This window comes from Eleutherodactylus coqui, chromosome 1 (genome assembly GCF_035609145.1).
Source record: "Eleutherodactylus coqui strain aEleCoq1 chromosome 1, aEleCoq1.hap1, whole genome shotgun sequence".
NCBI classification, from domain to species: Eukaryota; Metazoa; Chordata; class Amphibia; order Anura; family Eleutherodactylidae; genus Eleutherodactylus; species Eleutherodactylus coqui.
In genome coordinates, this window is record NC_089837.1 from 312,271,705 (window position 1) to 312,415,883 (window position 144,179).

Sequence of the window (144,179 nt, forward strand, 5' to 3'; positions counted from 1 at the left end):
TCTATATGCTGAGCTGAAATGTTGCACTTGTTGATATGGTGGAATAAGAAGATCCATTTTTATACAGCAAATCTTGGAAGCTTCCTTGTATATGGTTGGATAATCAGGATTATTCCTATAGGGCAGGTGTGCATTCATGCTCTTTATATTCTGTATGTTTGGAGTGCTGATCAACTTTGTTCATTTAATGACTCCTGGGGAATTTTCCTTATTATCTCACAAGGAAAACTAGAGAAAGCCAAGAAAGGGAACCTTCTTCATGATGTGACTTTCTGCTTGGAGCAAGTTTTGGGGGTTTCTTTCATAAGGAGCCTCTCTGTGTTCAGGACTTTCCCTTAAAATGAATGATGTATTTTATGAAATGACAGTAATTATTAAATTAAGAATAGTACAATGAATTATGTATGAAATGTAAGATATTGTAAGACGGGAGTAGTTTGTTTGGTTATGGAAACTGAATTTATACCATGGTTTGAGATAAAATGTATGCTCTAACAATCTCCTGGATGAATGCCTGCAGTCATTTTTACTGTTATGAGAGATCTGTAGTTATCGTATGTTTATACATATACACCAATCAGCAATAACATTACAACACAACGTGTGTGTATATATATATGTATACACTGGCGTACATATGGGGGTCGCTGGGGTCGACCCGGCCCCTAAGCCCCTGGGGGCCCAGGGAGTGGGGGCGAGTGAGGGATGTTCTGTGTGATGTGGAGTGTGGAAGTGGGGGGGAACAAGGGGTGTTGTGTGTGTGATGGGGAGTGGGGGAAACTAGGGGTGTTTTGTGTGATGGGGAGTGGGGGAAACAAGGGGTGTTCTTTATGATGGGGAGTGGGGGCGAATGAGGGGTGTTCTGTATGATGGGGAGTGGGGGCGAACGAGGGGTGTTTTGTGTGATGGGGAGTGGGGGGGAACAAGGGGTGTTCTGTTTGATGGGGGGACGAGGGGTGTTCTGTGGAATGGGCAGTGAGGGAGGAACGAGGGGTGTTCTGTGTGATGGGGAGTGGGGGCGAACGAGGGGTGTTCTGTGTTATGGGAAGTGTGTGTGGGGGGGGGGAACAAGGGGTGTTCTGTGTGATAGGGAGTGGGGGGGTACGATGCGTGTTCTGTGTGATGGGGAGTGGGGGGGGACGAGGGGTGTTCTGTGTGATGGGGAGTGGGGGGAGACGAGGGGTGTTCTGTGTGATGGGGAGTGGGGGGGGACGAGGGGTGTTCTGTGTGATGGGGAGTGGGGGGGGGACGAGGGGTGTTCTGTGTGATGGGGAGGGGGGGAGGAATGACGGATGTTCTGTGTGATGGGGAGTGGGGAGGGAACGAGGGGTGTTCTGTGTGATGGGCAGTTGGGGGGAACAAGGGGTGTTCTGTGTGATGGGGAGTGGAAGGGGGACAGGGGGGGTTCTGTGTGATAGGAGTGGGGGGGGGAACAAGAGGTGTTCTGTGTGTTTGGGAAACAAGGGGTGTTCTGTATGATGGGGAGTGTGGAGGGAACAAGGGGTGTTCTGTGTGATGGGGAGTGTGGAGGGAACAAGGGGTGTTCTGTGTGATGGGGAGTGGGGGGGAACAAGGGGTGCTCTGTGTGATGGGGTGTGGGGGGGGGAGAACAAGGAGTGGTTGAGAACGAGCAGTGGTCTGTATGATGGGAAGTTGTGGGAGGAGACCGAGGGGCGATCTGTGTGATGGGGAGTTGTAGGAGGAGAACAAGGGTCGATCTATGTGATGGGGAGTGGGGGGAGGACAAGGAGAAGCGTTCTGTGAGATAGTATCGTTGTAATCATGCAGACCCACAGAAAAATGTATATTGCCATTTATGCTGCATGATTAGTGCTGTAAACAAACTGCAGAATTGAGGTGTTTTCTCTCCCATGCCTCAAAAAAAGTGAATAAAAGTTTTACAATACATTTTATGTACACACAAAAGATACCAATAAAAACTATAGTTCGCCACGCAGAAAACAAGCCCTCATACCGCCATGTTGAGGGAAAAATATAAAAGTTATGGCTTTTGAAAAGTGGAGAAGTGAAACCCAAAAAAATCATTGCATCCTTATAGCCAAAATAAGCTGCGTCCTTAATGGGTTAGCAGAAGGAGGGAATTGTTAGCAGTGTGTGGCTGTGTTGGGAAACCATGTAGCCAAACATGTCTGTTCGGATTCTGCAGAGACGAATGGTGGCTGGAAAAAGCCCTAATGGTGGTCTGGGCCAGCTAGAGATGAAAACTGAAAGTGACGGTCAGCAGCGATCACTGGAGGTAACTGTACGGTAATCACTATCAGCGTGCCGGAACCTGACTTCACTATTAGAGGTATACTAGAACTGAGCCGCTTTATTGGTGACTTAAGGGCTCAATGCCACAGCCATAAGCATACAATACTGTAGGAGACCACTAGCATGTCACACATTTTCAAACCATGCACGCTGCCCGCAGGGACCGCATATGGCTTTGTGTGGCACTGCGCATGCACAGTGGGATTTTTTTTTAAATTCCCCACTCTGTTTAGAGTGACAATGCGTATGGAAACAATGTATTGCGTATGGGCAGCGTATCAGATGCAGCCCATATGCGTGTGTACAGGGCTTACATTGCGTGGTACGCAGAGAAAGAGAGCCTGGTGGGATTTATTTCTCTTGCATATCTACACACTGTCCATTGACTTTCATTGACTCTGTTTACTGCGCACCACATGTGTGCGCGCAACGCACGCATGATATGTGGTGAAAACCTGGTCATGGAAATGAGCCTTAACATGTTATAAACGTTAGCTTATGTTGTCTCTATTGTATATATTGTTATTATTCTGTCTCCAATGTATGTGTGTGTGTATATATACTATATGCAGAAAACTACTAGCAGCTGTGTCACAGATGCTAGTAACTTGTATTGTCTGGACTCGCAAATTTATGTATGGGGATGCAAACACACACTATGTCTTTTTGCACCTACTACCAATCCCGGGGTGGCTCAATATATATTGTTATTATTCTGTCTCCAATGTATGTGTGTGTATTTGTGTGTGTGTGTGTGTGTGTGTGTATATATATATATATATATATATATATATATATATATATATATATATATACATATAAAATTATTTTTTTCTTTCTTGGGGAAGCAAAGCATGCCTTGAGGCTTGTGTTCTGGATGTTTTAAAACTCTGCTAAAACCCCTGACTGCTAATGATCCATTGATGGGTCATTTAAAAAAAAAACCTGCAATGTAGCTAAAAGTGATATACAAGGAGTAACCGTGAAAAGGAGTGGGAGTTGGAGGGGTCTGGAAAGGGGCCCCAAGCGAAACTTTTGCACCCGGGCCCATTAGCCTCTAGCTACGCCCCTGATGCACACCCTAAAATTAATACATTGTTGATGTCCCCTTTGACTGTATGACAGCATTCAGTCTTTTTGGGTAGGTGTCTATAGGTATGGCACATCCTGACTTGACAATCTTTGCCCAGTCTTTCTTACAAAAGCGCTCCAAATCTATCAGATTGCGAGGGCATTTCGGGTGTAGCGCCCTCTTCAGGTCAATCCACAGATTTTCAGTTGGATTCAGGTCTGGGCTCTGGCTGGACCATTCCAAAACCAATCTTGTTGATGGGAGGTATGCTTTGGGTTGTTGCTAAAAGGTAAAATTCCTCTTCATCTTCAGTTTTTAGCAAAGACCTGAAGGTTTTCTGTCAAGATGGACTAATATTTAGAACTGTTCATAATTTTCTACACTTTGACTAAAGCCTCGGTTCCAGCAGGCGAAGAACAACGGCAAAACATAATGCTGCCTCCACCATCCTCATTGCGGGTATGGTGTTCTTTTGGTGATGTGCAGGGTTGTCTCTGCAACAAACATACCTTTTGCAGGGGCGTGGCTAGCCAATGCAGGAGTGAGTCGCACATCAGCTCGGCTCCCGTGACTGACCCCGGCAAACACGCAAGCGGATGACCCAGACCCGGCTACTTACGGTCATGACGAAAGGGAAGAGAAGAGGAGCCCCCAGGACACCACCGGACGACTCCGGGAGAGGAATCGCGGCATTCTTAAGGAGAACGGCGGGAGAGGAGTCCCCCGCGGCAGTGCCCAAGATGGCGCCCCCAACACTTCCGATGCGGCAGACGAGCTCGAAGAGGCCGCCCGGACCGAGCACACAGAGCGAGGTCAGCGAAGATGGAGGGAGCACAGCGGCACACAGCCCCAACAGCAGGAGAGGCAGGGGAGCCGCCGAAGCCAGCGGGTAAAAGCCGAAGGGGGGCGGAGCCTCTGAGCCCACGGCCATCAATACCACAGGAGGGAGAGGATGGACCCCGAGCTGCGACAGAGGCACAGCACCTGCGGCGGCGAGAGCGGTGAGTGGGGCGGTCACAATAGACGCAGGAGAGGGGGGTGCCACATTATCCACAGAGGCTGAAAACGCCTGGGCCCCAGCGGCCCCCCCACAGTCTCACCCCCCGAGCCCCATAGGGATAAAGGAGCCAAAAGACAGTACGCTCCAGGACAGAACCCCAACTCAGCCCCTCATGCCAAAGAGGACCCCTAAGCCACAAGGGGCAACAGGCTCAGTCCCTACCAGCAATAAGAGGACCACAAGAGCCCACAACAGCTCTGGTCCCCAGCAACCTCCAGACCTAGGGGGGGGAACCCTCTCAATATATACCCCCTCAGAGCAGTCTAACACTATCGCCAATATGCGGCTCCCCCCCGCTGCGCAGCTCTCCAGAGCTACACAGCTCCCCCGAATCACAACCCAGCGCCACCAAGGGCTCCTTAAGCGGCCCTTCCCGGACGCGAAGGTTGCCACAGGGACCCAACGAACCTGGGACTCCCGGAACCACAAAGAACACTGAGTCAAAGAAGACCCAGGCAGCCTGACACCCAGGGCACAACTGCACCCGCATACCATACATCGCTGCCACAGGAGTTGACCCCGAGGCATAACAGCTATGACTCCTCCAGTGACAGGGAAGGGCAATTTTCCGATGCCAGACGTGACACCCCCCCGAGGGACCCCAGCAATTCTTTCCCTACACCGACACCCGAAGATAGCTGGGACTGGAAAAAGCATCTTAGAGCATTACCGACACAGAACCATATCGATGCCCTATTCCAGCAACTGGAAACCACTCGTAAGAAGGACGTGGCGGCCCTCCAATTCGAGATTCAACAGATAGGCCAAAGAGTAGAGGCAGTGGAGGAGACCCAGGAGAAGACTACAGAGACCCTTGAGTCCCACAATCAAGAACTCCACCTACACTCCCAGCAGATTCTAGAGCTCTATACCCATATAAATAACCTGGAGAATCGTCACCGAAGAAATAATCTGCGCATAAGAGGCCTCACAGAGGAAGTAGAACCACCCCAACTTGACTCCTGAGCCCAGTCTTTCTTCAATAATATCCTGAAAAGACCCGAGTCTACTACCCTGGAAAACGATAGAATTTACAGATCACTAGGGCCGAAATCCTCCGATCCTAGTAGACCGAGGGACGTGGTCTGCCGAATCCATTTTTACAAGGATAAGGACTTAATATTACAAAAATACCTTTTGCAATTATGGCCAAAAAGTCCAACCTTGGTTCCATCAGACCATAACACGTTCTCGCAGATAATTTTGGCAGACTTTATGTAAGTTTTGGCAAAACATAGCCAGGCTTGGATGTTTTTCTTTGTTAGAAAAGGCTTCCGTTTTACCCCCCTCCCCCACAGCTCAGACATATGAAGAATACGGGTGATGGTTGTCATATCCACTACACAACTAGTCAGCCATTCCTGCAGCTCCTTTAATGTTGCTGTAGGCATTTTAAGGCTGGGTTCACACACACCGGAATCCCAGCGGAAATCTCGCGGTTCGGCCACAGCGAAAAACCGCAAGATTTCCGCTGGGATAGGTGCTGCTTCAAAAGCCGTGGAACTTAGCCGCGGGTTTTGAAGCAGCCTGGCCGCTCGCTCTTCTGCCTCGGCCAGCGCTCCCATACAGGAGAGCGCGGCCACAGCGGTAGAAGAATAAAAATGAACATGCTGCGGCCGGGGAATACGCGCCACAGCGCCGGCTTCTGCCGGCTTTGCCGCGGCAGATTCGCCGTCCCATGTGGATGAGATTTCTAAGAAATCTCGTCCACATGGCTGGCTTAGTATGGGATTAGCGTCCGCAGGCGTATTTGCCGCTGCAAATTCCGGTCGGAATTTTCACGGCAAATCCGCCCGTGTGAACCCAGCCTAACAGAGGTCTGGAGACTTTTTTTATCCACTGTATATATTAAGATAATGGTGCAAGCTTAGAAGCTGACACCTTGCCATCAGCAGTGGGTGTCGGTTGTAACTAGAGATGAGCGAGCATACTCGATAAGGCAAACTACTCGAGCAAGTAGTGCCTTATTCGAGTACCTGCCTGCTCGTCTCTAAAGATTCGGCTGCTGGCGCGGGTTAGAGGTGAGTTGCGCCTTTAGAGACGAGCGGGCAGGTACTTGAATAAGGCACTACTCGCTCAAGTAGTTTGCCTTATCGAGTATGCTGGCTTATCTCTAGTTGTAGCACACAGCCCCTGATCAAAAGCAATTGTGTAGTGACCCAGTACATCCTCCTGGTCCCCTCCATAAATGTCATACATGTATATCTAATGTTGATGCACTGTGCAAACCTGTCTTGTTATTTCCAGTATGTGTGTTGCACAGCTGCAGCGCTTGAGAGGTTAATCTCTAATAAAATACAAAGCCTGCATGTAAATGTATCAAGTTATGTCATGTCATGTGGTAGGAGAGAGTATATAAATATGAGTGATTGTGAGCGGGAAGGAGGAGAGAGTCCATCTCTTCAGGAGTTTGGTGGGACAGGAGGCCTGGGCACATGGGGATACCTTCATTCCTCATGTGCTGAAGCATGGAGGAAAAGGAGAGGTTTCCCGTGCTGCTATGATTGAATGCTAAATGGAGTGAGCTCGAGAGAGAGAGAGAGAAGGAGAGAGCATCAATAAGTCTGTGGCACTGTGCAAGGCTCAGTGCAGAGGTACTAGTGATTTTATTTGATTTCCTACACGGCTGTCTGAAGTCTGGATCACCGCGTAGAGGTACACCCTGTTTGTCTGTCACACCCACGCATCACTAAGGCCTCCTTCCCACGAACGGATTTACGCCGCGTAAATTCGCGGCAAAAATCCACTGCGTTGCCCCCTGCTATTAGGTTCTATTGAACCTAATAGCACAATGCTCACGATGTGGAATTCCACCGCGGAATTTCGCACCGTGAAATCTCCCGTCCTCACCCGCAGCATGCTCTATTTGCCGCGGGTGTACGCGCTGACGGCTTCCATTGCAGTCAATGGAAGCTGTCCGTTCACGCTATCACCCGCTGTAACACAGCGGGAGATAGCGTGAAAACGCTTCCCCACCTACCGCCGCCGCGTCATATGACGCGGCCGTCGCGTCACGTGACACGGCCGGCTGCGTCATGTGACGCGGTGGGCGTGTCACATGACGCGACGGCGGTGGGCGGGGAAGCGTCTTCACGCTATCTTCCGCTGGTAAGTATGGGGTCTCTGGGGGGCGCCGTGACGGGCTTCACTGCAGAATATTCCGCAGCGGAGCCCGTCACGCTCGTGTGAAGCCGGCCTAAGGCCGGGTAGAGGTACTATGAGCCGAAAATCTCTCAAGCTTATTCATTAACCTGCACTATCATTGAACTGCCTATCATTCAGAAGTCTATTATTGAACTGCCTTATTTATTATTCTCCCAGTAAAGTTATTTTCTGGCTCTGACCATTCCCAGAGACCCATGGTACTGCAAAGACTGTCTGTGGCTGTGTTTATTTTCCAGGAATCATACCGGTGGGAACGGTGGCATCACGTGTGACAGGTGGGCATTCCTCAACCTTGGGTTGAGGAAAAAAATCATACATATCCAAGTATGGTACCAATGAACATGTCAATTCATTCAACAAAAAAACAAGATCCCAAATATATTTTCAAAAAAAGTTTTTATTGTGCAAAAATACTATAAAACGAAACAATTGCTATATAAATCTGATATTGACATAATCATACCGAAATACAAAATAAAGTTAGCAAGTCATTTCTCTGCATGGTGAGCATCAGAAAAATGAAACTAAATAAACAAAAAACACAAATTAGCAAAAATTGTTTTTTCATTCTCCCTAAAAAGCAAAAAGTGCGAAACATTTTTCAATACATTTTATGTTACGCAAAATGGTTCCATTGCAAATACAACTAGTCCCACAGAAAATAAACTCCTGTAGCTATGTAAGCATAAAAATGTAAAAAAGTGATGATTCTTGGAAGCAGGGATACAAAAAACAAACAAAATACTACTGCGCCACCAAGGCCAAAACCTGCTGCAGCCGGGGGGTAACATGAAATCTGAAGAGTCAGAAGAGGAGATATACAGCTGACCAGCTGCTAAAAAGATCGGCAGATAAACAAGCAATGCTTGCACTTTTTACATGGCCCGATGATTGGGTGAACAACTGGGCTGTGTAAAAAGGGCCTTTAGGAGATAAAGATGTTGCCTTATGAAGACCCATCTTAAAATATGCTGACATTTTGAGTTAATACAGATCCTCAATCGAGATCTAAAATAGACAGAGCAAAAGCGTAGCTTACCTTTAAATGTAATAAACACAATGCTTTTTGTTGATTAGGATTAGAGATGAGTGAACGTACTCAGTAAAGGGCGATTTCGCACTCGAGCACCACTATTTTCGAGTAACTGACTACTCGGGCGAAAAGATTCGGGGGGCGCCGGGGGTGAGCGGGGGGGTTGCAGAGGGGAGTGGGAGGGGGAGAGAGAGAGAGAGAGCTCCCCCTGTTCCCAACTGCTACCCCCCGCTCCACCACGCCGCCCCTCAAATCTTTTCGCCCAAGTAGTCAGTTACTCGAAAAAAGCGGTGCTCGAGTGCGAAATCGCCCTAAACAAGTATGTTCGCTCATCTCTAATTAGGATATTGACCAACCAATTGTTTCAATGTCTTGAATTTCCTCTTTTCTCTATATAGTCATTATGGACAACACTTTTGCTATTTAACATGAGATAAGATACGTAATTGACTGACAAATCTTGGTGTGTTTGCCTATCGTTTAATAGCACAGTAATTAATACAAACATAATACAAAAGCTTGGGATGCTGAAAGGCACAATAGCAGATGGAAAATAAGGAAGAGATTCTAAGGACCCAATTACACTGACTGAGAATTGACCGACTGTAAAGAGCGCCGATCGTGTGTTTACACTCATTCACTGCCATGCTCATAAGCCCGTAGATGGGCTTTATAGGGGGGTGAATAATCATTAATGCAATTTGGTCAGCTGCACATTTCCATGTTGAAATGGAGAGATGTGCAGCCGACCAGCAAGGATATTTACGCTTACATAAAAGATCTCTTAAAAATTCAGAAGGGCCAATTATCAAGGAAAATAATATTGGGTGAATGTCAGTGCTTGATCGGAACATGTAAATGCACCTTACATAAGCAAACATTTAATTATAAGGATATGAACATTTAGCTCTTGGTTGGCATTAATTCACAGAAGTTCACAGTAAGGGCGCCCACCCACTGGCGTTTGTGATTTCCGTGCGTGAAAAATGCAGCGTTTTTGGCGCGTTTTCGGCGCGTTTTTGGCGGCGTTTTCGCGGCATTTTCGCGCCATTTCCATTGACATTCATGGGTGCATTACGAGAAAAATAAGGACACATATGCAACTGACAGTTCCTATGTTAAAAAACGCAACGGACCGAAAAAAAAAACGCCAGTGGACAGGAACACATTCAAAACTAATTGCTCTTGAGAAAAAACGCAAAACGCAAAGAAAAAAAAAACGCCAGTGGGTGGGCGCCCTTAATGTGGCTTCCACTGTGATACATATTTCAGTCAGACCTGAACTAAATAGATTAAGTAGTTTATAGATGAGGATTGTAAACGTTTTATTGTCCTGTGATTGTGATCGGGGAGATCGTGTGGCCATTGGCTGCCGAAGCCGGGCAGAGTTTCAGCTGCAAGTGATTTTTGCTGTGTAGATCATAGCCTTAAAATGCTTATTGAAAGGTAGTTCTTCCAATAAGAAATCTGTTTAAGAGCCATACAATTTTAGAATTCCATTCAATATACATATGGATAGGAAATTAGGCCTCATTCACACAAGCACACAACACATGCCAAAGTTGGCCACACACAAAAAGTGCGGCTATTAGAACCAATGGTTTCTTATGGAAACATTCAGACAAAAGAATTTTAAGCGTGTAAAAGAAGTGGACCTAAAAAGATAGAACATGTGCGATTGAAATTCTGAAATTCCCTTCTGCGTGAAAAAATAGGACCTGACCTATTTGGATAACAAGGGAAAGGTTGATTAGGTAAACATTCCGATTGTTTAGTGTAAAATTCTAAACAATGGGAGTGGGAGATAAGGGGGGAGGAAGTGCTGCTGCACTACTAATCACAGAAGCATGTTAGTGCCTATGGGAATGAGAGGACTAACAGGAGATTACAGCATTTACAATGTGCTGTTCAGCTGTTGGGGACAGAAGGAATTCCTCTGCAGGGAAACCTCTCTCTCTGCAGCGGGGAGAGAGATGAAGGAAAGCTCCAGGGGAACCCCCTTCTCAGCAGGGTTCCCCTTCCTCTCATCCGAGCTGGAGTTATATCCCTGCAGGAGAGTTTGCCTGCAGGGGAGAATCAGGAAATCCCCAGCAGCACGATGTTGGAGTTCACCTGCAGGGGAGAATCAGGAAATCCCCAGCAGCACGATGTTGGAGTTTGCCTGCAGGGGAGAATCAGTAAATCCTAAGGAAGGGAAGCAAGGCTACAGGGTTCCCCAAGAGTGGGACAGAGTGAGCAGGGTTGTGAGGGAGGCGGAGCTAAAGGGGTTCTCCTCATAGCAAGTAGAGAGGGGTGGGGCTAGAGAGCCCTCTCTCTCCCTGCTCTCGGGGAAGCCCTGTACCCCCAGCCCCCTCTCTCTCGACGCTGCTGGTGAAGTCCTTCCTGCAGGGAGATGCTGGTATTAGGGCTCCTTTCCACTGGCGAGATAATTGTGCGTTTTCAGTGCGATGCGAGAGTGCGAGCTCTCGCTGGAAAGTCCTGCACATGTTGTTCTATGACAACCTTTCCATGAGCGATGTTTAAGGGCAAGCTGCGATGCGAGGATTAAAAATCGCAGCAGGGGGATTGTTTCAGCGTTTTGCGTTTTTCTCTCGCACATACAGTGTAATGGCAAAACAGATTCTCGCATCGCATCGCAACGCAACGCAAAAACTTGTGATTTTGCAGCGATGCGATGCGATTTTAACATTGCGATTTTCCGGCAGTGATTATTGCTATCGCCAGTGGAAAGGCGCCCTAAAGCTGAGATGAAGGGAGTGCCCGGCGATGAAAGGGGTTCCCTGGGGACTCCCTTCATCTCTCTCTCTGTTCCCCTGCTGGTGGGGAAACCCTCCACCCCCGCTGAGTTGAAGGGAGTCCATAGCAATGAAGGAAAGCCCGTGGGGCTTTCTTTCATCTCTCTTTCTCCCCTCTTGGAGCAACAGCGCCCATTTCCTGTGTTGTGCGCTGCTATGCTTTTAGCAAATTCCCTCGTGCGAATTTCGTATGACGCAACTTTGCGGAAAAATGTCCATTCACGCTATTCTTGCGCATTTTTTTTTTTTTGCGTGGCTAACTGTGGCATGCGTTGTGAGCTTGTGTGAACGAGGCCTAAAGTTGTCACTTTACATAAATGTGACTTCAACAGTCTAAGATAAAAGGGTCCTTTGGATGAGACAAATATGACCATAACCTTGACTTGTTGTCCTTATAATTAATCTTCATTCGTTATCAATCACAGAATCTTGGATATGATAAATTATTATCATAGTAATACGGAACCTTGGAGAGTTTTATCTTTCATAGTCTGCATTGTGGTTCAAACAGATCCATTTTCCAGAGTATAGAGTATGAGTGGGAGAGGATTCCAGTTCATGTAGACCCGAGGGGCATGGCATTGCCTAGAGCACTAGATTTCAACACACAGTAAGTATGAGCAGATTGAGAAGTACATGACTATGTGTGATCCAGACACTTTTCAGGGTCTTTGTTTCCCAGAAAGACCACCCACGACTGAGGAGCACAGTCAGGTGTGGCGTAATTCATTCACTGAATATGTGCTCATGTTGCGCTTTAATAAGTTCACAGATATAAAATGATTTATTAAATGGTTTCTAATTTCAGCTATGGATGTCTGTAAGTGTGGCATAATTTTTATTTCTAAATACAGGCTGCATTAGGTGGCTGGCTAATGTAAAGGAGCTGTGAACTGGCAGTGGTATATCGTTCTAAAGAAGTATAATTTTTATTTCATACACCCCCACTCCCCAATGAAAGAAATCAGGGACTACTGTAGTTGTGTGTTGTACGCCATCACCATGACAGGAATCCTTTCCTACCACAAGGCAGATACAAAATGTGTAGCTCAGTCATTTTTATAAGTACGTCCAACATTTGTACCTTGTACTTTTGTTAATACTCTGTCCGATGATAAAGAGGCACTGGTCAGTCTACCTAATATAATCATCAACACGTAAACAGTAGAGGTACAGACCATTTTTAGGTTCATTTTTTTCAATTTCCAAAAGATATATATTTAATTATTAGCCATGAGTTCAAGCTCAAAGTGATGACCAGTTCAGTAGTCCACAGGACGGATCAACATGGAGACAGACTTCATTCCATGGCTGGGTCCCTTCCAATAATGCCACTTGATACTATTGTACTTTGGTGGACCAGATCCACTTTTGTAATAGATACCATTTAAGTTGGATGGACCGCAGGCATCGAACCACCAACCTACAGAAGGATAAATAGTTGGTAAGAGAGCTTTCACAAACATTTTTAATCACAGCTTTTATTTAATAACTTTCTGCAGATGGTGTACTTCACAATTAAGGTAAGTAACACAAACAGAATGGTAATTATTCTCATGCTTGCACTTTAATATTAGAATGATATCACAGAACCCTTGCATTCTATACCATATCAATGAACATTGCTATTTTGATACCCTATACACTATTGGGCAGTATGCATAAAAACTATTCTAAAAAAGTGCCGTTTCTCATGGAAAGCAGTGGGATTCCCACAACCACTTAGAGATCAGTTTACATTTTTTTACTTTTACTCCAGTACTGTACACTGGAAAATGATGGAGAAGGATAGATTTATCATGACATAGTTTGGATGCATGGAGCTCATTGAAAGTTTTGTGGATGCAAATTTGGATGAAGGACTCTTCCACAAGGCCGTGTTATAGCTCTGTCCAAGCACTGAGTGGATCCATACTGTAGGCCTGTAGGTCTCAGATTACGTACAGAGATATACATATTTTTATTTTATTTTATGGGATTCCATAGAAAACAAACACAGAATAGATCATGTCAATTTTCACCGCACTTCACATATACACGGGGATGTTCTGTATAGGTATGGAACAGACAGAACGAGCATGGCAGTACAAAGAGGTCATAGAACCTCTATGCAATGCCAAACAGGCTCCATGCATACGTCTCTGCTGTGTACATAAACCCTAAGCTTTTTATTGTTATAAGGGCTTCTTCAAATGGGCATATGTGCAACTACGCTCACTGCTACAGAGTATAGTTGTGCATAAATTTTACCTTTCAAACTCTGCAGAAGTCTGAAAAAAAAGCAGAAGGATAGGTCCTGCCCTATCTTTTTCACGTGTAGTTTTAACTACATCCAAGAAAGACAAGGCAAGTCCTATCTTTTCTCGCATGTAGTACTTATGAGCGAGAATCCCGATAGTGAAAACGAAACCATTGAAATCATATCAGGACAAAATCCCACCCATCTGTTTAGAGTTACAGATAAATTACCTCCTGTTGCATACTGAGCACATTTGCAGCTGCAGCCATCATTATCTACATCCTTGGTGCTGAAGGCAGTCCCTGTGGGAGCAAAACTGCTTGTTCGTCCTGCAGTCCCACTATATCCTCTTACATTTAGGCTATAGAAGAAAAATACATAAAGATGTGGATATAATTTCTTATAACTAATGATTTTGGCATTTAAAACTAGATGTAATATCAAGTAAGTTTTTAATTTTTTTGTCCATTGCATACTTTCTGTAAAATTCTAACTTAGGACTTCTGTAGATGGCCGGGTCGGATCTCTGAATATTCTCGCAGCAGGATGCGAGCCTTGACCCTGCAGTGACCACCGCGGCTCACCTCCTCCCAGCGTCTCCTACGCTCTGCTATGCTCCAGCTGCCGCCCAGCTGGCACATGCGCAGAGCAGAGCCGATGCATCAGAGGTGACATTCCTGTGTGAGCCTCGCAGAGGCTCGCACACAAATACGGTAGGCTGTTTACCCCGTGAGTTTTCATGCGGTCAAATCGCGGTTGTCTGCATAGGATTGCATTATCTAATGGAAATTCTGAAACAGAAATTCTTCGGGAAATCCCTCCGCGGAATTGCCGCCCATGTGCAGGAGTCCTTAATTCTACATTTCCTATAAGTCAAAGATTTACCACATATTATAATCTTAATTATAGAAATTCCCTTGAGTGTAGAGTTATGATAAAATCCTTTGGACCTGGGCCGTTGATGCCATGCCTTACATCCTCCCCAATAAGCAAATAAGAATGGCACCGAAGTGTGAGGAAAGCTAGGCTGATAAAAAAAAAGTTATATTCTGCAAAACTATTCACTTTAAATAGCCTTACTCCAATGTTCAGCTTCCTATCTTGTACGGCCACTTGTGTTATAAAAAACACAAGAGAAATACAGAAAGGCATATGGATCTCAGTAACCCTTGTAAAGGAGTCCACTGGCTTCATATCTTTGCCCCATGGTTGCATTCCAAGTATAAGTTACGGACAAGCGGATGCAAGGTTGTCATACACATGCAAGCTAGAAGTAGACTGATATTGAACAACTGTTGAACAACATTTGTCTGGTGACCATCCATTTTGTAGAACAACCAACATTTTAGTCCATAATGACTGTTAACATGATTCACACTGTTTATACATCTCTAATGACATCAGGTGAGGGACAAACCATCATCCTGAGAACAACAAAGGAAAGATCTTTTGTCAGATGAAAACATTTAAACGTGTCAAACTACTTTCCAGATTATGACGGCCTCTTATCAGTCAGCGAAAACAATAATCCATTGCTGTATTTCACTCAACAAACAATTATTTTGGTTGCAATTGTCCATTTTTATGAACTTTAGCCTAATGTATATAGGCACCTTGAAGGAAACTGCTTCAATATACTAGCCAAACTGCTGGCATGATGTTATAGAGCAGGAGGAGCTGAGCAGATTGTATATAGTTTTATGGGGAAAGACTCAGTAGAACTTGTATTTTATTCATTTATATCTCTGCGCATTCTGGGCTTAACGGTCCAGTGGGCGGAGCTACCAGTGATTGAAAGCTGTATATGACTACCTATGTACAGGGGTAGCTGTCAATCACAAATATAAATGAATACAAGTTATACCCACTCTTCCCCCATTAAACTAGATATCAATCTGCTCTGCTCCTCCTGCTTTATAATGCTTGCAGTTTGGACCGCATGTTCAAGCTGACACATTCCCTTTAAGGGTCAATAATTCCCAGTTTATTGTGATACTGCTCAGATTCAGAAAAGTATTGTATGAAAGAGTATACATTATTTTGTTCTCTCCATTCTGTGATAATATTTGGGCTGCACTGCCATTGCAGGTTCTCTTCCTCTGGGATGCAGCATCAAAGCATTCACTATAGTCTCATTTCTATGAAAAGACAAAGGCAGATCATGCCAGTACAGATATGCCAAGCCAATCCAAATACCCTGTGACATTTCCATTTGTTTATTCAGAGTATTGTTTGCCTGTGATGAGAAAAAGACAAAACAAGGCGATTTCCAATCTATACACAAACATGTCCTGTTTGTCTTGAAGTGAGCCAAGAGGCTTCCATCAGTCTGCCAGTTATGACAGCCCTATCAGGCTGTTTATGAAGAGTGCTAAACAGAGAAGACTAAGGGGCCTTTTAGACGGGATGACTGTCAGGGCAACCGATGCCCGACACTTGTCCCCGCACATACTAGCTCCCGTGCACCTGCACGGGAGCTAGTATCACTGGCTCTCAGCGGGGAGGTTGCAAGAGATTTCTCTCCTGTCGCTTCCCCGCCCCTCTTTATTGACTTAACATAGTGACCGCAGAAGGCCGGAAAGATAGCAGAGTACAGGGAGATGTCACCAGGGACAGCTGTATGCGGTTTCCGGTCATGTGATTGTCGTTATCCAATGGATAACAGTTATCATGTAAAGTTAAAAAGGGTTTTTAAAAAAGTTTCATCTCCCTTACGGATTGTATCCATGAAGGGAGATGAAATTACATACCTAAGGTCCACAGTTTTTTCCCCCGATCAGAAATTTCCCAGCTTTTGGCGCATGCGCCCGTCAACAAAATAGTGAATGCATGCACAAAAGTCAAGGATTGCCCAGGGAATTTTAAAATCTCCCTGCTCCTGGATACCAAAGGTAGCCCAGAGCCTGGAGATGTCACGGGGGCTGCGGTATGCGGTTCCTGGTCACATGATCGCCGTTATCTAATGGATAATGGCGATTATGTAAAAAAAAGTTTAAAATTTACCGGAGGCCTCCGCACTTGAACCCAGACGGGATCTTCCTCCACGGACCTTCCCGGGCCTCTGTGCATGCGCCTGCAAGCAAAATGCCGGACACATGCGAGGAGCCGGAGAGGGGAAATTTAAAAACTACTTGCTCCCAGCTACCAAAGGTAGCCGAGAGCCTGGAGCAGTGACTGGTCACCTCATTAAGTGGTCCGCGGTCGTGTGACAAAAGGTAGCGATCTACCTTAGGCAGGTCTCACAAGAGCGTATAGGAATTGCGGATTCTGCATGCGTTTAATCCGCAGTAATACGCAGATCAATCAAATGCATTGGATTACACAATTCTGCTCACATTAGCGGGTCGGAATTACATAATCCACTCACAGAAAACAGAACGCAGCATGTTCTATTTTACCGCGTATATCCGCAACATAGAGTCCATTGTGCTCTATGGTCGCAGATATACCCGCAGCCCATACGCAACTACATTATGTACGGGCTGTGGGTAGCCGCATCATTGCTATGCGATGGCATGGGAAATACAAACAAAAAAAAAGTACTGCACATGACCGCCTATGTGAGTACGAAGTTATGTGCAGTACATTACGTGGCCGTACGCAGGTCCAAGGCTGGGCTCACAGCTGGGATCCGCTGTGGGTCTCCGCAAGCGGATTCCACATACGGCCGTGTAGCCCCGATGTAATTCAGATCGCTACCTGTAATATGTAATTTACAAGAAGCCCCGGGAACGCTCGCCTTCCTGCAGTTCCAGGAGCAGCTTGTTGAGCGCCTTCTGTGTGAGACCGCCGCACCTCAGCAAGCTTCCGAAACCTCACAGAGCGCCACTTTTTACACCCGATCCCTGAGGCTGAGGTCACAAAATATCCCTCAAAAAAGTGCCACTGAGGAGGAGGGATTCAGAATTTTATTGCTCCATGTGGCCATCCCAACCAGGCCTGCGTAATTACGTCTGTTTTCGGACATACCACACAGTTTACATGATTACTTTTTAACTAAGATTTATAGAATGCCAAAAGGGGGGGGGGGGGTGAGGGGTGAGAGAGATTAATTTTAGGGAGTCAACTTTTTTTCTGCACAAGTGTGCAATGTGCCCTGAAATCTAATGAGTGTTTCTCCATTATAGGTCTAACCATGTGTCCTGTAAGTAGATTGGGGCCACAAGGGGTATGTTTCTGAACACGGGACAAATGGTGGTATCTATTTTGAAGTGCAAGTCTTCATTCATTTGTGTGTGGTACAAAAAAACCTGTTTTTAAATTGACACAATTGCCAAAAAAAAAAAAAATCGTAATTTTTTCCCTCTACTTTGCGTAGATTCATTCAAAAATTGTGAGGTCAAAATATGCAGTACACCCCTAGATGAATTTGTTAAGGGGTCTAGCTTTCAAAAGCGGTCATTTGTGAGGATTCTCTGTCGTTTTGGCAGCTCAAGGGTTTCACAAGTGGGCAATGTGGCCTAAAACCCCTTCAAGCAAAATGTCTGTTCTGAAAGCCACCAGCTGCTCTTTTTGGTTTGGGCCCCTTTTTGCATATAGATATAATATTAGGGCCACAATGGATATGTTCCTGAACACATGACAAACAGAGGGATCCATTATGGGGTCCAAATCCTCATTTTCATGTGCACTATAGAAAAAAAAAACTGCCTTTAAAATGACATATTTGCAAAAATATGAAATTTTCTTTTTTTCTCCTCAGAATTGCATAACTCCTGAAAAAAAAACTGTGGGGTCAAAATACTCCTGACACACCTTAGGGAATACATTGAGAGGCATATTTTTAAAATGGGGGGATTTGTGGGGTTATCTGTCACCTATAAGCCTGTGCAATCTTGGCTTGGTGTAAGAAAACAAAATGTTCCTCAAAATGTTAATTCATGTTAAATTTGTACGTCTCCTAAATGCTTTAAAAAAACTAATTTTTTAAAATTTGCTTCTAGAATAAAGTAAACAGATGGAAATATATATCTCATCAAAAATGTGTACAGTATGTTTGCACATATTTGAGATATTGCAGTTGAAAATGTAAAAAAATGTCAATGTTTTCAAAATGTTCCCAATTTTGGAGCTTTTAATAAATATATATGAATTTTATCTATCTATTTTACCACCTAAATAGAGTGCAACATGTGGAGAAAAAAAAACGTCAGAGTCACTTGGATATGCAAAACCGTACGGAGCTATTCTATGTTAAAGTGACACATGTCAGATTTCCAAAATTTGGCTCAGTCGTTAACTCCTTCATGACATGGCCTATTTTGGGCTTAAGGACGCAACGATTTTTGGCGGATTTTCATCTCCATTTTTCAAAAGCCATAACTTTTTTGTCGACGCGGACGTATAAGGGCTTGTTTTTTGCGTGGCGAGCTGTAGTTTTTATTGGTGTCACTTTTGAGTACATAGACTATATTGTAAAACTTTTATTATTTTTTCTATGATAACAGGGAGAGAAAATGCATCAATTCTGCCATAGATTTTTTGGGTTGTTTTTTTACAGCGTTAATCATGCAGCATAAATGATACAATACATTTTTTCAGCGGGTCGGAACGATTACAACGATACCAAAATTCTTATATTTTTTTTAGTTTTTTCCACTTTTCTGCGATAAAAACCCTTTTTTTGGAAATCTTTTTTTTTTCTAAATCACTGCATTCAAAGTCCTGAAACTTTTTTATTTTTCTATGTACGGAGCTCTGTGCGGGCTTATTTTTTGCAAGACGAGCTGTAGTTTTTATTGGTAACATTTTGGGGAATATACGGCTTTTGTGATCACTTTTATTGCATTTTTGTGGGAGGCAAAATGCTAAAAATTAGCATTTTGCCTCTGTTTTTTAGGGGGCTTTTTACGCTTTTTGCATGTTCAACTTATTGTACGCATCGTTACGGATGCATCGATGCCAAATATGTGGGATTTCAATTTAATTTAATTTTAAATTTTTTTAACCTTTGTTATGCTAATATGAGAAAAAAGCACCTAAAAAGGGTTTTTGTTTTACATTTTTTTTTTAATTTTTCTTTTACATTTTTATTATCTTTTTTTTACACTTTTTGTGTCCCTCTAGGGGACTTAAAGCACAGCACTGATGATTGCTGTGATAAGGCATGGCAGGCCTTCTGTCCTGCCATGCCTTATCGCTTATACAGCGATCACAGGCTCTGGCAATACAGGACGCCGGATATAATCGCAGAGAGCCCGGCAACTTCACAGAGGGAGCGCGCTCCCTCTCTGAAACCTCCCCATGCCGCGATCTACATAGATAGCAGCAGGGAAGGGGTTAACAGCGGGGGGAGCATCTCCGATGCACCCCCACTGTTGTAGCGGGAGGCCGGCTATCACTGACAGCCAGCTCCCACTGCGGGATAGTGGGAGATCTGTCATGATCTCGCACTATCCCTATGACGTAAGGGTACGTCATTTTGAAGTACCCCACTCCCATGACGTACCCTTACGTTATGGGGAGGGAAGGGGTTAAGAAGCAAAATGTTCATGATATTATTACTATTTTTAATAGCTATTATGGATAACTATATAGTTAGTCTCTGTATCGGCAACAATATGAATAAAACTTACCTGTAATTATTTCCCTCACTACCCAAAGAGAAAGCATCATATAGGGAGTAAGCTTCATTCCCATCCCAGTCCTGTAGCTGAATCCTCAGGATGTATGAACCTTGAGATGTTAATTGGTGAACAAATTCATTGCCCAACCAGTATTCACCATTGGGCGACCCAAAACCCTGTAAGAAATTATGTATTCTTAATGTTTTATTTTCCAGATAAGGTTTTCACATATTCTGTATCTCCAATTACAATTAATGCTTAGTCTTGACTTTATGTGAACACTTTCAAATGTTGATAAGTATAAAGTGACAGGTAGGTCACAAGAACTGTATTCCACATGTACTGTATTACACTGTAGAGCCGCAGCACTTGATCCGTAAAGTCAACCCCTCCCATGTACCGATTATAGTTTAGGTTGCAGTCTGGCTTGGGGGTCTATATACTAGTAACTCATACTGGGATGGGGGTGCTGAATATAGGGGCATTATATTTCTACTTATACAGTACTTGTGTAGTGGCCCAGAACACCATCCCGGTCCCCTCAATAAATGTCATACATGTTTTGTCCTATGTGGATGCACTGTTCAAAGCTGTCATGTCATCTCCAGTGTATGTATTGCACAGCTGTGGTGCTTGAGAGGTTAAAGGGGTTGTCCCGAGGCAGCAAGTGGGTCTATACACTTCTGTATGGCCATAATAATGCACTTTGTAATGTACATTGTGCATTAATTATGAGCCATACAGAAGTTATAAAAAGTTTTATACTTACCTGCTCCGTTGCTAGCGTCCTCGTTCCCATGGAGCCGACTAATTTTTGGCCTCCGATGGCCAAATTAGCCGCGCTTGCGCAGTCCGGGTCTTCAGCAGTCTTCTATGGAGCCGCTCGTGCCAGAGAGCGGCTCCGTGTAGCTCCGCCCCGTCACGTGCCGATTCCAGCCAATCAGGAGGCTGGAATCGGCAGTGGACCGCACAGAAGAGCTGCGGTCCACGAAGGTAGAAGATCCCGGCGGCCATCTTCAGCGGTAAGTATTGAAGTCACCGGACCGCCGGGATTCAGGTAAGCGCTGTGCGGGTGGTTTTTTTAACCCCTGCATCGGGGTTGTCTCGCGCCGAACGGGGGGGGGGGGTTTAAAAAAAAAAAACCCGTTTCGGCGCGGGACATCTCCTTTAACTGTAATAAAATCATTGCCTGCTTGTAAATGTATCAGTTTGTCTTGTCATGTGGTATCAGTGAGGTCATAAAAGAGAGAGATTGAGAGCAGGAAAGGAGTCCATCTTAAGGAGAAGAGTGTGTTAACACAGAGCTGCATGGAAGCACCTTCAGCTTCCATGTAGGTGAAGATGGAGGAAGAAGAGCGACATCCCGTAGCATTTGAAGTGTGAATGTGAGAGGAGTTAGTCCCAGCAACAGAAAGAGAGAAAGCAACCCCAGTTTCTGAAAACAGGTACCCATTCACACCACAGGCTTTTTCTGTGCAGCCAGTCGTCATTAAGATCACTGCATAGAGGTACTGTATTGAGACACTCATGCATTTGCCGTGCGGGGTGTATATTGGCTAAGACTATCCTTAAATAATTGTTTTGCCAAAGTGTATGCAGAGTGACCCTTAACCCCCTTCCTCCTCCGGAGTGCTCCCAATCCAGTACCGGTGACATACAGATAACGTGGACTGTGGGGCCATATTCATCCTGTGTATCCTCCCTACCTCTGAGCTTAAGCCTGTAACTACTGAAAGTGAATTGTACCTGTATTACCAGTTATACAAAGTTATTACCAAGTAAAAGTTATACCGGGCCCTAACCGTTCCTAGGGACCCAAGGTACTACACACAAGTCTCCATGTTTATTACTCCGCCGCATAGAATATCGGTGTGTGGGAACGGTGGTATCACGAGTGATATATACTACAACTCCCCTCATCCCCTTTATTGACACTCCCTGCCAAAGAAGTGTCGAAGCTGGCCTGCGATACTGCTCTGGCCTTGGCTATGTGTCATCCCTCAGGGACCAGTGCCTGGTAGGTGACATTGTGACAAGACAGCACTTATCCCTCCCAGCTCTTCACATTAGCCAGGTGCCCAGGGTCACCCCTCTGGGGTGTTGCACTTGACAGTCCATACAGTGCCCTGCGCTCACCCCTTCTGAGTATTTGCCCAAGCACCTACGGAGGCTTCTCTATCTTTTCTCATAATGCTGCAGTACTTCTGGAAACAATGCTATTAAATCATAGAATCATAGAATGGTAGAGTTGGAAGGGACTTCCAGGGTCATCGAGTCCAACTCCCTGCTCAGTGCAGGATTTACTAAATCATCCGAGACAGATATTTGTCCAGCCTTTGTTTGAACACTTCCATTGAAGGAGAACTCACCACCTCCCATGGTAACCTGTTCTACTCATTGATCACCCTCACTGTCAGAAAGTTTTTTCTAATATCTAATTTGTGTCTCCACCATTTTCAGTTTCATCCCATTGCTTCTAGTCTTTCCTTGTGCAAATGAGAATAGGGCTGATCCCTCTGTTACCACGCGGCGGCTGCGGGTCCTCCCAGGGCACAGGTCGGGGCGCGTCCCCACCAGCTTGTTGTCCAGCTTCCAGGGGCGCAAGTGGTTGATCGGTGCGGTGCATGCACTCGTTGGCATGGGCGGCACCACGTGCGCCTGTGATTGCGGATCCGTGCACAAGTTACTGTATGTTGGATTCTGCTGGGAGGTGGCGCCTCCCTCTCTCTGCACCTGGGCAGAGGCTTCTGTTTATAAGGCTGGCAGTGAGGTGCATTCACTGCCAGTTATTGGTTTCTGTCAGCGTGCTGGCATCCTGCCTCTGTCAGTCTCCTGTTTGTCAGCTTGTTTGCTAGTTCTGCCAGGTCATCCCATCTGCCTCAGTCTGTGGTTATTTACTGTCGGGTTAATTCATCTGCCCTTCCTGTCGGTATTCTACCCTGCTCCATCTTGGTACGCCAGTCCCTCCTCTCGGTCCCTAGAGAGTGTAGGGACCGCCGCCCAGTTGCCCGCCTGGGGTTAGCCAGGAGTGGAGGCAAGTAGGCAGGGACAGGGGTTGCGGGTAAGTTCTAGGGCAACCTGGGCTGGCGTATCATCGGGTAGGATTCCGTAACATAATAACTGGCCCTTAAAATTGCCCAGCAAGGTTTGTTTTTGCTCTCAAATGGAGGCCGTGAGTAACCTCACAAGTCAGTTGGAGAGTTTAGTGGGCGTAATCCAAGACCTGTCCGGTCGTATGGTGGCCCAGGAGCAGTGGCTGAATGTGCATGTTTCTGTCGAACGTTCCATCCCTGAGCCTAAGCTTCCTCTCCCTGAGGTGTTTTCCGGTGAGAGAAGTAAGTTTTTTGTTTTTCAGCAGGCATGTAGACTATATTTCCAGATGTGGCCCGGATCCTCCGGTTCAGAGTCCCAGAAGGTGGGATTGATTATGTCCTTACTTCGGCGTTCCCTCCAGACTTGGGCCTACTCCTTACCTGAGATTTCAGCTTGCCTGTAGTCTGTTGATTAGTTTTTTCGGGAACTAGGAGGTATTTTTGATGAGCTGGACTGGGCGGGGTTAGCAGTATCTCATCTCATGGCGTTACATCAGGGGCAGCAGTGTGCTAAAGACTATTGCTATAAGTTTAGACAGTATGCCGGTGAAACGTCCTAGAACAATAGTGCCCTCAAAGATGTGTTTTTGTCGGGCCTTTCTGATGCTGTCAAGCATCTACTTATTTCCTATCCCGCTCTCACCACACTTAGTGAGGCGATGGAATTGGCAGTAAAAGCTGACAGGAGGCTGAGATCTAGACAAAAGGAATGACAGGTCTGTAAAACTAGGGAGTCCTGCAGACCCACTTCTACTTCTCCCATGCCAACTCCTGGAGCCGAGCCTATGGAAGTGGACCAGCTAAGTCCCAAGGAACGGCGACAGTTTCGGATGACTCACTGTCTTTGCCTCTGCTGTGGGGAAGACAGACATCGGGTAGCAACCTGTTCACAGAAGCAATGGCAACATCAGTCTGAAGCGGCGGGAAAACTACAGATCCTAGGCGATTGTCGGGAGGATCGCCTAGGATCACAGGTACTCTCTAAGTTGTTGGTGCCTTTTCGGGTTGGCTTCCGGGATTTTATTCGGTCCGGTCAAGCCCTTATTGATTTGGGTGCTGCCACCAATCTGATTAATTTACATTTTGGCAGACCCCTGATAACTGAATTCTCCACGCTTAAGTCACCCATACCAGTATTGATTCAACTCCTCTGTCCACAGGTGTTGTCCAATGGAGGACTCCCATTCCACAGTTCACTGTGGGTGTTCTCCATTCTGAAAATCTGTCCTTCCTGGTTATGGGAAGGATGTCTGTTGATGTGGTGCTTGGTATGCCCTGGTTGGCACTGCACAACCCCCAGTTTGATTGGTCCGTCCGGGAATTGATACATTGGGGGTCATCCTTTCATAATCTTTTAACTCCTATATCCATGTGCTCAGCAGATATCGTGCTTATCCCAGAGTATTTGTCTGATTTTTAGGACGTATTCTGAAAGAAACTGTCTGAGACTTTGCCTCCCCATAGGGAGTGGGACTGTGGTATTGATTTGACTCCCGACAGTCCGATCCCTAAGGGAGCCATTTTCAATTTGTTGGGGCGTGAGCACGAAGCCCTTAAGTCCTATATCTCAGAGTCTCTGGCCAAACGACATATCTGGCCATACAGGTCCCCTGCCGGAGCAGGTCTCTTCTTTGTAGAGAAGAAGGATGGGACATTGAGGATTATCGGGCTCTGAATAAAATTACAGTGAAGAACCAGTGCTCCTTGCCTCTGATTCCAGACTTATTGAGTCAGGTGGTAGGGGCCCACTAGTTTTCCAAACTGGACTTAAGGGGGGCTTACAATTTAATTTGCATTCGAGAAGGAGATGAATGGAAGACCGCATTCAACACCCCGTTAGGAGATTTTGAATGTCTGGTTATGCCCTTCGGACTCTGTAATGCCCCCGCTGTGTTTCAGGGCTTTATCAACGTGGTCTTCCACGACTTCTTGGGGGTGTTTCTGGTCATATATCTTGATGACATTCTGGTGTATTCCCCTGACTGGGATTCACATGTGCGGCACTTGAGGTTGGTTCTGACCCGTTTGCGTGAGTACCAACTTTTTGTCAAGTTGGAGAAATGTACCAAACAAGTCTCTTTCCTGGGTTATGTGATTTAACCCACGGAGATTCAGATGGAGTCTGATAAACTATCAGCAATCTCTCAATGGGTCAGACTAGATAACCTTAAGGCTCTCCAGCAGTTCTTGGGTTTTGCAAATTTTTACCGAAAGTTCATTAAGAATTACTCAGTTATTGCTCAGCCCTTGACTGATCGTACCAAGAAAGGGGCCGACTTGGAAAGATGGTCGTCTGAGACCCTAGAGGCTTTCAGTCGTCTAAAAAGAGCATTTACTACTGCCCCGTTAGTACAGCCGACGCGCGGCGACCATTTTTTGTTGAGGTAGATGCATCTGAGGTAGGAGCAGGAGCTGTGTTGTCTCAGGAAGTCAGTAGGAGATCCGAGTATTGCCCATGTGTGTTCTTTTCACGGAAGTTTAGCTCGGCAGAACGTAACTATGACATGGGTAACCGTGAGTTACTGGCAATCAAATGGGCCCTTGAAGAGTGGCGACACCATCTTGAGTGAGCTAGACACCCCATTACCGTGTATACCAGTATATCTCGCCAATGCTAAAAGACTTACCGCTCCTCAAGCTAGGTGGGCTTTGTTTTTCGCCAGGTTTAATTTCGTCGCGACTTATATTTTGGGAGAGAAGAATGTGAAGGCGGACGCCCTGTCACGGAGTTTCGGGTTGCCGAAAAGTGAGACAGTTACTCCTGAGAATATCTTGGCACCTGGGGTGGTGGTGGCAGCTGTAGAAACTAACCTCGTCCCTCAACTACAGAACTGTCAGCAGGACGCTCCTTTGGAGGTTCCGGAGGGCAGATGGTTTGTGCCAGAGACCTTATGTCTCAGAGTCATTGAAGAATCTCACTCGTCGGTTTTTGCAGGCCATCCAGGGGTACAGGGGACTCTGGATCTTTGTTCTAGACACATCTGGTGGCCTGGCATGGCTCAGGAGATCCGTGACTTTGTTAAGGGATGCTCTGTCTGTGCACGCAATAAAAGTCGTCAGCATCCTCCGGAGGGGCCTCTGAGTACCTTCTCGCCCTTGGTCGCAGGTATCGTAGATTTTATCTCCGATCTACCGGCGTTAAAAAAGCTCCCTTCGGCAATAGAATTTTCTAGGATTTTTGTAAAAGAAATCATTCGCCTACATGGAGTTTCTAAAAACATTGTATCTGATCGCGGGGTTCAGTATGTTGCACAGTTTTGGCGAGCCTTCTGCAGAAACCTGGGAACGTCGCTTTCCTTTTCGGCAGCATTCCACCTGCAAACCAATGGTCAGACTGAGCGAAAGAACCAAGATTTAGTGCAATATCTACGCTGAACAACCGCACTTGTTCTTCCACTGGGGTGTCTCCATTCTTTTGTGTATACTGGCAGCATCCTCGCTTCCTTACAGCGATTCCTACTCTGTCTGTCGGCCCTGCAGCTGACGTTGCCACAGATACGCTGCAAGGAGTATGGAAAGAAGTACAGAAAAACTTGGAAGCAACGGGGGCTAGTATGCAGTTGCGTAGTGGGAGGAGTCTCTTAGTGTCTGAACCTTACAGCATAGGGCAGAAGGTATACCTGTCTTTTAAAAATCTTAAATTAAAGGTCCTGTCTTTGAAGCTGGCGCCGCGTCCCATCTTTGAAGCTGGCGTCCCTTTGTTGTCACACATGTAGTGAATCCTCTCGCCTATGAACTGGACGTGCCAGCTACATGGAGGGTTCACAGGGCCTTTCATAAGTCTTTATTGAAACCTTTTGTTCCTTGGGTGACCCTTCTTCACTATCCCTAGGTTTAATACAGTACCCTCAGTATCTTACTAATTCCAAGAGGTTGGGATTTTCTCTGATAAATTGTTGGGCATGCATAATAGTTTGGGTCAACAGTAGGTTCAAAAAATCATCAGAAGAAAATAACTTTAAAAAGTCCAGCTCTCTGAGCCATGTCGTGGTAAATTGTATCCCTGAGTTCCCAGTGATTTTAGGTATGGGGAGTACCGGTATGTAATTCTCAGTGTTAATTAATGTAGTGTCAAAAGATTCCGGGGCTGCTGCAGTAGCAGTCCTGGGACACCTTGTTCACCTTCTTGGGGGTTCATCAGAGTCAGGATAATATCAGGAAAGTTGCATCATCCTCAACAGCAGTGTCAAATGCATTAAAGGCATTAAACATCCTGTGAGCCACATTTTTGCCATATAAATTATTCTGCATGAGTATTATTTAGGGGAGCACTAATTGTACACTAGAATTTGTACAACGGATGTATAAATTGTTCTGCACAAAAAATTATTTACTGGGTAACCAAAGGATAGGCAGTCACAGGGTGGGTGAACAGATAATGGGTGATCTCAGGCACAGGTTATCACAGGAACCGGTGACTACAGGGATGGTTGACCACACAGCCACAACGGGAAGATGGAATATTTCACACTACAATGACTGACACTACACTACACTGCACTAATCACACTAAATTGATTTGATTCTCTAGCTGATTAGCACACCATAAGCTCTCTCTAAGCACCCCTCAAACTCCGCGACGGTTTAGAAGCTAGCTTTCAGGATAAACTTGTTTTTCTCCTCCTGCTAATGCTGTGATTGGTAAGTCAACATTGACTTACCAATTACAGTGATCACGGAGGCGGGACAACTGTGATTGGTTTCCTGGAAGTGTGTAGTGATTGGCTGCTGTCGATGACATCACTACACTGCATCATATAATGTGGCGACATTGGAAAGACATGCCATACATGTGGTGTGTACCATAAGCAATCCACAGTGAGTAGCAGGAGCCTGAACAAAGGAGATGCTATCTGCCATGGTATTTCGCAGTGTATGTGCTGAAGTTGAGTTGCTGTGATTTCCCTGTTGCTGAGGTTCACAATGGAGTGAGTGCCCTGTCTGGAGTGGGACAGAAGAAGAGAGACTTAATACCCAGAAAGCCTGGGTGAGAGGAGCAGTACCAGCAGTGACCTGAGGGGCAGAAGTGGGGGAGTAGCCAGAGACTACTGAGTTCTCTAATGGTGAGTTTGCCAGGTGAGTTTGAGAGAGATGTCCACTGCTCTATCTATTCAAGTCCCTGAAAGATTAAAGGAAACAGTGATCATAATATGAAATAGGAAGCAACAGTTGGTGGATCTTTTTAGAACTGCTTGTTATTCTGTCCCTGGAAATCTATCACCCAACACTTGGGATCACCAATGATTTAGACCAGACCATGACAGTTTTCTTTAACCCCTTGGCTACAACCACCATACATGGCCATTAGATGTGAGATGTCAGTGTGTAGCATGGACTCAGGAGCCGAGCCTGCTTTATATGCCGCAGGTGTTGGCTGTTTTTGACAGTTTAACTATTTAGATGCTGCTGTTAATAGGGGGCTCCCTCTCCCGAATGGTGCTCTTTGATTGCTATGACAGTCTGAATCCTTGTGAAGGCCCCCAGGCCTGCCATAGATTTCCTCTTATTAAACCCTTCCAGTTCAAATTCCCTTTAGGAACTAAAAAAAGTAAAAATAAGATTATTAAAGTATTTCTAATTATTAGTACATTTTAAGGGTGGGGTCACACAAGCGGGTTTTTGTGCGTACGCACGCACAAAAACACGCTTGTATTTACAACAGTGCATTCCCTATGGTGTGTGCACATGTCCGTACTTTGCAGGTGCATGCCTGCAAAGATAGGACATGCGTGTACCATTGGGAATACACTGCTGTAAATACAAGCGTGTTTTTATGAGTGCGCCAGCTGCTGCCGGCGGCTCCATTGAAAACGATGGTCTTCCGGCACCCCTGCATTCTTTTCAGGGAAAGGCTTTACATATAAGCCCTTCCCTGAAAAAGAAACATTTCAGTGTAAAATAAAAATCTTACCTCTCCGCCGCTGCCGTGACCCCCGCGGGCATAAAGAACACATCTACCGCATGTGGCAGATATTTCCTTCCCCACTAGTTAAAAGAATTCCCTGCTGCTACATCTGCCACATCTGTGGCAGATGCAGCAGAGGAATTCTTCAATTCTCTACCGCAGCTGTCACACATGTCCGCTGCGGTAGAGAATCCTGCTGCCGGCATCCGCGTCAATGGCTTTTCAGTGAAGGGCTTCATAAGCCTTTCCCTGAAAAGCCATTTAAAATAGGGTAAAAAATTTTAAAAAATTAATACTCCCCTCCCTTCAGCCGCTGGGCTCAGCCGCGTCTTCTCCCGGCTGTCCCCAGCTCTGTAGATCTCAGCTATCAGCAGGCGGGGATTTCAAATCCCCGCCTGCTGGTACCTCTGATTGGTATTGGCTGAGCGCTTCAGACAATCCCAATCAGAGCTACCAGCAGGCGGGGATTTTAAATCCCTGATACTGATAGCTGAGATCTACAGAGTCGGGGACAGCGGCAGAAGTCGCCGCTGAGCCCCGGCAGACGTCCAAAGTTTTTCAGGGAAGAAATTCATAAGCCCTTCCCTGAAAAGCCATTTAAAATAGTGTGAAAGAATAAATTAAAAAAATACTCACCTGCCGGGGGTCAGCGGCGACTTCTGCCGCTGTCCCCGACTCTGTAGATCTCAGCTATCAACAGTCGGGGATTTAAAATCCTCGCCTGCTGGTAGCTTTGATTGATTGGCTGAAGCGCTTTAGCCAATCACAATCAGAGCTACCAGCAGGCAGGGATTTTAAATCCCCGCCTGCTGATAGCTCAGCAGCACTACAGAGCCGCGGACAGCGGCAGAAGTCGCCGCTGAGCCCTGGCAGCCGTCAATGGCTTTTCAGGGAAGGGCTTAGTAAGCCCTTCCCTGAAAAGCAATTTAAAATAGAGTAAAATAAGAAAAATAAATACTCACCTGCTGGGGGTCAGCGGCGACTTCTGCCGCTGTCTCCGGCTCTGTAGATCTCAGCTATCAACAGTCGGGGATTTAAAATCCTCGCCTGCTGGTAGCTTTGATTGATTGGCTGAAGCGCTTTAGCCAATCACAATCAGAGCTACCAGCAGGCAGGGATTTTAAATCCCCGCCTGCTGATAGCTCAGCAGCACTACAGAGCCGCGGACAGCGGCAGAAGTCGCCGCTGAGCCCTGGCAGCCGTCAATGGCTTTTCAGGGAAGGGCTTAGTAAGCCCTTCCCTGAAAAGCAATTTAAAATAGAGTAAAATAAGAAAAATAAATACTCACCTGCTGGGGGTCAGCGGCGACTTCTGCCGCTGTCTCCGGCTCTGTAGATCTCAGCTATCAGCAGTCGGGGATTTAAAATCCCCGCCTGCTGGTAGCTTTGATTGTGATTGGCTGAGCGCTTGGCAGAAGTTGCCGCTGAGCCCCTTTTTAATTCCCGGCTGCTGATAGCTCAGAACTACAGAGCCGGGGACAGTGGCAGAAGTCGCGGCTGGGCCCCGGCAGGTGAGTATTTATTTTTTTTATTTTTTCACACTATTTTAAATGGCTTTTCAGGGAAGGGCTTATGAAGCACGCAACTGTGTTCACGCATGTTTTTACTCTACCTAGGTGCGCACGTATGCACGCACCTAAGTATGCACAAAAACACGCTCGTGTGAACCCACCCCAACCCCTTAAGGACATGGCCCTTTTTTCCATTTTCACTTTTTCCTCCCCCCTTTTAAAAAATTTGTAACTCTTTTAATTATCCATCAACCTAGCTATCTCAGGGCTTGTTTTTTGCGGGATGAGTTCTATTGTTTAATGGTACAATTTATGTACCATATAATGTACTGAAAAACTTTTAAAAAATTCTAAGTGGAGTAAAATTAAAAAAAACGAAATTTCACCATCTTTGGTTGTGTCTTGTTTCTATGGCACATAAGCTGCAACAAAAATGACCTGATATGAAAAAAGATCAAATCGGTGCATGTTAAACCATGGCTGCAACATACAATAAAAGCAGAAACCAAAAAGGGGCAACAGGAAGCAAAATACATTTGCTATCAAAAGTATACATACCCATAATAAATACCCTAACCACATTAAATAATGCAAGTTTCTTGGTATATAATTTGATCATAACAACATATTTGCCCATCTACCATCATCCAGGTGACCACGCAAATGTATTTTGCTTCCTGTTGCCACTTTTTGGTTTCTGCTTCTATTGTATGTTGCAGCCATGGTTTAACGTGCACCTATGGATTTCTATTGGGAAGTGCTGACCTATTTTAGCTTTTTTGGTACAAATATTGTGAAGTTTTGGCTGCCTTCACTTGGTCGTGCATGCCCGCAGCCCATTTACCTTCTGTCCCTCCTATTGGATCATATAAATGGTATCCTACCTTCCCTGGTTTTATTTGTAGGCTTAGTCCCAAGAGAGGAGCATTCTTAAAGGTAGGGTATCCATCTTTCCCAGGTTAAGATTAAACAACCTGGTATTAGCATTAGGATCCATCTGGACGTTGGTAGAAGGGCCAATAAGATTTGATTAATTTATATATGCATTATTTCATGTGGTTAGTGTATTTATTATAGCTATATATATTTCTGATAGCAAATGTATTTTGCGTGCTGTTGCCGCTTTTTGGTTTCAACTTTATTCTATGATTCAGTACAATTACTACGATACTAAACTTATATAGTTTTTTTTTTTGCTGTACTACTTTTAATTTTTTTCAGAGATATTTAATTTTTTTTATTTTCTACCATCCTCTTATGACCACAATAACGTTTTTATTTTTCCATCGACATAGTTGTGCTACGGCTGATTTTTTTGTGTGTGACGTCCTGTAGTTTGTGTTGGTACCATTTTAGAATACTTACAACTTTTTGATCACTTTTAATTGAATTTTTTCTTGGAGGCAGGGGGACCATAAAAGCGCATTTCGGCATTCTTTATTCTTTTTTCAGACGATGTTCATCATGCGGGGTAAATAATGCGTTACTTTGATAGGTCAGACTTTTACTGACACAGCGATACCAAATATGTATTTTTCCTTTATTATTTAGATTCTTTTGTTATGAATATGGCTAAAGTTTTTTTCTCAAACTTTTATTACTTTTTTTTACAAATTAGTAAAACTTTATTGATCTTATTCTTTTCTTAGTCCCCAGAGGGGACAACAACTTGCGATGCTTTGATCACTCCTGCTTGATAGGCATTCTGCCATGACAGCCCTGGTGCCTTTCGGAAGGCCCAATCTGCCATGACACCCACACGGCTCCCTGTGTTTTCGTCGCGGAGAAGAGATAGGGGGGTACAGGTCTCTGGAACATCGCACAAAAATCGCAAGTTTGTGCTTTTGCGATTTCTGTGAGATGCGATTTTAACATTAGAAAATCCCATTGAAAAAAATGGAGCGATATTGCAGTGTTAAAAAAAACGATTGTGGGTAAAAGCCCTTAAGTCGTTAAAATATTACAAATTGGAGCCCCCTTTTTCCAAGCATCGTATAAAAAGTTTTGGTGTTGCTGCATCTGTGAAATTCCATTTATGAAAATATTGCATTATTAATCCTGCACTGTGAATACTGGAACAAAAAAACAGAGTACCAGAATTGCCTTATATTTTGGTCATCCCATCTTCAAGAAACAACTGGATAGAAAACAATCAAATAACTTTATGTGCCCTAAAATGGTACCAATAAAAACTACATGTAACCTAGCAAAAAAGAGCCCCCACACAACTCCATCGAGTGAAAAATAAAAGAGTAAGGCCGCCTGCAGACGAGCGGGTCGGATCCGGCAGCGAGAATTCTCGCCGCGCGATCCGACCCAAGAGCCTGCAGTGACAAGCGCGTACTCTCCCGCGCCTGGCGGCCCTGGCTCTTTCATGTGCTGGCTGTCGCGCAGCCGGCGCATGCGCAGACCGGAGCCGGCGGCCAGGTGAGTGCGTGCCCCGCAGAAAATTAGGACATGCCGCGGTTTGTTTGCCGCGCGAGATTTCGCGCGGCCAAACCGCGGCCGTCTGCATAGGAGTGCGTATTTTAATGCACTCCTATGCAAACTTTCAGCGGCGGAAATCCCGCGGGAAATCCCGCGGCAGGATTTCCGCTCGTGTGCAGGCGGCCTTAAACAGGTCAAAAGATAGTGACAGATAACTATTTTAGCAAAAAGAACTTTTACAACATAAACTATATAAATTAATGTTACTGTAATTGCACTGAACCACAGAATAAAGGTAAGACGTCGTTTTTACTGCATCATGAATGCCATAAAAAAACATCCCCTTGCAAAAAGATGCAAAATAGTGGGGGGTTTTCCCATTTCACCCCATTTACAGTTTTTTTTTTTAAGTTTTCCAATACGTTATATGGAACATTAAATGCTACCATTGATAAATACAACTCATCTCACAAAAAAACAAGCCCTCAGGGAGCTATGTCACTGGATAAATAAAAAAGTTACGGGTTTTTCAAAGAGGAAATGGAAAAATGAAAACGAAAAAGGAGGCAATCAGATTTAAATCTCTCTTTCTTCAGGCAGGCAGGGTAATGGATGAAAGCAGTGACCTTATTCGCTATATGGACAACTCCATTCATTACTCTAGCATTAGAGTTTTACATCTGATTAAATCTTGGACAAATATTAATAGAGTATAAATAATTTAACTGTCTGAGCCGAAGATTCTAAGATCTATTAGTCATCACACTGTGTTATGTGCTTGTTCTGCATTCTGCTACTCATCATTAATTTTGACATGTGTGCAAGTGTAAAAATTTGGAGACAGCTTGGTTTTGTCAGAAATGTTTAAACGTCTCAAAACTTGCCAAAGTTTAATATTTAACTAGTTGAGATTACTGGACAAATGTAAAAAATGTTACAGTATCTATGGAAACGAGAACAACATGGCTATGAGTGGACACATCACTATGTGCTCTGTGAACCCGTTAATCCTTCATGACCCCATTTATAGCAAACATAGTGAAGTGGTATGTACTACACAGTCCACTAATGTAATACAGATCCAGCCGTCAGCAAGTATATCATAAACAATGTCTATTTTAAGGTGAATCTGTCACCTACCTTTTAGCCCCACAAGCTAAGCTTATGGGCTGAGAGTAGGTGACCCGCTGAGTCAGGGGTTGTAAGTGTTCTACTCACCTCCTCCATTGTTCCCCTTGTGTGAGCGCTGAAAGGCGCATTAAAATGCATTGAGAGGCATGCTAAGTATTCCGACCATTTTAAGATTAGAATGGGAAGACTATTTAGCAACGTCGCTCAATGCATTCAGCTGCAACTTTCAGCTCTCACACTGGGAATTGACGTGGGAGGTAGGTACAATACTTACATCTCCGGACTCAGTGGGTCACTTACTTTGAGCCCATAAGCTTAAGGTTGGTTTACACGGGCCGATGATCGCTCAAAGATTGCTCAAACAGTTTGAGTGACAGCTTTGAGCGATCATTTTGCATAAATCGTTGGTATGCGATCATTGGTATTTAAGTAGCTACTCTGCTACTTAATTACCAATTAGGTATGCAAATGAAGCCTTCCCTGAATGCAGCTGATAGCTTGAGGCTATTATTTGCGCTTAGATCCTTTGTTCTCCAAGGGAAACAATGCTATCAGCACTCCCTGTGGAGAACTTCTGATAAGAGTGAACAACAATTTTTGGGTTAGCTAGAATTTAACAATTAGCTAACAATGCCCGAAAAGCAGATGATGGGCGCACATTTACACGCACCGATTATCGCTAAAACGATCGACGATTAGCGATTTTTTTAAACGATCATCGGCTGGTGTAAATAGGCCTTTAGCTTGTAGGACTCAGATTTCCTTTAAAGTGATTATTAAGCAAGCGTTGTAGTTATATGTGCCTTTGATCAAGAAATCACACTGTTGCATTGAAGGGAGACTTGCAAAAATAGAAATAGATTTACTAAGTACACATGCAGAGAGTAGGGATACTTGGCAATTGATGCTGCCTTGTGCATAAAAACACCTTAGCATGACAAGGATTCTCCTAACAATTCATCACGCTATCCAAAACTGTAAAAATAAAATTGGCCAATTTTAAATTTTATATCATGGTATCACCCTTTTGTATGTGTGTGTGTGTGTGTGTGTGTGTGTGGGGGGGGGGGGGGGTTAGAGGGAGGCTTTTTAAGTGGGATATGTGATTTTAAAAAAGCTTTGTAATGTGTTTAATGACTGAAATTTGGTTATAATTAGAGATGAGCGAATCTACTCGGTTCGGGTGTTTTTTGGACTCGAGCACTGCTTTTTCCGAGTAACTCACTACTCGGACGAAAAGATTCGGGGGCGCCGGGGGTGAGTGGCGGGTTGCAAAAGGGAGTGGGGGGCGGGAAAGAGAGAGAGAGCTCCCCCTGTTCCCCACTGCTACCTCCCACTCCACCACGCCCCCCCAGCCCCCCCCCCCGAATCTTTTCGTTCGAGTAGTGAGTTACTCGGAAAAAGCGGTGCTCTAGTTCAAAAACATCCGAACCGAGTACGCTTGCTCATCTCTAGTCATAATCCTACATAAATACCCCTACAAACAGCTTCCACGTTCCCCTTGGTGGGGGTCTCACTACTAAGATTCCCACCAATTTTGAGAATGGGACTCCCGTGTCCTGCTCTCCTGTCACTGCGGGTGTCACTTCTTCTCCTACAGTGATGTGACTCCGCATGGAGTGCTGGCCAAGCATGCACGCTCAGCACTCCATTCATTTCAATGGCAGTAACGAAAATACCCGAGCTTTTTTAGTATGATTATGATGATACCAAATATTATATAGGTTTTATTAATGTTTTTCTGTTTTTAAAAAGTAAATAATATTTTTTCTTAAAACTTGCTTTCCATTGCCATATTGTGAGACCCATAACTTGTGCCAGGCTGCCGAGTATAGAGCAGACTCAGCTCCCCAGTGCACTCCATACACACTTCAGAACCGCAGGACGTTTATAGTTGTTCAGCGGTCCTGAAGTGGTTAAGATTAAATAAACATGTTGGACATAATCCTCAGCATTGTGAGATTACAGTTAACCTGCAGCGCCAGTAGTGTGTAAATTCTTTGGACCAATCATTTGACTGCACGCAGTGGACAGCAAGCTGGGAGAAATGGAGCCCTCTAGTGGTCAGCACTATAGAAGGATTTTTCTATATAAAAGCATAATTTTAGGTAGACTATATTGCAGTTTTACTATTTATTATACTGGTGTTATACGTGGCACTGAGTGAAATGCCAGATGGCAGGCTTCCGGGCTTTGATGGTATTGTAAGGATGTAGCGCTACACAGCACTCCTGGTTTACAGCCACAGGGAAATCGGCCTAAGAGCCGTTTCAGTTGGCACTGTCCCCTCTTGGTCTGAGATGAAGCTGGGAGAAGGGGATGGGAGCGGCACAAGGCGCCTGCCAACGCATGCTGTTGGCTCTTCGGCGCTGTGTCACCAGCACCCCTCCACTTACCAGAGCCACGGCTGGGGAGGGGAATCAGAGCAGGCACCATATTGAAGGGCACATGAAAGGTGTCATGTTTGTGTGGCCTAATAAAGGCGTTATTTGGTGGCTCTGCCCCTGCAAGTGAGGCAGCTGTGACACAGCTAGCACATCACTGCTACAAAGATCCAGCCGCTCAATAGGGATTAAGTAGGCTGAGGTCCAGCCTCTCTCCCCAGCATTAAGCGTGGGAGTTTTGGGCTTCCTCTGGGGCATATAAAAGGGTTGGAACTGTTTCACAGCTCCAGCCCTTGAGGTAGTGCAGAGCTATTCCAGCATGGATTGCAGGAGCAGACAGCTAAGGAGCAGAATTGTGGGGGTGGCTATTTAGAGAGGCTTCAGTCTGGGCACCTACCCCATGCTGGGGGCAGTTGCCTAGAGCTAGACTACCAGTGAGCTCTGCAGACATGGGGGTGGAGGATCATCCAAACTCCTGAGGTGAAGTGCCCCACAGATCACAGGAGGAGAGGGAGACTCCCTCCACACATTTCCGGACACCATGGCGGTGGTGCGGAAAACCTAGCATCATGCACACTGCACCTAAAGAAGCAAGAGCGAGCAGCAACACTGGTTCTGTATAAGCATGAGTGGTCTACAACCCCCTGGTGTAGCTTAAGATAAAATTCCTGGCCTTGGGGGTTGTAAATGGATTCACAGGGCAAGTATTAAAAAAACTGTGATACATAAACCTTGATGTAACACAGAGGTTAACCTGCTAGTAATGTACAATACATGATGACCTCTAGATATGAGCATGTCTATGACGTTTGACGTACTCTGTGAGTAAGGACGCTGCTCCTATGTGGCATTTAAGGTTGGGGTCTACAGCCATAATTGTGATGATGCATGTAGCTGTTATACCGCAGTAATGAAAAGTGACAGGAGATGCTGATAGTCATGTGCCTTGCTGCTCTCAGGAGAACCTAAGAGAGTAAAGATGGTCCCACAAGACCAGATTTGAGTTGCAGATTTTGCGGCATAATACTAGGGCATTGAAAGGGATGGACTTTCGCCGGTTTGCTCAGATGTGCAGGTAGGAGTTGCGATTTCTGCGAGCGGAAGAAAAATCGCAACATGCTGTATTTTAGATTACGCATGGGCTCCATTGATCTCTATATATGCAAGCGATCCGCAGTGCATACGCAATTAACATTTGCTTGCAGCTTGCTAGGAGACCAGATACAAAAGTCGGAATTATGGGGCTTTTGTATGAGAAAGAGAAAGATAATTTGATCCCGTAGTGAAACACAGTAAAACATATAAATGTTTTGTCACAGAAACGGGCTTAATGAAGATCTGTAAAACTTTGGACATTCAAGATGGTAGTGTTTGTTTATCCGCATACAGTATAAAATGAGACAGTTGTTTACTGATCGGCAGTGAGTATCTATAATTAAAGGGGTTGTCCCGCGGCAGCAAGTGGGTCTATACACTTCTGTATGGCCATATTAATGCACTTTGTAATGTACATTGTGCATTAATTATGAGCCATACAGAAGTTATAAAAAGTTTTTTACTTACCTGCTCCGTTGCTGGCGTCCTCGTTCCCATGGAGCCGACTAATTTTCGCCGTCTAATGGCCAAATTAGCCGCGCTTGCGCAGTCCGGGTCTTCTTCTGTTCTCAATAGGGCTCCGTGTAGCTCCGCCCCGTCGCGTGCCGATTCCAGCCAATCAGGAGGCTGGAATCGGCAATGGACCGCACAGAAGAGCTGTGGTCCACGGAGGGAGAAGATGCCAGTGGCCATCTTCACCGGTAAGTATAGAAGTCACCGGAGCGCGGGGATTCAGGTAAGCGCTGTGCTGTTTTTTTTTTAAAGTCCCTGCATCGGGGTTGTCTCGCGCCGAACGGGGGGGGGGGGGGGGGGGGGGGGGTGTTGAAAAAAAAACAAACCCGTTTCGGCGCGGGACAACCCCTTTAAAGGGGTTGTCCCGAGGCAGCAAGTGGGTCTGTACACTTCTGCATGGCCATAATAATGCACTTTGTAATGTACATTGTGCATTAATTATGAGCCATGCAGAAGTTATAAAAAGTTTTATACTTACCTGTTCCGTTGCTGGCGTCCTCGTCTCCATGGTGCCGACTAATTTTCGCCCTCCGATGGCCAAATTAGCCGCGCTTGCGCAGTCCGGGTCTTCTGCAGTCTTCTATGGGGCTCCGTGTAGCTCCGTGTAGCTCCGCCCCGTCACGTGCCGATTCCAGCCAATCAGGAGGCTGGAATCGGCAGTGGACCGCACAGAAGAGCTGCGGTCCACGGAGGAAGAGGCCATCTTCAGCGGTGAGTAGAGAAGTCACCGGAGCGCGGGGATTCAGGTAAGCGCTCCGGTGAGCTTTCTTTACCTCCCTGCATCGGGGTTGTCTCGCGCCGAACGGGGGGGGGGGTTGAAAAAAAAAAAAACCCGTTTCGGCGCGGGACAACCCCTTTAAGTCTTTAGACAAATGTGGCATCTAATATAGCAATACTTTAAATTTTACATAGACTACACTATACTCCAATTGGGATTTAGAAGTTCAGATGTCTATCCTAAATCCCAAAGAGAGTGAGGTGACTGTGGAGCTGACCAAAATTGGTTAGGTACTGGGATGGCATCTTAATTAACTTGGGAAAATTGTTTAGTGCACTGCTGGCTAAATAACCAAGTTTATGTCTGTTGGGGATAAGTCAAAAATTATTTGCTCAAAGGGAATTAAAAAGGCCATAATTAAAGCCTCCCTCTTTGCTATGGAAATATTTGCACATGAAAAATCAATACACATATCCTATTAAGGGGGTTTTCCAGGCATAAATACTATTCATGACCTATCATCAGGATAGGTCATCAATAGTTGATCGGTTGGGGTCTGCCACTCGGGACCCGACCGTTCAGCTGAGCAGGCACATGCAGTACTGGTGTACCCTGACGCCACTGGAAGCTAGGGGTTTGACAGGGGGAACGCCCCTGTCGTGTCCCTAGCTCTTGATTGGCGGAATTATCAAGGCTCCTAGCAGTAGCGTCGGCATGGATTTTTGCCTGGCCTGGAGGGTTAGGGTTCGTTTCCGTGTTAGGCTTGCATTATATGTAAGCCTAACAGGGAAATAAACCCTAATCCTCCAGGGCATGTAAAATTCTTGCAGATGCTGCTGCTACGAGCTGTGGCTCTCCTGCCGCGTCTGCCGCTGGATGCTGCCTGTGCTCCTGCCGCACGTGGCCAACAGCAGCAGAGGCTCCGGTGTTGGACACTCAGAGGCACAGCAGTGGGGTGCACAGTGACAGAAGCCAATCAGCAGACCACAGCGGCAGGGAACACTGTGAGCCCCAGCGGCAGGGCGCAGAGGGACAGCAGTGAGGAGTGAACCAGAGCAACAGGGAACTGTCTGAAATCAATGAGAGCCATGCCTGCAGTTACAAGCGCCGGCTACTACATGGGAGGTCAGCGCGGAGGCTTATACTCCGACCTCTGTGCTATTGGGGTGCTGACAGCATGCGCCTGCACAGCTGATCGGTTGGGGTCCCGAGCGGTGGACCCTGGCTGATCAACTATTGATGTCCCATCCTGATGATAAGTCATCAATAGCATTTATGCCTGGAAAACCCCTTTAAGTCCATGGAGAAAATAAAAATGTGCACTTATCCGTTCTTTGCTTTGAGCTTTTATTCTGATGCACATAAAACAAATTACACTTGCTTTGCCTTAAGTTCTTTACTGAGGTTTTTGGGTGGGGGGCATTCCCAGCACTAAGCAGCTGGTCTAATGAAGGAGCACAAGTTCAGCTCCCCCTTCCCTCTCCTCTGTCAGAGATTATGGTGCAGCATCCGAGGAGCTGGTCCTCTGCCTAGGAGACAGCAGGATAGAGTCTGGGCCTTGTAACTGGGCTCTACCGTCTCCCACCCTGAGGATAGCTCGGGAACCGTCCAAGTAGCTGAGGGACGGCCTACACACAGGAAACCCACTGTGCAATTTACCTTGGCTTTAGGTTGTCATGGGTGACGCCACCCTTCCTTCCTCCGTGGTGTATCCGGGTGATGAAAGAACTAGTCCACACTTACGGGGTAGTTTATATTAGCAAAGCTGGGAATGGTCGTCAGTGCCACTTTACTTGAATAAACGTATTTACAGTCCAAACAAGAAAACAATCCCTGCCAGCAGAATATTCAGTACAGCTTTACAAAGTGGTGCAATAGGGAGGAAAATCACGGGTACACAAAGTAGTCTACAGTCTAAGTTATCTGTATGGCTCCGGGCCCCGCACAACTTCTCTTCTCTCTCAACAACTCTCTACTGGTTGGCACGCACGTTAAGCACACACTCCACTCTGCAACAGCGGGTCACGGTCTTCCCTTTCTTTAGTACCTCAGTGGTAGAAAACCACTTTCAACTCCTGAGTGTAAACATGCCCAGGGAAAACTAGGGTCATCTCTCTCTAGGGTCTCGCTGCTATGCATACTGTATAAACACTAGCGGCGAGGCCCCGCTTGCGCACCAAAGCAGGCTGCCGAGGATCGGCTGTCCCTCTTAGGCAGTGAACGTCATGCCACTAGTGACATAACCTACACTGACCTGCAGGAAGCAGAGTGCCGGCAATGTATGCTTCGTCACCTGAAGAAGAGGATGCGGCCGGCTAGTGGTGAGGTGACCCGGGGGACTGCACTGTGGGGAACACTAATACTACCGGGGCCACTGTGGGGGACACTGTTACTACATAGGCCACTCTGCAGCATAAATCAAGCTGACTAACGGTATGTTTACACATGGCGGAAATGCTGCAGAATGTCCACAGCAGAATTACCATGGCAAATTCCGCAGCATTTCTGCATCCAAAAAAACAGTCAAATTCTGCACCATTGGTTCGAATTTTGACTTGAAAATCAGCCGCATATCCGCAGATGATTTCATGCTATTGAAATGTAATGCATTATAATAGCTTTCTATGCTGTAGTTTCTTTGCCCTTTCAACTACTATAAGATAGCTTTTATTGTGTTAAGGTAAGAGAACAATAGTTTGTTAATGGCTTGAGATAAGATAGCTTGTCCTAGAAAGTTATCACAGACAAGTTAAGGTGCATTTACACATACAGATGATAGCTCTAAATTTGTCAAAAACTGGCAGTTTTGAGTGATCATTTTGCATTAGGTACGAGTGGGCTATTAGCCCTTTAGTAGCTAACTAGCTTCATTTGCATGTATTTAGAGAATAGTGGGTGGTCTGTTCTCTAAATACATCACTATTGTTCTCCAGTGGGACAGCAGCTGTTAACAGCTGTTAAAGAATGTTATCAGCGCTGCCCATGGAGAACTCAGCATGCCGTCCCTCTTATCAGGTATGATAGAATAGGATCTCATGCAGACCTGAAGTCAGCGATGGATGAAAAGTGCACGGTAAGTGCACGATGGACACATATTTACACACAACAATATCGCTCAAAAGATGGCTTTTGAGCGAATTTTGAGCGATTGCTATTGCGTGTAAAAGGGCCCTTAAACCCTGCTGCATCTGTGCTTTGTATAGAGAATATATAAATTAAGGCTGCTCTCACACGGGCATCTGTTAAAATACTGTATTTTAAATGCAGCGTTTTAAAGCGTTTTCAACTCACCCCATTTTTACAATGCATTTAAAAGCGCTGAAACGCAATAATCTAAAGCAGACAGCTTGCATTGACTTCAATGAGAGCCGTGCCTGTAGTTACAAGCGCTGGCCATTCCACGGAGGTCGGCTTGGAGACTTCGGCAGCTTCAGCTCTGAACTCTATGTATTTGCCACACTGACAGCATGTGCCCGCTCCGCTATTCGGTCCGGGTCCCGCACGACGAACCCCAGCAGATGACTTATTCATGGTAAACCCCTTTAATTGCTTCCGTTTCTTGTCTTGTAAAATTTCTCCTTTTTATACAAAGTGGTTGATTATCAGATTTTTTATCAGATATTATTTTCGTGATTATGTGATGATTGAAATTAAAGGAAATTTACAGTATAATGTTAAAAAATGGCCACATAATCTTCTGATGATTAAGTGTATGTATAAATTGTATATTTATAAAAACAATGAGATTCTTAATAAAATGTATCTAATGTGAGAAACGCCTGGAATGGGTTTCGTGTTAACACCTTACCTCTTTGTATTCCTTCCAATTCTGATGGAAATCGACTGATCCATCCTTGCGATGCTGAATTACAGTCCATCCTCCTCCACTAGTATCCATATCACAAAATGCCTGCAAATGATATTAGACAATGTTCAAACAAAGGAATGTATTCTTTACTAGAATAGCAACCTTACTGCATAATTCACTGCTCGGTGAGTTTAATGGGTGGCCCTCTAATGACTGTATGTGTTGGAACCAATACATGTCTTTAATGAACATGGTTTCATCTTGGCTGAAGTGCTGTTAAACTTTAAAACACGGTACAGTTATCCAAGAACAACTATCATCACGGTAAAACACATTTCCTTTGATGGTTAAGAGAAATGTCAATAAACAAAACATTACAGTATGGACTTACTGGTACTGTAGCTTTTTGTTTTCTTTTATGTAATTGAGTCAAGTGTTCATGTTATTCTTAAGGTTAAGTTGTGTTTTTATAAGGCTTTTTGTTCGGTACACATAGTTTTTACTTTTTATCATTTTTTTTTACCCTAAGCTATTATTCCATTTTTAGTGCCCATAGGGAACTTGAACTAGTTTTTATAAGAACCAATTTCAGCTACATATAATGGGTAATGGAAAAAAAAATCTATTTCACTATTTTTTTTGCTGATTTGTACAGCATTTATTATATTGGTCATTACGATTATGACATTGCCAAATTTATATAAGTTTCATTACCTTTTACTTTTTTTGCACAATATAAAAAAGATTTTTTTTTTCTGTAACCACATTCCAAGATCATACCATTTTTATTTTTACATCTAAAGCTTTACATGGGCTTGTTTTTTTTTTTGCGGTATGACTTGAAGTTTTTACTGGTACTATTTTGAGGTATGCATGACTTTTTAAATTATTTTTATTCCTGTTTTGGATAAATGAAGTCAGAAAAATAATGGCTATTTTGGGTTTTCTTTTTGTTAGGGTCTTTTTAAATTTTTACAGAATTTACGTTCTAAATAAATGTAATGCTTTATAATAAGGGTTATTACGGATGTGGCAACACAAATATGTATAATTTTTCCTAACGTTCTTTTTTTGCTATTATTTATTATATACTAGCTTACCCGTCGCGCGTTGCTGCGAAGACAGACAGACATACATTCATTCGTTTTTATATATCTAGATAACAACCAATCACAGCGCAGCTTTCATGTTACCTCAGTGGTATAATATATAACAACCAATCACAGCGCAGCTTTCATGTTACCTTAGCAGTATAAAATATAACAACCAATCACAGCGCAGCTTTCATGTTACCTCAGCAGTAAGAGAAATAACAACCAATCACAGCGCAACTTTTATTCTGCCTCAGCAATATAAAAAATAGCAACCAATCACAGCGCAGCTTTCATGTTACCTCTGCGGTATTATATATAGCAACCAATCACAGCGCAGCTTTCATGTTACCTCAGCGGTATAATATATAACAACGAATCGCAGCACAGCTTTCATGCAACCTCAGCAGTATAAGAAATAGCAAGCAATCACAGCGCAGCTTTCATGCAACCTCAGTAGTATAAGAAGTAGCCACCAATCACAGCACAGCTTTCATGTTACCTCAGCAGTATAAGAAATAGCAACCAATCACAGCACAGCTTTCATTTTACCTCAGCAGTATAAGAAATAGCAACCAATCACAGCACAGCTTTCATGTTACCTCAGCATTCTCAATATCCAGCAATTGTCTTGCGAAACGTTCGGCGGATGCAGCATTTTGTAGTTGAACACGCATCCCGTTGCTCGTAATGCCTTTTGCTTTCGTACTTGAGATGGAAATCAAACGATCTTTGTCTGGGGGGCATAACTGTCGACGATGCTCGCACGCGTGCCACCTATCGTAGGATAGTTGTACTATGCCTATAATCTTCCCAGGAGTGTACTCAGCAACTTCCCAAAGTCTCATGGCAATTGGATGAATGGTGTAGTAATGCATAACAGACAGACATACATTCATTTATATACATCAGGAAGTGAGAGAATTAGATTCCGTACGTAAAATTTGGACGCTAATTTTTTGGCGCATAGAATTGAATAATCGAGTTGGGACCCATTAACTTTTCCTATTTATGGCATAATCAATGCCCGTGCCAAATTTCAAGTTTCTATGTGAGAAAATTAGATTCTGTACGTAAAATTTGGACGCTAATTCTTTTGCGTATAGAATTGAATAATCGAGTTGGGACCCATTAGCTTTTCCTATTTATGACATAATCAATGCTCGTGCCAAATTTCAAGTTTCTATGACATTGGCAAGCGAGAAAATTAGATTCCGTACGTAAAATTTGGACGCTAATTCTTTGGCGCTTACAATTGAATAATCGAGTTGGGACCCATTAACTTTTCCTATTTATGACATAATCAATGCTTGTGCCAAATTTCCAGTTTCTATGATATTGGGAAGTGAGAGAATTAGATTCCGTACGTAAAATTTGGACGCTAATTTTTTTGCGCTTAGAATTGAATAATCGAGTTGGGACCCATTAACTTTTCCTATTTATGACCTATTCAATGCCCGTGCAAAATTTCATGTTTCTATGTGAGAAAATTACATTCCGTACGTAAAATTTGGGCGCTAATTCTTTGGTGCATAGAATTGAATAATCGAGTTGGGACCCATTAGCTTTTCCTATTTATGACATAATCAATGCTCGTGCCAAATTTCAAGTTTCTATGACATTGGGAAGCGAGAAAATTAGATTCCGTATGTAAAATTTGGACGCTAATTCTTTGGCGCTTAGAATTGAATAATCGAGTTGGGACCCATTAACTTTTCCTATTTATGACATAATCATTGCTCGTGCCAAATTTCAAGTTTCTATGACATTGGGAAGTGAGAGAATTAGATTCCGTACGTAAAATTTGGACGCTAATTCTTTGGCGCTTAGAATTGAAAATTCGAGTTGGGACCTATTAACTTTTCCTATTTATGACATACTCAATGCTCTTGCCAAATTTCAAGTTTCTATGACATTGGAAAGTGAGAGAATTAGATTCCGTATGTAAAATTTGGACGCTAATTCTTTGGCGCTTAGAATTGAATAATCGAGTTGGGACCCATTAACTTTTCCTATTTATGACATAATCATTGCTCGTGCCAAATTTCAAGTTTCTATGACATTGGGAAGTGAGAGAATTAGATTCCGTACGTAAAATTTAGACGCTAATTCTTTGGCGCTTAGAATTGAAAATTCGAGTTGGGACCTATTAACTTTTCCTATTTATGACATACTCAATGCTCTTGCCAAATTTCAAGTTTCTATGACATTGGAAAGTGAGAGAATTAGATTCCGTACGTAAAATTTGGACGCTAATTCTTTGGCGCATAGAATTGAATAATCGAGTTGGGACCCATTAACTTTTCCTATTTATGACAATCATTGCTCGTGCCAAATTTCAAGTTTCTATGACATTGGGAAGTGAGAGAATTAGATTCTGTACGTAAAATTTGGACGCTAATTCTTTGGCGCTTAGAATTGAAAATTCGAGTTGGGACCTATTAACTTTTCCTATTTATGACATACTCAATGCTCGTGCCAAATTTCAAGTTTCTATGACATTGGAAAGTGAGAGAATTAGATTCCGTACGTAACATTTGGACGCAAATTTTTTTGCGCTTAGAATTGAATAATCGAGTTGGGACCCATTAGCTTTTCCTATTTATGACATAATCAATGCTCGTGCCAAATTTCAAGTTTCTATGACATTGGCAAGCGAGAAAATTAGATTCCGTACGTAAAATTTGGACGCTAATTCTTTGGCGCTTACAATTGAATAATCGAGTTGGGACCCATTAACTTTTCCTATTTATGACATAATCAATGCTTGTGCCAAATTTCCAGTTTCTATGATATTGGGAAGTGAGAGAATTAGATTCCGTACGTAAAATTTGGACGCTAATTTTTTTGCGCTTAGAATTGAATAATCGAGTTGGGACCCATTAACTTTTCTTATTTATGACCTATTCAATGCCCGTGCAAAATTTCATGTTTCTATGTGAGAAAATTACATTCCGTACGTAAAATTTGGGCGCTAATTCTTTGGTGCATAGAATTGAATAATCGAGTTGGGACCCATTAGCTTTTCCTATTTATGACATAATCAATGCTCGTGCCAAATTTCAAGTTTCTATGACATTGGGAAGCGAGAAAATTAGATTCCGTATGTAAAATTTGGACGCTAATTCTTTGGCGCTTAGAATTGAATAATCGAGTTGGGACCCATTAACTTTTCCTATTTATGACATAATCATTGCTCGTGCCAAATTTCAAGTTTCTATGACATTGGGAAGTGAGAGAATTAGATTCCGTACGTAAAATTTGGACGCTAATTCTTTGGCGCTTAGAATTGAAAATTCGAGTTGGGACCTATTAACTTTTCCTATTTATGACATACTCAATGCTCTTGCCAAATTTCAAGTTTCTATGACATTGGAAAGTGAGAGAATTAGATTCCGTATGTAAAATTTGGACGCTAATTCTTTGGCGCTTAGAATTGAATAATCGAGTTGGGACCCATTAACTTTTCCTATTTATGACATAATCATTGCTCGTGCCAAATTTCAAGTTTCTATGACATTGGGAAGTGAGAGAATTAGATTCCGTACGTAAAATTTAGACGCTAATTCTTTGGCGCTTAGAATTGAAAATTCGAGTTGGGACCTATTAACTTTTCCTATTTATGACATACTCAATGCTCTTGCCAAATTTCAAGTTTCTATGACATTGGAAAGTGAGAGAATTAGATTCCGTACGTAAAATTTGGACGCTAATTCTTTGGCGCATAGAATTGAATAATCGAGTTGGGACCCATTAACTTTTCCTATTTATGACAATCATTGCTCGTGCCAAATTTCAAGTTTCTATGACATTGGGAAGTGAGAGAATTAGATTCTGTACGTAAAATTTGGACGCTAATTCTTTGGCGCTTAGAATTGAAAATTCGAGTTGGGACCTATTAACTTTTCCTATTTATGACATACTCAATGCTCGTGCCAAATTTCAAGTTTCTATGACATTGGAAAGTGAGAGAATTAGATTCCGTACGTAACATTTGGACGCAAATTTTTTTGCGCTTAGAATTGAATAATCGAGTTGGGACCCATTAACTTTTCCTATTTATGTCATAATCAATGCTCGTGCCAAATTTCAAGTTTCTATGATATTGGGAAGCGAGAAAATTAGATTCCGTACGTAAAATTTAGACGCTAATTCTTTGGCGCTTAGAATTGAATAATCTAGTTGGGACCCATTAGCTTTTCCTATTTATGACATATTCAATGCTCGTGACAAATTTCAAGTTTCTATGACATTGGGAAGTGAGAAAATTAGATTCCGTACGTAAATTTTGGACGCTAATTCTTTGGCGCTTAGAATTGAATAATGGAGTTGGGACCCTTGAACTTTTCCTATTTATGACATAATCAATGCTTGTGCCAAATTTCAAGTTTTTATGACATCGGGAAATTACAAAATTAGATTCCGTACGTAAAATTTGGACGCTAATTCTTTGGCGCTTACAATTGAATAATCGAGTTGGGACCCATTAACTTTTCTTATTTATGTCATAATCAATGCTCGTGCCAAATTTCAAGTTTCAAGATATTGGGAAGCGAGAAAATGTCATAAATAGGAAAAGGTAATGGGTCCCAACTCGATTATTCAATTCTAAGTGCCAAAGAATTAGCGTCCAAATTTTACGTACGGAATCTAATTTTCTCACTTCCCAATGTCATAGAAACTTGAAATTTGTCACGAGCATTGATTATGTCATAAATAGGAAAAGTTAATGGGTCTTAACTCGATTATTCAATTCTAAGCGCCAAAGAATTAGCGTCTAAATTTTACGTACGGAATCTAATTTTCTCGCTTCCTGATGTCATCTATGTATATATAAATGAATGTCTGTCTGTCTGTCTGTTATGCATTACTACACCATTCATCCAATCACCATGAAACTTTGGGAAGTTGTTGAGTACACTCCTGGGAAGATTATAGGCATAGTACAACTATCCTACGATAGGTGGCGCGCGTGCGAGCATCGTCGACAGTTATGCCCCCCAGACAAAGATCGTTTGATTTCAATCTCAAGCACGAAAGCAAAAGGCATTACGAGCAACGGGATGCGTGTTCAACTACAAAATGATACATCCGCCGAACGTTTCGCTTGACAATTGCTGCATATTGAGAATGCTGAGGTAAATTAAAGCTTTGCTGTGATTGGTTGCTATTTCTTATACTGCTGAGGAAACATGAAAGCTGTGCTGTGACTGGTTGCTATATATTATACTGCTGAGGCAACATGAAAGCTGTGCTGTGATTGGTTGCTACTTCTTATACTACTGAGGTTACATGAAAGCTGCGCTGCGATTGGTTGTTATATATAATACCGCTGAGGTAACTTGAAAGCTGCGCTGTGATTGGTTGTTATCTAGATATTTAAAAACGAATGTATGTATGTCTGTCTTCGCAGCAACGCGCGACGGGTAAGCTAGTAAGATATAAAAGCAGGAAGCCAAAGATATCTAGGTGGAAAGTGCTTCATAAGTGTAAAAAGCGTTCAAGGCGGTCTGTGCTGCATAGAATAAATGGTGAGTTAAGAACTACACTTAGAGAAGATGTTAAATGTAAGGCAATGGATTTGTTGTTTATTGTTTATTGACCATCTGACTGCAATTAGCCATCTTTGTTCTAAACTAAATAACTCCAATTTTGATTATCTTTATGGGTTTTGTAGTCCACCCATTCCATTTATTATTTGCCATCAAGATCTAGTGATTTGTTTATTTTAATCTTTTTAAAGTAGCGATGCACTTCTTCTTGGGTTAGAATGGTGACATTTAGTGGAGAGTTTACGTTATCAGGCCTTAGTCAGACGGGCGTTTTTAGCCGCGATTTGCGCATGCGTCCGGCGATTTTATAAAACCATTGCTTCGCAATGGTATCGGACACATGAGCGCTTTTTTTGCGCTCGTCCGATAAATTATAGAACAGAAAAATCACAGATCGCACCTATCTGCGAACTGCGATTCCTGTTCTCTTCTGTATATGCACTCAATGGGGCCGGCGGCAGCAGCGCCGACCCCATTGAGAACATATAGAAGACAAATCATTCTTCTCTGCCACAGCTGTAACAGCTGTGGCAGAGAAGAACGATGTTTGCCCATTGAATTCAATGGAGCGGCAATACAGCCGCTCCATTGAAAGCAATGGGCTGCCGGCGTGCGCAGGGTGAATTGTCGGGAATGGGTTAAATATATAAGCCCTTCCCTGCAATTCATCCTAAAATGTATTAAAATAAAAAAAAATTGTATACTCACCTTTCCACTGCAGCCGGAGTCCAGCCGCGGCCGCTGTCAGTTCTCCTGAACTGCTTCTCGGCACTATTCAGCCGGCGGGGCTTTAAAATCCCCGCCTGCTGAATGATCTGCCTCTGATTGGTCACAGCCCTGACCAATCAGAGGCCGGTTTCACTCACACACCCATTCATGAATTCATGAATGGGTGAGTGACTGCTGCCTCTCAACGCTGAGCCAATCAGGGGCAGGTCTGACTCACATCCATTCATGAATTCATGAATGGGTGTGAGTGAGGCATGCCTCTGATTGGCTCAGCGCTGAGCCAATCAGGGGGCAGGTCTGACTCACACCCCCTTCACACCCACTGCAGGACGGCCGCGCGGAGCTCCGGCTGCCGGGAGAAGGTGAGTATACAATTTTTTTTTATTTTAACACATTTTAGGATGAATTGCAGGGAAGGGCTTATATATTTAAGCCCTTACCGACAATTCATCCCGGGCTCGCCCGCAGCGCATTGCTTTAAATGGAGGCGGCTCTATTGCCATCTCCATTGAATGCAATGCGCTGGACAGCTCCGGCCCGTTTCTAATGAAACGTGGCTAGGAGCAGATTTTCGGGCGATTTGCGGGCGACTTGCGCGCACCGGTCACGCGATTTGCGGATGCGCATCCGTCATGCGATCCGCAAAGCGCGCGAAAAAACGCTCATCTGACTAAGGCCTCACTCTGCATCTCATCTCACATTTCCTTTTCCTCTGTGAATACACTGGAGAAAAAACTATTTAATAGATTTGCTTTCTCTTCATCACCCTCTACAAATTATTCCTACATTATTTATTAAAGCGCCAACACTTTCTGTATTAATCTTTTTACTATTAATATAATTGAAGAATAGTGTTGCAGCCGTTCTGAGGCCTACACCTGGCTTGCAGGCCAGACCAGGTTTTGGGTGTGCCCTTGCTAATCCGGGAGCTGAGGGGTGTGGTAGCTGTAGGAGTAATGTCAGTCAGCACCTGGTGCTGAGTAGCCTAGCTCCTACTTAAACATTGCCAGCATTATCTCCTATGCTGGTCAATCACTTCAGTTGCCTTTTATCAGCGACGGAGGAACACACCTTGGCTGAAGCTCTCCATGCTAGCTAAGTGCTTTTCTGTTCCATTTGGTTTTCCGTTTTGCCTTTCTTTGATGCTAGGGCTCCCTGATAGGGATTTGTCAGCGGCCTAGGCACGCGTGCGGGCTCGCACTTGTCAGAGCGATCAGTCCGCCGAGTAGGCAGGGCCCCCTCCCGGGTTAGGGGACTATAGGGAGAGAATTCCCCTTAGTTTTATGTTTCCTTTGCACAGTTTGTGCCTTTTGTTTGTGTTATTGTGGTTGCACGTGCAGAGGACGCAACAAACAGTTTTTGGATAGTTCTACTCTACATGGTAATAGGTCTCTCTGGTTCAACCTTGCTGCTTTTATCTGCTTTCTACATAATTTATTTTTTTCCTTAGAGGTTTTTAGTGCTTCTTTCCTACCTTCTTGTTTTTGTAGTTTAAATGCTTTCATTCTGCTGTTTATGAACCACTCACAGTAAGTATTTAAGATTTTTTAAAACATTTCTGATTTATTGCTGTACTTTTATTTTTGTAAAGGAAAATCTGAAAATACATGCCTTTCAATGCCAACATATTACTGCAGATTGTCCATGATGACAGCAATCACAGAATTCGCAATTCAAATGAAGTCGTGTGAGACCAGCCTTACTCTTCGAAAGTCCCTAAATCCAAAGTCACTAATCCCAAGTCACATATTTAAAGGGGTTGTCCCGCGGCAGCAAGTGGGTCTATACACTTCTGTATGGCCATAATAATGCACTTTGTAATGTACATTGTGCATTAATTATGAGCCATACAGAAGTTATAAAAAGTTTTATACTTACCTGCTCCGTTGCTAGCGTCCTCGTTCCCATGGAGCCGACTAATTTTCGCCCTCCGATGGCCAAATTAGCCGCGCTTGCGCAGTCCAGGTCTTCTCCTGTTCTCTATGGGGCTCCGTGTAGCTCCGCCCCGTCACGTGCCGATTCCAGCCAATCAGGAGGCTGGAATCGGCAATGGACCGCACAGAAGAGCTGCGGTCCACGGAGGAAGAGGATCCCGGCGGCCATCTTCACCGGTAAGTATAGAAGTCACCGGAGCGCGGGGATTAAGGTAAGCGCTCCGGTAATCTTTCTTTAGGTCCCTGCATCGGGGTTGTCTCGCGCCGAACGGGGGGGGGGGGGGGGGGGTTGAAAAAAAAAACAACCCGTTTCGGCGCGGGGCAACCCCTTTAAGACACAGTACACTTAGAATACAGCACACACACTCACTTATGTTTTGATTTATATAGCTCTTATCTGTAGTACTTCTGCTCCTCCTACGTTTGTAATAAGAAAATTACTTTACAGCAAATTGTAAAGTGACAATAATCTGCCCTTTGTGCTTATTGCATACAGTAGTACAAAATTTTGAATTTAATTTTTAATTTGATAGTACTGCCAAAAAAACAAACAAGGAAAGGGGAATAACCCTTTCTAGTGATATTGTCTCTTTAGTATAGATTATTAAATTAAATCAATTCTTTAATCCTGAAGCATAAAAAGCTAAAACTGTAATTTAATTCTTGGACAGCGTATGGCTGTAAGAATAATCCCTTACTGTATATAATTTACTTGTATTTGTTTTTGAAACAAAAAATACTTTAGTCACAAAGATTGTCATTTTAAGTTATTCCAGTTAAACATTTTCTCAATTGTTTATTTGAATCATGACTACAGTATATCTCAGATTTTCAATTGTTGGTTTCAGCTGGTAATCAGGATATTTTTGCATTTGTTTCTATGGTACCAGATATTTTTTGTCATGCAACACCCACATTTTTATCCTATACAAATATATTGTCACATCCTCATAACCTTATGTGAAAATCAGATAATTCTAGTTACATTTTTGTAAGTCTTAGAATTTTTCCATTATTTTTTGCTTTGTGCGGAGATGTTCAGTATCAAATTTGCATTATATAAGTGGTCCATACAAACCTACATAAATTCTGTACTTACAAAAAACAAGTGTGCCAGAATGGCCTCTGTAGTGACATATTCTGGCCACTAGGGAACCAAAGAGTAGAAAAGTGGTCACTAGTGGTCAGCTCTTCTAGCTATTGAGAACAATTAACAATCAGGTGGGAGAGCTCTTCCCAAAATAGCTCTTGACTGGGAAAAGACATGCACTGCTAAGTGAAGTATATGTCAGGGTAAGAGATGCACCCTCTGGAGTAATTTTACAATAACTTTGTGGTTGCCAGACTATAGGAGGGTCTAGAGGTGTAACTTGAAGCTTCTCGGCCTCAATGCAAAAGCTGTAACAGGTCCCCCAACTATAATGCCTTATTCATAGTACTGGGCTCCCTATATGGAGAAGAGAAGCCTTATGGGCCCCCTAAGGGTCCTGGGCCCAGGTGCAACCGTATCCTCTGCATCACCTGTAGTTACACCCCAGAAAGGGCCTATGGAGCAGACTTATGAAAACTTTCTATAATACTAATTGCCTTTTTCATTTTTCAAGAGTACTATGAGGAATAAAAGCTGAGCTGTGATAGGTTGCTGTAGGCAACAAAGGCAGTTTTTCATTTGGATAGTTTCATAAATCTCCCCCTAAGTGTTTCGTTAGAGGTTAGACGGCTTAGGATTTATTTTGTGCGGTGCATGTGTGAAGTTGGCAGTGATGTGTAAAGCAGAATAAAAGCTGGCAAGTCCAGTATGAGCGGAAATCCATCTTTCATGTATCAACCATTTTACCCCAGAGATGGCAATGCCATTAAGCTAAAAATCCCCTAAATTGTCACACAAGTTAAAAAAAAATAGAAAACAAACATAGTTTATGACAGATATTACCCTGTTTACTACTAGCCTTAATTGATTCTGTAGAGTTTGGAAAGTACAAAGTGTAGACTCCACTGGATGTCAGGCCAGCTTTATAAGTTTCTGCACAGTCTGGGAAACTTAATTGCTCCTCTTTTGGTATAACCGGAATATCTGGAAAATAAAAGATAAATCACTTGCAATAATATGTTTCAGGCAGACGACAAGAAGGTGAAAATGTTGTCTTATTTGTTTTCATCATTATCAGGATATTCTATCATTTCGCAATCAAATATCAGTTTAATATCTGGGTTGTATGATAATGTTATAAATAGGGCCAGTGTACTAAAACCACATAAAAAAAAATCCTGCCTGGAAAAGTTTGGTGACAACCACTTTAAATGATGGCCCTCCGTTCGCAGGCTCCAAGAAACAGATTTATAGAGATATAGGACTTAAAAATTGTTGATCTTTGTTTAGGATAGGCGACCAAAATTGGTGGAGTCCAACTCTCAGTACGCCCAATGATCAACAGTTTGAAGCTCTCCGTCAAATGCTGTGTCCCCCGTGTTGTGTGCCAGGCACAGTACAACCCTTAGTAGGAGTTGTGCCTGATATTACAGCCCAGTTCCATTCACTTAAATAGGATGAAGAAATAGTGAGCTGAAATACCAAGCACTGCTGCTACAAAACTACAGTGCTATACCTGGGAAACAGTGAAAAGGACATTCCGCTTGTCTGAGCACCGCAACTCTTTCTCTGCCTGAGGACGTGGTGATGGCAAAATTAATGGAGGAGTTTAAGAAGGGAAGAGATATCTTTTTGGAGCTATGAAATTACAGGAAATAGACATTAAATAACCAGTGGGGTTGTTGGAGTCAGGTAAGAAGTTTCAAAAGTTGATCCAGGGATTATTGTGACTGCCATTATTGAGTCGGGAAGAAATTTTTTCCCCCAAAATGGGGTAAATTGGCTTCTGCCTCATTGGGGTTTTTCGCCTTTCTCTGGATCAATAGCGGGGAGTGGAAACACTGAACTGAATGGACATTGTCTTTTTTTCAGCCTAGCATACTATGTTAGCTAATCACTGGGGGTCCGAAGAATCAGTCACCTGCTATTCTAATATTTATAACCTATCCTAAGGCCAGCCCATTAATCTTAAATTCTCAGATAAGCCCGTTAATTAAGAAATGGCTGAATAGAATACTTTACAATACAATGAATGTTATTTCATAATGAATGCTTCATTATAGGAGGAAATCCTATTTACATAAGAGCAGTAAGTAACCAAAAATCTGACAGTATTCTACACATGGTACAAGAGAGTGAATGATCTGTTATATTGACCATAACATGACTGCATGATCTGTTTTGTAGTAATAGCTAATGGTGATACATAAAAGTTGATACTGGTAGAGTACAGAAATATTTGTCTGTTTTCATTACTAACGGTTATATTGTGAAACCAGGTTGGTAAGTTGGGTCACAGTCTCCATGATGAATGCCTGCTGTCTCTGTAGCATGCTGTTGTTGAGCATAGCTTCACTGAGTTGATCTCTCAGTACTCCAATGAGTTCACTCTGCTTGGAAAGTAAGTCGTCTACATGAAGTTTCTCAGCTCTTATTGCTTTTATTCCATCCTGGTGATTTTCCTCCATCTGTAAAACCTTATTCTCTAGAAAACTGAAAATACAGACATTTTAATGAAAAAAACAATAACAACACAAAGTGACATAATAATGATCAAAGTCACAGGACAAACTTTATATTGCCACATAGTTGAATAGATGACATAAAACTATGGTAGGCGTGAATGGTTTTGGGTAAGGGTCTAAATACAGTATTCTAGGTACAGTATTAGACATAAACCTGCTCCTCTGGTTATTTGACTATACAGTATGAAAGAGATATGGTAATTGTGATGGATGAAGGGTTAATAGGCATATTTTATATACCCATGACACAAAGCTTTACAGCTGAAACGCGTTATATGTTTTGTACTTTCCTGCTGGAGAGTCTACCATCCGTGCAGTAAATCTGATCCTTGATTATTTGGAGTCCTTGTGGACCTGGTTGGAGCCCAACCTCCTGGAGTGGAAGTGGGATTCACATTATATTTACATAAGGCTGTCCTGGACCCAGAGGGGGGAGTTCTTCACCCAGTACCTACTGGGTTATTCTCCCCTCTCCCGAGTGAGTACACTCCTGTCCATACATGTTTGGAGCGCAGTTTAGATTGTTCACTTCATGACAGAAAGCTGAAATATAGATCTCAGTGCAGAATGGGACCATTAAATGGCCAGGTGGTTGTCCAACATGCCCAATTATGTTTTTAACAATCCCATTAAGATCTAAATATTAGAACTGATTATTGGTGTTAAAAAAGACACGGAAAATATGACATTTTTGAAGGACAGAACCATTTTCCAAGACGCCATTAGCATATCCGGTCTGAAGCTGTTTGTCAGTGCTGTAACCTTTGAATGGAGTGGAAGGGTGCATGTCCAACTGGTGATCCACTCAAACTGCTCCTAGATGCGGTTTTGCAGCTAAGTTCCATGAACTAAAAGTGGCTGTGGCTACAAATAAATCTTTAATTTGTATGGTGAGTGTCAGCAATGCGGTAATATGGAATGCAGTAAAATGGGTAGCAACTAAGATAAGTGAGCATACTCGCTAAGGGCAATTACTCGAGCGAGCATTGTCCTTAGTGAGTACCTGCCCGCTTGGAAGAAAAGATTTGGGTGCCGCAGGGGGGCGGGGAGTGGCGGGGGGAACGGAGGGGAGATCTCTCTCTCCCCCCTGCTTCCCCCTGCTCACTCCCGAAAATCACCCCTCACCCGTGCCGGCACCGAATCTTTTCTTCCGAGCGCGCAGGTACTCACTAAGGACAATGCTCGCTCGAGTAATTGTCCTTAGCGAGTATGCTCACTCATCTCTAGTAGCAACCAATTAATGTGGGTAGAGGACAAATGCCTAAAACAGTGATTAACGTGGTATATAGAATACTATTGGTTATACAACCTAGACTAATTATATTATATGATTTAAATTCTGGATTATAATTTTTTGTGAAAATTTATTGAAAATGTTTCAAAAATGCATAATCTATGTATTAATGTAGCCATTGGTTCTTACCTGTTCTTTTCACGCAAGTTACTGATGTCTTGACTCTGCAATAGCAACGCTTTTTCCAGCTTGTTTGTAGATATGGAATTTTCCTGTAATTGAATTTCCAGCCTATTTGTCTGGTTACGGACCTGTCATTGAGACATAAGTAATAAGTGGATGAGGCAAGAAAGACTTAATTACAGTTGAAGACAACTATGTGCAAATGTATTCATGTGGTTATTGCATTTGAAGATAGATTTTCTATTAAAGGCATCGTAAATCACTTAGTTAAATATACTAGAAAAAGCCCTAAAATTTATCCTACCTTACATTAAGTTAAAAAAAAAACACTATTACAATTTAAGCATTGCACAATACCTGTTATTGTTGTTAGCCGTTTAGTCATTCACGACCCTTGACAACCCTAAAGGTGAGCTCCCTCCATGTTTTTCGGTTTTGCGCTGCTTCTTTCAGTTGTGTGATATCCCTGCCAGTATCAGCTTTGACAGTATCAGCCATCGTGTCTTTGGCGGCCGGGTCTTCTTCTGCCACTGATCTGTCCAAGCATTATAGATTTTTCTAGTCATCTGCTCGCATTACATGGCCAAAATCCGTGAGACTGAGCCCGGTCATCTTGGCCTCCAGTGATATATCAGGTCTTATATGATTCAGGACGTCTATGTTTGTTACTCTCGCAGTCCAGGGCATACGCAGCAGCTTTCGCTACCACCACAGTTCAAACGCATCAATCCTCCTTCTATCAGCTTTTTTCACCCTGGTTTTCAATTCGTCCATTTTCCACTACCTACCACAATACCTACTGAAATCAATTAACATGTCTGCTCCACCACAGCAAGAGATGTTCTTTGTAGCTTCTCTCAGCACAGGTTAATAGATGGTGGCTCTCAAAAAAGGGTTTGTCTGTATTAACTCAGAACACATTAACAGGGTATTTAATCATGGACTAGACAACATTTTAAATGGATACTAACTTTTCACATAACCTATGCCCATCTAATAGACTATGTGTGTGCAATCAATATTTTAATATACTAAATTTGCATAATTTTTTTTTTGTTTTACCAGTGAAAACAAGCTTCAAGTGCCTGCCACTAGAATTCTCCTTTCCAGCACCTTTTGCATTCCACTACCTGTCATTAAAGCCATTTGTCTGAGATAAAACTTCTTTGTAAAATCAGATTGTCTATGTGAAAAACATAGTAACTATACTCACTTCTTCCTGTTAGTGTTCTACTAGCGGCTTTGGGTCTCCTTGCTGACGTAATGGCTACCACCTGCAGCAGCCTGTGCATGGGATGTCACAGGCTGCTGCAGCCAATGACAGAGCTTGGAAGTTGATCACTGAACTGTGGCATTGGCAGCAGCAAGTTTTCAGATGTGACCATTGAATTTAGGGGAAACTATTAAACCACCCATTTATTATTATCTCAATGTTTAGTTACAACATATTAATGCACAGAATGAAGTAAGAATCATGTCAACAGTTGTCAATTTAACCTTTTAGATACATGGCCAATTGTTTCCTTCCAGCTTTCGAAAAATCATACATTTTATATTTTTCAGTTGACATAATCACATGATTATGTTTTTTGTGGTATGAGTTGTATTTTTCAATGGTATAATTTAATGTACTGAAAAACATTTACAAATGTCTGTGGGGTAAAATAGAAAAAAAATGCCACCATGCTAATTTTTTGGTGGGGAGGGTGGATCACCTTGTTTTTACAATGTATGGTTAAGGGCGCCTACCAATAGCGATATGTTTTCTTGCCATGCAAGAGCGGGTGAAAACACATGATTATGAAACCAATGATTTCAATGGTTTCATACTCATTTGTGATTTTTACACTCAAGCATCACTGTGTAGAAAAAAAATCTGTGATATCGCTCATTGTTTTTAATGGGGCCGGTGGCAGCAGCGCCAGGCCCATTGAAAACATAGGGAGTACATCATGGACTTCTGGCACAGCTGTGGCAGAAGTCTGCGATACTATCCCATTGCTTTCAACCCATTGAAAGCAGTGGGTTGCAGGCAACCCCCGCAGGGATGATTTTCGGTGAAGGGCTTGCAATAGAATCCCTTCTCTGAAAATCATTCCTAGCTGGAAATTTTTTTTTTTCTCACCTAGAACAGACGTCCGGCTCTTCTCTCCAGCCCAGCAGCCGTCTTCTGGAGGCCGGGGATTGAAAAATCCCCGCTCCCAGAAAGCACTGGTTTGATTGGCTGAGCGCTCAGCCAATCACAGGCAGCACTCAGCCATTGAATGACAGCTGAGCCTTGCCTGTGATTGGTCACAGTGCTCAGCCAATCACAGGCAGTGCTCAGCCATTCATAATTCAAAGAATATTGCAAGATGAAACGCATACCAAGTGGGTTGAGACCTCACATCAGACCGACGCTTATGGCAAGTAATTCTGGATTTTGTAAAAAGTTTGAAAGTATCACTAACAAGTTTTGCTTTGATATCATCTTATTGAATGTGGAGTTTCTACAGAGTGAGATCCATCTAAAAACTAAAGAGCTGAAAAACATTGAGAAAGAGATTACTCTCAAGATGTCGCAAGATGAATGGAACACGCATTGTTCTAAGATAGCTCTTTCTCTAATATGATTTCGAGAAGGTCTTGAGACCACAAAAAGAGTTAAATGGTACAGAGACCTAAACGAGTATAGCCTAGGCAAGTGATGGCGAACCTTTTAGAGACCGAGGGCCCAAACTGCAACCCAAAACCCACTTATTTATTGCAAAGTGCCAACACGTCAGGGTGCGGGGCTTATCACGACGTATGATTTTACCTTCATCATTCTAAAAAGGACAGGGCTGTTTCAAATACATCGGGTGCAGATTTTGACTACTTTTTGGATACAGAAATGCTGCAGAATTTACCGCAGAAATTTCTGCTGAGGACATTTCTGTCACATGTAAACATATCTCAGCGGTAATTGTGACCCCCCCACAGTGGCCCCAGCGGTAATAGTGACCCCCCACAGTGGCCCCAGTGGTAATAGTGACAGCCCACAGCGGCCCCAGCGTTAATAGTGACAGCCCACAGCAGCCCCCGCGGTAATAGTGACCTCCCACAGCAGCCCGAGCGGTAATAGTGACAGCCCACAGCAGCCCGAGCAGTAATAGTGACAGCCCACAGCAGCCTGAGTGGTAGTAGTGACATCCCCCAGCAGCCCCAGCAGTAATAGCGACATCCTACAGCAGCCCCCAGTGGTAATAGTGACACCCCACAGTGGCCCCCAGTGGTAATAGTGACACCTCACAGCAGCCCCGAGTAGTAATAGTGACACCCCACAGTGGCCCCCAGTAGTGATAGTGACATCCCACAGTGGCCCCAGTAGTAATAGTGACACCCCACAGTGGCCCCTAGTAGTAATAGTGACATCCCACATCAGCCCCCAGTAGTAATAGTGACATCTCACATCGGTACCCAGTAGTAATAGTGACATCCCACATCGGCCCCCAATATTAATAGTGACATCCCCCATTGGCCCCTAGTAGTAATAGTGACATCCCACAGCAGCTCCCAGTAGTAATAGTGACATCCCACAGTGAACCCCCAGTAGTAATACTGACACACCACAGTGGCCCCAATAGTAATAGTGACATGCCACAGTGGCCCCAGTAGTAATAGTGACATCCCACAGTGGCCCCCAGAAGTAATAGTGACACCCCACAGTGGCCACCAGTAGTAATAGTTACATCCCACAGGGGCCCCGGTAGTAATAGTGACATCCCACAGCAGCCCCAGTAGTAATAGGGACATCCCATAGCGGCCCCCAGTAGAAATAGTGACATCCCACAGTGGCCCCAGTAGTAATAGTGACATCCCACATAGTGACATCCCACAGCGGACCACCAGTAGTAATAGTGCCCCTCTGAGACCCATATACTTACCCCTGCTCCTCTGTTCAGTGCTGCTGCTGGTGCTGATCCCAGGTGCACACTGTGATAGTGTGCTGCCGAATGCCTCCTCCCCCTGCTCTCGCTGAACCTAAGAGGAGACATCAGGGGAGGGGGAGAAGGATCCCGGCTGCACACTGACATCACAGTGTGCGCCGGGATCAGCGTCACTAGCAGCAATGCAGTGATGCTGAATACAGGCAGTGGAGCCGTGGCCCCTGCTGGTATTTACTAACGTGGTAAGCGTCCGACGGCGGCGTGTGCCAGCAGGGAGGGCTCTGTGTGCTGCCTCTGGAATGCGTGCCATAGGTTCACCGCCACTGGCTTAGGCTGTGTATTTAATTGGCAAAAATCTAAAACTCCCTCTACAGGTTTGCAGGGGGCAACACGGAACAGAGGACATGCAAGACAGAGACAACACAGACATCACAAGAGGACCATTTTCCCATCTAATGATTACAATTCCACTGATGATTCTTCCAGGGAACCTATGGCAAGTAGCTCATCATCTTTTTCAGGCAATGCACCAACATCAAAACCACCAAGAGGGGAGGATGTTGCCCTTGGAAGAGGTGAGGCGGCATCAAGCATAGGAGATGGAAAGGAGGGGCATCAATGAAGACGAGGTCCACTAATCGACAATTACAGCTACACTTCAAGAAGAACTGAATAATACAGGTGAACTGGTGGTAAATATATCGTCTAGACCATTGCTACCTATGGACATTTCTAAACTATCCAAGGGCTCATCTTTTTGTCCAATGAACCAGATTGACTGGTTCCAACTTGACCTGGAGAGGTTCTTTCGAAACCTACGCGTGAAGGCCATGTTTGCTAACATACATCCTCGCCAGGGTGCTGTTGCGCAGTCCAACCCCCGTGAGGGTTTTTCCTTGGTTAGGGCTGGACTGCGCAACGGGAGTAGTTTTTAACCTCCTTGTGGCTTGTACTAATCACGGTGTTGTTCTCAGCAAGAGAAACGACGTAATCTTGTAGATATGATACCTTTTAATGGCTAACAAAAATACATGATGTAATAATAGCGAGCTTTCGTACCAACGCAGGGTACTTCTTCTGGCTTAAATGGATCCATTTAAGCCGGAAGAAGTACCCTGCGTTGGTACGAAAGCTCGCTATTATTACATCATGTATTTTTGTTAGCCATTAAAAGGTATCATATCTACAAGATTACGTCGTTTCTCTTGCTGAGAACAATCACATTTTGCTCTACTGGCTAATACGGTACCAGATCTTTGTTTTCATTAATCACGGTGTTGAAACATATATTAATTTTCTCAAGCAGGATGTCTGTAAATTAGGATGCAAACATCAAAGGAATAAAAGCAGGAGAGTAGATAATTTAAAGAAAGAGGAAAAAGCTGCTCTACAAACCCTTGCCAATAATAGAAATATAGTAATTAAACCCGTGGATAATGGGGGAACAGTGGTTATTCTTGATGCCAATAAATACTATGAAGAAGTCATGAGGCAATTAGGCAACGTAAATGTATATGAAAAGTTGGGCGCAGATCCAACTGGAGAATTTCAGACCAGGCTGAGGATCATGTACAACGAGGCCTTATAAGGCATATTGAACATCCTAAAATTCCAACTTTATATATTCTCCCAAAAATCCACAAGAGCCTCACAGATCCACCTGGGATACCTATTGTCTCTAGCTGCGATTCACTGTTCAGCCATACTTCCAACTTTCTGGATAAAATCTTGAGACCACTTTCAGTTAATGCAGCATCCTATATTCAGGATGCCAGTCATTTCTTGAATAAGATAGCAGATTTGGAGGTTACTAAGTCCACAATATTAGTTATATTTGACATTGTGGCGTTATATACGTCTATTAAACACACTAGTGTGGGGCAATATTTTTTGCAGAATTTAGAGATATTTTTGGGCTGTGTCGCGTTTGCCCTCATGCTGATGGAGTACATCCTGGCCAATAATTATTTTGGTTTTGGTGGGGTGTACTACTGGTAGTGGCAGCGTACCGCGATGGGCTCAAAAGTCGCTTCCACATATGTAAATTCCTTCATGCGGTCATTCGAGGAAAAACATCTATATACATCAGGACATTACAGTAAAGCTATATGTTGGCTTAGATATATAGACAACATTGTTGTTGTCTGGAAATGGCTCTGAAAATGACCTCTTGCTCTTTAGAGATTTCCTCAATAGTATTGACCGTGAGTTACAGTACACACTTACTTATTCACTCTACAACATCCAAGTTCTGGAAGTGATAGTGTCTAAACAGCAGGGCAAATTATCAACAGATGTGTTAATAAAACCAACTGACAAAAACAATCTCCTTCTTCACGATAGTAATCACCTGAGAAATACAGTTGAATCACTCCCATTAAGCCAGCTGTTGAGGGTAAGAAGGATAGCAGATGAGGAACATGCCGACCACCGACTGATGCAGATGTGTAGAAAGGTTGCAGCTGAAGGGTACCCCACAAATATTATTAATAAAGCTAAATCCAAAGCTTTAAAGGAGATGTCCCGCGCCGAAACGGTTTTTTTTTTTTTTAAACCCCCCCCCCGTTCGGCGCGAGACAACCCCGATGCAGGGGTTAAAAAAACCACCCGCACAGCGCTTACCTGAATCCCGGCGGTCCGGTGACTTCAATACTTACCGCTGAAGATGGCCGCCGGGATCCTCTATCTTCGTGGACCGCAGCTCTTCTGTGCGGTCCACTGCCGATTCCAGCCTCCTGATTGGCTGGAATCGGCACGTGACGGGGCGGAGCTACACGGAGCCCCATAGAGAACAGCAGAAGACCCGGACTGCGCAAGCGCGGCTAATTTGGCCATCGGAGGCCAAAAATTAGTCGGCACCATGGAGACCAGGACGCTAGCAACGGAGCAGGTAAGTAAAAAACTTTTTATAACTTCTGTATGGCTCATAATTAATGCACAATGTATATTACAAAGTGCATTATTATGGCCATACAGAAGTGTATAACCCCACTTGCTGCCTCGGGACATCTCCTTTAAGCAAAACACGTGAACAACTTTTAACTCCTAGTGCGAAACAAATTAAACCTGATAGCATTCCATTTGTGTCGACTTTTGGTCAGATGAGTGGCAGAATTGGTAGTATTCTAAACAGACGCTGGCCAATATTAACTAGAGGTAACAAGGACATCTTGGAATTTTCCCATAAACCCCTCATGTCATACCGCAGAGGCCCTAATCTTAGGGATAAACTTGTTAGTCCCCTATTTAAGCCCATGAGATCAGGATTTCAACGTACATTTATTCCCACCCAAGAAGGGTAACTACCCTTGTCTAAACTGTTCTTGCTGCGGCAATTTGGTCAAAGGGGACAGTTTTAGACACCCCCTTACTGAGAAAAAATTTTCCATACATGAGAGATATACTTGTATGTCATCATTTATTACATACTTAATTACCTGCCCCTGTGGACTTGGCTATGTGGGAGAAACTACCACTGAGGCACATTCTAGGATGATTAAACATAAAAGCACCACCCGTACCAGAAACCTTGACTTACTAGAGATGAACCATTCTATTAGCCAATTTCGATTTAAAATTATTGACCATGCCCCGGTTTTAGAGAGAGGTGGTGATTGGGTCAAATTACTTAAACGAAAGTAATTAAAGTAGATATACACACTTGACACATTAACACCTAGAGGTCTTAATAAAGACTATCATATCATGCTGCATATCTGATTCTGTATTCTGTGTAAACTAAAATTGTATTTTGTAAAAAACGTAATTATATTAACATAATTTTTGGTTTGTTTCGTTTACAGGTCAATAACATTTCTTCTTTTTGGTTGAGCCCCGGACACCATCTCTGCTGCTCACTTGCATTGGACAATATTTTTGCATATTTGTATTTATATACCTCCTAGTCCATTTCAATAAAATTCATTTTAGCATTTTTTTGCTTAACTTTTTTCTATTTTGCGCTATTTTTGACACCTTTCCTCACTACTTATAATAATTGGTGGGATAGTGTCGCTCTAATGAGGGGGGACTATTCAATTCTGTGTGAACAGATTTGTATTCACTTTGCCTTGGTGTTATTGCCCACATATTATGTACCCTATAGTACTTTGTGCTGTTAGATTGCACATACATACTTTATTGAATTAGTGCTCCTATGTTGGTTATTGTAAACAACAATTGTTACATGATGTCTATGGTTGATTCCCTACATGGTGTCACCAGAGTGCTATTAACTTTTTATCATACTGAGGCACTGAACAGTGATCACGTGATGCAGATGATTTGGCCAACACGCCGGTCATGTGATATCAATAATGCGGCAAGTCCAGAGATGCTCGATGATGTGGACGACACGCTGGTCACGTGATGCTGATGACGCAGTAATCAAGTGACACCGGTGACGTGATGGCCACATGATGCTGATGACGCGGTAGGCATGTGATCATTATGACGCAGGAATACTTCCGGACATGCGCAGATGCAATGGAAGAACGCTTTAATTTGAGTTAACTCCACAGTGACCTGCAGTGAAGATTTTGTACGCTTTTCAGGTATTCAACCAAGGTCCTTTTGTGTATATCTGTACGTATGAGGTTAACAACAGCTGCTGGTAAATGCTGGTATTTATTTTTGTTCTGATGATGTTCACCATGCAAGATAAATAATACATTATTTCAATTGATTGGACTTTTATGAACGCTGTGAGACCAAACATATGTTAAAAAGAAGAAAAAGTTTTTTAATATTTTTATAACAATTAAAAAACCTATATTTTTTTATTTAACTTCTTTTTAGACAACATATGGTACCTGAACTGACAATATCACTGAGGGCTTACAACAGAAATTACAATTTTTAATAATAATAAAAATGCCTTTAAATTTACAGCGGACCACGTATTAAAATAGTACTAAGTGCATAGTTTGCAAAAAAAAGTGAAAAACAGATGTCCAAGAAAGACTTACGATAGTTTAGATTAGTTAAAAACGTTCTAAGTGTAAAGGCCCATAAAGACGGGACGAATGTCAGGTAAACAATGCCCGACACTTGTACCTGCACACACTTGCTACTGTGCTGCTGGACGGGAGCTAGTATTGCTGTCTCACAGCGGGGCGGCTGGAGGAGATTTCACTTCTTGATCTTCCCCGCACCTCTCCATTCACTTAATATAGTTGCCATTCAGTACTGAACGGCTGCTATTTACACTGAACGCTCATCGTTCAGCTCATTGTCCATCATTTATGCAGCATAAACGATAGACAATGAGCTGAAAGATGATCGTTCAGTGTAAATAGCAGCCGTTCAATACTGAATGGCCGCTATGTAAGTCAATGGAGAAGGGCGGGGAAGTGAGAGTAGAGAAATCTCCTGCAGCTGCTCTGTGAGCAAACCAGCGACATTAGCTCCTGTGCAACAGGACGGGAGCGAGGAAACACAGGGACGAGTGTCGGGCATCGTTTGCCCAACATTCATCCCGTCTAAATGCGCCTTAACCGAATTCTCATGACAATACACAAAGGTAAACAGAGTTTGAAGAAAAAAATAACAAGTGTAAAGACTGGCACCAATAGAGAGACAGGTGTAGGTGTAGTAGATATAGATGCAATACAGTCTAATTTAGAGAGCATGCTGAACCCTGTCCACCACCCAAAGTGTTTGCAATTGGCATGTGCATATCAGAATTGGACCGTGGAGCAACGAAAACATTAGACCTTGTCTGATGAGTCATGTGTTCTTTTACATCATGTGGACTGCCAGGTATGTATGCACTGCTTTCCGAGTGAACCGAGGAGACCAGGATGCACTTGGTAAACCCTATTACAGTAGCTTTGGTTTGAAATGTAATATGAAACTTGACCTGATTGTTTGTTTTTTTATATGTTTTTATTCAATTTTCATAATGTACAACAAAACTTGACATGAGAAATTTGCATGACTGCTTTTTAGTTTCTTTTGTTTTCTCAAATTATTTTAGTAAGAAGCATAGGTTTTATGACCATGTCTGTTGCTTAATTGATGTTGATTGTTAAGTCAGAGCTAGAGTTCAGCGAACGTACTCGGCCAAGCTTGATGCTCGTTTTGAGTATTAGCGTACTTGATGGTGCTCGTTACTCGAACGAGCATCAAGCCTTGAAATCCCCGCCTCCAGAAACACAGCCACTCACAGCCATTCAATGACATCATTGTCATTGGCTGTGATTGGCTGAAGGCACGTGTCTTTCTGGAGGCAGGGATTTAAAGTCTTTCGTGGAGAAAGCAATACTCTGCCGTGGACCAGGAGGGAGTGACAGCCTGCAGGAGCGCCGCAGATCATCTAAAAACGTAAGTAATGCTTTTTATTCTTTGCTCCACTGTATTACCGGCGTATAAGGTGACAGTTGGGGGGTCGTCTTATACGCCCCGTCGCCTTATACGCCGGTATATATTTTTAGTGTAACACATTTCTGGATGAATTGCAGGAAAGGGGTTATATATTTAACCCCTTTCCGACCATTCATCCTGCGATCGCCGGCAGCCCATTGCATTCAGTGGAACATGCTGTATTGCCGCTCCATTGAATTCAATGGGCAAACATCGTTCTTCTCTGCTACAGCTGTTACAGCTGTGCCAGAGAAGAAGGATTTGTCTTCTATATGTTCTCAATGGGGTCAGCGCTGCTGCCGCTGGCCCCATTGAGCGCATATAGAATGCATCCATAGCGAACCGCGGGAGGGGCAGACTTTCATATCAGGCGGACACCTGATCTCCCCAGCCACTCACAGCAGGGGGGTGGTATAGGGCTTAAACGTTGCAGGGGGAAGTTGTAATGCCTTCCCTGTCTTTATATTGGCCAAAAAAAGGCGCTAAAGTCTCAGGGAAGAAAGTTTAAGTAACCCAGACACCGCATGGTGTTCGTTACGGATAACGAACATACCGAACACTCTAATATTCGCACGAATATCAAGCTCGGAAGAACACGTTCGCTCATCTCTAAACACGAATCAAGAATAAAAAAAAAAAAACTCGGCACCCGGCGTCCCACATACAAAAATGCTCTCCCATTGTAGTCAATGGGGTTCGTTACTCGAGTAGAGCTCTCAAATTTTCTGAAAAGCTCGACTCGAATAACGCGGACCTGAGCATTTGGGTGCTCGCTCATCTCTAGTCAGAGATTATACAGCAAATATATCTGCAGTCGGTTTGATAATATGTCTAGGTTCAAACATAACCGTAATAAAACATTTTAAAGAAGGAAAAAAAGTGAAGAAAATAAAGCCAGACCTGCTTTTACCGTAATAATATTGTGTTTCTCCCTCCCCCGAAGCGAGGGAGGGTGGCAATAATTATCTTTCCAGAAGTCCATCACAATATATTCATGTGAAAAGAGGAAAACCAAACTATTGGACTTCATGGATGCGGAAATACCTCTATGGTCCCAGATGAGCATTCAAAACACCCTAAAGGGGTGCTTCTGCCAATGATATTTGCTCCTGAAACCAGCAAGTGTAATAAAAGCAATCTCTGAGTTTGTACCCAACTCTTTGGGGCAACATCTGGATAAAGCTCTCTAGGCAAAGAAGGATTGTATTATTTTCTCCCTAAAAAGTGAGGTTGTGCTCCAATCCATTTGAAACCGGAAGGCAAGTTTATCCAAGAGCAGTTTGAAAGACAGTGCTGTTGGCTGCCGCCACATCTGCAAGATAGCTTTTAGTCCTGCTGCTGCTATGAAGTGCAGAAGTTTACGTGCCCCCACAGAGCAACAGTATTTGTTGGAATCTAAGTCTCCAAAAATGGCCCATATCAGATGCATTGTCGTGTAATTATAGATTTGCCACCTAATGGCCTGTATAAAGGGGACAGGTCCACACACAGTGCTACAAATGTGCATTTGGTACTTTACATTTGAAACAATTTGGGGTTGTATATATACTAGAGATGAGCGAACGCGTTCGTCCGAGCTTGATATTCGTGCGAATATTAGGGTGTTCGGGATGTTCGTTATTCGTGACGAACACCATGCGGTGTTCTGGTTACTTTCACTTCCTTCCCTGAGACGTTAGCGCGCTTTTCTGGCCAATTGAAAGACAGGGAAGGCATTACAACTTCCCCCTGCAACGTTTAAGCCCTATACCACCCCCCTGCTGTGAGTGGCTGGCGAGATCAGGTGTTCGCCTAATATAAAAGTCGGCCCCTCCCGCGGCTCGCCTCAGATGCGGTGTGAGTTAGATGAGGGACAGTGCTGTTTATACCGGAGCTGCTGTAGGGAAAGAATTGGTAGTTAGTGTAGGCTTCAAGACCCCCCAAAGGTCCTTATTAGGGCCACTGATAGCTGTGTGTTGGCTGCTGTTAGCAGTGGGATTTTTTTTTTCTCAAAATCGCCTCTGCAGACCGTTGCACCTGGCATTAGGGACAGAAGTGCTGCATAGGCAGGGAGAGTGTTAGGAGTGAGTGTAGCCTTCAAGAACCTCAACGGTCCTTTCTAGGGCCATATTTATCCGTGTGCAGTACTGTCCAGGCTGCTGTTGGCTGTGCTGCATTTTTTTTGGGCTTCTCAAAATCGCCTCTGCAGAGCATTCCACCCTCCATTGATACTGCAGGGAAAGAATTGTATAGGCAGGGCCACAACACAGTTATTATTCATAGAATATACGCAGTGCTGCCTGTTGGTGGGAAAAAACTGAAAAGAAATCTATTTGTCCAGCCTGTGTCCGTCCTTACGGGCGGTGGAGACGTGTGAGCTGCGTGAAAAACATTGCTAAATCATACGCACCCAGCTACGCTTTACTGCTGGCTTCGCCATTTGCTTTCCTTAATTGGGAAAAAAAATACCTGCTCTGCCACAGTTAATAACTCTGCTACCCTCACGTTCTGTGACACATAAGCAGGGACACAGCACAGTTATTAAACTTCGCAGGTTCATTGAATATACGCAGTGCTGCCTGTTGGTGGGAAAAAACTGAAAAGAAATCTATTTGTCCAGCCTGTGTCCGTCCTTACGCCTGTGGAGACGTGTGAGCTGCGTGAAAAACATTGCTAAATCATACGCACCCAGCTACGCTTTACTGCTGGCTTCGCCATTTGCTTTCCTTAATTGGGAAAAAAAAATACCTGCTCTGCCACAGTTAATAACTCTGCTACCCTCACGTTCTGTGACACATAAGCAGGGACACAGCACAGTTATTAAACTTCTCAGGTTCATTGAATATACGCAGTGCTGCCTGTTGGTGGGAAAAAACTGAAAAGAAATCTATTTGTCCAGCCTGTGTCCGTCCTTACGCCTGTGGAGACGTGTGAGCTGCGTGAAAAACATTGCTAAATCATACGCACCCAGCTACGCTTTACTGCTGGCTTCGCCATTTGCTTTCCTTAATTGGGAAAAAAAAATACCTGCTCTGCCACAGTTAATAACTCTGCTACCCTCACGTTCTGTGACACATAAGCAGGGACACAGCACAGTTATTAAACTTAGATAATTCATTCACTAGAGGCAGTGGGGCCTTTCGTTTTCCAAAAAGGGCAAAAATTATATTTGGCCTGCAGTCTTGCGCCAATTTATTTCCTGCCTGGGAAATCTAATCACTGGTAATACAGCATGCTGAGGGGTAGGGGTAAGCCTAGAGGACGTGGACGTGGACGTGGCCGAGGACGCGGAGGGCCAAGTGAGGGTGTGGGCACAGGCCAAGCTCCTGATCCAGGTGTGTCGCAGCTGTCTGCTGCGCGATTAGGAGAGAGGCACGTTTCTGGCGTCCCCACATTCATCGCCCAATTAATGGGTCCACGCGGGAGACGGTTATTAGAAAATGAGCAGTGTGAGCAGGTCCTGTCCTGGATGGCAGAAAGTGCTTCGAGCAACCTATCGTCTACCCGCAGTTCTGCGCCGTCCACTGCTGCCAATCCGAATCCTCTGTCTGCTGCTCCTCCTTCCTCCCAGCCTCCTCACTCCACTACAATGACACCTGCTCAGGAGCGGGAACACTCCCAGGAACTGTTCTCGGGCCCCTGCTTAGATTGGGCAGCAGCGGTTCCTCTCCCACCAGAGGAGTTTATCGTCACTGATGCCCAACCATTCGAAAGTTCCCGGGGTCCGGGGGAAGAGGCTGGGGACTTCCGCCAACTGTCTCAACAACTTTCTGTGGGTGAGGAGGACGATGACGATCAGACACAGTTGTCTTGCAGTGAGGTAGTAGTAAGGGCAGTAAGTCCCAGGGAGCAGCGCACAGAGGATTCGGAGGAAGAGCAGCAGGACGATGAGGTGACTGACCCCACCTGGTGTGCAACGCTTACTCAGGAGGACAGGTCTTCAGAGGGGGAGTCAAGGGCATCAGCAGGGCAGGTTGCAAGAGGCAGTGCAGTGGCCAGGGGTAGAGGCAGGGCCAGACCGAATAATCCACCAAGTGTTTCCCAAAGCGCCCCCTCGCGCCATGCCACCCTGCGGAGGCCGAGGTGCTCTAAGGTCTGGCAGTTTTTCACAGAGACGCCTGACGACCGACGAACAGTGGTGTGCAACCTTTGTCGCGCAAAGCTCAGCCGGGGAGCCAACACCAACAGCCTCACCACCACCAGCATGCGCAGACATATGATGGCCAAGCACCCCGCAAGGTGGGACAAAGGCCGTTCACCGCCTCCGGTTTGCACCCCTGCCTCTCCCCCTGTGCCCCAACCTGCCACTGAGATGCAACCCCCCTCTCAGGACACAGGCACTACCGCCTCATGGCCTGCACCCACACCCTCATCTCCGCTGTCCTCGGCCCCATCCAGCAGTGTAGTTCAGCGCACCGTTCAGCCGTCGCTTGCGCAAGTGTTCGAGCGCAAGCGCAAGTACGCCGCCACGCACCCGCACGCTCAAACGTTAACCGTCCGCATCGCAAAATTCATCAGCCTTGAGATGCTGCCGTATAGGGTTGTGGAAACGGAGTCCTTCAAAAGTATCATGGAGGCGGCGGCCCCGCGCTACTCAGTTCCCAGTCGCCACTACTTTTCCCGATGTGCCGTCCCAGCCCTGCACGACCACGTCTCCCGCAACATTGTGCGCGCCCTCACCAACGCGGTTACTGCCACGGTCCACTTAACTACGGACACGTGGACAAGCACAGGCGGGCAGGGCCACTACATCTCCCTGACGGCACATTGGGTGAATTTAGTGGAGGCTGGGACAGAGTCAGAGCCTGGGACCGCTCACGTCCTACCCACCCCCAGAATTGCGGGCCCCAGCTCGGTGGTGGTATCTGCGGAGGTGTATGCTTCCTCCACTAAAGCACCCTCCTCCTCCTCCTCCTCCTCTGTCTCACAATCAAGATGTGTTAGCAGCAGCATGTCGCCAGCAGTCGGTGTCGCGCGGTGTGGCAGCACAGCGGTGGGCAAGCGTCAGCAGGCCGTGCTGAAACTACTCAGCTTAGGCGATAAGAGGCACACGGCCCACGAACTGCTGCAGGGTCTGACACAGCAGACCGACCGCTGGCTTGCGCCGCTGAGCCTCCAACCGGGCATGGTCGTGTGTGACAACGGCCGTAACCTGGTGGCGGCTCTGCAGCTCGGCAGCCTCACGCACGTGCCATGCCTGGCCCACGTCTTTAATTTGGTGGTTCAGCGGTTTCTGAAAAGCTACCCACGCTTGTCAGACCTGCTCGTAAAGGCGCGCCGGCTCTGCGCACATTTCCGCAAGTCCCACACGGACGCTGCCACCCTGCGCACCCTGCAACATCACTTTAAGCTGCCAGTGCACCGACTGCTGTGCGACGTGCCCACACGGTGGAACTCTACGCTCCACATGTTGGCCAGGCTCTATGAACAGCGTAGAGCTATAGTCGAATACCAACTCCAACATGGGCGGCGCAGTGGGAGTCAGCCTCCTCAATTCCTTTCAGAAGAGTGGGCCTGGTTGGCAGACATCTGCCATGTCCTTGGTAATTTTGAGGAGTCTACCCAGGTGGTGAGCGGCGATGCTACAATCATTAGCGTCACCATTCCTCTGCTATGCATCTTGAGAAATTCCCTGCAAACCATAAAGGCAGCTGCTTTGCGCTCGGAAACGGGGGCGGGGGAAGACAGTATGCCGCTGGATAGTCAGGGCACCCTCCTGTCTATTTCTCAGCGCGTACAGGAGGAGGAGGAGGAGCATGAGGAGGATGAGGAGGAGGGGGAAGAGACAGCTTGGCCCGCTGCTGACGGTACACCGGCTGATTGCCTGTCATCCTTTCAGCGTGTATGGCCTGAGGAGGAGGAGGAGGAGGAGGATCCTGAAAGTGATCTTCCTAGTGAAGACAGCCATGTGTTGCGTACAGGTACCCTGGCACACATGGCTGACTTCATGTTAGGATGCCTTTCTCGTGACCCTCGCGTTGCACGCATTCTGGCCACTACGGATTACTGGGTGTACACACTGCTCGATCCACGGTATAAGGAGAACCTGCCCACTCTGATTCCCGAAGAGGAAAGGGGTTCGAGAGTGTTGCTATACCACAGGACCCTTGCGGACAAGCTGATGGTAAAATTCCCAGCCGACAGCGCTAGTGGCAGAAGGCGCAGTTCCGAGGGCCATGTTGCAGGGGATGTGCGTAGATCGAGCAGCATGTACATCCCAGGCAGTGCAACAGTCTTTAAGGGCCTGGCCAGCTTTATGGCTCCCCACCAAGACTGTGTCACCGCTCCCCAGTCACGGCTGAGTCGGCGGGAGCACTGCAAAAGGATGGTGAGGGAGTACGTAGCGGATCGCACGACCATCCTTGGTGACGCCTCTGCCCCCTACAACTACTGGGTGTCGAAGCTGGACACGTGGCCTGAACTAGCCCTGTATGCCCTTGAGGTGCTTGCTTGTCCTGCGGCTAGCGTGTTGTCGGAGAGGGTGTTTAGTGCGGCTGGGGGAATCATCACCGATAAGCGTAGCCGCTTGTCAACCGACAGTGCCGACAGGCTAACACTCATCAAGATGAACAAAGGCTGGATTTCGCCAGACTTCTGTTCTCCACCAGCGGACAGCAGCGATACGTAAGCAATACGTAGGCTGCACCCGCGGATGGAAGCTACGTTCTCTCTCACCATCCAAAACGGGGACATTTGTGCTTCATCAATCTGTGTCTAATATTCCTCCTCCTCCTCCTCCTGCTCCTCCTCCTGAAACCTCACGTAATCACGCTGAACGGGCAATTTTTCTTAGGGCCACAAGGCTCACTCAAATAATTTTTCAGAACAATTTTTATAAGTTTCAATTAGCTTAAAAGCGTTGGAACTTTAACTTGAACCAATTTTTCGTTACACTGGGCTGCCTCCAGGCCTAGTTACCACTTAAGCCACATTAACCAAAGCGATTCACCTGCCATCTTGGTTGGGCATGGCCAATTTTTACTGAGGTACATTAGTACTGTTGGTACACCAATTTTTTGGGGCCCTCACCTACAGTGTAATCATAGTAATTTCTATGTTCTTCGCCTGCACTCATGGTACAGAAAGGTGTGTGGGGTTGGCCTACAGTTTAGCTACATAAATGTCACTTGTGCCTTGGCTATACTAAGGCTACTGAAATGGAACGAAGACTGCGCTCCCGCTATACTGCTGCTTCAGAATTGTTACTGGGGCCTGTCTTGAGTGCTACTATTGCTTACATGGAACGAAGACTGCACTCCCGCTATACTGCTGCTTCAGAATTGTTACTGGGGCCTGTCTTGAGTGCTACTATTGCTTACATGGAACGAAGACTGCGCTCCCGCTATACTGCTGCTTCAGAATTGTTACTGGGGCCTGTCTTGAGTGCTACTATTGCTTACATGGAACGAAGACTGCGCTCCCGCTATACTGCTGCTTCAGAATTGTTACTGGGGCCTGTCTTGAGTGCTACTATTGCTTACATGGAACGAAGACTGCGCTCCCGCTATACTGCTGCTTCAGAATTGTTACTGGGGCCTGTCTTGAGTGCTACTATTGCTTACATGGAACGGACACGTGGAGAGGACACGTAGTGCCTCAAAAACATCCCCCTCCTCCTCCAACAGGGAAAACATTGTTGGCAAATGCCTTTGCATTGGTTCGTCTGGCGGCAGTCCAAGAATTTCACCTTTACCGACACTACAAGAGAGCCCCCCCACCATCCCCCCGCCACGGCCCACTTAATCCTGGCCACATTCCGAAAACCAACAAAATACAACCGTGGTACTAGGTCCGCAGTCACCACCACATTACCACCAACGCGGTTACTGTTAAGGTGCATATAACCACGGACACGTGGAGAGGACACGTAGTGCCTCAAAAACATCCCCCTCCTCCTCCAACAGGGAAAACATTGTTGGCAAATGCCTTTGCATTGGTTCGTCTGGCGGCAGTCCAAGAATTTCACCTTTACCGACACTACAAGAGAGCCCCCCCACCATCCCCCCGCCACGGCCCACTTAATCCTGGCCACATTCCGAAAACCAACAAAATACAACCGTGGTACTAGGTCCGCAGTCACCACCACATTACCACCAACGCGGTTACTGTTAAGGTGCATATAACCAGTCTGACTGGGGCATGCAGACACCTTGACAGAATGAATAGTGTGTGGCACATAGGTTCCCCATTGCTATGCCCACGTGTGCAGCTCCTGATGGCGGTGGCACAGGATTGTATTTCTCATTGCTTCTGTACAGCATTGTGGGCTATCGCCCCGCCCCTATTAAAGAGGGTCGCTACCTAGCCGTGCCAACCCTGTGCAGTGTGTGCCTGCGGTCCCTCGTCGTGGCAGACGCACTTATAAATAGACATGAGGGTGGTGTGGCATGAGGGCAGCTGAAGGCTGCGCAGGGACAGTTTGGTGTGCGCTGTGGGGGGGAGGGGGTGCGGTTGGGCAGCATGTAACTCAGGAGAAGTGGCAGTGGAGTGTCATGCAGGCAGTGATTGTGCTTTGTTGGAGGTAGTGTGGTGCTTAGCAAAGGTATGCCATGCTAATGAGCGCTTTTCAGAAGTAAAAGTTGTTGGGAGGGGGGGGGGCCCACTCTTGCCGCTATTGTGGCTTAATAGTGGGACCTGTGAACTTAGGATGCAGCCCAACATGTAGCCCCTCGCCTGCCCTATCCGTCACTGTGTCATTCCCATCACTTTCCTGAATTGCCCAGATTTTCACACATGAAAACCTTAGCGAGCATCGGCGAAATACAAAAATGTTCTGGTCGCCCATTGACTTCAATGGGGTTCGTTGTTCGAAACGAACCCTCGAGCATCACGGGAAGTTCGTTACGAATAACGAACACCCGAACATTTTGGTGTTCGCTCATCTCTAATATATACCCATAACACATCCCCTTGGAGGGTTTAAGTAAGATCTATGACTAACTTGCAATCTCATTCTAGCAAATGCCATTGATTTAGGAATCATTGCTGGGAATGGATCGGAAGCATCCATGGACCACTTTCTAATTCCAGGATTAAAGGGGTTGTCTCGCGAAAATCAAGTGGGGGTATACACTTCTGTATGGCCATATTAATGCACTTTGTAATATACATCGTGCATTAATTATGAGCCATACAGAAGTTATTCACTTACCTGCTCCGTTGCTAGCATCCTCGTCTCCATGGTTCCGTCTAAATTCGCTGGCAGCTTGCTTTTTTAGACGCGCTTGCGCAGTCCGTTCTTCTCCTTTCAGCACGAGCCGCTTCAGTGTGCTCCCCGCTACAGCTCTTCTGCGCATGCGCAGACGAGCTGTCACTGCTCGGGAGCGCGCTGGAGCGACCATTCTGTACCATCCTCTGTTAGAGGAAGGTGCAGAGCTGCCGAGCTGTCCGGAGAAGCCGCCCAGCTGTCCCGCCGTCCAGCTGTCCCGCCGTCCTGGTAAGTGATGGGCCGGGGGGGCTGCCGCTGCGCCGGGGGCCTGCCGCTGTGATGGGGGGCTGTCGCTGCGATGGGGGGCTGCCGCTGTGCCGGGGGGGGGGGCTGTCGCTGCGATGGGGGGCTGTCGCTGCGATGGGGGGCTGCCGCTGTGCTGGGGGGGCTGCCGCTGTGCTGGGGGGGCTGCCGCTGTGATGGGGGGGCTGTTGCTGTGATGGGGGGGGGGCTGCCGCTGTGATGGGGGGCTGCCGCTGTGATGGGGGGCTGTCGCTGCGATGGGGGGGCGCTGCCGCTGTGATGGGGGGCTGTCACCGCGATGGGGGGGCTGTCGCTGCGATGGGGGGGCTGCCGCTGTGCCGGGGGGGGGGGCTGCCGCTGTGATGGGGGGGCTGTCGCTGTGCGGGGGGGGGCTGCCGCTGTGATGGGGGGGGGCTGTCGCTGCGATGGGGGGGCTGCCGCTGTGCCGGGGGGGGCTGCCGCTGTGATGGGGGGGCTGTCGCTGTGCCGGGGGGGGGGGGGGCTGCCGCTGTGATGGGGGGCTGTCGCTGCGATGGGGGGGCGCTGCCGCTGTGCCGGGGGGGGCTGCCGCTGTGATGGGGGGGGCTGTTGCTGCGATGGGGGGGCTGTCACCGCGATGGGGGGGCTGTCGCAGCGATGGGGGGGCTGCCGCTGTGCCGGGGGGGGGACTGCGCCTGGCGGTGGGTGACTGGTCGGCCGTGTTCACTCCAGGGGTCCGGTCGGCGGCTGCGGGGCGTCTGGTTGTCAGGGAGACACAGCTGGTAGCGTCTCGGGAGCGCGCACGTCGGGCTGCAGCAAGCAAAGGGAAAAGAGCCGGCGGCCATCTTGGGAAAATTTTTATAAGTTGCTGAAACGCTGGAACGGTAAGTACAAACCAGCTAGAAAAGTCATTTACAGGGGGGCTTAGTAATGTATGCTTAATTAGGGGGACTGGGCAAAAAAAAAATCCACTCCTGCCTCGAGACATCTCCTTTAATATCGCCCAACTCTTGCATATCACGGATGGACCTATACAACCTGGAAAGCAAGCCTCGCACAGTCGTTGGTTAAAGATCCAGAGGTTTCCTGTCAAATCCCAATCAAAGTCTCAGAACTCTGGTAAAAGCTGTTGGATATAATGCCTGACGTCTATGTAGGAAAAATAGTATTAGTATCTTGAGAAACCTCTGCCATACCTCCTCAAAGGACAAAATACGTTTCTCTTTTTTATGCAGTAATTTAGCTTTGGAGTCAATCCCCTGAGTATTCTAATCATAAAAATCCAATATGAGCTATTATTTTGAAAATTGGGATTCTTTATAAAGGACAAGTAAGAAGATATGTGGGGGAATGCGTGGCTACCACAGCACCTTCCATATGGTGAAAATTAGGGGATTATTTCTGGTAGTTCTGTATAGGGAAGGTGAAGGACATTTGGTAGTGATATCGGGGAGGACATCCTTTGTTCTAAAACTATATTTGTGAAGATTGATAGTAAATATATCCAGCCCTGAATGATGCGGGCTTGTCATGCTAAGTTATAGTCCCTTATGTAGGGGAAATTAATTCTTCAATTGGATTTTTGACCTGTTTGTAATAGAGATACACTAACTGGCTATTATTTTAGACTTGCAGGCTGATTGTCTACTACTGGAAAGCCTGTATATCACCTACTGTCACAGAATTCACATCAAAAGTTAATATTTTGTTGAAATAGGAGAAATACTTTTTTCAGGAAAAAGGGAACACTAGAGAAGTTGGAAGACCTATGGTTTTCCTGGCTAGATACTGCAGACTTGGTTCCTCGAGTGTCTTTTCAAATATAATACATTCTACTGCTGAGCTGACATGAAAATAGGGTATGATTGTCTGGTGACTCTTCTGCCTTATTGACGACAACAACAATGTCAATTCTGATATGTATTTTCAATAGATATGCCAATACATACATTTATACTCTTGACGTAATTTGGAGTTGACCCTATGAAATATAAATTTAGTATAATGTAGTAATCGTACTCACCCATAGAATAAAGTTATCATGTCATTTTTGTTGCAGTGTGTGCGCGATAGTAACAAGACCCCCTCAAAGATGGTGGAATTAAGTTTTTTCCTATTTTACTCCACTTATATGGTACATTAAATAGTACCACTGAAAAATACAACTCGTCCCACAAAAAGCAAGTGCTCATACAGCGACATCGATGGATAAATATTTTGCACAGTGCATCCACATGACCCAATACATGTATGACATTTATGGAGGGGACCAGGATGATGTTCTGGGCCACTACATAAGCCCTAATGCCTTCCTGTTATGAGAAATGGCATTTTAGACAGGATCATTCATAGGGACGACTTAGAGCCATTTAGGGACAGTGGGGTCTGGTGTTGAGGGATAGTGTAAGGGGCAGATTAGGGAGAGCAAGTGTTTAGGTTCACATTTGTTATTTTAGCTCCATACTATCTGTTTCAATCACCACTGCCAGTTTCATTATACTTATAATCATCTGGTTACCATCACTCTGTACCCCTGCCATCTAATCGTGAGTCCCTAGTTGCATTTATGTTTTCTCTGTATTGGTACCTGCTTCATATCTATATTTTTTGCAACATCTGTTTTTTAAGCTTTTTGCATCTGCTATAGGTCCTAGGGTATATTTAGCGCTTTTAGCACATTTTAACGCACCTAATCACCCATCACAATGGTGGGGTGCGTTAAAAAGTTCCGTCAAACACGGTCACATACATAAAAAAATGCTGCTTGAAATCACCGCATTTTTACCGCATGCAAATTCTAAATGCATATGTGAGAGTGGCCTAAGATATTCCAAATGATACCACCAGGGGCATAACTATAGAGGATGCAGGGGATGCGGTTGCACCCGGGCCCAGGAGCCTTGGGGGGCCCATAAGGTCTCTCTTCTCCATATAGGGAACCCAGTACTATAAGTAAAGCATTATAGTTGGGGGCCCTGTTACTGGTTTTGCATCGGTGCCTGGGAGCTTCAAGTTACGCCTCAGAATACCACCATCAACTATAATGTCTTTCTCTTGTCTACCTCTGATAAGTCTTCTCATTCTAGCCTAGTGAAAATCAAGTCATTAGAATTTCTGGACTATTGAATCTTGGTTCAAAGGAATGCCATATTGTTTGTCTCACAGTAGATACAAATATTGTCTAATGACAATAACATAATTCAGTGTGTTTCAGTCCTGCATACCTGGGTTTCTACTTCAGTCAGCTTGCGTGTTTGTTCTGCTGTTTGAGTTATTAGATTTGTTCCAGTTTCCAATGTGGTGCTTGTTTGCATCTGTTCAGCTGATAGATTGAAAGCCGCCGTTTCACTTTTGACATTATCCAGGATGTAGCTTTCCAGCTGCAAAAGAGTAAATAACCTTTAAACAACAAAACTGATGTGAACCAGACAACCTTAAGGTACTTATCAGAAGATTATGGAAACAGAATGCCTCTGAGGGTGCATTCACACAGGGGATTTGCACGCACAATATCTGACTGATAGTAATATGGTAAGATATCAAGCATGAAAAGAACGCATCATTTCACTAAATTGAAAAATCTCTGCATGTCCTGTTGTTGGGCAATTCTTATTTAGAATCATCTATTTCCTATGCCAGAAAAAAAAAAATTGCATGTAGATGTGATTTTCCTACAAGTGTGATTTTTCTATTTTTCCTATTGAATCAACATGTGATTTTCCCACACGCACTTGCCCATGTGAATACACCCTAATGGCCCTTTTACACAGTTGTCTAAATGACTGCACGAGCGCTGATGTCACCACTAAGGTCGTTAGTGCCTGTGCAGAGCTTTTAGACAGACTTTACCATTGGATCGTGGGCTTCTTACTGGCTTCTCACTTAGTGCTTCACCTTCTGTGTTAAGCCCGGAGCGGGGGGCATTTACACGGAACGAGAAGCCAGCGATCCAGCAGTATTTTTTAACTACTTGCAGACGAATAGTGAGCGATTTTCTTTTTTGCATTTACTCTGCAGGATTATTGCTCAAATTTGTTTGTTTGAACGCATTTTGAGCGATAATCGTTACGTGTAAATGGGCCATAAGACTTAGGCCTCTTTCACACGGACTACAAAATCACGCTACAAAATCATCTCTACAAAACCCATGTATATGAAGCCCATGGTTTCCAATGGGTTCTTTTAGACTACAGAACATCTCTCATGGGGAAGAACCCATTGGAAACCCTGGGCTTCACATACTTGTGTTCTGTAGCGATGATTTTGTAGTCCGTGTGAAAGACGCTTAAGGCCTCCTTCCCACGAACGGATTTCCGCTGCGTAATTCGCGGCGGAAATCCGCTGCATTGCCCGCAGCTATTAGGTTCCATTGAACCTAATAGCTCAGTGCTCACAGTGCGGAATTCCACCGCGGAATTCCGCACCGTGAATTCACCTGTCCTCACCCGCGGCATGCTCTATTTGCCACGGGTGTACGCGCGGATGGCTTCCATTGCAGTCAATGGAAGCCGTCCGTTCACGCTATCTTCCGCTGTAGCACAGTGGAAGATAGCGTGAAAACGCTTCCCCGCCAACTGCCGCCGCGTCATGTGACGCGGTGGGCGTGTCACATGATGCGGCGGAGGTGGGCGGGGAAGCGTCATGCGGGAGCGAGAACGCCAGGTAAGTATGGGGTCTCCTGGGGGGCGCCATGACGGGCTCCGCCGCGGAATTTCGCGGCGGAGCCCGTCACGGACGTGTGCAGCCGGCCTAATACTCATAAGTGTATAATAACCGTGCCCCATAAACATGCAACTTAGATAACACAAGCATGCCTGTTCTTCGTAAGGTAAAGGAAAGATAAGTACTGCCAGACACCCCAGAAATCAGTATTTATCCACAGAGGAAAAGAAATGAATGGCATGTTGAAAACAAATTGCCAAAAAATGTTTTCCACTGATGACACATGACTGAGGATAGTTGAACTGCCTCAACACACATAAGATTTTAGGTGGAATGTGTTGTCTTATGTGTATCTCCAACTTTGGTGTGGCAATATGTTTGGTGATTTGTTTGACCTATAGGCCGGTCACACACGAACGGATTTCAATTGTGGATTCTGCAATAATTTGATCTGCAGTAATACGTTGTTCAATCAGATGCATTGGATTATGTACTTCCACTCACATTAGCGGGTTGGAATTGTGTAATCTGCTTGTGGAAAATAGAGCAAAGCTAGAGGTTGGGGCAAAGCTAATAGTGTTTTGGAGATGCAGTCGGTGGAGGAGGACGTGTGAGCAGGTGTCTCTGCTGCCAAGCCCCAGGCCTGCTCCCAATTGCCATGGGAAGTATCCCCTCTGGGGAATGAAGCTCAGGCACTGTAGCCTGTACTGAGGAGTTGGCGGATGGTATCACATACTCCCCTGCTTAACTATATGTTGGAGAGATGGAACTGACTCCGCTATTGCAGGTTGGAGCTCAAGTTTCATGTAAGCAACTGAACTGCAAGAATGCCGCTAGAGAAGCAAGTTCAGGGAAGTAGCAAGAGGTGAATGAGGAATAAGTGTTTTCCCTTCGTGTTGGAGTCTTTTTTCAAGAGTTTTACCATCAGATAACTGAGACTGATGATGATTGTACTACAGAAGAACAGTGATTCTTAATTACCCAAGTGTTGTCCCTAAGATTGTCTGTCCTATGTTGTTCTTGGAGAATCAAAGTTGGAGAATTGTGAGTAAAAGAAAACCATGTGCCTCCGGTTTAAAACTAGATCTTTGACTGTGGCTCATTTATTTGTCTTGGGTAATTTATCACTCAGAAGAGGCACTGGCATCACGTGAACAGATTAGTACCAAGATTTCCCTTGAACGGTTGCTAATTGTATTCGCCTGTGTGTAGCCGGGTTGGGCCGTGTGCTTGGAGGTATTGGAAGGAGACAGTAACGCCATCGTGACCACGTAGCATCCTGCATCCCCGCTGTCTCTCCAGGCCAAAGGTCTGACCTTGGCCACTGTACTTTGAGATATTTAGATGTAAAATAAGGCAGTCTGTACATTACTAAAGCAATCAAATAGTATCTGCACCAAGTCTGGCTATCAGTCAGGCATAAGGGAGGGTCAGTACAAGAACCTCTGGAATTTGGTAATTTGCTTCTGACTAAAGGTATCATGAATGCTGATTAGTACAAACAAAATGTAATATATCCAAACAATGACCAAATAACTATATTGGCTTATAATGGGGTACATCATGGTTTTGTTCATTTTAATTACAAGATTAGCACTGCATACTGCACTACTGTTGCCGTCAAGAGCCCCAACAGTGGATCTTAATGCCTATATTAACAGATCTGTATTCCCATTTTATTATGAATATTTGTTAAGAAGAATTGAAGTTTTCCAACTTCAAGACAGAATATTTTAGAGGCATTTCTAACGGAAACCCCAGCATCTTTTATTAATGTTCTTCGAGCACAAAACAAACAATGAAATCTTCAGTTAAAGATAATGTCAAAAATAAGAGTTGATATAAATAGAATTGAACAAATACATTTCTTAAAATTGGAAGTAAACACTAACATTTTTCATCCAAAATAATACCTCAGTGAAAGATTAGCCAAGTCTCTGCCCATGTGGCCAAAAAATATGAACTTTTTAAAATCAAGCTATGCCAAATAAAACATGTTCTCCATTAACACAATGGGGGACATTTACTAATATTTGTGTGCCAGAATTGTGGCTTAAAATGCAACACATTTATTGCCTAGCAAAACGCAGAAAAATATCTAGAAATGGGGGTGTGGCTTTATGGAGTCGAAAACTGTGTCAGATTGGTGCCTACTGTATATATGGCTCAAAAACCTGGTTTAAAATAGTGTATATCACTAACGTGGTGATATAAAGAAGGCAAAGGAATGTAATGTGAAAAGTTTATCACACGATGTACACCACTATGATAAATTTGGTGTGTCTTGTGTCTGCCTTCTTTAAGTTTACACTGTCTAACCATTAGCTGGTTTCACGTCTGCATCTGCAGATCTGGCTGAAAATTCTGGAATAAAAAGCACTTTTGCTTCCATCCCAAAACTGGGCAGCTGAGCGGAAATCAGGAAGACCCCATTATAGTCAACGGGGTGTTCTGTTCCGTCCACAGATGGAACCACTCGGCAGCGGGGATTCACCTTTCCTGCTCCCTGAATAGAGAAGGAAAGTGGAATCCCCAGCGCAAGTATGAAAGCACTTAGTAAATCTGCCCCATTGTGTGGGTTTGTACATAGCTTTTTTACCAAATTTACTACCCAATAGCAGAACATACTACGATCTCAAATAATACCTCAATTTTCAAAAATGATGCAGGTTAAAACATTTCTATGCATGTACATATGGGTGTTATAGAATCACAGTTCTTTACTCTAATGATCCAGGAATCATTTGATATTTGAAATAGAACTAGTATCTGTAGAGGTGTACATAGAGCAGAGGTACGCTATAACGAAAAAATATTATGGCCCTCCCTAGGGGTGCTTTCACACAAGGAAGAAAAATCCACCATGGGCAAATCCATAGCATAATTTGCATGTTTTACATGTACAGTAGCTTTTGATAATCTAATAGTAAGACAAATAATAGTGCCACCAAAAATGTCAGTCCCATACATAAACCGATATAACAAACCCAAAAATAAATGTCCAAGACAGGACTGCAGAAACTTATCATAAAAAAATTGTTTATTGAGAATTACAAATATAGAAGCATTGAAAAACAGAACATAAAGGAAATGCAGCATCAATAAAAGGGAAATGTATCCCCTCAGGTCACATATATAAAAAGTTCCCAAAGAAAATCATGTTTATGCAAACCTACAATAGGCGCAACCAATCTCAATGTCATGCATATAATAAAAAGTTACCACGTAACCAAGGATCTGGAAATCCCTGCACCCCGACATGAACATTTCGCCCTTAGCTTTGTCCCCCTGAACGTGAAATGTGCGTGTCGGGGTGCAGGGATTTCCAGATCCTCGGTTACGTGGTAACTTTTTATTATATGCATGACATTGAGTAGCTGCAAAACGTCATCTCCAGTGCACTTTTGTCTAACTGATACTCACATTACTGCAGTGTCCCTGCCACAAAGTGCCCTGTCGCCCGTCACAGTATATTACATCTACACATGACCTCACTGCATTACCCATTTCAGTTGTTTTCTACATCACATCACCCACTAACGGTAAACGTAAAACTCTCTTCTAAACCGGTGTCCCAATCCGCACATAACTACAGTCCATATTATTCTGTCATCATCCCTAGAGCGTGCACACTTCATGGCATCATCTGTTTCTGAGTCCCCTGCGCAAGGGGAGACTACTTCTCCATCCACGTACTCTGTGACTGTCTGCTGCAGGCCCCTGCACACACTCTGGTCTCTCTCCTCAGGTGCTGTGATGCAGCTCCTTCTTCTATTTATGCCCAAGTCGTTTCAGCAGCTGGCCACTGCTGTGTATAGGGGATTGCAGCAGCACCCCTTCCCCGTTAGAAGTACACCATAAAATCGAGTTAGAAAGTTTTCCATGGATAATTTCTAGTTTGAATCCACATTACAGTGGGGAAATCAAGCAATCTATTCAACTTTTAGGGCGCCTTCACACTGACGAGAAAATCTGGCGATTTTCTCGTGCTACAAGAGTGAGTGAAAATGCATGATTATGAAACCAATGAATTTCAATGGTTTTAGTCTCATTTGCAATGTTTTTAGTCCTGCAATGCTGCGAGAAAAAACAATCGCAGCATGTCCTATCTTTCTGCGATATCGCCCAACAGTGATGAGAGGACTTCCAACGGGGATGAAGCAATGCCCTACTGCAGCGGCAGGAGATCACAATTTTCTCACTATGTTTTCAACATCCCGCCGACCCCATTGAAAACAAGGTGAAACCCCTGGATAAAGGAATCGCGATCTTCTCCCAATGGTATCGATGGGGCCGGCTGCTGCTGTCCCATTGAGGGCAATGGGATGAAGGGAACCCCCGCAGTGATGCAAGGCTGTTTTCACATGAAAACACCTTGCATCATGGAGCTTTTGGAAGATTTGTGAGAGTGATATTGGGCTGTGAATCGCGGCCCAATATCACTCTGGCCCAGAGGTGTAACTTGAAGCTCCTGGGCCCCAATGCAAAACCTGGAACGGGGCCCCCAACTATAATGCTTTATTCATAGTATTGGGCTTCCTATATGGAAAAGAGAGGCCTTATGGGCCCCCCAAGGTTCCTGGGCCCGGCTGCAACTGCATCCCCTGCATCCTCTATAGTTATGCCCCTGCTCTGGCCAGTGTGCAGGAACCCCAAGTCATCAGGGCTAGACTAGCCAAGATTTCCAAAAATGCCAACTTGTTGGGTTTTTTCATGCAATGCAGTTGAGAGTATAATGAGAATGGTGTGACTGAGGAAAAGGGATCATGTAGACGTAAAGAACTCACCAACAAAAGGGGTCAGAACAAGAGGGGCATGTCAAGAATCATTATGATGAACAGACGATGTAGAGTCAAGTAAATTGCAGCTGATTACAACACTGATGCTCTAACATGTCAGAATGCACAAATCATTGTTTCTTAGCACTGATGGGCTGTAACAGCAGACAGCCAGTTTGAGTGCCTTTGCTGACAAAAACAGAAAGGCAAAAGAACACAAAAACTGTAACACTGAACAGTGAAAAAACATCATCTGGTCAGTTGAATTCAGATTTCTGTTGCACTATTCTGATGAAAGTGGCAAAATTTAGCGCAAGCAGCATGAATCAATAAGCTCTTCTTGCAGCCATTCAGAACATGTTGCCACTTTCATCTAATTTGCGGCATTTACATGAAGCTATCCAGTCACATGGGACAATATTCCCGCAGAACGATTTCAATACCTAGTGGAATCCATGCCACGATGAAGTGCTGCGGTTCTGAAGGCCAAGGAAGATACAACACGCTGACAGATGGGTGTTTCCAATTCAGTGTATGTCTTCATTCCACCAGGCATAGAAGATATTCTCACAGTTGTTCCAACTTTTACTATATATCCATAAATAGTAGCATGTTACCATCTTATCCTAAAGATATTTGCTCGGGTTGGAGCTTATGTTCTTGTCACAAAGAAGAAACAACACATCTTGTCAAATTTTTACAAATCACACATCTTCATCACTAGCCAATGAATTCCTCAACCGTGTTATGCTACAAAGTATTAGTCCTTCCAAAAATAGTAACTTCAGAGGACCTCTGAATGCAGGCCATGTGAGAAGGGAGCCAAAACCCAAATTGTGAGGAGATGGAATTCCACGTGAGCTGCCAGTGTGTTAGAAAGGCCCGCTGAGATGCCATACACCGCCTCGCTAACTCCCTCAGCTAACCTTCTTATTCTGTGTTCAGTTCAGCTTATTTTTGCGTAGATTCCATTTCACAACCCACAAAATCTTGATCGTGATCGGTATCCTACCAACGTACAATTAGTACCTGCAAGTACTGGTTTCTTTATTAAAGTTGGGCTGTATTTTTATGGGTCAGTGCAATGTAGATCAGTGACAAACTGACAATTTCACTGTGTTTTTCATATGTGGGGGGGGGGGGGGGGCATTTTTGCAATAAAAATGTGCGATTTGCATCAGATTCCCATCCTATTTTCACACGCGTAAAAATATTGCATGTGGGTCCAATAGCAAAATGGTCTAAAAATGGATTCTACTCACATTCATGGCATGTGAGTGCGATGCAGTTTAAGTTTATGCTCCTATAGAAAATAATGGGCGATTCTAGAACAAGAATTGCCCAAAAATAGAATATGCAGTGATTTTTCAAACTTGGACTATCGGTCTGAGTGAGAAATCACTCCTGTAAATTAACCTATTCAAATTATTGGGTTCTTTTCCTGTGCGAATTATGACCATCTCAGAATTAGACAGAGAACATGCAGGAAAATTGCCCATAAGAATACAGCCCTACAGTTTTCCCTATACCAGTGATGGCAAACCTTTTAGAGATTAAGTGCCTAAACTGCAACCCAAAACCCACTTATTTACTGCAAAGTGCCAACATGTCAGGGGGCGGGGCTTATCACGATGTATGATTTTACCCCCGCCGTTCTAAAAAGGACAGGGCTGCTTCAAAACAGACAGTGTGCAGATTTTGACTGCTTTTTGGATGCGGAAATACTGCAGAATGTCCTCAGCAGAAATTTCTGTGGAAAATTCTGCAGCATTTCTGCATCCAAAAAGCAGTCAAAATCTGCACACTGTCTATTTTGAAACAGCCCTGCCTATTTTCGTCACATGTAAACATACCCCAGCAATAATAGTGCCCCCCTCCCCCAGCAGCCCCAGCAATAATCGTGACCACCCCAAGCAGCCCCAGCGATAATACTGACCCCCCTAGTGGCCCCAGCAAAAATTGTGACATCCCACAGCGGCCCCCAGTATAATAGTGCCCCCCCCTAGCGGTATTAGTGACCCTTCCCACAGCAGCCCTTATTATCTCAGTTACCCTCCCCACAGCTGCCCCCAGTATCACAGTGACCCCCCCCACAGCGGCCGCCAGTATCACAGTGACCCCCAGTAGTAATAGTGACCCCCCACAGCGGCCCCCAGTTGTAATAGTGCCACACCACAGCGGCCCCCAGTAGTAATAGTGCCACCCCACAGTGGCCCCCAGTGTAATAGTGACATCCCACAGTGGTGCCCCCCCGAGATCCACATACTTACCCTCTCCTCTTCGTGGAAGCGCCCCTCCTCCTCTGCCCGGCGCGCCCTCCAGCAGCGCTGATTGCAGGTGCACACTGCTCTCATGGAATCAAGTAGGAGACGTCGGGGGAGGGGGAAGGAGGATCCCGGTTGCACACTGACGTCACAGTGTGTGTCGGGATCAGCGCTGATAGCAGCACTGCTGAGTGAATGCTGGCAGGGAAGTCACGGCCCCTGCTGGTATTCACTATTGTGGTGAGCAGCCGACGGCGACGCGTGCCAAGGGTTCTCCTCCACGTGAACCACGTGAACGTGTTTTTCTCCGCTTATACACCTGTAATAATCACAGCCGTATAACGGGACAAAATTAAACCACTGATCTCAATAGGAGTTCAGTGGTTTTGCTTTCACTGCTGGGATTTCTCGGCCGGGATTTCAGCCTAAGGGCGCCCACCCACTGGCGATTTTTTTTCCCTGCGAAATTCGCAGCATTTTTTTCTCTGCAGGGGTCTATAGGACTTGTAATGTTAAAATCGCGATCGCGCAAAATCGCAATTTACCGCGATCGCGATTTTAACATTACAAGTCCCATAGACCCCTGCAGAGAAAAAAATGCTGCGAATTTCGCAGGGAAAAAAAATCGCCAGTGGGTGGGCGCCCTTAAAAAGGAAAACTGCCCAAATGTATCTCCTGAGAAGTTATAGCTTTGTAATACATAGGGGAGTACATTCTCAGTAGTACTAGTGACATCCTGTTCACTGTGTCAAAATCATGTACCATAGGGAATTGGCTACAGGTTGCAAAAACCTGCAAGATAGAAATGAAGAGCGAGTATTGCATTTCAGCAGTTCAGTTTAGAAGTGGCCTCTCTCACTTTCCAGAGGAGTTTCACTGTTGGTGAACCATTCAGTGAGATGGGAGAAAATCACTACTAAAATGGACCCTGAGTGTTTACTTCTGCTAAAATTAATTGCATCCCCTTTGTTATATTGGCCATTTATCGTCCTCCCCCATCATCTCTTAATTCTACAAGAAGTGGCAATATTTGTGGCTTAACATTGCTAAGCTGATTTGTATGGGTGACTTAAACCTCCTGATTGACCCTTCAGATGCATCGGTATCTCCTCAGCTCAGCACACTTTGTTAGTTATTGAATGAATTAGGATGGCATGACCTATGGCGACTAAACCATCCTCATGCCAATTCCTTGTCTTGGCCCACCGAGCAGAGATATACCCTTCCTAGAATTGATTATATGATACGAAACCCAGGTCTATTTTCTTTGGTTGATAGAATAGAATATTTACCTAGAGAATCATCTGATCACTCTGCTATATTGTTATCACTCCTTTTTACTACTAATTCAGGTCCTAGATATTGGAAAATTCTATCTGATCGGGAACTTTTTCATAACGTGGGACAGTTTCAAAGCATATTTAGGCAAATGTCTCCATTCTACTATTTCTCATACTAAAAAAATACATCTCATATGAGAAGCGAATTAGCGGCATCAATAGCTTCTTTAGAGGCTACATATGTCACTGATCCTTCAGATTTTAATAGGGAGGCTGGGATAAATAGGGGTAGGCTTCGTCATGTTCATTTTGAGCATAAGACGCACCACGCCCAGGACAAACGTAAGGCTGTGTTCACACTGAGAGCGAACTGCGGAACAGATTAAAATATCATATAATCTAAACAAAAGGAGGAGGGGTTAACCTCACCTTGACTACTAGGAGAAGAACCGCCCTGCCTAAAAGCGAGGTTATCATCTCGATAAAGGCGGCCCCACGTCTCATTTCTCATGCCTCAGCGACTAACTCTTGCAACTAAAGGAAGGAAATTACTAATGAACAAACAAAAGCCCCGCTTAGCTTTACAGCATAACTCTTACCACCACGAACATGTCCTCTCCACAAAGACTGCGAAAATAATCAGCGACAACCAAACCCACAAGCAGACTTAAATAATGACCGAGGCAATGCAATTGAACACCATTACAACCCAGGATAAAATCCACATACAAAACAAGAGAACAAAATCAGTGATGGGAAACACTGAGGGAATACAAACAAACGGAAGTTCGCTTCGGCTGAACAGAATTATGACATTTGGGACAGGGAACTATTGGCTATTAAGTAGGCGTTTGAGAAGTGGTGGCATCTTTTAGAGCGGGCTCAACATAAGGCCGGTTTTACATGGCCAAAAATCTTGCGCAAGATTTGTGTTGCGAGACTCACAAATCTTGCATGAATATAAACCTCATTCTTTTGAATGAAGTCATATACATGAGTGATGTTTTACCGCACTGCGGGTCAGATCTGTTAAAGGCTTCACAATCACTGAAATTCTCCATATAATCTTACAGTAGTAAATAGCAAAACCTAGTGCCTTCAAATTTTTAGGCTGCAGCCAATCCACAATGGCCCATACCTTCTCTGGGTCCATTGTTAGGAGAGTAATGATGTGACCAACAAATGTCTGGAAGATGATACCGAGGCAACCTGCGGACCTGGAAGAACTTCCCCCTTAGGGCTCCTACCCACTGGCGATTTTTTTTCCTTTGCGTTTTGCGTTTTTTCTGAAGAGCAATTAGAATTGAATGTGTTCCTGTCCACTTGCGTGTTTTTTTTTCAGTCCGTTGCAATTTTTAACATAGGAACTGTCAGTTGCATATGTGTCCTTATTTTTCTCTTAATGCACCCATGAATGTCAATGGAAATTAACGGAAAAGGCGCGAAAAAGCCGCGAAAATGCCGTGAAAAAGCCGCGAAAAACGCACGGAAAACGCTGCGTTTTTCACGCACGAAAATCGCAAACGCCAGTGGGTGGGCGCCCTTAGGTTGACTACCCACTACAGTTTTCTTTTCATTGCGAAATTCGCTGTTTTTTTTTTTCAGGGGTCTATTGGACTTGTAATGTTAAAATCGCGATCGTGCAAAATCGCAATTTACTGCGAAATCGTGATTTTGCGCGATCGCGATTTTAACATTACAAGTCCCATAGACCCCTGCAGAAAAAAAAACCGCTGCGAATTTCGCAGTGAAAAAAAAACTATAGCGGTAGTCACCCTAAGGGCTCCTTTCCACTGGCAATAGCGATATCGCTGCGAGAAAATCGCAATGTTAAAATCGCATCGCAACGCTGCAAAAATTGCAAGCTTTTGCGTTGCAAAGCAAGAATCTGTTTTGCCATTACACTGTATGGGCGACAGAAAAATGCAAAACCCTGAAACAATCCTCCTGCTGCGATTATTAATCTTCGCATCGCAGCTTGCCCTTAAACATCGCTGGTGGAAAGGTTGTCATAGAACAACATGTGTGGGACTTTCTTGTGAGAGCTCGCACTCTCGCATCGCACTGAGAACGTGCGATTACCTCGCCAGTGGAAAGGAGCCCTTAGGTTGCTCTCACACAGGCGTTTTTAAAAACACTACAATGGGTGATGTGGTGCATTAAAAATAACTGAAACACATTAAAATAGAGTAGACAATGCTCAAAAAGCGAAGCATTAGAAACACCACACTCAAACGCTCATCTGAGAAGCCCCATTGAAATCAACAGATTACAGTGTTTTTAGCAGGCATTTAAAACGTCGCCCTAAATACTTAAAAAAACGCCTGTGTGAGAGTGGCCTTAAGGCTCATTCACACAGGGGCGTATTTGCATTGCGGAATTTGGAGCCAGCGTCTGCCTCTGGATTCCACAGCAAATACTACTCATAGACATTGTCTGGAAAATCGCTTTTCTATTTCCACAAGCGGAAATCAATAGCGATTTTCTGTTTGTAGAGGGAAAAACGCAGCATGTCCTATTGGAGCACGGATTCCACGAGTCCGACTTCCATTGAAGTCAATGGAAGCCGTCTGATCTGTAGCCCTTCTGCAATGGCATTGCGGAAGGGTCGCGGATTCCGCGTCATCACCTAGCGACGGTGTAGCATTTACTGCACTGCACATGCATACCAACGTGGTGGTCGGCACATCTGTGATACAGAAAAAATGACAGCAGACATATACACAGGGGTCCCTGGCCAGGCACAGGGTCGGATTCCACTGCAGGTTGCCGAATGCAGAATCTGACCCGACCGTGTGCATTTTGCCTAACCTGAACAAAATCAGTGATAGGGGAAACACTGAGGAAATACGAACAAATGTCCAATGTAACACTGAAAGAAGAAACAAATGACAAAACCATAAACAACCACCTGTCAGACAGACAGTCTCTCCACGTGTTGAGACCACCGCGCCATCGTGGGGTCCTGGCCAACAGACCTCGACAGGCTTTATATGCAACACCTCTGGAAGAAGACAACGAGATGTCTTTTTTTTTTACTAAGTAATTCTTTTCTGAGTTTCGAAAGTGATCGGGTGAATTGCTAGCTCGTACGGTTAGACAGTGTCAGTCTTTCCAAATTAAAGCATGTAAAGGCCAATTTAGACGGGAGGAGTGTCGGGCAAACAATGCCAGACACTCGTCCCTGCACATACTAGCTTCCGTGCACCTGCACAGGAGTTAGTATCGCTGGCTCACAGTGGGGTGTCTGGAGGAGATATCTCTCCTCACGCTCCCCCGCCCCTCTTCATTGACTTAACATAGCGGCTGTTTAATACTGAACAGCTGCTATTTACATCGAGTAATCAGCTCATAGTCCATCGTTTATGCAGCATAAACGATGGACGATCAGCTTATCGTTCAGTGTAAATAGCAGCTGCTATGTTAAGTCAATGGGCCTTTATGATACTTTACTAATGAATAATCATGATATCCTTTTATTTTTCTGTGACTTTTACAATACGTTACATCAGTTTACTTCTATCTCTTCTTAGGGAGAGACTGATCACTACTTAGACCACAATCAATTCCTCTCTTTGTCCCAAACATCCAAGAACTGTATGGATGCCCCTATCTCCCTGGATGATATAGCCAAAGCTACGGATGATCTTGCTAATGGCAATTTGCCCAGACCATATGGGCTTCCAGTGGAACTATATCACAAATACCTTATTGTTCCCACTGTTGTAACAGACCCTGACCTCAGCTTACAAAGCAGACATGTTTCCATCATCTTTTCATCATACTAATATTGTAATTCTTTTAAAAGCTGGAAGAAGCCCTCTGAACTGTGGATCTCACAGACCTATTTTTCTTTTAAATGATGATTATAAGATATTGACTAAAATACTGGCACCTCGGTTGAATTCTGTTATCACCTCTATTATATACCCTGATCAATCCGGATTTAACCAAGGCAGGTCTGCAGCTGATAATAACTATAGGGTAAAGGCAGTGGTTTAGTTAGGGTATGCTGTGAAACCGGACTGGGCGTTGGCTTTGCTAAGGTTTTTGATTTGATAGAATGGCCTCTTCTGCTATGCTTGCTTAGGTGGTTTAGTTTCAAGGAGGGGTTTCTATGCTGGGTATCAATTATTTATAAGCATTCAAAAGCCAATTCTCTTCTTGTTTCCCATTGCATCTATCTCCCCTCCTTTTTGCCATTTTTATAAAGTCCCTAGCTCTGAAAATTCGACAATCCCCTAGATGCAGTGGCATTTTCTATGGTCCCTGTACGTACAAAATTGGTCTCTATGCCGATTATCTTATTTTATTTATGCTTGTTGTTTCTTTTGGTACCATTTCAGGGAACATAGATTTGTGATACATTTATATTTAAATGGAAATACAAAAAAAATAAAATGGATTTTCCCCACTTTTTGATTTATTTAAATAGGTTGCTTTGTTCTTGACACCTCCAGTGATTGGCTGATTTTGCTGAGGGAAGTAGCAGTGGCTGCAGGGAAAATGTAATATTGGATGGTCATTCACATGAATGTTATACCAGTGGCTCTCTGTTCTGGTTATAGAGGGAGATTCCTAGCAGTGATAAGTACGCCTTGCAGGAGCAATCATGTTCACCTCCAGCTTTTCGAAGAAGAAGCTATAGATCTTGAAGTTACTTGCTAAGTCTAAATGAAGAGGATTAAATTTACTACCTATGGACTCTGGATTCCAACAATTAAAGTTGTGTCCGATCTCAGAATTTTTGTCTTTTATCTCCCTGCAAATTTCTATCATTGTTCATTCGCTTTAGATAAAAGCAACTTTGGGGCAGCATCTCTTTGCCAACTGCTTCATTTATCACACACAACATCTACATCGTCCAACTAGTCATACAGCTTCCCAAGCCTACAAACATGCTCACTGACGAGGAATCCCACCTGTTCCAGAAAGTATTCCGCACATCTTTCTCAAGAACACATCAGCTTCCATTTATATGGGGACACTTGTGACCCCAGTACTTGGGATCAGTGAGGATCCCAGCAGTCAGACCCCACTGATCAGACACTTATCACCTATCCTGTGGAGACGTAATAAGTTGTTTTCATGGGACAACACCTTTAAGGAATCTCAAAAAAACTGCAAGTTCTGGAATCGAAGTAATCCCCGAAGACATTTTATTCCTATGAAAGTTACTAGTCCTTTTCCCTTTATGGATGTGACGCAATCAGCACACTTTAGTATTTGTCAGGCAACATGATATATCAGAAAGCTGTTTTTACATGACACCAACAAATTCTGCAGCAAAAAGTAATTTAGAAAACAGACAACTGAAACACAATACCAAAATGTTACTCAAAAAGTTGAAGCAAGGTCCACTGAGAACTCCAGTCTCAAATTAGGAGCATCTGAGTTCTATAGCAATAATCTATATATAGTAAACTCAGTTCATAGCTTGTATTTCATGGAATTATTCAAAGTGTTCTAATTCAATTTGAGGGAAAATATGTAAAGAACTTGGAATTTGTCAGGATTCTTGTAGCAATTATGTAGTTCTGAGCTGTCATTCTCCTCTTGTTCTTCTCATTCCATTAACATACTACAGTGCTAAAAAACAATAAAGGAAACACTTAAATCACACAACGAATTTAGATGATGGAGAGATTCTAATTGCAAATCTTTGCTGATATAAGTTGTGTAATTCATTGAGAACAAAATGACATATCAAAAGTCAATGGAAACAGAAGTTGTGTGAAGAGAACGGGATGCCAATTTTGGTGTTCTCTAGTGAATGTCAATCAAGCTGCATGGTGCTGGGCTGTGAACACCGGTACCACTACAGGACACCATGCCCTCATGCCACCCTAATGGAGTCTGTTTATGACAGTTTGGTCAGAAACAAGCAGACCAGTGGCTGTTGGGTTGTGCCGCTGGGACCTGTTGCTCTACAGGTTTCCAGGAGCACACCTTCACAGGTGTGGGATAATTGAACTGGCTGGGTGAGGAGTTCTCCAGCCAGCCAATCCCCACTGGTCTGCTGCACATAAATACCAGCCCCTTTGCTAAAGGGAGCTGGTTTTCCTCATTTCCCCTTCTGTTTGCATTTATGCTTGTTGTTCTGTTAGCCAGTCTTTGTGTTTTGTCGGCATTCCATTCTATGCTTTCTCCACCCGTCTGCTGGTTGTTGGACCCCCCCCCCTTTTTTTCCCCTACCTGTCCGTTGGTGGGCGGACGCCCGAGACCTATCTTGTTCTTCTTCGTTTGTTGGTAATCGGACATTAGGGTTTGTTTGTCTGTTTCTGCGTCTAGCCACGGGTATAGCTAGCTGACTCATCCATCCTGACTGCTCCAGTACCATGAGATCCCAAACTCCCGTTGGCAGTCCAGGACAAACGTAACATAATAACCAGCCCAATAAAATTGAGCTAGGTGCAGTTTGCGAGTGTCTTGTGTGTCTGTTCAGTCTTTGTTATCTCTGATCGCTAGTCCCGTCTGAGTTCACTAGTTCACGTATGAAGGAGAAGTGACATATTAATCTGTCCATTTGTATCAGACCTCTGTGGTAAATACCTCTGTTATTTTCCCTACCCTGCTCTGAATCCTGTATTAAGCCCATATGAATAAGTCGTGTGTCGTTTTGTAAGTCTGCTTTACGTCTGTTTTCCAATCTATGTCTGATCCACCAGTCCGTTTGTTGTTGGACGCCCAATTCTTGTTTCTTTGTCCTGCCCATCCATTGGTGGGCAGACGCCTGTCCCCTCTGTCCTTTAGTAGGCAAACGTTAGGGTTTATTTTATCTGTCTGTTACTTTGTCTAACTGCCTTCTGCTATTCACAGTATGGTCCTGTTGTATCACTTACTAGTGACAGAACAGGACTGGTGAATAGCAGAACTGGTGAGTATTTTGTCCGCTTATCAGTAATTTGTGTATGTCTGCTCATGAGACTTGTTCTCTTTCCCTTGGTGCTCCGTGTATGCATTGGCGCAGTATTTCTGTTTTGGAACTAGTGCATCCTGTGTGGACATGTCATGATAATCCGCCTTGCCTTTTGCATCAGACCCTTGTATGTTATGTACCTGCGTGTTTTCCCTCCCCTGCTATGCATCCTGTAGTTCTAGGCCTGTATGCATAAGTCCTATGCAATGTTGTGTCAGTAGGGGAGGTTGCCATCTTTTTCCCTTCTGGGCTGTGCACTTTCTCTGCAGACTTCTGTGACTGAGGCTGTTTGTGTAAGGCACAGTAGTCCTGTTTAGTGGTGTACAATAGTTTACTCCCTCCCGAATGACAGGGTGTCTGTTGTAGGTGCTGCTAATTTTTTTTTTATGCCTTAAGGGTCCAGTAGCCCCTTTTTAAAAGGGAGGAACTGTTAGGCTGTGCTGCTGGGACTAGTTGTTCTGCGGGTTTCCAGGAGCACACCTTCACAGGTGTGGGATAGTTGAGCTGGCTGGGTGTGATGTTCTCCAGCCAGCCAATCCCACTGGTCTGCTGCATGTAAATGTTAGCCCCTTTGCTAGAGGGAAATGGTTTTCCTCCTTTCCACTTGTGTTTGCATTCACGCTGCTTGATCTGTGAGTGTGAGCTGGGATGTGTTCTGTATCTGTGCTGGTTGCTGGACATGTGGTGTGAACAGTCCTGTTCCGTTTTGTATGCATTCTATGCTGTGTTGGTGTGACGAGTTAGGTCCATAGGTTCCAATGTGGGGCTGTCCCTATTGAGACGCTAGCCCCGCTTGCAGGCAGGTTTCCTGGGGTGGTTGTCTCGTTAGAGTAGGGACCGTTAGAGCAAGACAATGAGGACTCTCAAAGTGGCCTTATGGGCTTAAGTATCTTGGCCAAAATATGAAACTAATACCTTGTACTATATCTATTTCATTTATTTATGTGTGCAGGTATGCCTGGTGAGTGTTTTGATCAATTGAGATAGAGCTCCTGCACGCATAATCCGCACTAAAATGGAGCATGCCGCGTTTTTTTTTCACGCATGTGAAATCCGCAAATCACTTCAAATACCATCCGCAGCTATTTAATTACCTGCGGATGGTCAATGCTTTCCTATAAGATGCGGATTTGCGTTCTTTTTCACGCGCGGATTTGATAAATATAATTTCCTTGTGGACATGAGGCCTAAAAGAAAAAAGACTTTTGACTGATTCATGCACAAATACGCTTCATAGCGGCTAGTGTATTTGCTCAATTGCTTGTGTGTTAAAACACTTAAGGCCCATTTAGACACAACGATTATCACTCAAAAGATGTCTTTTGAGTGACTTTTGAGCGATCATCGTTGTGTCATTTAGAGAACAAGATGATCGCTCAAGATGAGCGATCACCTTGCGCTGCGAGCGGAGGATTCAGTAGAAAAGCACGGTGTTCCCACTTGCCTTCTGCATCCAGCTGTTTTCTGCATGGAACGCCCGGCTGTTATACAGCTGAGCGATCCTAGCGGGGTACGGAGAGCAGAGCTGGATCGCTCTGTTTTTCATATTCAGCCTGTCATCAGGGAGCGGGATACAGCTGAAACAATAATATTAGCTGTATCCCGCTGTGAATCCCTGATAAGGCTCATCGTTGTCTTTCAGCACGCTGAAAGACAACTATGAGCGACGGCTTAACGAAAACTGCACGATGTCAGTACAGCTAAACACAACGATTATCGCTCAAAAGACGGCTTTTGAGTGAATTTTGAGCGATAATGTTTGTGTCTAAATGAGGCTTTAGTTGTAGTGTCAGTGTTAGTAATGAACACATTCAAATATTAATGATCTCTTTAGGATTCACACCAGCAATCCTTCCATCCCCCCATCTCAGTCACATGGCATATGAGCATACTATCATCAGACCACGCTGGTATAACCTGGCCCAGTTTATATCAGCATGGTTTATATCACTATATACTGAATGTATTGCTTATATCAGCTGTACAATTTTATACAGAAAATACCCAGTTTTGGGTGGTTTCACACCTGCTCTGGGGGATTCCACTTTCCTGTTCCGTTCGGGGAGCATAAAAGGGGAATCCCTGCGGCTGAAGAGAACCATCTCTGGATGGAACAGAACAGTGCTGGACAGACTCAATTGACTATAATAGACATGCCGCCCTTTTTTCCGGTATTTGGTGCCGGATCTGTGCCGGAATTTCTGGCCAGAGGTTCTGACACAGATGTGAAACCATCCTTAGGCTGGGTTCACATGGGGCGTATTCCCGCCGGAAATCTCGCGGTTTGGCCGCGGCAAAAACCGTGAAACTTCCGCCGGGAGAACCGCCGTGTAAAAACCTGCGGTGGCTTTGAAGCAGCCCGGCCACTCGCTTTTCCGTTGCGGCCGGCGCTCCCATAGAGGAGAGCGCGGCCGCGGCGGAAAGAAAAGATAAACACACATGCCGCATATTCTGAAACCGCGGTTGCAGCCGCCGCAGCCGCGGTTCCAGCCTGACTTACCGCAGCGGATTGGCCGTCCCGTTCGGACGAGATTTCTCAGAAATCTCGTCCACATGGCTGGCTAATCCCGAGATTAGCGTCTGCGGGCGGATTTGCCGCGGCAAATCCGCCCTGTGTGAACCCAGCCTTACACCAGCTTCTACTGATATCACTGTATACAGGGAGATGCATATACTTCTCCCTGTATATAGTGATATGTACCATGCTGGTATACCCTGGAGATCTCCTGTATATAATTATATATCTACAGGTGGTATAACCTGGGGATATACTGTATATGATTGCACACTTTACACACAACTAAAAAAAGCATCAGAAACCTGCATGCAGTTTAAAAAGAAAACCGCATGTATTGTTTGAGTCCACATGCGTTTTTTAACAGTGCATGCAGTTTTTTGACATAATTTTAAGGCCTCATGTCCACGGGGAAAATCAGATCCGCTGCAGATTCTCAATGGAGAATCTGCAGCGGGTCCCTCCTGCCCCGCGGACATGAGCGCCGAAAATAGCAATTTAAAAGCATTTACCTATCCGGCGCGGGCGGGGAAGGTCAGCTGTTCCTCACGGCCGGAACTTCATTTTCGGCCGGCGGATGAATTCCTGACGCCGGCGGCACGTCGTCGACGTGCCGCGCGCATGCGCCGGGCACATCCGCCGAGCCGAAGCAAGGAAGATGCGGCCGTGAGGAAGAGGAGACCTTCCCGGTCCGCTACGGATGGTAAATACTTTAAATTCCTATTTTAGGTCTCCCGCGGATCCGGACGGCTTCCATAGGCTTCAATAGAAGCCCGCGGGAGCCGTCCCCGCGGGAGACCCGCACGAAAATGGAGCATGGTCCAGATTTTTCCATGCTCCATTTTTTTTAAAATCCCTTTTATTGACGATCCGCGGGTATTTATCTACCCGCGGGTGGTCAATGCATCCCTATGGGATGCGGATCCGCATGCGGGAGATCCGCTGCGGATCTTAAATCATATTTTGCCCGTGGACATGAGCCCTTACTGTGTTTCAAAAATGCAACAAAAAACATAAACACAGCCATAGGCCGGCTGCAAATAACCCAACGTAACTGTTATTCTTTCTTCTTTCTGTACTGTTGTTGATCCACATGGCGAGCTGTTGGACATGCGCAGCACAGTATTTTTTTTCTCAAATCCCTGCTGCTCCCACACCGTTGCTAGGTGATGATGTGGGTGCCTGCGACCTTTCCGCAGTTTGGATGGCCTTCATTAAGTTCATTGGAGGCTGTCCATGCAGAATCTGCACTAAAATAGAGCATGCTACGATTTTTACTCTGCAACAGGAAAATCGCATTTGATTTCCACTCGTGAACAGGAAAAAACGCTTTTTCATAGCATGTTATGGGCAGTATTTGCTGCGGAATGCAAAGGTGGATGCCCGCTCCGGATTCCCCAATGCAAATCTGGCCGTGTGCAGCCATCCTTAGGCTAATTTCACACAGGTGAGTCTGATATCAGGCCGTGAGACTCTGCCCCATATCACGCTCGCCAATGTGCGATATCCCTACGAATGTGAGGGGTTTCGCGTTAAAACCAGCTCACATCATATCAGGGAAGTAGTGATACTTTTAGCCACGGCGTAGGATTGCAGAGCGTTTACCATTGTTTTCAATGGGTAAACCTTGCATTGCATCACACTCGCATGCACCTCATACGCCGTGTAATTCTGTGCCAGCCCCATTAAAAGCAATGGGCGATGAGAGGTGTTCCAAGGGAACGTCCAAAGATAGGACATGCTGCGATATTTTCGTGAAATCCGGGGGGAAAAAAAAACGCTCATGTGTATGACCCTATTCAAAAGAATGGGGTTCATATTCGTGTGCAATTTGTGTGTCTCGCAACGCACAAATCTCGCACGATTTTCGCGGCCGTGTGAAAGCGGCTTAAGGGGCTACAAACAGATTTTCACATAGTCCGGGAAATTAGTCATGTTTAGAAAGCTTACACCCAGAGACTAAAAAGTCTAAAAAGAAGTCTTGGAAAAAATTTCAAAAGCTTTCTGCTTGTAGCTTTTACCTGTGATTTTCATTCTTACAATTAAGGTGTTGATCCCAGAAGCTGTTACTGCATATTTTGCATTCCATTTTCGGTAACTTGTATGCGGATGTATTAAGCTGGTCATACACAAGATGGCTATCTCTTCCAACTCTCCCTTAAACTGGAAGTCACCAGTACAACATTTAGACACAATGATTATTGCTCAAAAGACGGCTTTTGAGCGAATTTTGAGCGATATAATCGTTGTGTCTAAATTGGGTATAACTTAGAGCCCATTAGATAGAGAATCAAGGCATATGCACAATGCCCATAAAAAAATTAAATGAGCTTCCGCTGCTCTGACTTTTTCCAGCCTCCCTTCCTAATTGGTTGGCTGGGCAGTGCAGCAGCAGGAGACCGCTGTCTGTAACTTGTTCTCCACCAACCAACATTACCAAGAATGCTCTCAGTTTCTATCTGTGTCCTGTCATCTAATCGCAGTTGCACTTTAAGTATGTTCATACGGCTAGAAATGGTCATTCATAAGTATCACAAATGCATTCCATTAGCACAACACCAGACTAAAAAGCACTGCAGAATATGTGTTTATGCTATAAGCAGATGTACAATATGTGTAGACATTTATATATCATATTCTAGTATCATACAATGTTCAGCTGTAAGGAAGGAAGAGGAAATAAAAGCGAATATATAAAATAAGTGGTTTATTTTAAAATTAAATACACAATGAAATAATGTTGCACTTTTATGAAAGTGCAATATGCATATGAAATATATTATGAGTGTTTTTAAACCATAGTGAAAACTAAGGCCACTCTTACACAGGCATTTTACAGCATTTTAGAATGACCTTGTTACGTGTGCTGCTGGGATCTGTAGTTCTAAGTTTCCTAGCAGCACAGCCCTCACAGGGTTAATTGATTGAGCTGGCTGGGTGTTGTACTTCCTGCTAGCCAATCTCCTGGGTCTGTGCTCACGTATAAACCCAGCTCCTGATCAGTCTCTGTATAGCCTCTAGGGTGAGCAGTTATGAATCCTTGTCTGTTGAGGTTTGCTGTGTGATCTGCTATCTGTGTTTTGTTGCAGCTTGCTGTGTGATCTGTGCCTTGCTGTTCATGTCCGTTTGTACGTTTATTTTGTGTCAGTTTGGTTTGCTGAGTTTGTTTGCTATGTCTGCGGTAGGTTGGCCCCTAGGGCCTTCTAGTAGATGTGTCTTGCTAGTGTAGGGACTGCAAGATACGAGGGGCCTTGCCAGGGCTTGCAGCTTAAGTTCCTTGGCCAATGTACGAACTAACACCTCACATTTATATTCAGCTTATCTGTTACTAGTCTTTGCATTGTGGCTGATGTATGCTGTGTATTCTGGCTTTGTGTGTCCTGTTGTTCAGTCCCTGTCATGTGGCATGTGAATGCGTCCTGTACTGTTACGTGGCTCCAAGGATCAGCTCTGGCCCAAATCCGAAGACCGCTGGGCTGCCCTCATTAGGGCAATGTCCCCGCTTAGGTAGGTCACTGTCATCCCCCTTGTAGCACAGGGTCAGTTGCTTGAAACCCGTGTGAATACTGTGTGCAACCTGTGTGCGTACCCAGTCCTCCTTTGGTCACGATCGTGTGGGCCCCGTGCTTAGTTTGCCCACACGATCGTAAAAGACCTTTTTAAACACATTTGAGTTTTTAATGCACCGCATCATTGCGATGGGTAGTGCAGTACATTAAAAATGCGCTGAAAGCATGAAAATAGAACATACAGCGTAAGGGCTTATTTAGACGAGCGTATATCGGCCACTATTTTCATGGCTGTCCGATATACGCTACCATCTGAGCAGTCCTCCTCTTTTCCCTCCCCTTCGCTAGCTCGCTGCCTCTCTCCTCCACTCCGGCTGTTTGCAATGGGAGGGGGGGGCGGAGCCAAGCTGCTGCCCCTTTCCATTGCTGGCTGAGGACAAGGGGCAGGGAGGGGGCGGGACCAGTACAGAGTTTTTGGCAGGCGTTTCAAATGTAAAGCAAAACCTGTGTGAGAGTGGCCTTATTCTGTTGTGTTGTTCAAGAAGTCATTCCAGGGAGGTGAAATTTTAGGACATACATAATAACATGGAGGTGAATTAAATTTATTTGTTACTAACTACAACTCTTTATGATCTCATTGTTCAAGAATTAAGTTTGGTTTACACACAGAGACTGACAATAAATCAGACTCGCATCCACATAATGCATTATTAAAGATGATTAATTGAAGCTGCCATTTTTCACAGTGGGGGGAATTTATCAGGACTGTGTGGTAGTTTTCTGTCCTCAAAAAAGTTTCACACTTTTGTGCAAGTAGGGTTTTGCTCAAAAGTTTTTCAACTTTTGGCTGTTACATGTTTCTCACTCCACTTTTCCAAAATGTATAGAAAAGGGGCTGTATTTGAATGGAGTAATGTTTTCAGACAGCTTTAGGAAAAGTAACTTTTTAATAAGTCTCAAAATTTGTCGCAACTTCAATTTAGTAACTTTGTGGCGTAAAAAATTGCTCCACATCTCTAGACATATTTAAAGATGCAACTAATTTATCATCACCATGAAACCTTTGATAAATTTGTTGCAAATGACTTCAACGTAGCCTCCAGCAATACTGACTATAAAAAGCCTGCACATGATAAATTTCCCCCAGTGTTCCTATTGAAGAAGAGAAAAACACTGTTGTTCTTCAAAATGCAGATTTTCAGATCCACCAGAAAATGACTATGAAAAAACTGCTACAAAACCTTCACAACCAGAGTAGGGCACCAACAATGACTGGTTCTGAATTTTTTTAGAAGGTCATGTTATTTCCCAGTCCAATGGATATGATCTTACTTGCCACTTAGAAGTTTATTACCATATGAAAATGTATGTACAGACTCAGTCTTGAAGTTATATAGTATAGTCAAGTTCTTTAGATTACTAATAGTTTAATTCATCTACTATTATTATATTATTGAGTTGCAGTGTATGAATTCAGGTCTTACCTTTAGTAGCCACTGTGTGTTGTTCTCCATGATATTCTCAAGTTCCTGTATTCTACTGATAGGCCAGTGGTGGTCAACCTGGGCCGGTGCATCCCTCTGTAAGGAGTTGGACACCTGGTAGTCAGAAGGGGGTGAATGGCAGTTGTCAATCTCAGGGAGGAGAAAAGTGTAGCTGCATTGTCCATGCTGCACCTTGTGGTGACGTTTTTCAGGTATGTTCAGGTGAGTGGCCATTACTATAAGGATTAGAAAAGGCCAGCTCAGAAGGAAGAGCAGAATCAGGTCCCTCCCCAGCATTCTGCAGTGTTCTCTGTGATCAGTGAGTAGTAGATGAAGGACCCTGCTTAGTGTCTGCTCAGTGAGATAGCAGCGAGTGCCTTGTATAGCAAACCACGTTGTCCTGTCAACTTCAGGAAGCTTTTCTATGTAAGCAGCAGCCCCCTCTATCCACAATATCCCGCCCATTGTAGATGACTAGCGTTGGAACACTTTTAAGGATGCTTTATCATTTAACCTCTACATTACCAGACTGCTATGAGTCATTGCACATGAAGATGAACATACTGCCACTTTTCTCCTATTTTGCAATATGTTTGCACACGCAAATGCACGCAACTTTGTACTAAAAATACAGGTTAGTTTAGGTTTTTAGTAAGTTATTTATTGTATTGCTGAAACAGTAGTTAACACAGTTAATATATTCTTCTTTCATCTCAAAAAATATCACTGTTATGTCCAGGCTCAGATGGAAGCTTATTGCGATATGTCAATATAACATAGGAAAATGTTTTACCGCTGTTTGAACAAGCAGCGATTTTGCATTGCGCATGACAGCGTATCACACACGTGTTGTCATGCACAATCTGACTTGTTTCTTTTTTTATTTCCTGCTCTGTTGCTTATCGATGCTGCGTACAAATGCCGCACAAAACCCATGGAGAACTATAGGGCTCTATTGCACGTAATATGTGGTAAAATAGAACATGCTGTGCTTTTTTTGTGAGTGTATTATATGCAATAAAAAATGCTAGTGTAAGTGGGTCAATGAAAATCAATGTACTTTCCTTGACTCTATTCACCGTGTATTACGCGCATGTACTATGCGATGAAATTCTGCTCAAGTGAGCCTGCCCTAATAGTGATAAAACCAATAAACACAATATTGAAAGATTTTGGTCATATATTAGTGGGATATTACTAAATACACTGCCTGGTAATAACTAAGACATATTACACTGCACGATCCACTGCATTAGGAAAAGCTGGCCAGTAATCAGTAACACGTTACCATATAATAATCTTGTAACAATCTGCTCTTAGTGCTGACTAGAGATGAGCGAGTATACTCGCTAAGGCACATTACTAGAGCGAGTAGTGCCTTAGCCAAGTATCTCCCCGCTCGTCTCTAAAGATTCGGAGGCCGGCTGGGGGCGAGGAGCGGCAGGGGAGAGCGGGGAGGAATGGAGGGGAGATCTCTCTCTCCCTCTCTCCCCCCCGCTCCCCGCCGCTACTCACCTGTCACCCGCGCCGGCCCCCGACGAGCGGGGAGATACTCGGCTAAGGCACTACTCGCTCGAGTAATGTGCCTTAACGAGTATACTCGCTCATCTCTAGTGCTGACCTTTCTTCTGCGCAGCAGAAGGCAGCATTTGGAAGTCATGGGGAAACGTGGTGATTTGAGTGACTTTGATCGTGGATCAATTGATGCCTGGAGTTTTTGATGCCCGGAGGTGTACTTGACAGCATTTCTCAAAGCACAGTATCAGGAATGTACCAAGACTGATTGAACCATGGACAGACATCTGACAGAAGAGCACGCAGTGGCAGACCAACAGTGGTTGATTCTAAAGGTGAGTGTTTGGTGACATGGCTGGTATCTCAGCAATGATATGCTTCAGTGGACCAACTGACCCAGCAGTATAACAGTCAGGAAGCTAGAGAAATTTTCACAATAACCATGTGGTGTACCTTGTGTTGACTGGGATTCAGTAGCTGCAGACCTACAAATGAGACCTGATGACCTCAAGTCATTACTAAAAACTTCTTCATGGACTCAGGAAAAACATCAGTGGACCTCCAGATGATCAGAAATTTATCTGGAGTAACAAGTCCTGTTTTCTGCTAAACCATACAGATGGCCAAGTCAACATCTGGCTTAAACAGCATGAAAACACATTTCATGGGTGTACATTGGGGTTCAACATGCCAAAATAGTGGCAGTGTCATGGCCTGGGGATTGATTATTATGCCATAATCCTTGAATGGTGAATGCTACAAGGACCTGTTAGCTGATCATCCGCACCCATTTCTTCAGGAAGTTTTCCTCAACTACGGTGCCATCTTTCAACAGGACAACATGCCATGTCATTGAGGGAGTAGTTAGAGCAATAACTATGAATTCTCCACACTGCCTTGGCTCCCAAACCCGCTGGACTATAACCCCCTTGAACATGTTTGGAATATTCTGGAAAGGACTGTGAAATCTGCTCCCAATTATCCGCAAAATGTCGACTAACAGAGCTGCTGCAGCGGTTATGGGTCAAGCCGAGTGTCGAGAATGTTCGCCAACTTTTGGAATCTGTTCCATGATGTCTGAAAGCCACGATCTCCCAAAAAGGTGGACCAACCCGTGATTAAGTAGGTGTTACTAATGCAGTGAATGTTCAGTGGAAAACGGGCCTCATTTATCAAAACAGTTTTTGTTGCCTATAGTAACCAATCAGTGAACAGCCTTCATTTTTCCAGAGCAGTTTATGAAATGAGAGCCGAGCTTTCACTGAGTTAAAATGTTCACAAATCTTTTTAAAGAGACCTCAAATTGTTTTATCTAAAATGTCTACAAAGACAAAAATGGAGTATCCAAATTGTCCGATTTTCCAGCCAGTTAGTGGTAATTTTAGTAAATCTACTTCTTACCAACATATCCTTTACATCAGGGGAGGAGGGGGGCAGCCCATTACTGGAGGAGGGGGGCAGCCGCCTATTAATGGGGGGGGGGGCTGCTTATTACTGGGGGGTGGGGGCTGCTTATTACTGGGGGGTGGGGGCTGCTTATTACTGAGGGGTGGGGGCTTCCTATTACTGGGGTGGGGGCTGCCTATTACTGGGGGAGGGGGGCAGCCTATTACTGGGGGAGGGGAGCAGCCTATTACTGGGGGGCGGCTGCCTATTACTGGGGAGGGGGGGGCTGCTTATTACTGGGGGGACTGCTTATTACTGGGGGCGGGGACTGCCTATTACTGGGGGGAGGAATGCTTATTACTGGGGGGGACTGCTTATTACTGGGGGGGCTGCTTATTACTGGGGGGAGGCTGCTTATTTCTTGGGGGGGGGAGGCTGCTTATTTCTGGTCAGTTTTCAAGGTAATCCTGCCGGGGAGGAGGGGGGAGATAAATTATATGCTGCCCTATGTGTGTGCTGCTGGGGGGTGGGGGTGGGAGATATATTATACTGCCCTATGTGTGTACTGCCAGGACATTCTAAATGTCATAATTAAATAAGTATGTACTAAACTCCAACCCCCTTCATAACTCCCCCCATATAACCAAATCCCCGCCCATGTCCCGCCCCACCCTGCCGGGCCTTGTAAAAATGGTTTTGCTTGAAGCCGGTCCCTGGTGCCAAAAAGGTTGGGGACCACTGCTTTAAATTATTACTGAATTTAAAAGACACATACGCTTTTTCATTGACAAATACCAGATCTTTTTCTACAATAACCCAATTACGTTGTCTACTAGATCTAATATGTGTAGCCAATGGAATAAACTTAAATGAAAAAATAACACTGTTTCTTGCTATTACTATTTTTTCTTTTTTTTTCATAACAGATTTTTGGTCTAAACTTTCTAACCTTATCTTGGTCTTGTGTAAAATTTTTACTGGTAACCTCTACAGATAAATTCAGACTTAAAGGGGTTGTCCCGCGCCAAAACGGGTTTTTTTTTTTTTCAACCCCCCCCCCCCCCCCCGTTCGGCGCGAGACAACCCCGATGCAGGGATTAAAAAAGAACACCGGAGAGTGCTTACCTGAATCCCTGCGCTCCGGTGACTTCTTACTTACCTGCTGAAGATGGCCGCCGGGATCTTCACCCTCGGTGGACCGCAGGGCTTCTGTGCGGTCCATTGCCGATTCCAGCCTCCTGATTGGCTGGAATCGGCACGTGACGGGGCGGAGCTACAAGGAGCCGGCATCCAGCACGAGCGGCCCCATTGAGGAAAGAAGAAGACCCGGACTGCGCAAGCGCGGCTAATTTGGCCATTAGACGGCAAAAATTAGTCGGCTCCATGGAAACGAGGACGCTAGCAACGGAGCAGGTAAGTGAAAAACTTCTTATAACTTCTGTATGGCTCATAATTAATGCACAATGTACATTACAAAGTGCATTAATATGGCCATACAGAAGTGTATAGACCCACTTGCTGCCGCGGGACAACCCCTTTAAGCTCCAATACTCAATTATAAGAACTATGGGTTTTAGAAAGGCTACACTACAAACTCTTATTTGCATATTGGCATTAGAGTATATGTCTAAATTTATCTGCAAAGGTTAGCATTAAAAATTTTAAATAAGGCTCTGGAAAAGGTTAGAATGTTTAGACAAGTTCTGTTATGGCAAAATAAATAGTAATAAAATGAAACAGCATTTTATTTCATTTAGTTGTAGCCCATTGGCTACATACATTAGATCTAGTATACAAAGTTACTAGTTTATTGTAGAAAAAGATCCTGTATTTGTCAATAAAAAAAAGCTTATGTGTTTTTTAGACATAATCATTTTAAGGATGTGTTGGTTAGAAGTACAGTAGATTTACTGAAAGTAGCAATAACTGGTTGGAGAGCAATTCATGCCAGACAAATCTAATTCCCTTTTATGAACATACCACCGACCGGGTTGATCAGTTGAAATGTAGTAGATATAGTATATCATGACTTTAGTAAAGCATTTGACAAAGTATCTTCTACCACCCTTATTGGAAAAAATGACCAAATATGGGATCGACAAGGCAACTGTTAAGTGGATTCACATTTGGCTGAGTGATCGTACTCAAAGAGTGGTCATAAATGGCTGCACATTCAATTAGAAGAATGACTCAACGGGGGCACCACAACAATTTGTCCTGGGCTCAGTGTTGGTCTATATTTTAATAAATAATCTAACTGAGAAAATTGAGGAGAAACTGATCAAGTTTGCCAATGACAAAAGCTCGGAAGAATAGCTAACACTGAAGAAGAGATTAAAAATTTGGATAATCTTGAACAGTGGGCGGCAACTAACAGAAAGGGATTTAACAAGGAGAAATGCAAGGTCATACATCTGGACAAGAAAAATGAGAAAAGCCCATACAGTATGGGAATAATTGAGCTAAGCAGCAGCACATGTGAAAAAGACACGGATATACTACTAGATCACAGACTGAACACGAGTCAACAGTGTGATGCATCAACAAAAAAAAGATGAATACTATTTTGGGGAAAATTAAGAGAAGCATAGAGTCTAGATCACGTGAGGTAATTATTCTTTTCTTGTCTTCCTTGGTCAAATGTCATTCATAGTACTGTGTCCAATTCTGGGCACCTCAATTTAAAAAAAACATATTGACAAACTGGAGCAAGTTCAGAGAAGAGCTACCAGGATGGTCTGCAAATCATGTCCTATGAGGAATGGTTAAAGGTTCTGTTTAGCTTGCAAAAAAGCAGGTTGAGAGGAGACTTAATAGCTGTCTAGTAGTATCTAAAAGGCTTTCAGTGCAGAGGGATCAGCCCTATTCTCATTTGCACAAGGAAAGACTAAAAGCAATGGGCTCAAACTGAAAGGGAGGAGACACAAATTAGATATTAGAAAAAAACTTTCTGACAGTGAGGGTGATCAATGAGTGGAACAGGTTACCACGGGAGGTGGTGAGTTCTCTTTCAATGGAAGTTTTCAAACAGAGGCTGGACAAAAATCTGTCTGGGATGACTTAGTGAATCCTCCAGTGAGCAGGGGCTTGGACCAGAAAACCCTACAAGTCCCTTCCAACTCTTCGATTCTATGAAAATCACACTGCAGATATTTATAATCAAACTAAAATAAGAGATGAAGAAACCTATGAATAAAGTGAGAAAATAAAAAGGGCAATTGTGTAAATTGAGAGGAAAGAAGGAAAAAGAACATAAAAGTGTAATTTAAAAGAAGAAAAAAACAGAGATGAACAAAAGTTTAACGTGTAAAGAAAGGATTACATTTTTGGGGGGAGAGCAGAAGGGAAAAACCTGCAGAAATTCCACCACTGTTTTGGGTTTTGTTTTCACTATTCAGTAAAAATAACATAATAACTTTCTTATCCGGATCAGCACGATTATTGTGATACCAAATTTATATAGCTTTTCTTATTTTTTACTTCTTTAGCACAATAAAGACATTTTAATGAAAAAAATGGAATCAATATCGCCGCATTGTAAAACCCCTAACATTTTTATTTTTCCAGTAACTGAATCCTGTTTTTTTTTTGTGGAAAGAGTTGTAGTTTTTATTGGTACAAGTTTGTCGTACATATGACTTTTGGACTCATGGACAGACATAAACATTGACTTACCACAGAATGTATTAGGTATTGGTGCGTGTCTTGGCCAAGACACTTAAGCCCGAGAGCCCACAACAAGGGTACGCTTTGTTTCACGGGTCCCTACTCTCACAAAGCCACTTACTATGAATCCTGCTTGCCAAGCCACAGATGGTAATGACGAAAGTAGGACAGGACACAGTTTACACTAACACACCAGGGATTGCATACCACACAGAACATTATGCACCCTGAACAGGACTGTTCACGCCTAATGTCCACTCATCTGCACAGACACACAGAACATGACACTGTTCCCACCTACACAACAACATCCATAACTGCAAAACCCAGGTTATTGGGAAACCAGTATCCTCAAGCCAGAGACTGGTATATATATGTGCAGCAGACCAGGGGGATTGGCTGACTGGAAAACACCACACCCACTAGCTGAATTATCCCACACCTGTGGTGTGCTACTGGAGACCTATAGAACAATAGGTCCCAGCAGCACAACCTAACAAGTGCACTGCATTACTCGTGTAGTGCATTCTAATAAACCTGTGACAGCATCCTATCAGACATGGCCTTTGTTAGACTTCCAGAAGCTATGGGAACCCATTGGTACCTTGCAATCGCACTGCGGGATACTGATGGATGACAGAAAGAGCTCCCTGTCATTTGCTTACATGCTGCAGTTGCTATTGACTGTGGCGTGTAAGGGGTTACACTTCCAGGAGCTAAAATTTCTCTATTCCTGACTTTTGGGGCAGGGATTAAATGACCTATAGAAACAATCATCATTTTACAAAGCAAATGGCCAAAATGCAGTTGTCTGTTTCTAGCCTAACTGTAAATCACACAGGGGAAGAAAATTAGTATACGAAAAAGGAAACCGCTATCATTTCACTCAAGACATTCATCTGGACGCTATCTGTTAAGGCTGATCAATTCTTCCATATACTCTCCATAGAGTTGTAGCTGGTTACACACAACTCCACAGATGAGTGGTATTTTAAACAATAGTGTGTTCATAATTCATTTTCCATTACCTTGATACACCAGAAGGCATTGTTTGCTTTTGCCTTAGTTTACTGTGTATTATACTCAACCAAATGTACCTTTACATAGGGCAATTATTGCCTGAATTCCTTCTGAAAACAGTAAATTCGGGCAATAGTTGCCGTGTGTATACTTGGCCAACAACAGGACACAGGACGAGAAATCACACTACAGAATCGCTTGGCTTTTAGCAGAACTAAAAACCAAATGATAGTAGGGCCATGTAAACAGTAGCCACTCAATGTTTGAGTGACTCCTAATATGAGGTCACAATTTGACAATTTTTGCCCGTTCTTCCTTCAAATATGATCCAAATCTGTCAGATTGCAAGGGCATCTCGTGTGTGAAATACAGGTCTGGGCACTGGCTGAACCATTCCAAAACTTTGATCTTCTTTTGGCAAAGCCATTTTTTTGTTTATTTGGAGGTATATTTTGGATCTTTGTCATGTTGAAAGGTGAAATTCCTCTTCATCAGCTTTTCAGCAGACCCCTGAAGGTTTTGTGCCAAGATGGACTGATATTTGGAACTGTTCATAATTTCCTCCACCTTCACTAAAGCCGCAGTTCCAGCAGCAGAAAAACAGCTTCAAAGCGTAATGCCGCCCCCACCATCCTCACTGCGGGTATGATGGTCTTTTGGTGATGAACAGTCTTGGTTTTGTGCCAGACATACCTTTTGGAATTATGGCCCAAATGTTCAACCTTGGCCTCATCAGACCATAACATGTTCTCTTGCAAGTCTCTTGCGGACTTGATGTAAGTTATGTCAGAACATAGACTGGGCTTGGATGTTTTTATTTGTTAGAAAAGGCTTTTGTCTTGCCCCCCTACCACACAGCCTAGACATTTGAAGAATATGGGAGATGGTTCTCACATGCTATACACAAGCAGTACTTGTCAGAAATTCCTGCAGCTCCTTTAATTTTTTTGTAGACCACTTGGCAGACTCCTAGACCAATTTTCTTCTGGTCTTATCATTAGTTTATGATGTACATCCAGTTCTTGGTAATGTCCCTGTTCTGTCAAATTTAGTCCACTTCTTGGTAACCATCTTCACTGTGCTCCATGGGATATGTAATGTCTTGGACATTTTTTGGTCCCCTTCTTCTGACTGATACCTTTCAGCAATCAGATCCCTTGGATGTGTTCTAAGCTCTTTATGTCTTTTGCTGAAAAATCCAACTAAGAAAATGTCAGGAAAATCCTCCTAGAAGAGCCGAACTTTATATGGGGGAAATCAGAAGCACTTTACATAATGGCAGCGGAGTACTGACTGCTATTTATCATGAGCTTAAATGTGATTGGTTAATTCTGAACACAACCACATCCTCAAATACATTATACATTATTTTAGTTTTGTTATTTTTATTTTTTCACCCTAGATGATTTCAGTTTGTTTTTCAATGGAATTGTACAGATAACGGGCACATTGAAGTTAAAAATAAATCTGAAATGATTGCTCTTTGTTGGATTTTTCAACAACGGGGTGCAACTACAAGCAGGCCCAGCAGCAGGAGTAAAATTTCCTGCATAATAATACAGATAGATATCGCTATGGACAGAGGCATTTCCCAATGTACATGTATAGTGTCCAAACTCTTTGTGAATGTAGCCTAATTTACATTCATTGCAGTGGTAATATACAAAACGTATGATCTTCTTTTCCCTACCAATGAAATTCATATTGGCCTGTTTGGGGGATCTCAACAGCCAGACTCTCGGATATTTGGAGGGAAATTGATATGATGAAACCCCATTTAATAGAAAACAAAATAAAACCCAGTTGATCAATTCAAGCTGTTTGTAGAGCTTGTGGCTACAATAAGGTACAATCTACACAGCTTTCTAACTTGTAAAGTAATGTTCATACAAACGTTCCTGTGCAGTTTATAGAGAGGATTGCATACAGTATGGTTTCCATCAGAATTCGAAATCTTTTGTGAACAGATTGCTGGCCTGGAGATTACTTTCTGACAAAATATCTGGCTGTAAAATTTTATTCAACTAGGTATGACTATTCTAACATGTTCACAGTGCTTCTATGAACGTAATCCACAAAAAAAATCTAGAACTGGCTCAAGACTGCAGCATTCACTCTATAAATGCAGTATAGGCAATAAAGAACACAAGCTGTGATATACTGCTTTGCAGACAACTACTATTGTAAGTCAGAACCTCGTGTGGCGCAGAGTGTTGAGGCAGCAGAAATGCAGTCCTAAGCTCTTGCTCAGGACCTGATGGTTGTGGGTTCAATTGATGTGACAGCACCAATGACTCAGTGCTTGCACCAGAGGAACTTTACCTACTATTGTAAGTAAAAAAACACAGTTATGGTATTAGTGAATCTTGACGCCCCTGGAAGCTAGGGGGTTGACAGGAGGAACGCCCCTGGCACACCCCTAGCTCCCAGTTTGGTCAAGCATTGAAGGTCCTAGCAGCCTTCCTGTCTGTGGATTTTAGATTGCAGTGTCCCCTGCAGCCTCCGTCCCCCCTCCCTCCGCAGCGGTGTCCCCGTAGTTAGGCCTCCTTCCCACGAACGGATTTACGCCGTGTAAATTCGCAGCAAAAATCCGCTGCGTTGCCCCCTGCTGTTAGGTTCTATTGAACCTAATAGCTCAATGCTCACGATGCGGAATTCCACCGCGGAATTTCGCACCGTGAAATCTCCCGTCCTCACCCGCAGCATGTTCTATTTGCCGAGGGTGTACGCGCTGACGGCTTCCATTGCAGTCAATGGAAGCCGTCCGTTCACGCTATCTTCCGCTGTAACCAGCGGAAGATAGCATAAAAAAACGCTTTCCCGCCTACCGCCGCCGCGTCATATGACGCGGCCGGCGCGTCACGTGACACGGCCGGCCGCGTCATGTGACGCGGTGGGCGTGTCACATGACGCGACGGCGGTGGGCGGGGAAGCGTCTTCACGCTATTTTCCGCTGGTAAGTATGGGGTCTCTGGGGGGCGCCGTGACGGGCTTCACTGCGGAATATTACGCGGCGGAGCCCGTCACGCTCGTGTGAAGCCGGCCTTAGTTTGTGTACCCGCTCCCCTGCAGCCTCCCCGTCCCCCTCCTTTCATCACTCAGTGTAATAGCAGCGCTGTGCTGCCACTGCCACTCGGTCGCTCACTCATTGTCCGCTACTGCTGAGTGCATGAGACCCCAGAGAAGGCTGTCTACCGCCGATCCCTGATGGTCCTGCTTCGCACTTGAGTGCAGGGAAGCCGCTCTTCCTCCGCCGCTGGCCAGTGCAGGGAGGCCGCCGGGGAATCCGTTCTTCCGTCCCAGCTGTCCACTGCAGGGAGGCCACCGACAGAGAATAAGAAGCTGGTGTGCCAAGGGGTAAGCCGCTGGAGCACAGGTTATGCCTCTGTCACTTTGTAGTGAGTTGCAGGAGCTGAGAGGGGGCATGGCCGGCCTGTCAAAAAACCCTCTATCTTGTCGTCACCCAATGTTCCAGTGGCGTCAAGATAGACTAATTCCCACAGTTACAATAACACTAAGCTACATAGTGGTGGAACTAAGTAAAGACCCAAACTGCAGCTCTGCATGGATTAAAATACAGAAGTAAGCCCGTCTAACATGTTTCGCCAGATAACTGGTGTCATCTCAGACTCTCTCCTTTTCATTGCCACTTCAGCAAAGCTATTGTCTCTCTTGTGACCCCCCCCAAAAAAAATGTCATTTGAGCATTTGTCAGTCAAGTGGTAATCTTTCTTCTCATTCCAAAAGTATTGCCATTTTGCAAGAGTTAAGCAATTGTCTCTGCACCCAAAAAATTGCCATTTGAGCAGTTGCTCTCTCCCCTCGGAAAATTGCCATTTCTTCTAAATGTTGGTCAATTGAACAGTTGTTGGTCAAGTAACTGTCTCTGCCCTTGAAAAATTGCCATTTGAACGATTGTCCCTTTTCTCTACTACCAAAACTGCCATTTCAGCAGTTGTCGGTCAAACAATTGTTCCCCTCCCCCTCTTTTCGTTCCCAGAAAAATTGACATTAGAGCAGTTGGATGTCAAGTGATTGTCTCTCTCTGAAATTACCAATTCAGTGGCTGTTGGTCAAGAGATTGTGTCTTGCCCCTGAAAAATTGCCATCTCAGTGGTTGTCTGTCGAGCAGTTCTCTCTCTCTCTCCAAGAGCAGGATGATCATGTGTGTAATGAGTGAGCTGTAGCAGAATACCAAACTGTCTGAGATGCCCTCAACTTGATTATAGGAATTGTAGTAGAAGCAGCAGACAGGAAGTCTGTAAACAGTGCACAATGGATTCCTTAGAATGAAGAGCAGAAAATCAAGTGGAAAGGTAATGGATGGACTTACTATAGTAATATCTGATGGTAATTTGAAATTTTACTTTGGTTCTGAAAAACCCTTTTAAAGCCTAGGCTATAAACTCATAGGGATGTGTCTCATCATGGGAAACATCAGATTAATCAGAAAACCCTGTATTGATGCATTTCCAATCCCGAAAAGGGAGGCTTGATTCAGGGGCTGTCTAAGTGTCAGCTTGCCAATCAGCACAGAGGATGCTTATGGACACTGCCAATCAAGAACAAATATATCAGGAGTGACACAATCTTATGAGACACCAATCAAATACTGTCTACTAGTGCATGAGCTGTAAAGAATTTCCGATTGTCAAATTCAACAATGTTGTGCATGTCCAGAAGTACTGTGCATCTCACATTAGAATAGCTATTGATATAAAGAAAGAAACAACGCATGCATTTATCAAAAAATGTATATATTCAGTTGAGGAGATTCACACTCTAATGCACTTCGAGGAGCTGGGAACAGATGGGCCGGAAGCCTGGGGGGAATACTATCATACATGGCAGACCTGGATAACTTTCAGGTCCTCAGACGTGCTGGGAAGGTGGCTAGAAACAGGTACCCTCTAAAAAGGAAAAGTGAGCTCTGGAAAATAGACCATGGAAGCGTCGACATTTCCAAGGGCCACCGACTCCTCCCACTCCTACATCCCTTGAGTGTCCAACCCCGGGGGTGATCCCCACATTTTTGGTGTACAAAATGTTTGGGAGCTCATTATATGTTTCATGTTTACATGTTCGTTTGCTTTGACCCCAATCTTGAATCTCGCCTTGGTCGAGTAATAAGGAAAGTAAGTAGGAAGCAAGCGAAGAAATTGGATAAGTTAACTGAGAAATAACTAGATAATTAAGACCAACAGTTGGAAAGTCAAATAGATATAGCTCATCCCAGTACAGAGAGATTTTTCAACCTGGTTCAGTGGGAGTGCACTGAACCAAGGCTTTCCTCTAGGTAACAAAATATAAAGATTAAGGGGTTGTGTTATGTGGGAAACAGTTAAAAGGTTGAACTACCGGACTATGGAGGCCGACTCAGAAGATGCTTGTCCTACCCATACATTGCCATCGAACTCAATGTACTGAATATAGTTCACGACTACCCTCCCGTCCCCCCCCTTCTCCGCCCCTTCCCAACCCCTCCCAGCCCCTCCTCACCCCCTCCCTGTTAACCCTTCTCCATTTTGTTAATGTACAGTATATTTGTTTATTAAAAATGCTTAATAAAACATTTTGAACCAAAAAAATGTATATATTCAGACATTCAAGTGTCACCCATGTTAAATAGTAAGAATACATTAAGTATTGTTAAAAGTATGGAGACACCTAAATAAATGGAACAAAGTAGTTTGGACGCCATATTTTGTGTGTCATGTTGCTAAGGCGAAGGGGAAAAATCTGTGGGGTGGTGTCCAACATGGGAAGGGGTTCATTTGACATATGCATCTGATAGATAATTTGATGTGGAATCCAAATCTTAAATGCGGTGTAACTTTATTTCTGACAAAGTTATTTTCAATTTTCTATTTGTCACAGATATGGCAGCAAGATTAACACGCAAGGAGTGGACACAGATTGGCAGATTTGTCGCATTCCCCTTATCCACATGCCACACACAGGATGGCATTTCCAACCACCATTTTCCATTTATTCAGGTGTCTCCATACCTTTAGACCACCCTGTACTATGCCTGTCTATAATTAAAATAGCATAGAAAGAAAAAGTTGCTCTGTAATTTTTTATGTGAGAAGAAAAAAATAATAATTAAGTGAGTAAGAGTCATGATGTGTAAGATGTCAATAGATGTGGTCACTAGCAATGTTAAGGCCCATTTACACGAAGCGATGATTGTTTGAAAATTGCTAAAAGCGATAGTTTGAGTGATAATTGTTGCACCTAAACGCACGGCCATTGTGCACTTTCCGTGCACTGCTTGCTGATCATTAAATTCAGGCCAACCTAAAAATCGTCCTGCAGTGTTATCAGGACTGCACACTGAGTTTTCCGCCGGTAGTGCTGATAGCATTGTTTCCCATCGGAGAACAATGGAGCTGAAAGCAGATAAGAGCCCTCCAGCTGTTAACTGCATTCAGCGAAGGCTTCATTTGCACACTAATAAGCTATTAAGTAGTTGAGTAGCTACTTAATAGTTTATGCAAAATGATTGCTCAAAGCTGTCAATAAAACTGTCGTTTGAGCGATCTTTGAGTGATCATCGGTCCATGTGAATGGGCCTTTAGATTAGAAATTATAAAGTTTTAGTAACAAAATTATTTTGGTTACAACATACTAGATAAAGGCAGCAAATAAAAATCCTTCATTTTGGCCAAAGAGGTCTGTACTGTTGAGATAACAAATTTATTTTGCTTCTTCACGTAATAATGTCTTATCAAGATTGCCTTTCTGAGGCCCCAGTTTTTCCTGGCAAAAGCCACAGAATTTTAAGGCTCTAATGCCTCTTCCATGAGTTACATGTAAATACCTAGCTATGGAAGTATCTACCCTAGTTCATATGAAATGTTGATGTATCAAGTGTCTGCCCAACATAAATTTTTGAGCGTGTACAGTGTAATATGCCACATGAATAATTCCAGTGCTTTGGCAATTAATAAATTATCTAATCTCATAAATTGTATTATCTAAAGGCTTCTGAATGTAGGTGACTTCACCACAAAGGGACAAAATGGGCAGATTCTGTAAGAGTAACTACCTTTAAGTTTAGATGTGACCAATTCTGCTCAATATTTTTTCAAACAGTTTGACCACTCTCATACTACTTGGGTTGCTGGTAATAACGTAATCCAAATCAGGGTCTGCACTGAGTATAGGCCAATATCTTCGCAGGATTTTCATGACTTGTGTAAAATATCCATAGAACATGCCAATTCATATTATAGTTTTATTTTGCTCATCTGGTCTCTATTAAATCCCAGTAGAACAGCATTATTCTCAGATTTTGCCATTTTAAATGCCTTCTTTAGAGGATGTATAGCTTCATGATCTAAATCTGCCATAGAACTGATCACATTGTTGGAATATGTTCTCATTTGAACAATCTCTTTTAACACATAGGTATTGGCCTGTTAGAATTCCTTATTTAAATGCCCAGGGAGGTCAGCTTTTCCAGTGTAGAATGTTGTTTGTGGCTGCTAATTTACAACATATTTTGCTTTGAATGTGCCCTTGCTGGTCAAGGGGAATAGTGAGATTTAAGAAATTGACCTATATTGCACATCTTATGTGAACTTCATCACAGTATCATTACAATTTAGGGCCTTCACAAAGTCATCAGAAAGCTGTTTTTCGCCATTCCAAAAAAACAAGTATTTCATCTATATACCTGTCCCAGTATAAAATATCAAATGTATCTCACCTGTCATTCATTCAGCGAGAGCTGCCTGTGATTGCCTGAGCGCCTCAGCCAATCACAAGCAGCTCTTTCAGCAGCCGGGGATTTTAATTCCCCGCTTGCTCAAAGAACTGCATTGCAGAGCCGGGGACAGCCCAGAAAGGATGAGGCTGAGCCCGGCAGCTGAAGAAAGGCATGTGTTTTTTTTGTTTTTTACACTAGTTTGCCTTGCTTTTCAGGAAAGGGCTTATATTTAAAGCCCTTCCCTGAAAAACAATTACGGGGTGCCAGGAGCTGGATCCTTTACCACAGCTGTCATCTGCGACAGCTGTGGAAGGGAATTCTTCATTCCTCGCAGGGATGAAAAATTCCTTTGCTGCATCTGTCACATCTGTGACAGGTGCAGCAGGGAATTCGTTATTCCCTGTGGGCATGAAAAAAACATCTGCCGCATGTGGCAGATGTGTTCTTCAACCCCGAGGGGGACACTGCAGCGGTAGACAGGTTAATATATATATATATATATATATATATATATATATATTTTTTTTTTATTTTTTTATTTTTTTTTAAACTAAAATGGTTGTTTTTTAGGGAAGAGCTTATATTTAAAGCTCTTCCCTGAAAAACAATTAAGGGGTGCTGGCAGACCATTGCCTTTGATGGAGCCACCGGCAGCAGCCACAGCTCCATTGAAGGCAATGTGCATCTGCATACACGTGTGTTTTTGCGCGTACATAGGTGCGCACATATGTACACACCTATGTACGAACACGCTTGTGTGTAGCCACCCTAAGGGAGTCTGCATGGACTCAAATCTTTGCAGTTGATTGCAAATATTGTCATTATCTGCAGAAGGTAGTAAGATGGCATAGTATGAGTATTAACTGGTAACATAGGGCCCAGAGCATTAGAGATTGCCAATATATACATGATATATTGTTTGTGCCATAGGTCTGACTTTGACGTACTAATCAATTCAGAGTAGAATCCCATGACTGAAGCCCTTAACTCTCAGGAAACAGTATTCTGATATTTAATTCTAATGTAAATTGATTTTAGCATCAGTACATCATGTTTTCCTGGAATTTAATAAACTAAGAAAGATTTAGTATGCATGCATGAGTCAGCTTAGGTCTATAAGTAAAACACCTCAGATGGTGTACTGACTTCATGTCCAATTTTTAGAAAATGGACTGGTTATTAAAATATATTTGGATCAGCAATGGTCCATCTAGTTTGAGTTTTGTCATCCAAACATATGTCAACATGGATCCCTGCTTAGTATATCCACTGCTGTTTTTGCATGAGCACCCAAGCCACAAATATATTTCTGCGTGGTTTTAAATACACTAACTCGCTCCAAAACTATTTTACATAATTTGTTCCTGGGATACAGCAACCTTTTAATAGTAAGTCCTTTCCATTAAAAACAGCCAGTGTTATGAAACCATCTTGACAGTGTCACAATGCTGTATATCAAGATTTGAATTTTAGCAAGAATTTTTATTGTTGACTCAACATAGGCCATGACCCACAATCTTGAACCAATGTCTATTCTTTAATAAAAGAAATGATGACAGCATTATCGGATAACCTAAGGCAGCCCAGGAATAGCAAAACTGGACTCTTACTATGAGGAGCAGCTGTTATCACTCTGTTTGCCCAGAACGGTGTATTTCCATGAGTTACCGAACTGTATTTTATTCTTAGGCCATAATGACTGTTCATTCTAGCCAAATTAATATTTAAAATGCGGTCTGTCTTTATTAGAGGAGCTGGTTGTCGTACTTTTGTAGTTTTATATACTGTATGTGTCACTGATTCACTTGTATTGTATTGTACACAATACTACACAGCAAGTTTGTTGTTGCTGAGCCCCAGTGGTAATCATATAACCATTATGTAAATTGGTTTAGACCTGTATTCAAATGTCAGCAGTTATGTTATGGATTTTGAAATATTAAGTATAATCTGTGTAATGTCAATGATTGCTCTGTGTTCCAGTTCTACATACCTGCTATTAGAGATGAACGAGCACGCTCGGATAAGTCAGTTACTCGAGTGAGCCTCGCTCTTCTCGAGTAACTGCATTCTTGTCCGAGCAGGCTCTGGAGGGCGGCGAGGGATAGTGGGGGAGAGAGTGAGAGATAAAATATATCTTTGTTTTCAATGACATTTCAGACTATGCTGCCATGTATGCATACATGAAAAATAACACTATTCCTTGCCAAGTGGCTTTGACCTGAGACTCGTGTATGACATTTGTCACCATTTCTTCCCTTTGCAGGCTCTACTGCTAATTCAAACTTTTCTTTGAGCTGGTTGGAGAAGTCTAACTGGTATGCTTTACTCTATGCACTGTGCAGAGAGAAAACGGCAGATTGCGCTCTCTAACTGTCTCTAATACACACATACACAAACATATCATAGACAACACTACTTCCTCTTCTCATTGCTATCTCTGTTACTAGAAATGGCAAACCTATGGCGCGCGTGCCGATGGACGCTGACCACTGTTAGCGCTGCTAAAAGTGCCACGGCTCCCCACTGGAAATCACGCAGCAGCTCTGTTAGCAGCACTGATCCCAGTGCACACTCTGACATCAGTGTGCACCCGGGATCCTCCTCCTCTGAGTCCTCTCCTCCTTAGTTCTGCAGGAGAGGACAAGGGAAGAAAGGTTCAAGGCTCACGCACTGACGTCCGTGTGCACCCGAGATCAGAGAAGAGGAGGAGTGGTGATGACTACAAGGAGAAGGTAAGTATGTAGGTTGTGGGGCTATTACTACTGGGCGTGGGGCCTCTGTGAGGTTAATATTATTACTGAGGGGGTTAATATTATTACTGAGGGGGTTAATATTATTACTGTGGGGTTAATATTACTGAGGGGGTTAATATTACTACTGTAGGATTAATATTACTGAGGGAGTTAATATTACTGTAGCTACTGTGGGGTTAGTATTATTACTGTGGGGTTAATATCACTGAGGGGGTTAATATTACTGTGGCTACTGTGGGGTTAATATTACTGAGGGGGTTAATATTACTGAGGCTACTGTGGGATTATTATTACTGAGGGGGTTAATATTATTACTAGGACTTATGTGGGGTTATTATTATTACTGGAGCCACTGTGGTGTTTGCTATTACTACTGGGGCCACTGTGGGGGACCCTATTACTACTGAGACCACTGTAGGGAACACTATTACTACCAGGGCCACCAATATAGGGGTCACTCTTACTACTGGGGCCAATATAGGGAATGCTATTACTACTGAGGCCACCAATATAGGGGTCACTATTACTACACAGGGCGGATTTGCTGTAGAATTCACAGTAGCTGTAGCAGCAAAGTAGATGACATTTTGAAAGTCTCATCCACATGCTGTAGAAAAATCTGCACAAAACCTGTGAGGATATTGACATGTGGAGTGGAATTTAATTCTAAAGCCTGGTTATTTTAAATATAATGTATATCAATACCCCATTCAGCGCTCCAGCTTTCCTCCCTGTTTTTTTCTTTTATTTTTAAACGTCCCTGTCCTTTTTATAACGACGGAGGTAAAAATCATGTTGTGGTAAACCCTCCCTTGACCACACCCTGTGTTCAGCTTTGGGGCTCCATGAGAAACTTTTGCTTCAATAAGGGCTCCATTATTGAAAAAGTTTGGGAACCACTGATTTAATGTAAATAAAGTGAAGTATACACTTGCTATCATATTTGCTGTCACATAACCACAAGTTGTTTGAAAAGTTAGTGATCATTTAAGTGGAATTGAACTGTAGTTAAAATAATAATTTTTACATATTAGGTTGTATAGAAAAAACATAAACACTTTAAATGGTCATCACATAAAAAGCTTGATGCTGCACTTCCTACCTCTATATTGCATTTCATTAACTTGAATCATACAACATACCATCATATAGCTGTTACAATATAAATAACTATACTACCGCGTTTCCCCGAAAATAAGGCACCCCCGAAAGTAAGACACATTAAGAAATTTGCAGAAATCGCAAATATAAGGCACACCCCGATAATAAGGCATACTAAAGTGTGCAGGCAAGTCGAGAGGCCTGTCCCCTGCTGCCATCCCCATTGTCTACTACCTCCTCCTGTGCTGTACGAGTGTGCTTTCGTGAGCTCCCCTTGCTGGCTGGAAAAGTCCATACTGTCGTTCTGTTGCTGCTGTACACGTCTGCTGTGATGAGCTTCCCCTGGTGGCCGGAAGCTGCAATACCATCCCTGCTTACAAGTGGTACAGGAACTTCTGTCTGCAGACAGGTACGTTACTTAAATTACAGCCCTTATTTTTTTTTATGGCTCTGTGTGTTAGTCAGGCAACCATGTGTGTGATTCTTAAGGCTGGGTTCTCACAGAGTGTATTTCCAGCCTTAGGGGGTGAGCATTACAGTCTCCAGACAGTGTGTGGGAGCCAGGTACCTTACAGCTTTTATTTTTTGTGGCCCCGTATGTGAGTCAGGCAGATTTTCTGTGCCAGAAAATGATGACATGACTGTCATTGAGTAATTTTTGCTTTGTTTTCACAGTTTGTCTAGCTATATTGGTTTGTGGTGACAACTACGGTACTGTGCAGTATATACAGTAATAAATGTTCATTTTTTTTGTTAAACAATAAATGGGAATTCTTCTTCATTGAAAAATAAGACACCCCCTGAAAATAAGACGTAGCACATATTTGGGAGAAACAATTAATATAAGACGCGTCTTATTTTTGGGGAAACAGGGTAGTAGTCATTAGTGTTGATCGTCTTGATCGGTCGGACAATACTAGAAGTATACTGATTTCCATTACATCAAATTGTGTATGCCTGAACCAATTTTTTTAATTTTTTTTCTCTACTGCAGAGGTCATTAATGTGGCGAAAGCAGCACCAGTTCCCAGTGACAAAATTGCATGCCGCATGTGATGGCAGACCCCTACTGCCTCAAGGTCTAATGCGTTTACCATTATCTCAAAAAAAGAACAATCGCATCACAGACTTCTGAAATTTGGATGTATGTAAAGAATCTTTATTTCAATCCACAACAAAAGGTTCCATACATAATCAGATGTACATTTTTCAAGATATCAGGGGAGGTGTAGTGGCTGTAATTTCTTTTGTAATTGTTTTGAATGATAACGTCCCTGGCGTTGCAGAACACTGTCAGTGGCAGGGTGCACTGACGATGGAAATGTGGTCCAGCAAGCATGATCAGGCGCATTGCATATTCTTAACAACACACTGGGTCAATGTCCTGCAGGTGGGGCATAAAGCTAAAAACCATGGTACCCTGAAGAGTTGTGGGACATTCATCCTTGTCTGTTCCCTACTCACCCACCCTTCTCTTCCTTCTCCCAAAATGAAAATGATCTAAGGGCGCCCACCCACTGGCGTTTTTTTTTTCTTTGCGTTTTGCGTTTTTTCTCAAGAGCAATTAGAATTGAATGTACTCCTGTCCACTGGCGTTTTTTTTTGCGGTGCGTTGCGATTTTTAACATAGGAACTGTCAGTTGCATATGTGTCCTTATTTTTCTCCTAATGCACCCATGAATGTCAATGGAAATTAATGGAAAAGGCGCGAAAAAGCCGCGAAAACGCCGCGAATCACGCACGAAAATCGCAAACGCCAGTGGGTGGGCGCCCTAAAGCAGAAGAAACAGCTGTAGCTCTACTATTCTGTTCACCTGTTAGAATTTATCCTTTGCAAACTTTATGGCATTGCTTTAAAAACAAGTAGCACACCTTGAAATAGTTTTTGGTAACTCTTCTACTTTTCCTTGGAGAAGGAGGAGTTGGAGTAGGAGGCCCATTCTTGATTGAGACCCCCATAGGTGGGAGTCTTGGAAGTGGAACTTACTTCAATTTATTTTGGCATATACTTAGGATATAGCAAAAAATGTCTCAGATGGGAATACACTTGCGGCCTTTGTTAGTGGTTTAGTATGGCAATGTGGCCCTCAGGCCAGAAAACGTTGTGCACTCCTGTTCTAAGGCATTAGAAAAGGGTTTGACTCAAGAACAACATGTCAATTTGTATGGTGAGACCAAATATTATGAAAAAGTATATAGTGTGGCAAGGTAGTTCACAGTATGGCCTGCAGAGGGCGTTAAAGCAGATATTCTGTGTGCTAATCAGCAGGGACAGCTGTGCGGGTGTGTCTGCAGTAGTTTAAAGGGGTTGTCCCGCGCCGAAACGGGTTTTTTTTTTTCAATAGCCCCCCCGTTCGGCGCGAGACAAACCCGATGCAGGGGTTTAAAAAAAAAAAAACGGATAGTACTTACCCGAATCCCCGCACTCCGGTGACTTCTTACTTACCTTGCGAAGATGGCCGCCGGGATCTTCACCCACGGTGGACCGCAGGTCTTCTCCCATGGTGCACCGTGGGCTCTGTGCATTCCATTGCCGATTCCAGCCTCCTGATTGGCTGGAATCGGCACACGTGACGGGGCGGAGCTACGAGGAGCAGCTCTCCGGCACGAGCGGCCCCATTCAGAAGGGAGAAGACCGGACTGCGCAAGCGTGTCTAATCGGGCGATTAGACGCTGAAATTAGACGGCACCATGGAGACGAGGACGCTAGCAACGGAACAGGTAAGTGAATAACTTCTGTATGGCTCATATTTAATGCACAATGTACATTACAAAGTGCATTAATATGTCCATACAGAAGTGCTGAACCCCACTTGCTTTCGCGGGACAACCCCTTTAAACCTCCTTCCTTGCTGGAAGCCAGAGGAACAGGCTGCTGCGGCAGCGACAGGAGCTGTACTCCTGAAGTCTGGTGCGGACCAGGAAGTGTCAGATTTACCATAGATGCCCGGGTAGGGAATAGTGATAAGGATACTGCAGGTTGAAAACCCAAACAGATGTGTTGTATTCCGGTATACATATTGATGCTATAAACATGTGCTGCGTGCAAAAAAAGCTGGCAGATGCCAGAGTGTTGAAGAATCCAGTGTCCAGGGTCTCTGAGTGTGATGCCAACCATCTTAAAGGAGAAGATGGCAGTCACCAGGAGCGAGTAACCCCTTCGTTGCCGCAATAGGCAAAAATCAGTTTCTGCAAGTCTTTTCAGTGTCTGAAAATGCAGCAAGCATCAGGTATGCTGTTTCTTGCACAACAAGAAATATCCTGTTCCTGCATTGCTGTCTTTGATAAAGTGGCATTTATCTGCTAAGGCTGCAAGTCCACGGGCGTTGCTGTATCCTGCGGCGGATCTCCGCCGCGGGATACCGCTGCCTGGGAGCAGGAGCCGGCAGACGGATTTCTGCTGTCAGCCCATCTGACAGATAGGCTGACTGCGGAGAATCGCGGCAAATCGCAGCATGCTGCAATTTGCCGTCCGCGAGCAGAGAATCGCCATGATTCTCCGCTCGTGGACAGGGGGGAAGCGCTCTCCATAGCAACGCTATGGAGAGCTTTCACTGCGTTCCCCGCGACACAATGAAAACTCGCCCATGGACAGGCAGCCTTAGCTCTTCTTTCTTCATGAGATACTTCTGTTCCTTTTTTCATTATGATTGCAGGTACTGTGATTATAAACTAAGTCACAACTATTTTATTAAACTGTTAAATAAAGAAAACTGAAAAGGATGTGACCCAGCACCAGGATTGAAAGTAAATGTTTATGATTGAAGGTTATGATCATGTGATCTTTTATCTAGTTGATTAATGGTTATTTGTTATTTAAATAGGTGGTGGGTTTTTATTGTATTGGAGGAATATGAGTTTAGGCCCATTTACATGGAACGAATGTTTGGCAAATGATGCCCGACATTCGTCCCTGTGTGTTCTTGCTCCCGTGCTGCTGCACAGGAGCTAGTATCGCTGGCTCTCTGACAGAGCTGCCTGCAGGGGGCTGGGGTGGCTGGAGGAGATTTTACTCCTCGCTTTCCCCCGCCCCTCTCCATTCACTTAACACAGCAGCTGTTCAGTGCTGAACGGCTGCTGTTTACACTGAACAATCAGCGTTCAGCTGATCTTTCATCATTTATGCAGCCTAAACGATGAAAGATGAGCCGAATGATGATCGTTCAGTATAAACAGCAGCCGTTCAGTACTAAACGGCGCCTGTGTTAGTGAATGGAGAGAGGCGGGTGAGAGCGAGGAGTGTAATCTTCTCCAGCTGCCCCGCTGCGAGCCAACGATACTCACTCCTGTGCAACAGAGCGAGTATATGCGGGGACGTGTGGGGGGCATTCGTCCCGTGTAAATGAGGTTTAATGACACATGGTTTGCCTGAAATGTCTAAGAGAGTCAGTCTTATATGCCCAATGGATATTTATACTCTTTAATAAAGTTGGATTTTACTTCCAGTTTTTGTCCTGGATCATATCGTTTTGAGTTGCTGCAAAAGACATGAGGTTGGTCTTGTTTCCATACACTTTGGACTGCATAGTTGGTGGCCTGACATATTTTCTTATGTACGTTTAAGAATGATCAATATATGCAATAAAGATTCCCATGAGTTTTCTTTGTTCAAAAACATGCGGTAACTAGAGATGAGCGAACGTACTCGTCCAAGCTTGATACTCGTTCGAGTATTAGCGTGTTCGAGATGCTCGTTACTCGTAACGAGCACCACGCGATGTTCGGGTTACTTTCACTTTCATCTCTTAGACGTTAGCGCGCTTTTCTGGCCAATTGAAAGACAGGGAAGGCATTACAACTTCCCCCTGCGACGTTCAAGCCCTATACCACCCCCCTGCAGTGAGTGGCTGGCGAGATCAGGTGTCACCCGAGTATAAAAATCGGCCCCACCCGCGGCTCGCCACAGATGCGTTCTGACATAGAGGAGGGAAAGTGCTATCTTGTTGGAGCTGCTATAGGGAGAGCATTAGGAGTATTTTAGGCTTCAAGAACCCCAACGGTTCTACTTAGGGCCACATCTAACCGTGTGCAGTACTGTGGAGGCTGCTTTTTGCAGTGTTGCACATTTTTTTTCTTTGGTATATCGGCCGTGCAGAGCATTGCGCCCTGCAGTAATACTCCAGGGCCAGAAGCGCTTAGGCAGGGACAGAAGACATATTGATTGAATATAGGCAGTGGGCCTTTGCAAAAAAATTTGGGGAAAAAAATCTATTTGGGCTGCCTGTGACTGTCCTCAGTGTTCTGGGTCTGTGCTGGGTGTAGTAGTTCTCCAAATTCATACGCAGCCAGCTAAGTGTTACAGCAGGCTTGCGCAAAATTATTTCCTGGCTCTGTCTGGGCTGTGAAATCACCGCTGTATTGCAGTTCACAGTGCAACACTCTGCAGTTCTGTGACATACCCCAGGGCCAGAAGCGCTTAGGCAGGGACAGAAGACATATTGATTGAATATAGGCAGTGGGCCTTTGCAAAAAAATTTGGGGAAAAAAATCTATTTGGGCTGCCTGTGACTGTCCTCAGTGTTCTGGGTCTGTGCTGGGTGTAGTAGTTCTCCAAATTCATACGCAGCCAGCTAAGTGTTACAGCAGGCTTGCACAAAATTATTTCCTGGCTCTGTCTGGGCTGTGAAATCACCGCTGTATTGCAGTTCACAGTGCAACACTCTGCAGTTCTTTGACATACTCCAGGGCCAGAAGCGCTTAGGCAGGGACAGAAGACATATTGATTATTGATTGAATATAGGCAGTGGGCCTTTGCAAAAAAATTTGGGGAAAAAAATCCATTTGGGCTGCCTGTGACTGTCCTCAGTGTTCTGGGTCTGTGCTCGGTGTAGTAGTTCTCCAAATTCATACGCAGCCAGCTAAGTGTTACAGCAGGCTTGCGCAAAATTATTTCCTGGCGTTCCGTAAGCGAAGTCAGCCTCCAACCACAGGCCAATAAGCGGCACATTTAATTACAGTGTTCTGTTTCTGCATTACTGGTAATACAGCATGCTGAGGGGTAGGGGTAGGCCTAGAGGACGTGGACGCGGCCGAGGACGCGGAGGCCCAAGTCAGGGTGTGGGCACAGGCCGAGCTCCTGATCCAGGTGTATCGCAGCCGACTGCTGCGGGATTAGGAGAGAGGCACATTTCTGGCGTCCCCACATTCATCGCACAATTAATGGGTCCACGCGGTAGACCTTTATTAGAAAATAAGCAGTGTGAGCAGGTCCTGTCGTGGATGGCAGAAAGTGCTTCCAGCAATCTATCGTCCACCCACAGTTCTGCGCCGTCCACTGCTGCAACTCAGAATCCTCTGGCTGCTGCTCCTCCTTCCTCCCAGCCTCCTCACTCCATTACAATGAGACATTCTGAGGAGCGGGCAGACTCCCAGGAACTGTTCTCGGGCCCCTGCTCAGATTGGGCAGCAGTGGTAACTCTCCCACCAGAGGAGTTTATCGTGACTGATGCCCAACCATTGGAAAGTTCCCGGGGTCCGGGGGATGAGGCTGGGGACTTCCGGCAACTGTCTCAAGACCTTTCAGTGGGTGAGGAGGACGATGACGTCGAGACACAGTTGTCTATCAGTGAGGTAGTAGTAAGGGCAGTAAGTCCGAGGGAGGAGCGCACAGAGGATTCGGAGGAAGAGCAGCAGGACAATGAGGTGACTGACCCCACCTGGTTTGCTACGCCTACTGAGAACAGGTCTTCAGAGGGGGAGGCAAGGGCAGCAGCAGGGCAGGTTGCAAGAGGCAGTGCGGTGTCCAGGGGTAGAGGCAGGGCCAGACCGAATAATCCACCAACTGTTTCCCAAAGCGCCCCCTCGCGCCATGCCACCCTGCAGAGGCCGAGGTGCTCAAAGGTCTGGCAGTTTTTCACTGAGAGTGCAGACGACCGACGAACAGTGGTGTGCAACCTTTGTTGCGCCAAGATCAGCCGGGGAGCCACCACCACCAGCCTTACCACCACCAGCATGCGCAGACATATGATGGCCAAGCACCCCACAAGGTGGGACGAAGGCCATTCACCGCCTCCGGTTTGCACCGCTGCCTCTCCCCCTGTGCCCCAACCTGCCACTGAGATCCAACCCCGCTCTGAGGACACAGGCACTACCGTCTCCTGGCCTGCACCCACACCCTCACCTCCGCTGTCCTCGGCCCCATCCAGCAATGTCTGTCAGCGCAGCGTCCAACCGTCGCTAGTGCAAGTGTTTGAGCGCAAGCGCAAGTACGCCGCCACGCACCCGCACGCTCAAGTGTTAAACGTGCACATAGCCAAATTTATCAGCCTGGAGATGCTGCGGTATAGGGTTGTGGAAATGGAGTCCATCAAAAGTATGATGGCGGCGGCGGCCCCGCGCTACTCAGTTCCCAGTCGCCACTACTTTTCCCAATGTGCCGTCCCAGCCCTGCACGACCACGTCTCCCGCAACATTGTACGCGCCCTCACCAACGCGCTTACTGCCAAGGTCTACTTAACAACGGACACGTGGACAAGCACAGGCGGGCAGGGCCACTATATCTCCCTGACGGCACATTGGGTGAATTTAGTGGAGGCTGGGACCGAGTCAGAGCCTGGGACCGCTCACGTCCTACCCACCCCCAGAATTGCGGGCCCCAGCTCGGTGCTGGTATCTGCGGCGGTGTATGCTTCCTCCACTAAAGTACCCTCCTCCTCCTCCTCCAACGTAACCTCTGTCTCGCAATCAAGATGTGTCAGCAGCAGCAGCACGTCGCCAGCAGTGTCGCGCGGCGTGGCAGCACAGCGGTGGGCAAGCGTCAGCAGGCCGTGCTGAAACTACTCAGCTTAGGAGATAAGAGGCACACGGCCCACGAACTGCTGCAGGGTCTGATAGAGTAGACCGACCGCTGGCTTGCGCCGCTGAGCCTCCAACCGGACATGGTCGTGTGTGACAACGGCCGTAAACTGGTGGCGGCTCTGCAGCTTGGCAGCCTCACGCACGTGCCATGCCTGGCCCACGTCTTTAATTTGGAGGTTCAGCGCTTTCTGAAAAGCTACCCACGCTTGTCAGACCTGCTCGGAAAGGTGCGCCGGCTCTGCGCACATTTCCGCAAGTCCCACACGGACGCTGCCACCCTGCGGACCCTGCAACATCGGTTTAATCTGCCAGTGCACCGACTGCTGTGCGACGTGCCCACATGGTGGAACTCTACGCTCCACATGTTGGCCAGGCTCTATGAGCAGCGTAGAGCTATAGTGGAATACCAACTCCAACATGGGCGGCGCAGTGGGAGTCAGCCTCCTCAATTCTTTTCAGAAGAGTGGGCCTGGTTGGCAGACATCTGCCAGGTCCTTGGAAAGTTTGAGGAGTCTACCCAGGTGGTGAGCGGCGATGCTGCAATCATTGGCGTCAGCATTCCTCTGCTATGCCTCTTGAGAAGTTCCCTGCAAAGCATAAAGGCAGACGCTTTGCGCTCGGAAACAGAGCCGGGGGAAGACAGTATGTCGCTGGATAGTCAGAGCACCCTCCTGTCTATATCTCGCGGTGCGGAGGAGGAGGAGGAAGATGAGGAGGAGGGAGAAGAGACAGCTTGGCCCACTGCTGAGGGTACACATGCTGCTTGCCTGTCATCCTTTTAGCGTGTATTTCCTGAGGAGGGGGAGGATGATCCTGAAAGTGATCTTCCTAGTGAGGACAGCCATGTGTTGCGTACAGGTACCCTGGCACACATGGCTGACTTCATGTTAGGATGCCTTTCTCGTGACCCTCGCGTTACACGCATTCTGGCCACTACGGATTACTGGGTGTACACACTGCTTGACCCACGGTATAAGGAGAACCTTTCCACTCTCATACCCGAAGAGGAAAGGGGTTCGAGAGTGATGCTATACCACAGGACCCTGGCGGACAAACTGATGGTAAAATTCCCATCCGACAGCGCTAGTGGCCGAAGGCGCAGTTCCGAGGGCCAGGTAGCAGGGGAGGCGCGGAGATCAGGCAGCATGTACAGCACACACAGGGCAACACTCTCTAAGGCCTTTGACAGCTTTCTGGCTCCCCAGCAAGACTGTGTCACCGCTCCCCAGTCAAGGCTGAGTCGGCGGGAGCACTGTAAAAGGATGGTGAGGGAGTACGTAGCCGATCGCACGACCGTCCTCCGTGACGCCTCTGCCCCCTACAACTACTGGGTGTCGAAGCTGGACACGTGGCCTGAACTCGCGCTGTATGCCCTGGAGGTGCTTGCTTGTCCTGCGGCTAGCATCTTGTCAGAGAGGGTGTTTAGTGCGGCTGGAGGAATCATCACAGATAAGCGTACCCGCCTGTCAACCGACAGTGCCGACAGGCTTACACTCATCAAGATGAACAAAGCCTGGATTTCCCCAGACTTCTCTTCTCCACCAGCGGACAGCAGCGATACCTAAGCAATACGTAGGCTGCACCCGCGGATGGAAGCATCGTTCTCTATCCCCATCAAAAATGGGGACCTTTTTGCTTCATCAATCTGTGTATAATATTCCTCCTCCTCCTCCTGCTCCTCCTCCTGAAACCTCACATAATCACGCCGAACGGGCAATTTTTCTTAGGCCCACAAGGCTCAGTCATATAATTTTTCTAAACAGTTTTTAGACGTTTAAATGCTCATTAAAGCGTTGAAACTTGCACCTGAACCAATTTTTATTTTACTGGGCTGCCTCCAGGCCTAGTTACCAATTAAGCCACATTAACCAAAGCGATTAATGGGTTTCACCTGCCCTCTTGGTTGGGCATGGGCAATTTTTCTCAGGTACATTAGTACTGTTGGTACACCAATTTTTGGGGGCCCTCGCCTACAGTGTAATCAAATTAATTTTTAGCCCACCTGCATTACAGCTGACATTACATCAGCTGTGTTGGGCACTGCAATGGGATGTATTTATGTACCGCCGGTGGGTTCCAGGGAGCCAGCCATGCTGTGGGTCCACAGGGAGTTGTAACTGCATCTGTCCACTTCTAAAGAACCCCAGTCTGACTGGGGCATGCAGTGTGGGCCGAAGCCCACCTGCATTAAACCTGACATTACCTCAGCTGTGATGGGCAATGCAATGGGATATATTCATGTACCGCCGGTGGCTTCCTGGCACCCACCCATGCTGTGGGTCCACAGGGAGTTGTAACTGCATCTGTCCACTTCTAAAGAACCCCAGTCTGACTGGGGCATGCAGTGTGGGCCGAAGCCCACCTGCATTAAACATGACATTACCTCAGCTGTGATGGGCAATGCAATGGGATATATTTATGTACCGCCGGTGGGTTCCAGGGAGCCACCCATGCTGTGGGTCCACAGGGAGTTGTAACTGCATCTGTCCACTTCTAAAGAACCCCAGTCTGACTGGGGCATGCAGTGTGGGCCGAAGCCCACCTGCATTAAACATGACATTACCTCAGCTGTGATGGGCAATGCAATGGGATATATTTATGTACCGCCGGTGGCTTCCTGGCACCCACACATGCTGTGGGTCCACAGGGAGTTGTAACTGCATCTGTCCACTTCTAAAGAACCCCAGTCTGACTGGGGCATGCAGTGCGGGCTGAAGCCCACCTGCATTAAACATGACATTACCTCAGCTGTGATGGGCAATGCAATGGGATATATTTATGTGCCGCCGGTGGCTTCCTGGCACCCACCCATGCTGTCGGTCCACAGGGACTTCACAATAGGGAGTTGTACCTGCCTGTGTCTATGAATTAAAAAGCCCGGTCAGGTTGGGGCATGCAGTGTGGGCCGAAGCCCACCTGCATTTAATCAGACGTTACCTAAGCTGTGATGGGCACTGCAATGGGATACATTTATGTACAGCCGGTTGGTTCCAGGGTGCCACCCATGCTGTGGGTGCACACGGAATTCCCATTGCGGAGTTGTACCTGCCTGTGACTATTTATAAAAAACCGCGGTCTGACTGGGGCATGCAGACACCTTGACAGAATGAATAGTGTGTGGCACATAGGTTCCCCATTGCTATGCCCACGTGTGCAGCTCCAAATGGAGGTGGCACAGGATTGGATTTCTCATTGCTTCTGTACAGCATTGTGGACTATCGCCCCGCCCCTTTCAAAGAGGGTCGCTGCCTAGCTGTGCCAACCCTCTGCAGTGTGTGCCTGCGGTTCCTCCTCATGGCAGACTCACTTATAAATAGACATGAGTGTGGCGTGGCATGAGGGCAACTGAAGGCTGGGCAGGGACAGTTTGGTGTGCGCTGTGGACACTGGGTCGTGGGGGGGGGGGGTTGGGCAGCATGTAACCCAGGAGAAGTGGCAGCGGAGTGTCATGCAGGCAGTGATTGTGCTTTGTTGGAGGTAGTGTGGTGCTTAGCTAAGGTATGCATTGCTAATGAGGGCTTTTCAGAAGTAAAAGTTGTTGGGAGGGGGGGGGCCCACTCTTGCCGCTATTGTGGCTTAATAGTGGGACCTGGGAACTTGAGATGCAGCCCAACATGTAGCCCCTCGCCTGCCCTATCCGTTTCTGTGTCGTTCACATCACTTTCTTGAATTGCCCAGATTTTCACAAACGAAAACCTTAGCGAGCATCGGCGATATACAAAAATGCTCGGGTCGCCCATTGACTTCAATGGGGTTCGTTATTCGAAACGAACCCTCGAGCATCGCGAAAAGTTCGTCTCGAGTAACGAGCACCCGAGCATTTTCGTGCTCGCTCATCTCTAGCGGTAACGGTTACATCAAGTTGGCTGTTTATTTTCAGAAAACAATACACATGCAATCACAAATAATAAAGGAAGTAATATTTTCAAGACATTATACTGTAAAACATTTCGTAAAACAATACAGTAAAATAATGAACATGACTTTGAAACAAACAACAAACAGTATTCAGGTTGTAGACCTGACTTAGACAAACAAGAAGCAATAGGGAGAAGACAGACAAAGGAAAGAAGAGAGTAAAGGAGGAGCTACTGTGGCGACAGCAAAGATACAAGAGTCAAGCACTCATAAAATTCTACAAGGTGTCAGTTACATTACTAACCTATGAAAGTCAAGGTGGCCAGACTGCATTAAATGTGGGCACTAAGTTGTTCATCACGCTAGACAACCAGTCATTGACCATAACCCAACACAATTTGTTTACAATTAACCCTAAAGGTATGGATCTCGATTTTTGACTACGTGCAATGGCTATTTTGACAGCCAAAAATAGAGTAGATCAATTTCTTAGTACTTTTGGGAGTACCCAGGATTGGCACATTCAATAGTGCTTGTGTGGGGTCATTTAGTAAAATAAATGATAAATGTGAATCCAAAACCTTCATGCCTTTGTCATACTCACCATGATATATAATACCCAAGTCCCAGAAAACATTATGGCAGAGCTTCAGAATAAATATAGGACAATCTCATGGACACCATATACCATATAAGCAGAACCAGAGATAAAGCCTTATAGAGTATATAAACAACTAGTTCATATACCTGGCTTCATCTGAGTTAATTTGGTACAGGTGATTACCTGTTGTTCGCATTGCAAAATTTTATGGAGTCATGGTTATTTCAGAGGAACCGAGGAATAAAATATGTATACACACAGAGAAGCATTTGATACTCCTCAGACTGCATGTACCACTGCCTCTCTGCAGAAGCTGCCACCCTTCCCAATCCCCTCACTTTTTACCCTTAAACGTAATACCCGAATTTATTCAAATTTAACCCCAGACTAGAGGTTGCAGCCCTTTCTTAGCCTTAAAGGCATGCTCCATCCCTGCAGTCCATGGCCGCTTCCTTATGTACTGTACAGCCTTTCAGTATATGCACAGAGGTAAGTTATATTCTTAGTAGTATATGCGCATATAGGTGAGGTAAATTCTCCTCAGGATATGCACACAGAGGTCAGTTAGATTCTCCATAGCGCACCCTGCAACATCGGTTTAATCTGCCAGTGCACCGACTGCTGTGCGACGTGCCCACATGGTGGAACTCTACGGTCCACATGTTGGCCAGGCTCTATGAGCAGCGTAGAGCTACAGTGGAATACCAACTCCAACATGGGCGGCGCAGTGGGAGTCAGCCTCCTCAATTCTTTTCAGAAGAGTGGGCCTGGTTGGCAGACATCTGCCAGGTCCTTGGAAAGTTTGAGGAGTCTACCCAGGTGGTGAGCGGCGATGCTGCAATCATTGGCGTCAGCATTCCTCTGCTATGCCTCTTGAGAAGCTCCCTGCAAAGCATAAAGGCAGACGCTTTGCGCTCGGAAACAGAGCCGGGGGAAGACAGTATGTCGCTGGATAGTCAGAGCACCCTCCTGTCTATATCTCAGCGCGGTGAGGAGGAGGAGGAGGAGGAGGGGGAAGAGACAGCTTGGCCCACTGCTGAGGGTACACATGCTGCTTGCCTGTCATCCTTTTAGCATGTATTTCCTGAGGAGGAGGAGGAGGATCCTGAAAGTGATCTTCCTAGTGAGGACAGCCATGTGTTGCGTACAGGTAGCCTGGCACACATGGCTGACTTCATGTTAGGATGCCTTTCTCGTGACCCTCGCGTTACACGCATTCTGGCCACTACGGATTACTGGGTGTACACACTGCTCGACCCACGGTATAAGGAGAACCTTTCCACTCTCATACCCGAAGAGGAAAGGGGTTCGAGAGTGATGCTATGCCACAGGACCCTGGCGGACAAACTGATGGTAAAATTCCCATCCGACAGTGCTAGTGGCCGAAGGCGCAGTTCCGAGGGCCAGGTAGCAGGGGAGGCGCGGAGATCAGGCAGCATGTACAGCACAGGCAGGGCAACACTCTCTAAGGCCTTTGACAGCTTTCTGGCTCCCCAGCAAGACTGTGTCACCGCTCCCCAGTCAAGGCTGAGTCGGCGGGAGCACTGTAAAAGGATGGTGAGGGAGTACGTAGCCGATCGCACGACCGTCCTCCGTGACGCCTCTGCCCCCTACAACTACTGGGTGTCGAAGCTGGACACGTGGCCTGAACTCGCGCTGTATGCCCTGGAGGTGCTTGCTTGTCCTGCGGCTAGCGTCTTGTCAGAGAGGGTGTTTAGTGCGGCTGGAGGAATCATCACAGATAAGCGTACCCGCCTGTCAACCAACAGTGCCGACAGGCTTACACTCATCAAGATGAACAAAGCCTGGATTTCCCCAGACTTCTCTTCTCCACCAGCGGACAGCAGCGATACCTAAGCAATACGTAGGCTGCACCCGCGGATGGAAGCATCGTTCTCTATCCCCATCAAAAACGGGGACCTTTTTGCTTCATCAATCTGTGTATAATATTCCTCCTCCTCCTCCTGCTCCTCCTCCTGAAACCTCACATAATCACGCCGAACGGGCAATTTTTCTTAGGCCCACAAGGCTCAGTCATATAATTTTTCTAAACAGTTTTTAGACGTTTCAATGCTCATTAAAGCGTTGAAACTTGCACCTGAACCAATTTTTATTTTAACTGGGCTGCCTCCAGGCCTAGTTACCAATTAAGCCACATTAACCAAAGCGATTAATGGGTTTCACCTGCCCTCTTGGTTGGGCATGGGCAATTTTTCTCAGGTACATTAGTACTGTTGGCACACCAATTTTTGGGGGCCCTCGCCTACAGTGTAATCAAATTAATTTTTAGCCCACCTGCATTACAGCTGACGTTACATCAGCTGTGTTGGGCACTGCAATGGGATGTATTTATGTACCGCCGGTGGGTTCCAGGGAGCCACCCATGCTGTGGGTCCACAGGGAGTTGTAACTGCATCTGTCCACTTCTAAAGAACCCCAGTCTGACTGGGGCATGCAGTGTGGGCCGAAGCCCACCTGCATTAAACCTGACATTACCTCAGCTGTGATGGGCAATGCAATGGGATATATTTATGTACCGCCGGTGGCTTCCTGGCACCCACCCATGCTGTGGGTCCACAGGGAGTTGTAACTGCATCTGTCCACTTCTAAAGAACCCCAGTCTGACTGGGGCATGCAGTGTGGGCCGAAGCCCACCTGCATTAAACATGACATTACCTCAGCTGTGATGGGCAATGCAATGGGATATATTTATGTACCGCCGGTGGGTTCCAGGGAGCCACCCATGCTGTGGGTCCACAGGGAGTTGTAACTGCATCTGTCCACTTCTAAAGAACCCCAGTCTGACTGGGGTATGCAGTGTGGGCCGAAGCCCACGTGCATTAAACATGACATTACCTCAGCTGTGATGGGCAATGCAATGGGATATATTTATGTACCGCCGGTGGCTTCCTGGCACCCACCCATGCTGTGGGTCCACAGGGAGTTGTAACTGCATCTGTCCACTTCTAAAAAACCCCAGTCTGACTGGGGCATGCAGTGTGGGCCGAAGCCCACCTGCATTAAACATGACATTACCTCAGCTGTGATGGGCAATGCAATGGGATATATTTATGTACCGCCGGTGGCTTCCTGGCACCCACCCATGCTGTGGGTCCACAGGGAGTTGTAACTGCATCTGTCCACTTCTAAAGAACCCCAGTCTGACTGGGGCATGCAGTGTGGGCCGAAGCCCACCTGCATTAAACATGACATTACCTCAGCTGTGATGGGCAATGCAATGGGATATATTTATGTACCGCCGGTGGCTTCCTGGCACCCACCCATGCTGTGGGTCCACAGGGAGTTGTAACTGCATCTGTCCACTTCTAAAGAACCCCAGTCTGACTGGGGTATGCAGTGTGGGCCGAAGCCCACCTGCATTAAACATGACATTACCTCAGCTGTGATGGGCAATGCAATGGGATATATTTATGTACCGCCGGTGGCTTCCTGGCACCCACCCATGCTGTGGGTCCACAGGGAGTTGTAACTGCATCTGTCCACTTCTAAAGAACCCCAGTCTGACTGGGGCATGCAGTGTGGGCCGAAGCCCACCTGCATTAAACATGACATTACCTCAGCTGTGATGGGCAATGCAATGGGATATATTTATGTGCCGCCGGTGGCTTCCTGGCACCCACCCATGCTGTCGGTCCACAGGGACTTCACAATTGGGAGTTGTACCTGCCTGTGACTATGAATTAAAAAGCCCGGTCAGGTTGGGGCATGCAGTGTGGGCCGAAGCCCACCTGCATTTAATCGGACGTTACCTCAGCTGTGATGGGCACTGCAATGGGATGCATTTATGTACAGCCGGTGGGTTCCAGGGAGCCACCCATGCTGTGGGTGCACACGGAATTCCCGTTGCGGAGTTGTACCTGCCTGTGACTATTTATAAAAAACCGCGGTCTGACTGGGACATGCAGACACCTTGACAGAATGAATAGTGTGTGGCACATAGGTTCCCCATTGCTATGCCCACGTGTGCAGCTCCAGATGGAGGTGGCACAGGATTGGATTTCTCATTGCTTCTGTACAGCATTGTGGACTATCGCCCCGCCCCTTTTAAAGAGGGTCGCTGCCTAGCCGTGCCAACCCTCTGCAGTGTGTGCCTGCGGTTCCTCCTCATGGCAGACTCACTTATAAATAGACATGAGTGTGGCGTGGCATGAGGGCAGCTGAAGGCTGGGCAGGGACAGTTTGGTGTGCGCTGTGGACACTGGGTCGTGGGGGGGGGGGGGGTTGGGCAGCATGTAACCCAGGAGAAGTGGCAGTGGAGTAAGTTGTTGGGAGGGGGGGGGGCCCCACTCTTGCCGCTATTGTGGCTTAATAGTGGGACCTGGGAACTTGAGATGCAGCCCAACATGTAGCCCCTCGCCTGCCCTATCCGTTTCTGTGTCGTTCACATCACTTTCTTGAATTGCCCAGATTTTCACAAACGAAAACCTTAGCGAGCATCGGCGATATACAAAAATGCTCGGGTCGCCCATTGACTTCAATGGGGTTCGTTATTCGAAACGAACCCTCGAGCATCGCGAAAAGTTCGTCTCGAGTAACGAGCACCCGAGCATTTTCGTGCTCGCTCATCTCTAGCGGTAACGGTTACATCAAGTTGGCTGTTTATTTTCAGAAAACAATACACATGCAATCACAAATAATAAAGGAAGTAATATTTTCAAGACATTATACTGTAAAACATTTCGTAAAACAATACAGTAAAATAATGAACATGACTTTGAAACAAACAACAAACAGTATTCAGGTTGTAGACCTGACTTAGACAAACAAGAAGCAATAGGGAGAAGACAGACAAAGGAAAGAAGAGAGTAAAGGAGGAGCTACTGTGGCGACAGCAAAGATACAAGAGTCAAGCACTCATAAAATTCTACAAGGTGTCAGTTACATTACTAACCTATGAAAGTCAAGGTGGCCAGACTGCATTAAATGTGGGCACTAAGTTGTTCATCACGCTAGACAACCAGTCATTGACCATAACCCAACACAATTTGTTTACAATTAACCCTAAAGGTATGGATCTCGATTTTTGACTACGTGCAATGGCTATTTTGACAGCCAAAAATAGAGTAGATCAATTTCTTAGTACTTTTGGGAGTACCCAGGATTGGCACATTCAATAGTGCTTGTGTGGGGTCATTTAGTAAAATAAATGATAAATGTGAATCCAAAACCTTCATGCCTTTGTCATACTCACCATGATATATAATACCCAAGTCCCAGAAAACATTATGGCAGAGCTTCAGAATAAATATAGGACAATCTCATGGACACCATATACCATATAAGCAGAACCAGAGATAAAGAACCGCCGGAGCCGGAAGCCCGCAGAGCGGTAGGCGGGAGGCGGCATGAAAGGGTGAACGGGGAGGAGTGACGTCATCGGGCGCAACGGATTATGGGAGGGGGCGGGGCCTCCGTCGGGAGGCCCTATATAAGAGCGAACAAGCAGGAGAGAAGTCAGAGCGGCGAAAAGAAGGAGAACGAACAAGAGTCAAAAGAGCTGAAGACAACCGGAGAATCCCAGCGGAGTTCGGAGAGCGGAGAAGCAGAGAGCAAAGAGAGGAAGGGCGGCAGCGGAGCGACGAGCGCTGAAGAAGAGTGTGGCAGCAAAGCGGCGAGAGCAGGAGAAGTCCGAGGTGCGCTGAAGCAAAGAACGAAGAGAGGAAGGTCTGCAGCAGAGCGGCGAGCGCTGCAGAAGAGTGTGGCAGCAAAGCGGCGAGAGCAGTAGAAGTCCGAGGTTCGCTGAAGTCGGCAGTGTCGGCAGAAAGGAAGGAAGACAGCAGAGCGCAGAAGTAACAGCAAGCTGCGGCGATCAGAACACGGCAAGCAACATACCGGCCACGTTGCAACGATACTACAACGGAAGGAGTCCTGAGGAGGCGGAGCCTGGGCGATTAACAGGAAGTCAGTGAAGAAAGAAGTAAAGGCCGAATTCTCACCAGCTGAAGAAATGGAGGCGGTCCTAGAACGAATTCGGGCAGCAGCGGAGGAGAGAGGCCTGGAATGGTTAGTACAACTATCAACCCAAGGACTCATCGCAGGGGAAGGAACTACTTCAAGGTCTGCCGACATGAGGAACGCTGCAACCCAGGACATGACGGCAGGTAGAGTACAGCCTTCAGGATCAATTCCTATGGAGGGAAGGAGTTCGGCAAAGGGTGCGGGGCCGGCGGCGGCAGCACCAGCGGGGCACACAAAAGAGCTAAGACCGCGGAGGGCCCGTGCACCTGAAAGGTTTAGCCCCGAGCACGGACCCTCGCGGGGCAAAAGGAGGCGGAGTGGCTCCCCGGCCCCCCCACATAACACGCTTCCCCTGGCAACACCAACAGGCAGGGGAAGCAAGGCGGGGAGAACTCCAGCGAGGCAAAGGAGGGCGGCAGGCAGCGTGGAGTCCCGTGCTGAGAGGGGGACGGGACCTACCGCTAGTCGCCAGGCAAAGAGCAGGAGGAGAGTAGGAGGCGGCGCTGCAGGACAGGAGCAACCCTGCAGCGAGTCTGGAGCACAGCGGCCCGGTACATCGACGGGTCAGACGGCAGGAAGAAATGAGGCGTCTGCAGGGCCAGCAGAGCGGTCGCAGCACAGCGGGGGTCAAGAGGAATCTCGATCGGGAGGTCCGGCGGCTGGTGGGCCCACAGCTCTCACGCGGCCAGGTGAGTCACAATCCATGTACAGTATGTCTTGTAATTTGAGTAATACAGAAAATGTACGCAATATGTATACGAGGTTTAGTAATGGTAATAATGCAGATAATGTAGGGGATATGTATAACATGCATAGTAACGTTAACATGAATGAAAATGCAGGGGATATGTTTTCCATGTCTAGTCATGCTAATATCAGTGAAAATGTGGGGGATATGTGCGGGATGCCCAGTAATATTAATCGGGGGGTACTGGCTGGTAGCAATTGTGTGCAACAATTGGGGACTAGTGGATCTGCACCTAGCATATGCAACGATGCATCGGCAATGCTGGGTTTCATTGTAGAATTCTTGAGACGTCAGGGGGGGGGTGGTAATCCATCGCCTGTCACAGCATGGAGCTCACCATGCGCGGCGTCATCCAGTATAGAGGAAGGTCAGTTGCGACCCCTAGCTGGGGGGACTGGGGCAGGACAGGCGATTGGAAGCATCCAACACCCTTTTTCAGGAGAAAGAGGAGTCGTGGCGACATCTGTTGTCGCCGGGGTAAACCTACAGACGGAGGCAGTAACGGGGGCTTCACAGGCAGGGGCAGCAGCAGGTGTTACGGTGTCAGTACAGACAGAAAGAGATGGGGAGGGAGTAAGGTTAGACGACAGAGCAAAGGGCGAAGTATACGTCTGCTTTGAGGGACCTCTGGGGGCGCATCTCAAAAAAGAGGTTAGGGAAAAGATTTGGAAGGACGAATATGTGGAGATATTCTCCCTCCTCCCCTTGGAAAAATTTAATTTGGACAAGGGGAAGAGAACGGACTTTAAAAAAGAGGAGGAAGAGAAGAGGAGATGGCGCTTGATTCCCCAGACGTTTGCTAATTGGCTACAAGCGTTTGCCATTTTAGCCAGCGTGATTGGTGAAAAAGCGCCGGAAAATTGTTCCGGCCTTTTTTGCTACATGGACTCAATAGGGGAGGCTTATAGGGTATACGGGGGCCAAACATGGATACGTTACGATGAGCAATTTAGACAGCGTAAGGCAGTGCGCCCATCTATCAGATGGGAGCACAAAGATATAGGCCTATGGTTGAGAGTAATGGCCCCCGCACGATTTGGACAGCCCTTTCAGGGAAATGCCGGGTCTTTCAGCCTGGCCACTAGTTCAGCGGGGGGCCAAGGTAGCACAGCGGGAGGGAGCAGGCTCGGGTACTGTTGGCAATACAATGAGGGACAGTGTAAGTATGGGGCAACATGCAAATTCCGGCATGCCTGCTCCCATTGCAGTGCAGGCTCCCACGGAGCGGCACGGTGCTTTAAAAAAGGTAAGGGAAAAGCCCCAGGCGGTTTTACAAAAAGGGACGACCCCGGTGATTTTGGAAGAGATGTTACATCATCTAAGTAGGTATCCTAATAGAGAGAAGGCGGATTTGCTGTATAAGGGTTTCAGGGATGGGTTTCACATCCCTGCCCCGTCGCATGCGGTCCCCTTTTCGTTAAAAAACTTGCGGTCAGCATTAGAGTTCCCGGAGGTGGTGTCAGAAAAGATAAAAAAGGAGGTAAGGTTGGGGCGTATGGCAGGGCCATTTAAAGAACCGCCTGTGCCAGATTTCGTGGTGTCTCCTTTGGGGGTGGTCCCAAAGAAGGAGCCGAAAAAATTTCGGCTTATACACCACTTATCTTATCCTAAGGGAGCATCGGTGAACGATGGAATAGACCAGGAGCTTTGTTCGGTTGTGTATACCTCGTTCGATGCGGCGTTGCAATGGATACGTAGGTACGGGAAGGGAGCATTAATGGCAAAGGCGGATGTAGAATCCGCGTTTCGACTGCTCCCAGTTTCAAAGGAAAGCGTTAGATTGTTGGGGTGCTATTGGGAAGGGGATTACTTTGCGGATCGT

The 144,179-nt window shown here is 45.1% G+C and overlaps 1 protein-coding gene across 3 annotated transcripts; it reads right to left on the minus strand.

Moving 5' to 3' along the window:
* Positions 1–11,782: 11,782 nt before the first annotated feature.
* Positions 11,783–104,542, minus strand: LOC136612015 (angiopoietin-2-like). 3 transcript variants are annotated; one of them, XM_066592063.1, is made up of 10 exons: positions 104,217–104,542; positions 80,030–80,185; positions 57,132–57,253; positions 55,444–55,676; positions 55,105–55,107; positions 54,043–54,167; positions 42,788–42,889; positions 20,214–20,380; positions 13,869–13,999; positions 11,783–12,822 (listed from the first exon to the last, which is right to left on the minus strand). In XM_066592063.1, the coding sequence occupies exons 1-10, from the start codon at positions 104,511–104,513 to the stop codon at positions 12,662–12,664; spliced, it is 1,497 nt and encodes a 498-aa protein (XP_066448160.1). In that variant the 5' UTR covers positions 104,514–104,542; the 3' UTR covers positions 11,783–12,661. The 3 variants fall into 3 exon arrangements, with proteins under 3 accessions (XP_066448160.1, XP_066448154.1, XP_066448170.1); XM_066592057.1 differs by lacking the exon at positions 55,105–55,107; XM_066592073.1 differs by lacking the exons at positions 55,105–55,107; positions 80,030–80,185.
* Positions 104,543–144,179: the final 39,637 nt, after the last annotated feature.

Excerpts from the sequence above, each read along its gene's own strand:
- LOC136612015 (XM_066592063.1), bottom strand. The coding sequence starts at position 104,513 with ATGCTGGGGAGGGACCTGATTCTGCTCTTCCTTCTGAGCTGGCCTTTT. Across the intron at positions 42,890-54,042 it reads ACTCTACAGAATCAATTAAG|GCATTTTGTGATATGGATAC; the intron begins GCTAGTAGTAAA and ends TATCATTTGCAG. Across the intron at positions 12,823-13,868 it reads TGCTCAGTATGCAACAGGAG|GTTGGTGGTTCGATGCCTGC; the intron begins GTAATTTATCTG and ends ATCCTTCTGTAG.